Genomic DNA, 144179 nt, shown 5'->3' on the forward strand with positions numbered 1-144179 from the left:
AGGAAGGCTGACAGAGAAAAATTTACATGCACAAATTTCTAAGGAAATAGCATTAAATTAACTCCCAGCCACTGCATTTGAAAATGAGAATGCAGGAGCATGATGTTGGGTAGCAATATTAATAACAGCAGTAACAGCAGCTACTACTTACAAAGAGGTTCCTGGGTGGCAAGTGTTGTATGAAACACAGCACATTATATCATTTGCTCCTCACGGTAACCATGAGACAGAAACGATTACAGTCTTGCTCTGTAAATTGAGGACTGGAGATTTATAGAGATTAAGTAACTTGCCCAAAGTTACACAATTGCTAAATGATGGAAACAGAGTTTGAGTCAAGAAAGTCTATCTCAAACTCATGCCTTTAACCACTAATTCCTCTGATGAGGAACCCATAGCCAATAATGGAACCATAAGAATCTGTCCTTCCACCAGGAAAATCAAAATACAAAAGACCTTGAACTTTCCAGACTGATTTTCCTTCTCTGTCTCTTTCTTCCCCTCTGTCTCTCCCTTTCTCTCTGTCCTTCAGAACGTCACACTGACTTTGGTTCGGGTTCAGCACGTGTCACAGAAATTGGGGGTGAAAAGTGAGATTGATGAGAAAACATATCAATACAGGTATCTTCCTGTACAGCCCTGCCCCCAAGTTCCTGAAGGGTAGATGAGAGAGCAGTATAACCCCAGGCCTAAAAAGTGACAGGCTCGTTCTGAAGAAATAGGATGCATCATCTGGGAAAACGGGAAGTCTTACAGCTTGTGTTGATATGCCGTAAGAGAGCCACCTTCCTCAGAGCCTCTGGGGACCTCAAACTTAACTGTGTCCTCCTCACACAAGAGCAGATATATTAGTGGGAAAAGCCAGACACTGTGGCATCATAACAGTGCAATTTAGGAAAACAATTTAATGAATCACACACCCCAAGTGATAGAGCAGCGAAATGTATAAGGCAACCAGTATTAGATCTGCAAGATAGGTTGGCAGAAGCACAACCATAGTGAGGGACTTTAATGTACATATTTTCAGAATAAGACAACTGTATTGGAAAAAAAAAATAAGCAAGGATGTAGAAATATAGTAGTAGATAGGCATGGAATGGCTTGAGAGTGGTATGGCCATAAACTGATTCCAGGATCCAAAGCTGATACTTTTCCCTTTATATCCTAAAAGCCTGAACTATGAAAGGGGAAAAGGGTAATTGGATATAAGAGACTTTCTGGAAGCAGGAATGGCTTTTTTTTTTTTTTTTTTTTTTTTTTACTTCTTTGATTTGTATAATGGAAGAGGAAAAACTGAATAAGCCTTTGAGGTTCACTGCAGAAAATAGTGACTGTCTTCAGTTATTAAGTAGAAAAAGAGTCAGTAGCAGTAATCAATGCTTTGAAAATCACAGGAAGCCAGAAGACTGGAATCTAGCCTAGGTCTCCAGAAATCACTCCCAGATCCCACATCTGACCTACTACGGGACTTACTACTACAGAGGCCATCCCTGGAATCCCTGAGTTCAAAGACACAGGACCATCTAGGCTAGGTTCATGCCAGCAATGCTGTGTCCACCGTGGCTGGGCACCAGAATCCAGAGCCTGACTGCTGCGACCACCAGAATTTCTTGTTAATTACACAAGGAGTTGGACACTGGATGCGGGTGTAAGTGTGCAGAAACTCATGTCTCTATAACTTTGATTTGAAAAAATAAGATAGCCAAAAAGGGCATCCTCCAATCCTGGGTGTGTACCTCCAATTGGCAGAACCTAACCAGTATTCTGAGCCATGGCTCCAAAGGAATCTGAAAAATGTTGTTTTTCCACCTTTGTAGGTAAATTAAAAAACAAAAAGCCATCTGATATGGATGCCTACTGTCATTATCTTTATTGAACATAGTCTTAAAAGTCCTACCCTTAGCAATCAGGGAAGAAAAAGAAATAAAAGGAGTCCAAACTGGAAAGGAAGAAGTATAACTCTCACTGTTTGCAGATAACATGATTCTATACTCATGCACTTATGGTCAAGTAATCTATGACAAAGGAGGCAAGAATATATGGTGGTAAAAAGCCAATCTCTTCAACAAGTGGTGCTGGGAAAACTGTACAGCTACATGTGAAAGAAAGAAATTAGAACATTCTGTAACACCATATGCAAAAATAAACCCAAAATGGATTAAGGATCTAAATGTAAAGCCAGATACTGTAAAGCTTGTTGAGGTAAACATAGGCAGAGCACTCTTTGACATACATCATAGCAATAATATTTTTTTGGATCTGTCTCCTAAAGCAAAAGAAATAAAAGCATAAACAAACAAATGTGACCTAATTAAACTTAAAAGCTTTTGCATAGGAAACCATTGACAAAACAAAACGACAGCCTTCTGAATAGGAGGAAATATTTGCAAATGATGTGACCAATAAGAGATTAGTATTCAACTTATATAAAAAGCTCATATAGCTCAATATCAAATGAACAAAAAATCTGATTAAAAAATATGTAGAAAATTGAATAGATTTTTTTTTCCAAAGAGGAAATGTGAAATGGAAATCAAAACCACAATGAGATATCACCTTACACTTGTCAGAATGGGTATCATGCCAAATAACGCATGTCGGCAAGGATGTGGAGAAGAGGGAGCCCTTGAATACTGTTGGTGGGAATGTAAATTGGTACTGCCACTGTGGAAAACAGTATGGGAGTTTCTCAAGAAACCAAAAATAGAACTACATTAGTGAGTGAGTGAAGTCGCTCAGTCGTGTCCGACTTTTTGCGACCTGTGGAGTATAGCCCACCAAGCTCCTCCGTCCATGGGATTCTCCAGGCAAGAATACTGGAGTGGATCTAAACGTAAGACCAGAAACTACAAAACTCCTAGAGGAGAACATAGGCAAAACACTCTCCGACATACATCACAGCAGGATCCTCTATGACCCACCTTCCAGAATATTGGAAATAAAAGCAAAAATAAACAAATGGGACCTAATTAAACTTAAAAGCTTCTGCACAACAAAGGAAACTATAAGCAAGGTGAAAAGACAGCCTTCAGAATGCGAGAAAATAATAGCAAATGAAGCAACTGACAACTGATCTCAAAAATATACAAGCCATTATACTTCTATTAAAAAATAAAACTAAAAAAATAGTCAATAGCAAAGGCACAGATATTTGTTTAAAATTACTTAAATTTCTTTTACTACATGTAACATTTTAGCCTCTGTTAGTGGGGAAAAAAAAACAAAAAAGGACATTATAAACAGATAAAAACACAGATCAGGAGATTTTGCCCAAGGTCATGTTAATGCACATGATAATATAGATCGAATATATAAAGCAACAATGAATAGATCTATGGGGAGAAAAAATAAATAACCATTCTTGATTAGAGACTTTATACAGCCTTGTTAGAAAATGATGGAACAGTAAATCATATGAAAAATTGAAAAAAATTATATTTTCTGCTAGTTTGCCATGAAATAATTTACACATATCACAAGATTTATAATACACATCAACAGCAAACTGGTTGAATATCACCAATTCAAAGTCTGTCTTAAGACTTGTTAGTTATTGAAATATCCTAAAAGCTTACACTCCTATGTATAGTTTAAAAAAAAAAAAACTTGAATGAAGTCACAAACTTGGTAACAATTTAAAAAATATATGACTGACAGAATGAGACATGAAACTGAAAGAAAAAATTTCTAAACTATCAATTAAAAAAATTTCAGTCTACTATGAAAAGAGACTGAAATAGCATTATATTATTCTATAAAATATTATAAAATTATTTTCGTGTGAATATGTGTTCAATGAATGTGAAGTCAAAATGTATAGAGGTATGCTGTGTAGTTAGCTGATAAAAGCATTGTTATCTTTCTGGATTTGTTTTTACATCATTCATATTGTAAAGTTTAAAACACATGATTTATTTTTATTTTGTTCTCATTCTAAATCAATTTGCTTGCGTACTTAACTCTTTATGTGTAATCTTATATTCTTTTTCTAAAAGATAGTTCTCTAAGTTAAGCATATGCTTTGGGCCCCACGAAACCTGAATCTGCTCCTTTTTTCCCAAAGAGCACACTAGTCTTAAATGAATAAAGTTTCTAAAACCCTATTGAACTATATCGATCAGTAAATGAAGAGCTGTCATATTAATATGTGGCCAACTTAATATTGTTTCCAAATAAATTCTTTCAAAATTAATCTGCACATTTAGAGCAATTGAAATACAAATATTCTGAATGTTATGTGACATCCTGGATGGGAGAGGAGTCTGGGGGAGAATGGATACATGTATATGTATGGCTGAGTCCCTTTGCTGCTCACCTCAAACTACCACATCATTGTTAACTGGCTATACCCCAATACAAAATAAAAAGTTTATAAAGTTTGGGGGGAGAAAAAGAAATACAAATATTGTGGAATTTTTCTTTCTGAATTTGACCGATTGATTCTGAACTTGTTATTTGTCTCAGTCAAGATATAGTCGGAAATTCAAAACCACACCAGTTATATAGCAGAGGTCAGTTCAGTTCAGTTCAGTTCAGTCGCTCAGTCGTGTCCGACTCTTTGCGACCCCATGAATCACAGCACGCCAGGCCTCCCAGTCCATCACCATCTCCTGGAGTTCACTCAGACTCACGTCCATCGAGTCCGTAATGCCATCCAGCCATCTCATCCTCGGTCGTCCCCTTCTCCTCCTGTCCCCAATCTCTCCCAGCATCAGAGTCTTTTCAAATGAGTCAGCTCTTCTCATGAGGTGTCCAAAGTACTGGAGCTTCAGCTTTAGCATCATAGAGGTAAATTAATATATATATATAATTGTAAGCAGGTATTACGGAACTAAAAGGCAAAAAGAAAGCAGTGAGTTTCTCTAGGGCTGGAGAAACAAAGGGATGGGGCTAGAGGTCTGGTCTCTTGGAGCTGGGACTCAGACAGTTGGGCGGAGGGCAATTCATGCTCAGAGCGCTGACAATCTCAGCCCTGCCAGCCGATTCCAGCAAACCAAAGGCACTGTGATGAGGCTGATTTTTGGAGAACAGGAAGCACCGCAAATTGGAGTCAGTTGCTGCTGTTGGGGTGAAGAAGTCGGGCTAGGGCAACACAGACAGCAACCCAAAGGCAGACGTTAAGGAACAAGCCCTTGTTTTCCTCCAGCCCTCCAGTTATCCTTTGGTGACAGGTAGCCGCTCAGTAAAGGAGAAATGTGATTTGTTGACCCCAGCTTCAGCATCACAAAGAGACTTGTAAAAGGTAGGCTAGAAGCTGAAAGACGCAGCTTCATAATGAGCACAACACAGAAGAACACAGATCTCTTACCAGTTAAGATAATTTTGAAAATTTTGAAAATTATCTTGAAGAATAAAGGTGAGGGACTTGCCCTCTCACACTTTAGAACATAACTATAAAAAAGAGTTTGGAGCTAACATGAGGATAGAAAAGTAAACCAAAGGTACAAAGGCCCAGAGATAATCCTCATAAGTGGTCCATCTTGATATTATGATAGAGGTGGCCTCATAAATTAATCGGGAAATTTCTTTGCACTGGAAAAAAACAAATTGTTTTACTGTCCTATAGAAAATAATATACCAGATGTTTTAAAAGCCTAAATAAGAAAGGTAAGATTATAAAGCTTATTATTAAAGAAAATATAGGGGAATATCTTTGTGGCATACATATGAGAAATGATTGCTTAAACCAGACCTCAAAGCATAAGTCATGTGGCTGAAAGTTGGATTTCTTATGTGATGTCACCAAAGACATAATTAGGAAATGAAAGGGGAAAGATATAATATCTGAAAGTAATAAGAAATAAACATTATTCTAGTACATATAAGCAGCTCCAATGAATCAAGGGGAAAAAAAGAAAACCCAATTAAAAATTGGCAAAATAGATGAATAGGTCTTTTGTAGAAGGGAAAACTGAAATGGAAAAATATATTGGTGATGTCATTTAAAACTTACATGAAGGCTAACGGGAATGTATTTTATAAGCTATTATACACTTTTGCAATAAGGAAAAAAAAAACAGTGACTCGACTCTCAGCCCTTCTTTCAGGCTTCAAATTTTAAAAATGCATTGCAGCTATTTAAATACAGTGGGAAATTTTTGACATGATTTATTAATTTTTGCACTAAATAAAGCAAAATCATAGTTAGATTTACTCTTAAATTCACTCAGCACCTTACTTGTCTTAACTCACAGCTCTGTTAACTTTAGTTTCTTCACCCAGTCAAAATACAGCCTTTCAGGGCACACCATCTATTCAAAGCTTTTGTAGGTCCCAAGTACTGTACTTTGGTTATTCACTCTTTTTTTCTTTAATTGATTTTTTGGAGTATATTCCTTTACAATGTTGTGTTAGCTTCTACTGCACAGCAAAATGAATCAGCCGCGCATATACACGTATCCCCTCCCTTTTGGACTTGCACCCTGTTCAGGTCCCCACAGAGCACTGAGTGGCGTTCCCTGTGCCCGACAGTGTGGTCATCAGTTATCCATTTTACGCACAGTATCAGTAGGGCCCATGTGTCTATCCCAGTCTCCCAGTTCCTTCCACCCTCCCTTCCCACCTTGCTATTTATATATTTACTCTCAACTGGTTGGTTATTCTTAGTAATGTTTTAATTATGCAGTTTGTCCTAAGAAAGTATATATGTATGTATGTGTGTGTGTGTATGAGAGAGAGAGAGAGACTTCTTATCCATCAGACTGACCAAAGTTTTAACACTGGATAATGTGCAGTACTGGGGATCACATGGAGAAATAGGACTGTTCATGCATTGCTGGTGGACTTTTAAACTGATGCAGCCGTTTTGGAGGTTGGTGAAACTGAACGGGCATTGACCTTTTGACCCCTCATCTCACCGAGCCAGAATAGCTGGGATGTGAACAGGGATCTTTATCACAGCACCGCTGGGAGTTGAAGGCTGCTAGTTGTCAACCCCACTCCAGTGCTCTTGCCTGGAGAATCCCATGGACGGAGGAGCCTGGCAGGCTGCAGTCCACGGGGTCACTAAGAGTCAGACACGACTGAGCGACTTCACTTTCACTTTTCACTTTCATCCATTGGAGAAGGAAATGGCAGCCCACTCCAGTGTTCTTGCCTGGAGAATCCCAGGAAGAGGGGAGCGTGGTGGGCTGCCGTCTATGGGGTTGCACAGAGTCGGACACGACTGAAGCGACTTAGCAGCAGCAGCAGCAGTTGTCCATTTCCAGGGAAAAGATTTAGTGTGTCCTAGAGAACGCAAGCAGGGAGTGCCCTGTGTCAGCCAGCAGAAATCAGCTACACGCATACTGAACAGCAACAAGGATGGGTATTGCGACAGTATTAAATTAAGTAAGAGGGGATGATGTCTGTGGTGCAGATCTTTCATGTAGGTCAAGAAAGAACAAGCTCTACAGAGCAAAAGAAAAATCTATTTTATATTTATATAAGATTCAATTGCACACTATAAACAGGGCTATGTCACTGTCTCTATATTTCTACACAAAATCGTATCATTTTCAGAGGTAACGTATATTTCCAAAACACATACAACCATATGGGAGCCACAGTCAAGGTGGGAGTAGAAATAAAGTATGATAGGGAAAATAATAAAACAAGTGAGAAACAGATCAAAGTTGAAAAGTGTGACCCCTACAGTGACAAGCTGTTGTTTAGTCACTGAATTGTGACTGACTTTTTGCAGCCCCATGGACCACAGCCCGCCAGGCTCCTCTGTCCATGGGATTCTCTAGGCAAGAATACTGGAGTGGGTTGCCATTTGTTTCTCCAGGGGATCTTTCTGACCCAGGGACTGAACTTGCAGCTCCTGTGGCTTCTTTACCATTGAACCATCTGGGAAGCTCCTGTCAGCTCTGATTTCCCCCTTATTTTCTCCTCTGTAACAATGGGCCTTAAAAGTATTTCTCCCTTGCCAGTGGGCATGCTATCAAGCTTTGTCAGGAGAGGCTCTCAGGAGGAAGGAATTTTTTTTTCTTCTGGCAGCTGTGTGTTCCTCTGGGAAGGTTCTGCAGAGGGTGCGTTTCTGCAGCCCCAGGCTCTCGGGGCAGCCAGGGGCAGCAGGACATGGAATTTCCCTGTGGGCACTCCCTCAGCACCTCCCCTCACAGCACAGCTCTACCAGTCTGACATCCTCCGTGAGGGGCTTTCCCCACAGCCCCCAGTGAACATGGCCTCAGGGGACTTTTCTGCCGTCCTGGGCCGTGTCCTGTCCAGTGAGGTCTGGGTCCCTGGTGAAGTCCTCTTCCAGGTCTGTCCCTTCCTGATTCTGTGCCTCAGCCCCAGGGTTCGAGGTTCCTCCTGTAACTGCTCTTTCTCTTTACTCCTCATTAGTCAATCCTGTTTCTTCAACCTCCTCTTACAGTGAGGGATTCTCTATATTCGAGTTTGGGTTTCCCAGATGATGCACTGGTAAAGAGTATGCCTGGCCAGTGCAGGAGACGCAAGTGATGCAGGTTCGATTCTTGAGTCAGGAAGATCCCCTGAAGGAGGAAATGGCAACCCACTCCAGTATTCTTGCCTGGAGAATCCCATGGGCAGAGGAACCTGGCGGGCTACAGTCCATGGGGTCTCAAAGAGTCAGAAATGACTGAACAGACGCACGTGTTAGACTTTGCCTTAAAGCTTACCTATTCCAATTGCTCTGTGCTTTCTGTGTCTGAACTGGACCCTGACTGATATAACTATGAAACCGTAATTATAAGACTCTGCCCCAGAGCTTGATAATTATGAAGGAAAACATCATCTTTTAATATTTTACAAACAGGTCATTTTTTTCACAATTGCTTCTGAACTCTGATACAGCTAACTCAAAACAATCTTTTCCATGTATATTATGTGTTAAACTATTTAAGTGTACAAAAAATAAAGCACTTCTCTAAACTCACAAAAAGTTTTGAGTATGAGATGAGAATATTTTCTGATGGTGTCACTGATTTTCAGATGCTGTGGTAAAAGAGTTTCTGAAAGATGCTAAATCCTCTTCATTAAAAGCAGTAACAGGGATTCAGTTTGAATCTGCATGAAAAATTGCCTGAAAGTTAAAAATGGTTTCTCTCAAATGCTTGCCCTCACCTTGAGAATCTTTATCTATCTGGGGCTAGAAAACCTCCTTAGAAAGAAGGGTTAGGCCCTGGCGGTATCTTCAGCTCTTCAGGTATTTTCAGCTCTTCAGAACACCCAAATGTTATCCAAATAAATAGTCAGAAATGCACTCGAGTAATTTACTGGGTGGCTGACAGTCTCTGGAATTCAGTTCCATTCTCAGGAAATTTCATGTAAAGAAAGCTTAGAATTACCATGTATAATTTTCTGGATTTCATAGTTATGCTCTCAAACACTACTATAGATTCCAAAAAATGGTACATATGTGAACATTATTTTTATTTAGACAAAACAAACCAAGAGTATAACTGGATATAATTCTTGTGAAGGGTCACAAGTCCAGAGATCAGGACTCTAGCCTTTACGCTGCAGCAAACTGGTTGTATAACCTCGACCTGGTTCAGTTCAGTTCAGTTTGACCTGGTTATTTGAGCCTTTCTAAGCCTCATTTACAGACACGTGTAAATTGAAAGGGATTGGCTGGTCATATTTCTGCCAGAGTTAAAGCTTTTGGACTCTGAAGAGAAGAGCTTCTTTTAAGTTCTTTACACGCCTCCAATTTAGACTTTATTCTTTCTACTCATATTTTCTCGTTTTTTTTTTTTTTAGCTTTTCTTTTACTGTGTTTCAAGTTCTGGACTTTTTCTTTCTAAATCAGACTTGGACTTCTTTCTGAATTGCAGTCTAACTGTTGTACAATATTATATGTTACAGATGTACAATATAGTGATTCACAGTTTTTAAAGGTTTACTCCATTTAGGGCTTCCCAGGTGGCGCTAGTGGTGAAGAATCCTCCTGCTGATACAGGAGACACAAGAGACGTGGGTTCAATCCCTGGGTCAGGAAGACCCCCTGTAGGAGGAAATGGCAACCCACTTCAGTATTCGTGCCTGGAAAACTCCATGGAGAGAGGAGCCTGCTGGGCTACAATTCCATAGGGCCACAAAGAGTCGGATGAGACTGAGCAAATACTCCATTTATTGTTATGATAAAATACTGGCTCTATCCCCTATGTTGTGTGATATATCCCCTTGTAGCTTATTCTCATCTTTCTTTGACTCTCCCACAGCTAATTTTCAAATACTCCGTTGACATGACACACTGAAAAGTTAGTTATAGACTGTGGGTCTGTAGCAAGTGACCTGACCATCTTTCTCCTGGTTCTTTTGATTCCTCTCTCTGACTAATCTGACTAAGTGAGGAATCAGCTCACTTCCATGTCTGGTCGTTCAATAAATATTATTACCTGCAGGCATATAACTTTTGCTTTATCTCAGCCAATTTTCACAACAGTTCTTTTTCTTTTGGCCTTACTGCATGGCTTGCAGGATCTTCCCTGAGCAGGGATTGAACCCTGACTCCACCAGGAAATTCCCTCACTTGCTTCTCGTGTTCAGAGCCTCATCCCTTCAAACTGAAGTTGAACATTTTTTTCCCTCCAGGTTTCTGAGCAGAATGCTATCCACATACATGTGTATGAAGTCGCTCAGTCGTGTCTAACTCTTTCTGATGCCATGGACTGTGGCCTGCCAGGCTCCTCTGTCCATGGGATTCTCCAGGCAAGGATACTGAAGCATGTTGCCATTTCTTCCTCCAGGGGATCTTTGCAACAGGTGGATTCTTTTTTCCTTGTGGCTACTATTAAAAAAAATTTTATTGTAATTGGAGGCCAATTACTTTACAATATTGTAGTGGTTTCTGCCATACACTGACATGAATCAGCCATGGGTGTACATGTGTCCCCCATCCTGAACCCTCCTCCGACCTCCCTCCCCATCCCATCCCTCAGGGTTGTCCCAGTACACTGGTTTTGAGTCTCCTGATGTCATGCATTGAACTTGGACTGGTCATCTATTTTACATATGGTGATATACATGTTTCATTGCTATTCTCTCAAATTATCCCACCGTTGCCTTCTCCCACAGAGTCCAAAAGTCTGTTCATTATATCTGTGTCTCTTTTGCTGTCTCACATATACAGTCATTGTTACCATCTTTCTAAATTCCATATACATGCGTTAATATACTATATTGGTGTTTTTCTTTCTGGCTTACTTCACTCTGTATAATAGGCTCCAGTTTCATCCACCTCATTAGAACTGATTCAAATGTGTTCTTTTTAATAGCTGAGTAATATTCCATTGAGTATATTGTACCACAGCTTTCTTACCCATTCATCTGCTGATGGACATCTAGGTTGCTTCCATGTCCTGGCTATTGTAAACAGTGCTGTGATGAACATTGGGGTACAATTCTGGTTTCCTCAGTGTGTATGCCTAGCAGTGGGATTGCTGGGTGGTATGCCAGTTGTATTTCCAGTTTTTTTTAAGGAATCTCCAAACTGTTCTCCATAGTGGCTGTACTAGTTTGCATTCCCAGACAGATGGATTCTTTATCACCCAGCCACCAGGAAGTCACATTGATTGCTATATACCCTTTGACTAAAGATGGATGAACATAATTAAAGACTGAAAACCAAATCTTCATCTTTCTGAGATTCTTCCCCTAAGGAAAAAGTACTATCAGAGAAAAGAATATTGGCAAAAGTTTCCCCCCATAATTTATGTTTCAATTCTTAAGACTCAAAAAATATAGAAGTGAATAAAGTAGAAAAAATTTCTGTACTCTTCCCTATTATTTGACAGTTCAGGGCATAATCTTTGAATCTTTCCTTCAGTAGATAGACAGACAGATAGACATCGCTCGTGTTTTTTACAGCATCTGGAAAAGTACTGAGGTACATACACTCCATTACCAAGGGAAAAGAACTCTCTTATCACCAGTTAACATACACAGAATACAGAACAAGGGCTTCCCAGGTGGCACAGTGCTAAAGAATCCACCTGCCAATGCAGGAGACCTGGTTTCCATCTCTGGGTTGAGAAGATCCCCGGAGAAGGAAATGGCAAGCCGCTGCAGTATTCTTGCCTGGAAAAGTCCAAGGACAGAGGAGCCTGGCAGGCTACAGTCCATGAGGGCTCGAAGAGTCAGACATGACTGAGTGGCTGAGCACGCTGCTGCTGCTGCTAAGTTGCTTCAGTCGTGTCCGACTCTGTGCAACCCCATAGACGACAATCCATCAGGCTCCTCTGTCCACGGGATTTTCCAGCCAAGAGTACTGGAGTGGATTGCCAATGCCTTCTCAGGGCTGAGCATGCAGGCATGAATAAAGAACAGAGAGGTATAAAGTATTTCCTCATTTTCCCCAAGAGTGGCCTTTGCTCACTCAGTTCTTTCCCACTCCTTTAACTCCTGCAGGGATTCCTTTGTCTTTTGCATCCTGAGAAAGCACTCCCCCCACTCCCCCACCCAATCTCTAAGGTGCAAAACAGGCTCCTGACTCCCGCATTGCAAGGTCCCTGGGAGGGCCTTCCTGAGAATGAAGTCTCTTTATTTCTTCACAATGGAATAGCTGTTATACACCTTTCTCTTCCCGATATCAAACATCTTTTGAGGCAAATCTTAGAACTTTGTAGCATAAAATATGAAAAGTTCTTTTTTCTTGCCTTAAGATCTTCTCTTCATCAAGTAAAAATAGGGGAAGAAAATAGGAGATGAAGAAAAAGACAAGCTCCCTCTAATAGTTTATTATTCTATGACGGTTTGCTATTATACAACTGATATATATGTATAAAACTATACACATAAACTACACATATACATACAGATACCTAGTGCATTATTCATTTTCACAAGTTCACATACCCTTCCTAGCCAGACCAGATCTCTTCTCACCTCTGCCTTCTTTTATAAACCAAGATTTTTGTTGTTGTTGTTGTTTTTTTGAATACTGACTCTATGACTCTGTGAAGGCTATAGGGATACTGAATATCTGAGGCTTGGAAATCCAGGGTGGTCATAAAACTCAAGACCAACAATATTATCAGAAAAAATTATCTTTGTACATTAGGTAAGTTTAAAAGGTATATGAGAATTACTTTAGAGCTATGAGAAAATATTCCTGTGTAATCATTTTTCTGAAAGTTACATATGTTCTTATTTGGCCAGAGGCTATTTTCTTTCTTTTTTTGACCATGCTGTGCCACATGTGGGATCTTAGTTCCCGACCACTGCCCCTTGCAGTGAAGTGTAGAGTCTTAGCCACTGGACCACCAGGAGAGTCCCCCAGAGGGCTGTTTTCAGTTTGAAATATGTGGAGTGCCGAGTAAGATAGCCATTATTAAACTAACAAATAACAGTTTTGTGATAGTTGCCATTTTAATTACTTAGCCATGGAAAACAAAATTGTTCTTGTATTATAAAACAGAAATGGGGGCATGGTTTAAGTTGCTCACCCTAAGAAGTCACCAGATAATTTATTTTATTCATATATTCTGAAATATTATTTTATGAGTAGTATTTAGTCTAAAATATTGGGACTTTTAAAGAGAAATCTTTTCATTTTCATTCTACTTATGTTATCCTTCTGGCATTCTTTCTTAAATATTATGAAAGAATTAGTGATATAATTTCAAATTTCTGATAATTACCTCAGCAAGTCTAAGGATAAGAGCAGCATAATAGGATCATAAATTGGAAGAGTTTTGGGAATGGTAGTATATAATAATAGGATGTTTGTACAGATGTTAATAAATACACGAAAAGATGCTCAACATCACTCATTATTAGAGAAATGCAAATCAAAAATACAATGAGATATCACCTCATATGATCAGAATGGGTATCATCAAAAAATCTACAAACAATAAATGCTGGAGAGAGTATGGAGAAAAGGGAATCTCTTGCACTGTTGGTGAGAATGTAAATTGATATAGCCACTATAGAAGACAATATGGAGATTCCTTAAAAAACTAGCAATAAAACTACCATATGACCCAGCAATCCCGCTACTAGGCATATACCCTGAGGAAATCATAATTGAAAAAGACACATGAACCCCAATGTTTATTGCATCACTATTTATAATCGCTAAGACATGAAGCAACCTAGATGTCCATTAACATATGAATGGATAAAGAAGTTGTAGTATATATATATATATATATATATATATATACCATGGGATATTACTAAGCCATAAAAAGGAATGTGTATCAATCAGTTCTAATGAGGTGGATGAACCTAGAGTCTACAGAGTGAAGTTCAGTTCAGTTCAGTTCAGTTGCTCAGTTGTGTCCGACTCTTTGTGACCCCATGAATCACAGCACGCCAGGCCTCCCTGTCCATCATCAACTCCCGGAGTTTACTCAGATTCACGTCCATTGAGTCAGTGATGCCATCCAGCCATCTCATCCTCGGTCGTCCCCTTCTCCTCCTGCCCCCAATCCCTCCCAGCATCAGAGTCTTTTCCAATGAGTCAACTCTTCATATGAGGTGGCCAAAGTACTGGAGTTTCAGCTTTAGCATTATTCTCTCCAAAGAAATCCCAGGGCTGATCTCCTTCAGAATGGACTGGCTGGATCTCCTTGCAGTCCAAGGGACTCTCAAGAGTCTTCTCCAACACCACAGTTCAAAAGCATCAGTTCTTCGGTGCTCAGCCTTCTTCACAGTCCAACTCTCACATCCATACATGACTACTGGAAAAACCATAGCCTTGACTAGACGGACCTTTGTTGGCAAAGAAATGTCTCTGCTTTTGAATATGCTATCTAGGTTGGTCATAACTTTTCTTCCAAGGATTAAAGAGAAACAAATATTGTATAATAATGCATATATATGGAACCTAGAGGGATGGTACTGATGAACCTAATTGAAGGGCAACAATGGAGACACATTGAGAACAGACTTATGATAAGGGGGTGGGGGATGGAGGAAAGAGAGGGTGGGATGCATGCAGAGAGCAACATGGAAACACACATTACCATATGTAAAATAGATAGCCAATGAGGATTTGCTGTATGACTCAGGGAACTCAAGCCAGGACTCTGTAACAACCTAGAGGGATGGGATGGGGAGGAGGTTCAAGAGAGAGAGGACATGGGTATACCTGTGGCTGATTCATGTTGACGTTTGGCAGAAACCAACAACACTGTAAAGCAATTATCCTTCAGTTAAACATACATTTAATTAAAAATTTTTTAAAAATAGGATTTGGGGAACAGAGATTAATTCTTTAGATTGAGAACAACCATAATCTTCATTATTAGCTCATTGAAAAATGGCAGCTATCTCTAATTGAGTGCAAAAAGACCTTCTTCAAGACATGTTGTAATGAAACTGTTAAAACTAAAGGTAAAGGAAATGCTAAAAACATCCAGGGGGAAAAAAGATTGTCATCTACAGAGAACCCCTTGGGAAATCAGTGGATTTCTCAGCAGATACCCCAAAGACCAGGAGAGAGTGGAACCACCATTCAAAGTATTAAAAGAAAAAAATGCTAATTGAGATTATGCTATCTGACAAAGTTATTTTCTGGTACAGAGGAGTAGTAAAGACTTTCCCAAACTAAAGCTGAGGGAGTTTATCACCTCAGCTTGCAAGAAATGCTGAAAGTTCTTCAAGTTGAAATGAAAAGACACTAATCAGAGACATAAAAACATATTGAAGTATACACACACTGGTAAAACTAAATGTGTAGTCAGACTTAGGAAATGCTAATTCTGTAATAGGATGGTGTGTTAACAAATAAGCTACAGTTATAAAGGTTAAAGGAAAACAGTATTAAAAGTAGTTATAGCTACGAAAATCCGGGATTAAATATACAATACAAAAGAGGTAAGTAATTACATAAAGATAAATATAAAAGGAGGGGATAAACGTTTAAAATATCTTGAAAAAAATGAAAATAGAAAAAATGTATTAAAATTGATGGGATGCTGCAAAACAACATTTCTGACAGGAAAGTTTATATCAATGCATATATTAAGAAGGTAGAAATATCTCAAATAAACAGATTAATTTTACATCTCAAAGAACTAGAAAAAGAATAAAATCAACCCTAAGTTAGCAGAAGGAAGAAAATAACAGGATGAGAAAGAAAATAAATGAAGACCAGAAAAACAATAGAAAAAAAATCAAAAACTTAAGAGTTTTTTTTAAGACAAACAAAATTAACAAATCTTTAGATAAGTCAGCTAAGACAAAAAGAGAGAAACACTCAAATTCATTAAATCAGAAGTAAAAGAAGAGACACTAAAACATACTACAGAAATGGAGGATCATGAGAGACTACTGTTAAACAGTCATACATCAACAAATTCAATAGTGTATAAATAGGTACATTTCTTGGAATGTACAATCTACCAAGACCGAATCAGGAAGAAACAGAAAGTCTGAAAAGACCAATTACTAGTCTGGAGGTTGAATCAGAAATTAAAACCTTCCAATACAGAAAAGTCCAGGGCCAAATGACATTATTGTCAGTTCAGTTCAGTCGCTCAGTCGTGTCCGGCTCTTTGCAATCCCATGAATCGCAGCACGCCAGGCCTCCCTGTCCATCACCATCTCCCAGAGTTCACTCAGACTCACGTCCATTGAGTCCGTGATGCCATCCAGCCATCTCATCCTCGGCCGTCCCTTTCTCCTCCTGTCCCCAATCCCTCCCAGCATCAGAGTCTTTTCTAATGAGTCAACTCTTCGCATGAGGTGGCCAAAGTACTGGAGCTTCAGCTTTAGCATTATTCTCTCCAAAGAAATCCCAGGGCTGATCTCCTTCAGAGTGGACTGGTTGGATCTCCTTGCAGTCCAAGGGACTCTCAAGAATCTTCTCCAACACCACAGTTCAAAAGCATCAATTCTTCAGCGCTCAGCCTTCTTCATAGTCCAACTCTCACATCCATACATGACCACTGGAAAAACCATAGCCTTGACTAGACGGACCTTAGTCGGTAAAGTAATGTCTCTGCTTTTGAATATACTGTCTAGGTTGGTCATAACTTTTCTTCAAAGGAGTAAGCGTCTTTTAATTTCATGGCTGCAATCACCATCTGCAGTGATTTTGGAGCCCCCCAAAATAAAGTCTGACACTGTTTCTACTGTTTCCCCATCTATTTCCCATGAAGTGATGGGACCGGATGCCATGATCTTTGTTTTCTGAATGTTGAGCTTTAAGCCAACTTTTTCGCTCTCCTCTTTCACTTTCTTTCCACCAAATATTTAATGAGGAATCAATGCCAATTCTTTCCAAACTCTTCCAAAAAACTGAAGAAGAAGGAAAAGTTTTAAGCTCATTTTACGAGGCCAAAATGGTGGTAGCATTACTCTGACACCAAAGCCAGACAAGGACACTACGAGCAAATAAAACTAGACCAATATCCCTGATGAATATATAGGCAGAAAATATCTACAAAGTATTAGCAAACCAAATTCAACAACATATTTAAAAGATTATACACCATGACCAAATGGAATTTATCCTCGAGATGCAAGGATGGTTCAACATGGGCAAATCAATAAATGTGATAACAATATTAATAGAAAGAAAAATCACACAATCATCTTAATAACTTCAGAAAAAGCATTTGTCCAAATATAGCATCTTTTCATGATAAAAATCCTCAGCAAATATGGTTTAGAATGAACATAACTTAATAAAGGCCATATATGACAAACTCACAGCTAACATTATACTCAAGGATAAAAAACTAAAAGCTGCCCCACTAAGATCAGGGACAGGACAATGGTGCCCACCTTCACCACTGTTATTCATCATAATACTGAAAGCTCTAGCTAGAGCATTAGTCAAGACAAATAAAAGGCATCTAGATCAGAAAGAAAGAAGTAAAATTGTCTGTATTTGCAGATGATGTGATCTTATATATAGAAAATGCTATAGATCAACCAGAAAAACTGTTGGAATGAACCAATGAATTCAGCAAAGCTGCAGGATATTAAATCAACATACAGAAGTCAGTTGCATTTCTATACACTAACAAACATCTGAAAGAGAAAAGTACCCCATTCACAATAGTATCAAAAACAATAACGTGCTTAGGAATACATCTTATTAAGGAAGTGAAAGATCTGTACAATGAAAATTGCAAGCCTTGATGAAAGAAATGGAAGACAACACAGGAATGGAAAGGTAGACCATGGATCTAAAAAACTATTTATTCTTAAATTGAACATATTTCCCAAAGTCGTCTATAGATTTAGTGTAATCCTTATCAAAATCCCAATGGCATTATTCACAGAAAAGAAATGAACAATCTTAAAATATGTACAGAGCCACAAAGGACCCTCAACAGTCAAAGCAATCAAAGAAAGAATAACAAAGCTGAAAGCATCACACTTCCTGACTTCAAACTATAGTAATTCAAATGTATGGTACTGGTATTTAAAAAAACTAGACAACAGACCGATGGAACGGAACAGAGCCCAGAAATAACCCCTTGCTTTTATGGTCAACTAATATTTGACAGAGGAGCCAAGAACACTCAATGGGAAAAGGACAGCCTCCTCAAAAAATGGTCTTGGGAAAACTGAATAACTTAAGGCAGAAAAATGCAACTGGACCCCATTTTACAGTTAGAAAATTAACTTGAATTAAAGAGTAAATATAAGACCTGATATAATAAAAGTCCTAGTAGAAAATGTAGGAAAGAAGTTCCTTGATATTGGTCTTGGCAATGAAATTTTAGATGTGGTATCAGAAGCACAAGCAACAAAAGCAAAAAGCAGATAAGACTACATTAAATTAAAAGGCTTCCTCTTTTTTTGCCATGCTATGAGGCATGCAGGATCTTAGTTTCCTAACCAGGGATCAAACCTGTGCACCCTGTCCTGAACTGCCAGGGAAGTCCCTCAAACTAAAGGGCTTCTGCACAGCAAAAGAAACAATCAAAAAATGAAAAGATGACTTACAGAATGGGAGAAAATATTTGCAAACCTTGTATCTGATAAGGTGTTAAAGTCTAAATATATAAAAATCTAATGCAACTCAATAATAAAACACAACAATGCTGTTAAAAATGGGCAGAGAAACTAAATAGACATTTTACTAAAGACATTCAAATGGCAGAAAGATACATAAAAAGATGCTCAATATCACTAAACACTAGGGAAATGCAAATCAAAACTACAGTGACATATTCTCAAACCTGTTAGAAGGCTATTATCAAGAATATCAGAGATACTAAGTATAGAGAGGATGAAGAGAAAAAGGAAGTGTGTATACTTGCTGGGAATGCGAATTGGTAACCACTATGAAACCAGTATGGAGGTTCCTCAACAAATTAAAATAAGACTACCATATGATCCAGCATCTTATCTTCTGTTGCCCTGGTTGGCTGGCATTACCGATTCAATGGACATGAACTTAGGCAAATTCCGGGAAACGGTGAGGGACAGGGAGGCCTGGCGTGCTGCAGTCCATGGGTTCACAAAGAGTCAGACATGACTGAACATCCAACAGCGTGGTCTAGCAATCCCACTTCTGAGTATATATCCAAAGGAAATGAAAATAGGATATCAAAGAGTTAGCTGCACTCCCAAGTTCATTGCTGCATTAGTCACAGTAGCTAAGATACGGAAACAACCTAAATGTTAGTCAGTGGATGAGTGGAAACAGAAGATACATTAAAAAAAATATGTATATACACACACACATGCAAATATATACACACATGTATGTACTGACATATACATGGGTTTTCCAGGTGGCTCAATGAGAAAGAATCTGCCTGCCACTGCAGGAGACCTGGGTTCGATCCCTAGGTTGGGAAGATCTCCTAGAGGAGGAAATGGCAACCCCCTGCAGTATTCTTGCCTGGAAAATGCCATGCAGGGAGCAGCCTGATGGGCTACAGTCCTTGGGGTTGCAAAGAGTCAGACATGACTGAGCAGCTGAGCATGCACGCACATATATATACACACACAATGGAATATGTTTTAGCCATAAGAAGGAGAAAATCCTGCCATTTGTGACAACCTGGTTGGATAGACCTTGAGGGCATTATGCAAAATAAGAGGGGTCAGAAAAAGGCAAAAACTGTATGACATCACCACTTATCTGTGGAATATAAAAAAACAAAGCCAAACTCATAAAAACAGAGTTGAATGGTGGTTGCCAGGGGCTGGGAACTGGGGCAAGTGGGGAGATACTGTTAAGGGTAGATTTTTAACCAGTAGATAAATGAGTCCTGGAGATCTAATGCACAGCATGATAATTAACGCCAACAATACTGTATTACAAACGTCACAGTTGCTTGGTGACTAGAACATAATTGTTCCCACCACAAAAAGAAATGATAAATATGTGGAACGACAGAGGTGTCACTGGTGCCACAGTGGACATCATATCACAGTAAACAAATGTTTTGAGTAAACATCTGGTACACTTTCAACTTACACAATGGTATATGTCAGTTATATCTCAATAAAAGTAAATGCAAAAACAAAGAAGTGGCAACAACAGGTCAGAGAGCATGTTTATCAAAGGCAGAAGTAGAAACTGCTGAATTAACTCTCCGAATTCTACAACAGTTTACTATTATACAACATATACATATGTATAAAGCTATGCATATACATACGCGTTTCTAATGCATTATTCGTTGTTACAAGTTCACATACCGTGCCTAAGCAGACTGCCTTCTTTTATAAACCAAGTTGGTTTTTTTTCTGAATCCTGATTCTATGGCTCTCAGGAAAAGGGCATTTTCTGACATATTAATAGTGATTTGAGGTGGAGGAAGACAGGGATTTATTCTCAATTTTCCCCCTAAAAGCTAACATATTTCATAATCATTGTAAAGATTAAATAAAGAAATCTGTAATACAGAAGGTAAATATGTCTCATAAGACAATTTCTTCAAAATTGGGCAGCCCTTGCTCTACCATATTTTATTTTCCATTTTTTCCTGTTGAGCGGTCTGAGGTCATTCTGATTTCTAATCTTTTGTGAACACAGAGGAGGATGAAGATGTTTGAAAGCAACTGATGCAGATTCTGAAGGTAATTTACAAAGAAGAGTTTCAAGCATATATTGAGTGATGGTAGCATAATTGAGCCATGTGTATTTCAAAGTGACTCATTTGAAAGAAACAACAGTCATTGGATGGATGAACCATGATTCAGTGTACTTCCTACTGGGCCTGCAGTACCCTTAGGCCGATTGATGATTTCCTGGTTCACAACGACAGGGAAATGTGGAGAGGAAAGTTTGAAATCATGCTATGCCATTTATCAACAGCTGGAAAAGAACTGAATTAGTGAGAAAACCCACAAATATAATTCTGATTTTTACAAATGTGCTTTATCATGTCTTGTGTGTGTGTGTGTGTGTGTGTGTGTGTGTGTATTAGTCACTGAGTTGTGTCCAACTCTTTGCGACCCCATGGACTGTAGCCCTCCAGGCTCATCTGTCCATGGGATTCTCCAGGCAAGAATATTGGAGTTGGTTGCCATTCCCTTCTCCAGGGGCTCTTCCTGACCCGGGGATTGAACCCTTGTCTCATGCATTGCAGGCAGATTCTTTACCACCTGAACCACTAGGGAAGCCCTTATTATCATTTCTTGCACATACCATTACATTTGTCAAGAACAAGGCAAATGCTACCTTTTTGTTTATTTTGCAGGAATACATACTAAGTGCCAAAATTATCTTCATGGTGCATAAGGTTCAACAGAAAGCAGGATGTAAGTAATCTCTGTCCTCACAGATCTTCCTTTATGTTTTTTCTTCAGTGACACTTGGTACATTTTTGTCGTTTGTAAACAGTTTGCTCTCCTACAACACAGTGAATGGTTTGATGGGAGCCTCATTTTACAGTTCATCAGTGTTGCCCTGTGGCTCTTACCTCAGTACATAACAACTACAAATGGCCAAATGTGTTGAATCAATGATGTTTCCCAGTATGCTTTGTTGGAATAATCCAACAAGCTCGCCTGCTAAGCTATTAGAAGAGAACTGAATTCTTTTGTTCACATTAATTCTTAATTCATATTAAGAAGATGGTACCAAGTAAACCATTAAAATGGAATAGCATTACAAAAATCAGCCTTAATTTTTTTCCTTGGAATTATAGAATACTTTTATAACAGTATTAGTGAGTCATATTTGCATTAAAAGATTATAAATGCAGAATAATGTATTTTTTCAAAAGATTTAATATCCATTTAGAATACATTACCATGTACTAGGAAAGATTATCATTTTATAAAATTGCATTTTACAAGAATGCTCCAAATACATCTTTGTGATTGATCCTGCCACCATGGGGGAAAACTTTGAAATTATCTCATATTCTGATTTATTTTATAGAAGGTTTTTCATCTTTTGTGGAATCCAACTCTAAAGGTAAGTATTTTGAAGAATTACAAAACTGTATCCTCAAACTTAAGTCACGAAGGAGAAGTGCTGACAATCTGCTGATAACTGTCAGCGACCCCGGTGCGTTCTTTTCCTCGGAGTTACTAACTTAGAAAGTTTCATTTCTCTCTTCAGGTTTTCCCTCAGTATGCTGTACCCGATAACTGTATTTTCATATTTTCTTCCATCCAAAACTATATTATTCTTGCATAAGTTATTTTAGTTAATGTATCACACATAAGGTCTTAAAAGTATTAAGTCCCTCAGCAGCCCCACTTACCTGGTTTCCTACTGGAGATATTCCACTGAACTTTTAATCTTGCCGTTATTCAATTTTGAAGGGATGGGCCAGAAGCAACATTATTACAGTTTAGCAGTTTTCTAGAATTTGAAATTAATGTCAGAATGTTACTTACACGTAACAGACAGACACACAGCTCCTCACATACTTAAGTATGTACATTACTTGTAAAATATACACAGCTTCTTACATACTTAAGTATCTCACTTTAGAACTGAGATGTTTATGTTAGAACACAATAATTATCAGATCATACACACCACTTTTCTGTCAATCTGCTACACTCTTACCTAATGAGGAAGCTGAGGATGATGGAGCTGTAGTAGGATTTATCTTGAATCAGTAAACTTAAAATGATGTTTCTATCACTAAATGTACCAAATCCAGGAAAATATACAAAATTCCTCCCTATTACCTGATTCAGTGTACAGCCAGATACCCAGGGATGGTAAGTCCTGTTTCCCAGCACTCTCTTTGACTTTGGCCCCTATTTTATGAAGGGCTCCTGCAAGCTCCCAGGAAAGCAGAAACTAGACTATGGTAAACCATCACTCTTGTCTCCTCAGAGCCTTCATCTAATAGAGTCAGAAGTTCATTTTCTTTCCCATGCTAGCTTTGAACTTGTGACTCAGTTTTACAAAACAAAGCAACCTAAACCATGTTCTTTATTTCTCACTTCTAAGTCTGCATGGGCCACATTTGGCTCCCGAAGGGAGATCAGAGCAGAAGAAATGAGTTCTCTGTTGAGAAATATTAAGAATCTGAGATTTTACCCTACTTGCAAGCTCACGAGGTGTCCTGATGCCATTTCATGAGTGCTGACAGAAGACACAAGACTCCTGAGCCACAGACAAAGAACGGTTTGTTACTCACAGCCATAGCAGTAGCCTTCAGCTACCAGTCGTTTTCTCTGTTTGTCTGGAGCTGATTTCCAGAGATTTAACCCTTTCGAGGGATGCAAAGGAAAGCAGATGGCAGCTGCACATATGGTAGGCTGAGTTACAGGCGAAGAACCCTGAGTTAGGGGACACAGATCTCGCTAATGGACACTAAACACATCTGCCCTTTGCTCTAGGGTGAGGCATTATCTTTATACAGAGATATTATACAGTGGGTCTAATTCGAGACCACTGCAATAAAGTGACTGTCACAATAAAGTGACTCACTTGAATGTTTCGGCTTACAGTAAATATAAAACTTCTGTTTACACCGTTCTATATAGTCTATTGGGCTTCCCAGGTGGCACTAGTGGTAAAGAACCCACTTGCCAATGCAGGAGACATAAGAGATGTGGGTAGGAGAGGTCCTCTGGATGAGGACATAGCAACCTATTTCAGTATTCTTGCCTGGAGAATCCCATGGACAGTGGAGCCTGCTGGGCTCCATCCATAGCACTGCAAAGAGTTGGACACGACTGAAGCAACTTGGCACTCAGGCATATCCAGTCTATTAAGTGTGCAATCATATTGTGTCTAAGTAAGCAATGTATACCTCAATTTTAAAAAATGCTTTATTGCTAAAAAAGAGCTAACCATCATCAGAGCCTTCAGTGAGCTGTAACAGTTAACATCAAAGATCACTGACCACAGCTTACTGCGACAAATGTAACGATAACGACGAAGTTTGCTTTCTGCCTCTGCTGAGCATTTCCTTCCTCATGCAAAGAAAAGACCCTGCTGCTGGGAGGGATTGGGGGCAGGAGAAGAAGGGGACGACAGAGGATGAGATGGCTGGATGGCATCACAGACTCTATGGACACGGGTTTGGGTGAACTCCGGGAGTTGGTGATGGACAGGGAGGCCTGGCGTGCTACGATTCTTGGGGTTGCAAAGAGTCGGACACGGCTGAGCGAGTGAGCTGAACTGAACTGATGGCCAGTCCTGATTCCTAGCTTTGTGTGGAGCCATCTTTGGTCAAGCACGAGCAATGTGGGTTCAGGTCTAGTCTCAGCACCACCCCATTCCCACCCTTCCTCCTAGGCCCTGTGTCCTAGGGGCGGACATGTTATCCTTTTTGTTCCTGCCTTCAGATGAGTTTTTAAAAACTGTCTTCCAAGTTCTTCCATTGGTTTACAAGATTTTACCCTTTTTTTTTTCCCTTCGCATTTTTGACTGTTTTGTAGCCAGGGTGCGCTGTGGTATCTTGTTGCCAGAAAAAATAAAAATAAAAATCCAGGGCTTCTCTGGTGATTCAGTGGTAAAGAATCAGCCTGTCAGTGCAGAGGATGTGGGTTCGATCCCTGATCTGGAAGATCCCACATACTGCAGGGTAACTAAGCCCCTGTGCCTTAACTGCTGACCCTGTGCTCTAAAGCCCCTGAGCTGCAACTACTGAAGCCCATGTGCCCCAGAGCCCGTGCTCTGCAACAAGAGAAGCCACTGCAACAAGAAGCCATGCACTGCAGCTAGAGAGAAGCCCCTGGTTGCTGCAACTAGACAAAAGCCTGTGCAGCAGTGAAGACCCAGCACAGCCAAAAATAAAGAAAGAAAGAAAACTGTTAAAAAAATTCCGAGGTCTATACTTAATTTATTTTTGTTTTTTTCTAAACATTCTACCCATTCTGGTTGGAATTTTATAGAAATATATACCAACAGTTTGAAATGTAAAATTGAGTTTCTGCACTAGATACTAACTTTTAAAATTTGTATAAAGAGGAGTGCCTTAGCTAACTATGTTCCTGTTTTTAAGGGAATCAACTCCTCTTTTTACTATGGTTGAGAAGTTAATTAGAGCTAAGAACTCTAATGTATTAGTTAATGGGTAATCTGGATAAAGTTGAGGGGGTGAAGTTTTAGTTTAAGTGAATTTACCTTTGCAGTAATAAGTGTTTCCTATGATAAACATCCTTAGCTTCAAGGTTACAACTTGATAGTCTTTGGAAATACGAAAACAAAACTTTCCACATTGCAGAGAAGCACATTGTCATTCCAAAAAAACAATCTAAGAAGTTCAAATTTTATTTTATGTTTATGGGAATTAGTGTGTATGTGTTTCTAACCTGCTCCTCATTTAACAAGATGTTAAGCAGCCTAATGTGTCTTCTCAAAGCCCTGTGTCAAGTTTTGTTCTTTCAAGAGGCTCACCATTGCAGTTCCTTTACCACAGTTGTATTTCTAGCCAAGACTGAGTTAAAAACATTATGCTTATAGTTATTTATTTCCACTGGAGAAGTAGGTAATTAAACGATTGTTTAAAGAGACTCGTTCCTGAGTAAAAACATCCCCCACAGGTTAAGGCAGCTAGAGGTCAAAATGCTAAGGCAGCAGTAAGCCTGGAAGATAAAAAGCTCTGAGAAATTACAAGATCAAGATACTTGTTTAAACAAATCCTAGCTCCATTTATTTCTGAAAATTCATCTCATGACTTACTAAGAGCAAAGGAGAATGCTGTCATAATTCTAAAATTTACATAAATCATATTTGACAAATGGGATATTTTCATCCTATAAATTACTTCTGTCTAAAATTGGAGCAATTTTACTCTCAACAGTGTCAGTCAAGCAAGGCCCCCAGGTTCCTTCCATTGCCTGTGGACAACCTAAGGCTTACGGGCCCATGCACAAGATTAGCGTGCCTGTGTGTCCTTCGGTTGCTATATACTTGGCACAGTAATAGCTGCTGGAGATGCTGGTAGTGGAAATAAACTGTTGTGGGGCTGAAAGTCATAAAAACTGACTCTTTTGTGGTTCAAAATTTTCATCATTGGGGAGTCAACAGCATAAACAAAAGAAATAAAATATAATAGTAGGGCACTCTTAATATTAATGTGCGTATAGGTCAATCTGTCATGTATGTAAAAATGTATATTCCAGGCCCCTTCCATAAGAGATTCAGATTCAATAGATTTGATTTAAGGCCTAGAAATATGCAACTTTTGAAAACGCCCCAAGTTATTAGTTTGGAGGAACTCTACAATTGGAGCTTATTAAATACTCTAACAAAGGCTATTTTAGGCCAAATATCTGTCAGGGAAGATTTCAAAGAAAGGTGAGACTCCAAATAGCCAAAGCAGTCTTGAGAAAGAAAAATGGAGCTGGAGAATCAGCTGCCCTGACTTCAGACTATACTACAAAGCTACGCTAATCAAGACAGTCCGGTACTGGCACAAAAGCGGACACAGAGATCAATGGAACAGAGTAGAAAGTCCAAAAATAAACCCACACAACTACGGTCAGTTACTCTACAACAGAGAAAAGAGTCTCTTCAATAAGTTGTGTTGGGAAAACTGGACCGCTACATGCAAAAGAATGAAATTCGAACATTATCAAATACCATACACAAAAATCAACCTGAAATGGATTAAAGACCTAAATGTAAGACCAGATACTATAAAACTACTAGAGGAAAACATAGGCAGAACACTCAGTGACATAAACTACAACAATATTTTTTTTGGATCCATCTCCTAGAGTAATGGAAATAAAAGCAAAAATAAATAAATGGGACCTAATTAAGCTTAAAAGCTTTTGCACAGCAAAGGAACTCATAAACAAAACAAAGAAAAACAACACGGAGAATGGGAGAAAGTATTTGCAAGCCATGCAACCAATAAGAGATTAATTTTTTTTTAAAAAAACAGCTCATACAGCTCAATGTCAAGAAACAAACAACCCAATCAAAAAATGGGGAGAACTGAAGAGACATTTCTCCACAGATAGCCAAAAAGCCAGGCCTGGAGGTAGCAATGGTCCCATTGAGAAGGGACAATGAGGAGAGATTGTCCTGAGGTCATGCTAGGATCCACTGAGAAGACCAGAAGCACTGATGTTCGGTAAATACTTGACATTTTTCCCAAAGAAGACATATAGATGGCCAAGAGTCATATAAGAAGATTTCCAACATCACTAATCATCAGGGAAGTGCAAATCAAAACCACAATGAAATATCACCCCACACCTGTCAGAATGGCTATTATCAGAAAGACAGTGACAAATGCTGGCAAGAATGCGGAAAAAAGTGTTAACTGTTGTTAGGAATGTAAATTGATGCAGTTGGTATGAAAAATGGTATGGAGGTTCTTTAAAAAGTTAAAAATAGAATTACCATGTGGTCCAGCTATTTTATTCCTGGGTATTTATCTGAATGGGCTTCCTAGGTGGCGCTAGTGGTAAAGAACTCACCTGCCAATGCAGGAGACACGAGATGCGAGGTTTCATCCCTGGGTGGGGAAGATCCTCTGGAGGAGGGCATGGCAGCCCACTCCAGTATTCTTGCCTGAAAAATCCCAGGGACAGAGGAGCCTGGTGGGTCACAAAGAGTCAGACATACCTGAGCACGCACGCATATACTGCTATGAACATAGTGGAAGTTGCTCAGTCTTGTCCAGACTTTGCAACCGCATGGACTGTAGCCCGCCAGGCTCCTCTGTCCATGGGATTCTCCAGGCAAGAACAATGGAGTGGGCTGCCACTCCCTCCTCCAGGGGATTATCCCAAACCAGGGATCAAACCTGGGTCTCAAATTTTGCAGGCAGATTCTTTACCATCTGAGCCACCAGGGAAGCCCAAGAATCCTTGGGTGGATAGCCTAGCCCTTCTCCAGGGGATCTTCTCCAACCAGGAATCAAACCAGGGTCTCCTGCATTGCAGGCGGATTCTTTACCAGCTGAGATACCAGGGGAGATGGCTATGAACATAGTAGGACTCAGAACACTTGTTTAAAGAATCAATTGACTTTATTACTTTATCAGTGAGTATACTTCATGTGCCAGATACTATGCTAGGTACTTTGTATGTAACATCACACTTGGTTTAATAAACCTAGTATAAGTTTGGCATTGTTATTCACACATTTCAGGAAAGGATATTGAAGTCTGAATATGCCTGTAATCACACAGCTACTAAAAAGCAGAGGCAAAAAACACGTAGAATTGGAAATCATCTGACTCAAAAGATGTACTCTTTCACCACTGGATAGAACAAGGAAATGAATGAAGGAGTGAATGAATGGGAAGTGTAAAGGTGAGTAACATTTTACCTGAAGAGTGAGATTTTAATCATGTATATATTGTAGTCCGTGTATTCTAGAGGTGGAAGGAGGGCAGGCAAGGAACTCTTCTGTCCATCTCTGAGCTCTTTGGAAGAAAGTTTTGGTCTGCTTGGCAGGGGGTGCCAGAGCATGGGATGTGCAGTTAGAAGGTGTCCAGACTATGGTGGGGCCACTGGACGTTCTATACCTGAACTGATAGGGCTGGAGACCCAACTGTGGACACAACTGTATTGCCTGACAATATGAAACAGTCTTTTGATGGAAGTTGGTTGTGGGTGAACAAATCACCCTGCGTGTGCATGCTCAGTCTTTCAGTCATGTCTGACTCTTGGTGATCCTATGGACTGTGTCCCACCAGGATCCTCTGTCCATGGGATTCTCCAGGCAAGAATATTGGAGTGGGTGCTATGTCCTCCTCCAGGGGCTCTTCCCGACACAGGGATCGAACCCACCTCTCCTCTCCTGCATTGACAGACAGGTTCCCTACCGCTAGCGCCACCTAGTGACTGGTGAAAAAGAAAATAGCAATATCCAGGTCCCCTCTCCAGATGATCTGGTCTGATTATACTGTCTGGCGGGGCTGGGCGGGGCGGGGCGGGGGTGGGCAGGGGAGAGGTGGGGGTGGGCGGGGGGGGGCAGGGGAGAGGTGGGGGTGGGCGGGGGGGCGGGGGGGGGCGGGGGGGGTGGTGGGCGGTGGCGGTGAGCCTTAAGATACTCTGAAATGTAATGTGCAGCCAAGCTTGAGGAATCCTGTCCCAAGGTTTCACTTTATTTCCTGGACACTAGGATCTGGTGTCACTGATTTCACAGCTCTGCCGTCCACAAGTATCCTTCATGGTAAAAAAAAATCACCGCTGAGGTTACTGGTTTCCTGATGTTAAATAAAAACAAGATGATTGTTCCCAGGGAATTGCTCTGTTTTTGTTAGATGGGAGTCATCTCTTTCTGAGAAAGTCCTGCATTCCAAGTGATTTTGCTTCTGGGACCAAATTATGCTGTCATTGGCATCAGCCTGGCTTTGCAAAATTAATGAAAGTATAATTAAGCAAGTTTCCCTCATCTGTGCTGTTAGAAGGGTCCTTATAATTTTTTTAAATAATAAGGTAATAAGATAAATTAAGAAAATGATTGTTTAAACTACTTTAGGCTTTTCAATTAAACTCAAATTACATCTCTAATGAAGTGGATCATTAGTGATAGTGATAATTTCAAATCATAGAGCTAGATTTCAGTGACAAAGCATGGGCTAGGTCTAAAATCTGACTTTGAAGTATTAGATGGATAACTTTGGGGAAGACATGTAAGGTTGACACATGAATAAATTTCCTTATTTATAAGGTGAGGATAATAATCTATCAGTTGGGTACTGATATGGAGGGGAGGCTGATTTGTGGTATTTTCCAATTTCTGACCTGTCAGTACTTCCATCATGTCAGACCTCAAGTTACCAAGAGGACTGGCTCACAAGTTTCCTGGAATTTTAACAGTGATCCCTTGTGCATACACCAAGACAGTATGGTGATAAAATGAGGTAATCTATAAATCATGGAACTAGAGGTCACTCCTGATTTGCTCAATATGTAGAGTGTTTCTTAACTCTGAAATTTTCAAAAATTGAGTATTGAAGGTAGAATTGCTAGCCATATGAAAATCAAGATATTTTACTCATGGCAAAAAAAGGGCACTATTGTTTTGTTAATCTGAGCCTGAAATAGGTTTACAGTCTTCCAAGCTGGATTAGCCCTAAATTCACTGTCTTCCATCATGAGTCCTGGAAAAATCTATACTTTCATATTTGGGAATTATTAGGTCTGTGTGGAGATTTGATCGCATGTATTTATTTTGATCACATGAGCATATTTTGAGTTCTCAGGACTATGGTATATACTGTGGACTATGCCAGTAACTTCCTTAAAAGGCAAGATTTGCATGAGAGTCTTAGAGTGTTTTTAACATCTTTGTACTTTTCTTTTCAATGACTATGTCTCTGTTGTTGGTATTCAGTGTCTCTTCTTGCCTATTACCTGCTTTCTAACACAGCCACCCATTTTAGCGGTTTTTTCTTCCCCCACTAAGGGACACCACTAGAAAAATAATGGTCAAATCTGAGACAAGAGGATGGAGGTGGAATAGCTTTGAAGGAAGCCAGATATTTGCCAGAAAGAGAGGTGGACTGGTAGCTATAAATTATCTTGACTTTAGCAAGGAGTTTGGTGCCAACAGACGGCATCAGTGAAGGTCCGTCAGAGCTCTCCCTATCGAGGCATCCAAGCCTCTCCCTATTTCCTGAGTCCTGGATATAGGGGAGGCAGAGCTAACAACCATCCCCTTTGCTTTCTCCCTTGGGAGGCCTCCCGCTCTGGGCTTATTCCCACAACTTTTGCCATACATGCTGAATAAACCCAGCCTCTTGCCAAGGCCTGAAGACCCTGCATGATTAGGCCCTGCCTGCTGCTCCAATAATGAAACCAACTGACGTTTATCGAGTGCTCACTGCAAGCTAGGCATTGCTCTGCATGCTGACTAGAATTCAGTCATTAACAAACCTGTGCGGTACTAATCCCACTTTCCAGATGAGGAAACCAAGGCCTTAGTTTGAATCCCTTGTCTGAGGTCACACAGGTGCAAAGTGGCAGGGGGGTGGGATTTAAACAGAGGTGGTCTGATCGAATCTTCTTTCTTAAAGGACGTGCTGTAAGGTCAGTTGGAGTTCTGAGCATGGCCAGACAGGCCACCTAAAGGGGGTGAGGCGTGTACAACTCCCTCGGGAAGCAGTACCAGGGAAAGGCCAGGAGATGGGCAGTGGTGGCCCTTGTCTATGTCGCAGTATGGATGGTATGACACAACATGTGGTTGTCTGTCTCCCCATTGCCATCCATTCTAAAATTAACTTTTTAATTGATATATATATATATACACACGTATACATACATACATATATATATATATAAAACTGCTCCAGCACAGAGCTTGACACACTTTCACAAGGGGAGCGGACCTGTGTAAGACCACCCAGATAAAAATTGGATAATCACCGGTACCCCAAAAGCTCCCTTACACCCTTTCTCATTTATTCACACTATCCTCCTCAAAGGCAACCAGCATCCTGAATTTTTTTAAATTTATGGATTAGCTTGTTCTATGTTTGAACCTTATATAAAAGGGATCATGTATATTTACTCTTTTTTTTGTTTGACTTATGTTTCTCAGTCTCTTATTTCTTAGATTCACCCACGCTGTTTAATACAGCAATAACTCACCTTGTTCCCACTGCTGTGTAATGCTCCATACTTAAACATATCATGATTTACTTATCTGCTCTAAGCTGATGGGCTGTTTCTAGCTTTTGGCTACTATGACTTGTGTGTCTGTAAACACTTCTGTACATGTATTTTGCTTGCACATTCGTTGTACATGACATGTCCCGTACATGTCATGTCCCATACATGTCACGTATATAAAAATATGCATTCTGTTGGGTATATTCAGAGGAGTGGACTGTCTGGGTCATAGGCTATGCATATGCCCACTTCAGTGAAAAGTGAAAGTTGCTTAGTCTTGTCCGACTCTTTGCAACCCCATGGACTATACAGTCCATGGAATTCTTCAGCCCAAAATACTGGAGTGGGTAGCCTTTCTCTTCTCCAGGGGATCTTCCCAACTCAACCAGGGATCGAACCCAGGGCTCCTGCATTGTAGGCGGACTCTTTACCAGCTGAGCCATAAGGGAAGGAAGCCTAGGCCCACTTCAGTAGATGATAGCAAACAATTTCCTAAAGTTCCAGACCAAGTGACACTCCCACCAGCACGACCAGAGCGCTCTGGTCAGAGCACAGTGGCGTTCTCATTCTTTTTCATTCCGATGGGTGCATTTTGGTATTTCATGGTGGTTTTAATTTGCAGTCCCCTCAGGATCAATGATGTTGAGTTCCATTGTTTACTGGTACTTGGCATGTCCACTTTTGTGAAGTGACTGTTGAAGCTTTTTGCTCATTTTTAATTGGATTGTCTTTTTTTTCTATTGAAAAAAAGAAAAATTGGAAGAAATTGAAAAAAGAAAACATTAGATTGTCTTGCAAATGTATTTCATGAATGTATTTTGCAAGAATTTACAAAAATCTAAATGTAATTAGCCAAATATCTATTTTCATATCCGAAGCTGTAAAAGTGTTAGTCGCTTAGTTGTGTCTGACTCCTTGCAACCCCATGGACTGTAGCCTGCCAGGCTCTTCTGTCCATGGAATTCTTCAGGCAAGAATACTGGAGTGGGTAGCCATTCCCTTCTCCAGATCCAAAGCTAAGAATACTATTTAATACTTTGTTAACTGTTAAAAAAAAAACTCATCATTTACCAGTCTGGGCCCAGACCTTGCCTCTTTCATACATTTCTGTACTCAGTGATGACAAGGTAGTTTTCTAGGAAAGATCTTGCTTGTCCTTTCTCTTCCCCCTCTGTTCCCCTCCCTTCATCTCTATCTCTCCCCATCCCATTCACTCCTTCTCTTCCTTATTTCATTCCCACTCTTTCTTTCGTCCCACCTTTATGCTGAGTTTCTTTTAGAGAGTTTGGTCTCATTCCATAGTCCCCAGCCTGTTTTCTGAGTATGCTGTGTAAACAGCCGCGACTCAGCTTATGTAAATAGCCATATTAGAATTACAGGATGATGTTCCTTTCTGAGTAAATGTCACTCAGAGTCCATCAGAGTCACTTAAAATTCCTTTGAGAGAGAAAGAGAAGATTCCCAAACATATAGAATTTCAAACGAATCATGGAATTCAAAGAGAATATCTCTAAAATACAGAGTAGCAAGTAATGCTGTCCTTCCCATGCATGGGAGCTTGCTAAAGCACCCGTGATACATGAACATTTAAGCTGCAGGAAAGACAGATGCCTTCCTTATGAAAGCATCCCCTGGATTACCAAGGGATCCACAATAACTCGCACAATGCTCTTTTGCGTTTCTATGTTCTTTTTGCTCATTCTGTTTCATCCTTTAAAAAAAACTTATTTTATTCAAGTATAGTTGCTTTACAGTGTTTTGTTCATTTCTACTGTACAGCAAAGTACTTCAGTTATACATATTCATATATATCATTTTTCGTATTCTTTTCCATCATGATTTACTACAGGGTCTTGAATATATAGCTCCCCATGCTATACAGCAGGACCTTACTGTTCATCCATTCTGTAGATAATTGTTTGCATCTGTGTTTCATCTTTTTACATAGCAAGCTCTCCAACAATGCCTAAGACAGAATTTTATGTACAGAAAATGATTTACACATAAACCTATGTCAAAATATTGTATCACATAGGATCTGTCGGTAGGAAAAGAACACTTATCGGACATCCCTGGGAGGGAGTCGCTTTCAGTGCTCTCTCTCTCTCAGTTGTTCTGATAGATTTCTGGAGATCACACCCAACTCTGGAGCCATACAATAGAAGGTGGCCAAGGAGTTCATGAAATTCTACTGTCCCTTCCAAGATCGATTTCCATGTCTTTTTACTGCTAAATTTCAAACTAATGCCAAAAAAGAACCAGCCACATTTGAAATGCAAGCTACAACCTAAAGCTCAATCTGCTCAAAGAAATGTCCTGAAGTCAAAGGCATTGAAGGCGCCTCCATGGTTGTAAACCTCTGATAGAGAATTAGAGAAGGAATACAAAGCCACTTGGACTACTGAACGCCAGGGAGAATACATGAATTATTTGGTGAGTTATGCTCTCAAGGGCAACAGAGAAACGGCCTGGTGGGTGGAGGAGATCTGCAGCCATGAAATGATTACTTTCAGTTCAGTTCAGTCGCTCAGTCATGTTCAACTCTGCAACCACATGGACTGCAGCATGCCAGGCCTCCCTGTCCATCACCAACTCCCAGAGCTTACTCAAGCTCATGTCCATTGATTCAGTGATACCATCCAACCATGATTACTTTAAGATGGAAGAAATAACAGGATACTTGCAGGGTGACTGGAATGATCCAGTAAAGAGAGAAAGTTGATGATACAGAAGAGAGAGGAGAGAATTACTGGAGTACACCCTGCTGAAGTACATGAGGAGATGAGATCCTGTGCACAGGGGAGGGGCTGGCCTTACATGTGCTTCAAACATGTTGAAGCAATGAATGACTAAGCAGGTGGGGACTTATTTTCACTTTTATAGTTAGTATTACACAGGACACATGGTATAGTAATCAAAAGCAGAGAACTTTGTAACTAAGCGACCCTCTGATGTCTTGGGGACATTACTTTGATGCTGACCCAGTTTATGTATCTGTAAAGTGGACATAATAATCACTCCTCCTTCATAGGGTTGTTGGCACTATTCAATGTGACGGGGCATGGGAACAGCCTAGCAAAGTGCCTGGCGTAAGACAGGGCCCCTGGATAGTAATTTCTATTGTTCGTACTGCCTCTGACTTGGAGCAGCCCTGGGTCTCCAGATCCAGATCTGGAGTCAGCGCTGCATGAAGCTCACGTGCATCCTGAGAGGAGCCCAGGATTGCTTCCTTCTTCAGCATCTGCTGTAAACATGCAGGGCACAGGTCCTTTGCTCTAGCCTTACAGCCCTGAGCTACCTTGGAGATCTGAAGGAGAGGCTCAGGAGAGTGATTTCCTTTCTTGAGAGCCTTCCCTAGAATACAGCAGATGGTGAGGTTGAGGGGAACTGCCAGAGAGCAGGAATGGGAGCATAGCAAGGGGGCTTCCCCAGCACGAGCTGGATAAACAGCTGCTACCACTTCCCAGGGAAGCTGAAAGCCTGGGGTGATGTAAACCTGAATATGAATTAATAACACTTATAGAGATGGGCCGGTTTTTAGTTTCTCAGTAAATTGAATAAATATTTACAATTTGCCAAAGTGTATCTCCCAGGCTGTCACTCAAGATTTCTCGTCAATGGCTGCTAGAGACTTTATTTTGACAGATTGTGCAGTTGCATCCAAAACATGAAATTAGCTATGACTAATACTTCACAGTTGGTAATTTCGGTTGTTTTGGGAGCAATATTAGGGAAAAACAAGTTATGGTAGCTCTGAATCCATGTTTAGCAATTTTATTAAGTATAAGGTTCATATTCTGGAAAAATATTGATGAGAAAAGGGAACCCGGTAGAATAATTAGAGAGAAGAGAAAATTATGGGCTTTCTTAATTAAAAAAAAAAAAACAGTATGTGCTGGAGTCACTCAGAATAAAACAACTTCATTAAATTTCCATGACAACATCTGAAGGGCTGAAGTCCAGTGATATAATTAAGAATATGTTACACTTATATTGTCAGCTACAATCATATCAGATCTACCATTTCTAATTTTTGTATCAATCTTAGTGCCTACCAGTAAATGACAGTGTCCCTCAATTCAGTAATGTGAATAGTGCCTTGTAAATTACAGACACTCAATAATATCTCATTTATTAAGTTTTATGGCTTTAATTTACCAGGGGGCTCATCTTCAGTCAGTTTCTTCACAGAGTTAAGGTCATAAATTATAGAATATTTTTAAAACTAATTAAACAGTTTTTGAATTTGACTTGTAAATTTTTTTGTTATTCACTTTTAGATTTTTTTATTATAATCATAATGACATAAAAAGAAAACATCTAAAGATAACCTTCAAGGTTGAAGGTTTCTCACTCATTCCTAAATCTTACCTGTTTTGATACTTGCCAAAATATCAAGGGTTGGCCAATTCTTGAAGGGTCAAAGAAATAGCCACAGACTAAGAGCGTGGCCCCAAAGTAGGAAATGGCAACCCGCTCCAGTATTCCTGCCTGGAAAATTCTATGGACAGAACAGCCTGGCAGGTTACAGTCCATGGGGTCACAAAGGGCCAGATACAACTGAGCAACTGGCACGCACACACATAGGAGTGTGGCGTCACTGATGGGCTTTCTAAGTCCCCCCAAATCTAGTTCCTGAACTGCCTTCAATACCATACCAAGAGGTGGCATGACCTGAGTCAGCTCCCCTTCTAGACTCAATGGACAGACAAGGTTGACAATGATGCGACAGACAAGGGCTTAATTTCCAAAATATACAGACAGCACTTGCAACTCAATATCAAAAAAACGAACAGTCCAATCAAACCATGGGCAGAAGACAGACAGTTCTCCAAAGAAGACATACAGATGGCCAATAGGCACATGAAAAGTTGTTCCTTGCTGCTAACTATTAGAGAAAAGCAAATCAAAACTACAATGAGTTACAACCTCACACCAGTTAGACTAACTATCATCAAAAAGTTTACAAAAAATAAATGCTGCTGGTGGAAATGTAAATTGGTGCAGTCACTATGGAGAATATAGTATAGAGGTCACTTAAGAAACCAAAAATAGAGTTACCAGAGGATCCAGCAATGCCATTCCTGGGCGTATATGCAGAGAAAGTATGAAAACTCTAATTAAAAGATCTTTGCAATGTTTGTAGCAACACTGTTTACAATAGCTAAGACACGGAAGCAACCTGAATATCAACCAACGCGTGACAAAAGAAGACGTGGTTCAGTTCAGTTCAGTCGTGTCTGACTCTTTGCGACCCCATGGACTGCAGCACACCAGGCCTCCCTGTCCATCACCAAGTCCCAGAGCTCAAACTCATGTCTGTTGAGCTGGTGATGCCATCCAACCATCTCATCCTCTGTCATCCCCTTCTCCTCCTGCCTTCAATCTTTCCCAGCATCAAGGTCTTTTCCAATGAGTCAGTTCTTTGCATCAGGTGGCCAAAGTATTGGAGTTTCTGCTTCAGCATCAGTCCTTCCAATGAATATTCAGGACTGATTTCCTTTAGGATGGGCTGGTTGAATCTCCTTGCAGTTCAAGGGACTCTCAAGAGTCTTCTCCAACACCACAGTTCAAAAGCATCAATTCTTCAGTGCTCAGCTTTCTTTATAGTCCAACTCTCACATCCATACATGACTACTGGAGAAACCAAAGCTTTGACTAGATGGACCTTTGTTGGCAAAGAAGTGTCTCTGCTTTTTAATATGCTGTCTAGGCTGGTCATAACTTTTCTTCCAAGGAACAAGCATCTTTAATTTCATGGCTGAAGTCACCATCTGCAGTGATTTTGGAGCCCAAAGAAATAGTCTGTCATTGTTTCCACTGTTTCCCTATCTATTTGCCATGAATAACCTCTGCATATCTGAGATTATTGATATTTCTCCTGGGAATCTTGATTCCAGCTTGTGCTTCATTCAGCTCGGCATTTCGCATGATGTACTCTGCATATAAGTTAAATGAGCAGGGTAACAATATACAGCCTTGACGTACTCCTTTCCTGATTTGGAACCAGTCTGTTGTTCCATGTCCAGTTCTAGCTGTTGCTTCTTGACCTGTATACAGATTTCTCAGGAGGCAGGTAAGGTGGTCTGGTATTCCCATCTCTTTCAGAATTTTCCACAGTTTGTTGTGATTCACATAGTCAAAGGCTTTGGCATAGTCAATAAAGCAGAAATCAATGTTTTTCTGGAACTCTTTTGCTTTTTCTATGATGCAACGAATGTTGGCAATTTGATCTCTGGTTCCTCTGCCTTTTGTAAATCCAGGTTGAACATCTGGAAGTTCTTGGTTCATAGACTATTGAAGCCTGGCTTGGAGAATTTTGAGCATGACTTTGCTAGCCTGTGAGATGAGTGCAACTGTGTGGTAGTTTGAACATTCTTTGGCATTGCCTTTCTTTGGGACTGGAATGAAAATTGATCTTTTCCAGTCCCATGCCCACTGCTGTATATTCCAAATTTGCTGGCATATTGAGTGCAGCACTTTCCCAGCATCATCTTTTAGGACTTGAAATAGCTCAATTGAAATTCCATTACCTCCACTAGCTTTGTTCATACTGATGCTTCCTAAGGTCCACTTGACTTCACATTCCAGGATGTCTGGCTCTAGGTGAGTGATCACACCATCATGGTTATCTGGGTCATAAAGATCTTTTTTGTATAGTATTTATGTGTATTCTTGCCACCCTTCTTAATATCTTTTGCTTCTGTTAGGTCCATACCATTTCTGTCCTTTTCTGTGTCCATCTTTGTATGAAATGTTCCTTTGGTATCTCTAATTTTCTTGACGAGATCTCTAGTCTTTCCCATTCTGTTGTTTTCCTATATTCCTTTGCATTGACCACTTAGGAAGGCTTTCTTATCTCTCCTTGCTATTCTTTGGAACTCTGCATTCAGATGGATATATCTTTACTTTTCTCCTTTGTCTTTCGCTTCTCTTCTTTTCTCAGCTATTTGCAAGGCCTCCTCAGACAACCATTTTGCTTTTTTTGCATTTCATTTTCTTGGGGATGGTCTTGATCACCATTTTCTGTACAATGTCACGAACCTCCACCCTCTTCAGGCCCTCTATCAGACCTAAACCCTTAATCTATTTGTCACTTCCACTGTATAATCATAAGGAATTTGAAAATGAGTGGTCTAGTGGTTTTCCCTACTTTCTTCAATGTAAGTCTGAATTTTGCAATAAGAAGTTCATGTTCTGAGCCACAGTCAACTCCCGGTCTTGTTTTTGCTGACTGTGCAGAGCTTCTCCAATTTTGGCTGAATCTTTCCCTTTCCCTGAATATCCCAAATCAGCAGAGCAGCGAGAGCCATTTGGCAGGAAGTTCGGAAAGCAGACATTTCCGTGATGGCTCAGTAGGTAAAGAATTCACCTACAGTGCAGGAAACACAGGAGTTGTGGGTTTGATCCCTGGGTTGGCAAGACCCCTGGAGAAGGAACTGACAATCCACTCTAGTATTCTTGCCTGAAAAATCCCACAGACAGAGGAGCCTGGCAGGCTGCAGTTCAAAGGGTCGCAAAGAGTCAGACACAACTAAATGCTTTTGGAAAGCAGAAGTGAAGCAGCAGCCACTCTGCTTTCGTGCAGGAAGGTAGGTGTGGCGGCAGCTGCTCTCTCAGCTCATGAGCACTGCTACTCTCCTACAGGTATACCTTGTCTAGCTTGGAGGCAGCTGCCGAGCTTGCATCTCCCTTTAGCTTCTCTGCTGGGTGGGATACATGCAGCTCTACAATGAAGGGTGCCAGCTTCTACTGCGGGGCTCTTGTGTCATGCAAGTTGGAAGCAACGAGACACCAGAGTCGGTCCATACAGTCCTGGTGGGTTCCAGCTCACCTTCACTTTTTTCAGTCTTCCTCCTGCTCTCTCCTCCTTCCCACCCATCTTCCCTTCCCTGCTGACTTGAGGCTGTACCATCAGGCACAAAGCCTTACACACATGGTTTAACCGGTTCACACACGGCGTCAGTTGGAGTCTCTGTCATGAATATCTTACTCTCTGTCACATCTAATGGTTCTGTTTCTATAGTTGAATGCTGACTGATGATGCTCTGTGTTAGAGGAAGATTAGTTTACTTTGTTCCATACTGAATTTTGAGCGGCCTGTGAAGCAGCCAAATAGGGGTATCAAATAGGGAGCAGGATATTCATGTCTGGGGATCAAAGATTACTGCAAATTCAGGAATTATATAGATAATAATGGAGGTTGTGGTAAAATAAAATATGGATCTGCCCTTTTCTCTGGTTCCTAGCACAAAGCTTCAAAAACCCTTGGGATTTCTTTTGTGCAAGGAGTGTTGGGAAGATTCCCTGGAGGAGGGCATGGCAACCCACTCCAGTATTCCTGCCTGGAGAATCCCACGGACAGAGAAGCCTGGTGGGCTACAGACCATGGGGTCACAGAGTTGGATGCGACTGAGCAACTAAGCACAATGTCTTTCTTATGTTAACAAGGTGACTCCTGGCGGGCCCCTGGATAGTTTCAGGAGGCGGGCTGGTCATCAGAAAGACTTGCATGTGATACATGGAAACAACCTCTGCTGTCCATCAGCAGAGGGATCGATAAAGAGGAGGTGGCACGCGCATATGATGGAACGTTACTCAGCCATTGAAAAGGAACAAGATTGGTTCATTTGTAGAGATGTGGATGGACCTGGAGACTGTCATACAGAGGGAAGCAAGTTAGAAAGAGAAAGACAGATATTGTATATCTACGCATATATGTGGAATCTGAAAAAATTGGTATAGACTATCTTTTTACAAAGTAGAAACAGACACAGATGTAGAGAAAAATGTATGGATACTAAGGAAGAAGGGAGGTGTGTGGGATAAATTGGGAGACTGGGATTGACATATGTACGTGATTGAGACTATGTGTAAAGTAGGTAACTGATGAGAACCTACTGCATAACACAGGGAACCCTACTCGGTGCCCTGTGATGCCCTACATGGGAAGGAAATCCAAAAAAGAGGGCATGTACGTATATGTATGGCTGATTCACTTTGTTGTACGGTAGAAACCAACGCAACATTGTAAAGCAACTGTAGTCCTGTACAAATTTTAAAAAAATAATGTGATCTTTGGGCCAGCTTGGCCTCCAGGGAAGAGAAGAGGGCTGGAGATATTCAGTCACATGGCCAATGGTTTAATCAATCAGATCAACATAAAGAAAACTAGTGGAAATGTCAGTTAAAAACTCTGGACATGAAGACTTGGTGGAACTTCCTGGTTAGTGAACACATGGATTTGCTGGGAGGGTGACAGGTCCTTGAGCTGCATAGGGACAGGGCATGGAATCTCTCATTCAGGACCCTTCCAGAACCTCCTCTATGTGTATCTTTGTTATCAAACTAATCCCCAGTATAGTGCTTCCTTGAGTTCTAAGAGTTGTTTTAGCAAATTGTCAACCTGAGGAGTGTCATGGGAACCCTCAAATAGGCAGTTAAGTTGGTCAAAAGTGGGGGTAGTCTGGGGGTTCTTGGAACTTGTGGCTGCCTTCTGAAGTTAGGGCAGTCTCATGGAGGACTCTGTCCTTAAACTCGTGAAGTCAGAAATCAATACAACATTGTAAAGCAATTATCCTCCAATTAAAAATAAATTTAAAAACCCTGTGAAGTCTGACACTGATGCAGGGTAGTGCCAGAACTGAACTGTGGTAAATTCTGGTTGAGATGTAAATGGAACAGAAGCCATGGAAATGGCTTGAGAAAATGGTTAGGAAGACTTTAAACCCAAAGGCATCTACAGCCTTCTCTATGAAAAGTCACGGCCTCATTTGTTGACTCTGATGCTTACCAGGAAGGGGCTGAGCTAGGAAGACAGGTACATGGGCAGGGGTTGGTCCTGCTGTGCTGATGGACTTTCCGCAGCCCATGCCTTTGTGTTAGAACACAAACATTGGTTTTGGTTTTTTTTTTTTCCTGTTGAGGCAACTTATTTCTATTCTTGAAGATGCATAAACTACAGGTTATTTACTTTTTGTTTTGTTTCTTCAGCATCCAGTTTGCTCCTGGCGTGAACAGCCTGTCCTTTTCCTTTTGTTGGGGTGGTGGTGGATGGCAAAACAGATAGTGGGGGCTGTGAATTGTATTAATGAACTTCTGCCTCCCAGAACACTTTTCTGAGCAAATGTGGAATGTGTTTTCTCAGACAGCAAATCACTCCAAGTCCACAGTGAAGTTATTTGGGGCTTGCATTCAGCCTTCAATCTGAGGAAGTCATCTATGAATAATTTAGGATCTTGCAATGTTACTTGAGAGTGAAGACTCTGGACTACTAATTAGCTACTCAAGTTAAGAAGCTTTTGGTGTTTCATTCTTGCTATTTTCATAAAAGTGTAATCATGCAAGATGATTTCTCTGAGGAATAAGCACCTTGAGCCATATTTTATGCTTTTCCATTCGGGCTTTTGCATGTAGGCAGCTGAGAGGCAAGAGGTACTGAGAAGTGGACTTGATTACAAAATGGAAAGTTTAGAGAAGGAGTGCCTATGTGTGGGCTGTTTCACATCCTGAAAGATTTTGCTGTTAGAAGAGAAACTAACCCCTGAGGTTAAAGGCCTGTCACATGGATGTGTCCTCATCTCTTACTTGTCCACATGAACCCCCGGGAGACCTGAAGAGCGGGGCTGAGCTCTGCCTGCCTCCCAGGTAGATGCCCTCTGTCCTGCTCTCTCTACCAGGTTACTTGAGTGTCTTGAGACAAATTCTGGCTGGCGGCAGGGAAAAGTGGGTCCCAGCTCATCACTGGCTCTGTACCAATAGAAAGTCACTGAAACCATAAGGGTTAATTCTGAACTGGATCTGCTTCTGTGACTTTAGCCTTTATCTCGATGCTTCTGGTATTGTGTGTGTGTACTAAGTTGCTTCAGTCATGCCTGACCTTTTGCAACCCTATGGACCATAGCCCACCAGGCTCCTCTGTCTATGGGATTTCCCAGGTAAGAATACTGGAATGCGCTGCCACTTCCTTCTCCAGGGGATCTTCCTGACATAGAATCGAACTCAGGCCTCTTATGTCTCCTGCATTGCCAGGTGGGTTCTTTTCCACTAAATGCACCCCTAATGACCTGTCTCAGGGCGATAACCTGAGCCTGCCCACCTGTAGGAGATTGTGAGAAGTGAAACTAACACATCCCTCTGCCTGAGGCTTGCCATTCTAGGAGATATTTGCAAGAATTAAATGGTCTTTTTACTTCGTTTCCTTACTTCCCTGTCTCTGATCCATAAAAGAACCTGCCATCTAGGTCTTACAAGATGGCTGTTTTGGAGATGCTAGTCTGACGTCTTCTCAGTGAGCTGGTTTTCTGAATAAAGTCATATTCGTTGCCTCAACATCTTGTCTCTCGCATTTTTGGTCTATCATGTGGCAAGCAGAGCAAGCTTGGACTCGGTAACATCATCACTCCAGACACCTGTTCATTCACAGCCCTCTAAACTTGACGTTGCCATTTGCACAACAGGCTTCAAGTTCCTCTGGATTTTGGATAGGGGTGGGGAGTTAGGAAGTGGTCTCCAGATATATCTGGATTCAAATCCAGGCTGTTACTTACTAGTTGTGTGATTCTAGCAGCTCACACAGCTTCCATAAATGTGGACCTCTTCTCTGTAAAAGTAGATTAAAATGACCTCCTAAGTTTTTTGTGATGAAGAAAGAAACAAACAGAACAGGCTCCATCTTGAAAGCAAGACTCCATCTTGGGCTGGACTGTGGACTTTGAGCTATATGCCCAGTATCTATGGAAACCACATACTAACTGGAAAACCAGGCCCCCAGAAGGAAGAGCCCCAGGGCTCGTACCTAGACTCTCCATTGCCTAAAAGAATAACCTAATCTGTGTAACCGAATAAAATCACACATTCTATTATGCTTATTGGGGTATGACCACAGCCCTATTGATAATTGTCCACTGTTAACTACCTAGGCTTTATTTTTGGTAGCTCCAAAATCACTGCCGATGGTGATCGCAGCCATGAAATTAAAAGAAGCTTACTCCTTGGAAGGAAAGTTATGGCCAACCTAGACAGCATATTCAAAAGCAGAGACATTACTTTGTCAAAAAAGGTCCATCTAGTCAACGCAATGGTTTTTCCAGTAGTCATGTATGGATGTGAGAGTTGGACTATAAAGCTGAGCACAGAAGAATTGATGCCTTTGAACTGTGGTGTTAGAGAAGACTGTTCAGAGTCCCTTGGACTGCAAAGAGATCCAACCAGTCCATCCTAAAGCAGATCAGTCCTGGGTGTTCATTGGAAGGACTGATGTTGAAGCTGAAACCCCAGTACTTTGGCCACCTGATGTGAAGAACTGACTCACTTGAAAAGACCCTGATGCTGGGAAAGATTGAGGGCAGGAGGCGAAGGGGATGACAGAAGATGAGATGGTTGGATGGCATCATCAACTCAGTGGAGATGAGTTTGGGTAACTCTGGGAGTTGGTGATGGACAGGGTGTCCCAGTCCATGGGGTCGCAAAGAGTCAGATACAACTAAGCAACTGAACTGAACAGAACTACCTAGGCTTATTGTGATCCACACAGTCAAAGGCTTTGGCATAGTCAATAAAGCAGAAATAGATGTTTTTCTGGAAGTCTCTGCTTTTTTGATGATCCAGCAGATGTTGGCAATTTGATCTCTGGATCCTCTGCCTTTTCTAAAACCAGCTTGAACATCTGGAAGTTCACGGTTTACATATTGCTGAAGCCTGACTTGGAGAATTTTGAGCATTAATTTACTAGTGTGTGAGATGAGTGCAATTGTGCAGTAGTTTGAGCATTCTTTGGCATTGCCTTTCTTTGGGATTGGAATGAAAACTGACCTTTTCCAGTCCTGTGGCCACTGCTGAGTTTTCCAAATTTGCTGGCATATTGAGTGCAGCACTTTCACAGCATCATCTTTCAGGATTTGAAATAGATCCACTGGAATTCCATTACCTCCACTAGCTTTGTTCGAAGTGATGCTTTCTAAGGCTCACTTGACTTCACATTCCAGGATGTCTGGCTCTAGGTGAGTGATCACACCATCGTGGTTATCTGGGTCGCGAAGATCTTTTTTGTGCAGTTCTTCTGTGTATTCTTGCCATCTCTTCTTAATATCTTCTGCTTCTGTTAGGTCCCTACCATTTCTGTCCTTTATCGAGCCCATCTTTGCATGAAATGTTCCTGTGGTATCTCTAATTTTCTTGAAGCAATCTCTTTCCCATTCTGTTCTTGTCCTCTATTTCTTTGCATTAATCACTGAGGAAGGCTTTCTTATCTCTCCTTGCTATTCTTTGGAACTCTGCATTCAAATGGGAATATCTTTCCTTTTCTCCTTTGCTTTTCACTTCTCTTTTCACAGCTATTTGTAAAGCCTCCTCAGACAGCCATTTTGCTTTTTTACGTTTCTCTTCCATGAGGATGGTCTTGATCCCTGTCTCCTGTACAGTGTCATGAACCCCCATCCATAGTTCATCAGGCACTCTGTCTATCAGATCTAGTCCCTTAAATCTATTTCTCACTTTCACTGTATAATCATAAGGAATTTGATTTAGGTCATACCTGAATGGTCTAATGGTTTTCCCTACTTTCTTCAATTTAAGTCTGAATTTGATAATAAGGAGTTCATGATCTGAGCCACAGTCAGCTCCTGGTCTTGCTTTTGCTGACTGTATAGAGCTTGTCCATCTTTGGCTACAAAGAATATAATCAATCTGATTTTGGTGTTGACCATCTGGTGATGTCCATGTGTAGAGTCTTCTCTTGTGTTGTTGGAAGAAGGTGTTTGCTATGACCAGTGCGTTCTCTTGGCAAAACTCTATTAACCTTTGCCCTGCTTCATTCCATATTTGGCCAAATTTGCCTGTTACTCCAGGTGTTTCTTGACCTCCTACTTTTGCATTCCAGTCCCCTATAATGAGAAGGACATCTTTTTTGGGTGTTAGTTCTAAGAGGTCTTGTAGGTCTTCATAGAACCATTCCACTTCAGCTTCTTCAGTGTTACTGGTTGGGGCATAGGCTTGGATCACTGTAATATTGAATGGTTTGCCTTGGAAATGAACAGAGATCATTCTGTCGTTTTTGGGATTGCATCCAAGGACTGCATTTCAGACTCTTTTGTTGACCATTGTGGCTACTCCATTTCTTCTAAGGGATTCCTGCCCACAGTAGTAGATATAATGGTCATCTGAGTTAAATTCACCCATTCCAGTCCATTTTAGTGCATCCAGAAAAACATCTATTTCTGCTTTATTGTCTATGCCAAACCATTTGACTGTGTGGATCACAATAAACTGTGGAAAATTCTGAAAGAGATGGGAATACCAGACCACCTGACCTGCCTCCTGAGAAACCTGTATGCAGGTCAGGAAGCAACAGTTAGAACTGGACATGGAACAACAGACTGGTTCCAAATAGGAAAAGGAGCTGTACATTGTCACCCTGCTTATTTAACTTCTATGCAGAGTACATTATGGAAACACTGGGCTGAAAGAAGTACAAGCTGGAATCAAGATTGCCAGGAGAAATATCAATAACCTCAGATATGCAGATGACACCACCCTTATGGCAGAAAGTGAAGAGGAACTAAAAAGCCTCTTGATGAAAGTGAAAGTGGAGAGTGAAAAAGTTGGCTTAAAGCTCAACATTCAGAAAACGAAGATCATGGCATCTGGTCCCATCACTTCATGGGAAGTAGATGGGGAAACAGTGGAAAGAGTGTCAGACTTTATTTTGGGGGGGGGGCTCCAAAATCACTGCAGATGGTGATTGCAGTCATGAAGTTAAACGACCCTTACTCCTTGGAAGGAAAGTTATGACCAATCTAGATAGCATATTAAAAAGCAGAGATATTACTTTGCCAACAAAGGTCCATCTAGTCAAGGCTATGGTTTTTCTAGTGGTGAGGTATGGATGTGAGAATTGGACTGTGAATAAAGCTGAGCACTGAAGTATTGATTCTTTTGAAGTGTGGTGTTGGAGAAGACTCTTGAGAGTCCCTTGGACTGCAAGGAGATCCAACCAGTTCATCCTAAAGGAGATCAGTGCTGGGTGTTCATTGGAAGGACTGATGCTGAGGCTGAAACTCCAATACTTGGCCACCTCATGCGAAGAGCTGAGTCATTGGAAAAGACCCTGATGCTGGGAGGGATTGGAAGCAGGAGGAGAAGGGGATGACAGAGGATGAGATGGCTGGATGGCATCACCGAGTTGATGCACATGAGTCTGGGTGAACTCTGGGAGTTGGTGATGGACAGGGAGGCCTGGAGTGCTGCGATTCATTGGGTCGCAAAGAGTCAGACATGACTGAGTGACTGAACTGATTCAGTTAGGTTCACCTATGTTCACCTAGGCTTAAGGCATATGAATCAAGGTTTAACTTTGATTGTATCTTTCTTTTCCTTTGCTGAGACTAGTTTCAGGGAATTTGGGGAGGTGGATTGGGCAGGTACACTTAGGGTGAATAAGGTTTTCACAAAAACTGGTCGGGGTCCTTGGCTAAGAGGAGACTCTGCCTTGGGCCCACTTGTGTAATAAACTGCACTCCACCATCTGCATTGTTCTTCTGAGTGAGTTTGTTTCCTGGAACGCATCGCTACAACAGTGAGATTTAATTACAATAACATACATAAAACTCTCAGTAGAGAGCTTGACATATACTAAGTACTGGTAAATCGTAGCTTATAGCAGTATTATTTACATCACATTTATCACCAGTCAACAGTTTTACTCAGAAGGCCACATGGTTCATGAAGAAGATAATTTCTAGAGTGCAGTTAAATTGCTTACAGTGCTTCTGAGGAAAAGAAGGATTGAGTTGCCTTTTTTTTGGTTTCATGGTGGCCAGACTTGTTTCTAACCAGACATTGGAACAGGCACTGTGTAGATATCAATTGATGATTATAGCAAGGCCAGACCTCTCCCAGAAAAATCTCCCCCAGTGTACAGCTCAATGTGTATACTGATGCAAGTTTTAAAGATAAAGAATTTTTTTCCTTTAAGTATCCTACCATTATAAATTAGAAATAAGCCTCAATACTCTCTTTTCTTAGTCTCCATGGAGGCACTTTTGGTTGCAAAGAGCCAACTCATTCAGGAAGACTCAAGTAAGAATTCCTAAGGCAATAAAAGGAGAGAAATCTGCAAATAGAGACTGAACCACGGCAGCCTGGGGAGACCAGCCCTGGGGCTTGTCAGGAGTCACCACTGTTGTCAGGAGTCACCACTGTTGTCTGCGCTCCCGTCTGCGCTCGTTGTCTGCGCTCCCGTCCCCTCCCACCAATGTAGCCTGGCTTCTGTCCTTTCCTCTACTTCTGCACTTTCCTTTTGACCTAGTCTTTCTTAGTTCCCCCAGTTTGAATTCCCAAAGGGAAAATCCAGTTGGTCTATTGATCATTATCCCTATCGGGAGTGCTTCTCATGGCCAGCAATAGAACGAAGAAGGATGAGCCCCAGATTTTCTGACTCAACCTGGGATTGTGTTTGAGTCGATGACAGAAACCACTCGTCTCAATTAGCCATGGAAGAAAGAACCTTAAATGGCTAGAGACACTCTAAGGCCCAGGTGTTCTGTGTTCTCAAACAGCTACCTTTTCCATCTCCTTTAAAGTTAGGGGAAAAGTCTGTAGTCGATCTATGAATCCACCACACTAAAGACACCCAGAATATAAACACTGGGCAAATTGGAGCGAAGATTTTTTTTTTTTTGCCAGATTTACATCTTTTTTTGGTCTTGTCACCATAAATGAATGCTGACTAGTTTATTTGTAAGAAATTTCTGAGGGACTCCAGTTTAACTACAAAGATTTATTTTCACATAGCCCTTAACCTTGAGTCTACAATGTTGTTTACTTACTGGATATGGAAAATAAGTCACTCTTCATGTGTTTGTTGTTATGCATTTAAATTCACTGACTGACCTTCTAGTAGTTAACCCTTTGACTATTGCTTTGCTGATTATGTAACTATTCATTCAATTAGCAAAAAAGCCTCTTCGGGTTCTCTTCTGAGTTGGGCAAGGGAGAGAGGAACAAACATTTTCTTCTTTGGTGCAATTATAAATAAATGGCATGTTTAATTGAGCAGTTTTGATACTTCTGCCACTTCCACTGACCCATCCTGACCCAATTAATCAGCCTCTTTGGTCAGGATTTTTGCAAAGTCTTCCATCTGATCTCTAATCTTTGGCCCTTGCCTTCCCGTGGCTTATATTCAATACAACAGTCAGAGAGGTGCTGTTAAAACGAGTGTGTCTCATTGGCTCATTAACTTCTCATGTGTCTCAGAACAAATCCTGAATCCTGACATGGTCAGTGCGGCCGCGGCCCCTGACCTCACTCACCTCCTCTTCTAGCTGGCTCTTAGGTGGTTAAGATGCATATTATAGAATGCCAACAAGCCAGACACTTGCATCTTGCCATACACAGAAAGGCTCTAAAATCATTAACTTGAAAGTCTGCTTTTTGGGATTAGTAATGATTTTTTGATGTTTGGCTAGATGGTTTTTTCCTTTTTTCCAGAATATCCCCCAGTATTTCCTGGCTCCTCCCTGTGTCTTTGAAACAGTCCCTCAGAGATTTCTAAGAGACTGTTATCCCAGGCTATATTTCTCAGTAAATAGTAAGGTACCTGAATAAAACATAATTCTCAGTTTTAAAGTGTTAGTCACTCAGTCGTGTCCAACTGTTTGCGATCCCATGGACTGTAGTCCGCCAGGCTCCTCTGTCCATGGGATTCTCCAGGCAAGAACACTGGAGTGGGTTGCCATTTCCTTCTCCAGGGGATCTTCCTGACCCAGGGATTGAACCCAGGTCTCCTGCACTGCAGGCAGATTCTTTACCATCTGAGCCATTAAGGAAGCAAATTCTCAACTTTTAGGTTTTGCAGTTTTTTTCATTGACAGTAGCAGTTGTCACCAACAGTGTATACATATTTTGCTTGTTTACTTTGTCATCATCTGTTTCCCCTCATTTGATGGGAATTCCATTAGAGCAGGGATATTTTCCTCACCAGTCCCTTCACTGTACTGCTGAATTTCTATCACCTAGAACAATTTCTGACACAAGCAAGCTCTCAATAAAGATATTTAATGAATAGAAAAATAAATGAAAAATAAGTACAAATCTGATCTTTTTCCTTAATAGAGATTCCTGGGTCTCCTACTGTTTGGTTGATCTTATGCTGGGTGCCCTACAAGGTCTGTGATAGGACAGTTTACCTAATAAGGAATGTGGCAGTACTAGAATGCATTCAAGTTAATCCACAGATATTTACATTGCAGTTAGGTCATTTAACTCAGAGTTGTGGGAAAATCAGACTCCTCAGAGAGATATACAATGTTGGCATTTTCCTGAATGCAGGTGCATCCAGAGATCCCCAGGGAGATGAAATTAGGTGCATGCTCTTGGTCTTAACAGCTGATCATGGCTGGTCACAAGCTGGACCACCAAGACAGGAGCTGAGTCAACTCAGACTTATTCCTACCCACTAGAAAAACAGCTCAAGGCACTTATGATTCCAAGGCTGGGGCAGAAACTTGACTTGCTGGCAGATCCAAGAGTTTCCAAAGAGGGATGCTTTGAGGGAGTAAAAGAAGACCTCCTGTTTGAAATATATTTCTACCACCTCAACTTTCACAGCATCCAGAATTCTATCATTAGGAATCTATCCCTATTAGACTTGGAGATTTTCTTGTTCTAATAAAGATGCTCTTGTGCCCAGAGCAGACAATATTTAGGGGAAATACCAATCCATAACAGGTAGCTTTCAGAAAAGCTTCAGAAATTGATCACTGGCTAAACAACTAGAAGGAAGGAAAAAGAGTAGGAGGTAGATAAAATCAGGAAGAAAATCATCTAGACATAATACAGTAAGAAAAAGTAACTCCCAAATAAGTATTTCTGTACTTGATGTTAGGTCACAGGGATGTGTATAATCCAAGGGGTCCTACTGGGAAGGCAGTCCCTTTCTGCTGGAATAATTTTTTTGATACACAAATGATGTAGCCCTTTCCCAAATTTTGCTTTGGGAATGCTGAATTCCTATCACCTAGAACAATCATTCCCTAGATTAGGACCAATGTAAAACAAAGACATGCATATTCTGTTATCCATGGGTTAAGTTTTCAGGCAGATGTTTCAGTTTACAGGAAGGCATCGATAGTTAAGAGGATAAGGTTCAGTTCAGTTCAGTCGCTCAGTCGTGTCCGACTCTTTGCGACCCCATGAATCGCAGGACGCCAGGCCTCCCTGTCCATCCTTATTCTTAAGAGGATGAAGTAGCTCTCAGTAAAGTAGGAAGATGGAATTAAAGCAGTCCAAACTAAAAGTAGAACTACCATATGACCCAGTAATCCCACTTCTGGGCATATACCTGGAGAAAACCATAATTCAAAAAGACATATGCACCCCAATGTTCATTGCAGCACTACTTACAATAGCCAGGACATGGACGCAACCTAGATGTCCATCGACAGATGAATGGATAAGGAAGATGTGGTACATATATACAATGGAACGTTCAGTTCACTTCCGTCGCTCAGTCGTGTCCGACTCTGCGACCCCATGAATCACAGCATGCCAGGCCTCTCTGTCCATCACCAACTCCCGGAGTTCACTCAGATTCACGTCCATTAAGTCAGTGATGGCATCCAGCCATCTCATCCTGGGTCGTCCCCTTCTCCTCCTCTCCCCAATCCCTCCCAGCATCAGAGTCTTTTCCAGTGAGTCAACTCTTTGCATCAGGTGGCCAAAGTACTGGAGCTTCAGCTTTAGCATCATTCCTTCCAAAGAAACCTCAGGGCTGATCTCCTTCAGAATGGACTGGTTGGATCTCCTTGCAGTCCAAGGGACTCTCAAGAGTCTTCTCCAACACCACAGTTCAAAAGCATCAATTCTTCGGTGCTCAGCCCTCTTCACAGTCCAACTCTCACATCCATACATGACCACAGGAAAAACCATAGCCTTGACTAGTTGGACCTTAGTCGGCAAAGTAATGACTCTGCTTTTGAATACACTATCTAGGTTGGTCATAACTTTTCTTCCAAGGAGTAAGCGTCGTTTAATTTCATGGCTGCAGTCACCATCTGCAGTGATTTTAGAACCCCCCAAAATGAAGTCTGACACTGTTTCCACTGTTTCCCCATCTATTTCCCATGAAGTGATGGGACCAGATGCTATGATCTTCGTTTTCTGAATGTTGAGCTTTAAGCCAACTTTTTCACTCTCCTCTTTCACTTTCATCAAGAGGCTTTTTAGCTCCTCTTCACTTTCTGCCATAAGGGTGGTGTCATCTGCATATCTGAAGTTATTGATATTTCTCCCGGCAATCTTGATTCCAGCTTGTGTTTCTTCCAGTCCAGCGTTTCTCATGATGTACTCTGCATATAAGTTAAATAAGCAGGGTGACAATATACAGCCTTGACATACTCCTGGTTCCTATTTGGAACCAGTTTGTTGTTCCATGTCCAGTTCTAACTGTTGCTTCCTGACCTTCATATAGGTTTCTCAAGAGGCAGGTCAGGTGGTCTGGTGTTACTCAGCTATAAAAAGGAATGAAATTGTGCCATTTGGAGAAGGATGGATGGATTTAGAGACTGTCACACAAAGTAAAGTAAATCAGAAAAGCAAGTATCATGTAATATTGCTTATATGTATAATAGAATCTAGAAAATGGTGAAAGTCACTCAGTCACGTCTGATTCTTTGAGACCCCATGGACAGAATACTGGAATGGGTAGTTGTTCCCTTCTCCAGGGGATCAAACCCAGGTCTCCTGCATTGCAAGTGGATTCTTTACCAGCTGAGCCACCAGAGAAGCCCAGAAAATGGTACAGATGAACTTATTTGCAAAGTAGAAATGGAGACACATGTAGAGAACAAATATATGGATACCAAGAGTGGTAGGAAGGGTGGGGTGAATTGGGAGACTGGGATTACCATATACACACTAATATGTATAAAATACATACCTTGCTGCAGTGAACACTGGGGTACATGTGTCTCCTTCAATTCTGGTTTCCTTGGTGTGTATGCCCAGCAGTGGGATTGCTGGGTCATAAGGCAGTTCTATTTGCAATTTTTAAAGGAATCTCCACACTGTTCTCCATAGTGGCTGTACTAGTTTGCATTCCCACCAACAGTGTAAGAGGGTTCCCTTTTCTCCACACCCTCTCCAGCATTTATTGCTTGCAGACTTTTGGATCGCAGCCATTCTGACTGGTGTGAAATGGTACTTCATTGTGGTCTTGATTTGCATTTCTCTGATAATGAGTGATGTTGAGCATCTTTTCATGTGTTTGTTAGCCATCCGTATGTCTTCTTTGGAGAAATGTCTTATTTAGTTCTTTGGCCCATTTTTTGATTGGGTCATTTATTTTTCTGGAATTGAGTTGCATAAGTTGCTTGTATATTTTTGAGATTAGTTGTTTGTCAGTTGCTTCACTTGCTATTGTTTTCTCCCATTCAGAAGGCTGTCTTTTCACCTTGCTTATAGTTTCCTTTGTTGTGCAGAAGCTTTACATATACACAATGGAGTATTACTCAGCCATTAAAAAGAATACATTTGAATCAGTTCTAATGAGATGGATGAAACTGGAGCCGATTTATACAGAGTGAAGTAAGCCAGAAAGAAAAACACCAATACAGTATACTAACACATTTATATGAAATTTAGAAAGATGGTAATGATAACCCTTATGCGAGACAGCAAAAGAGACACAGATGTATAGAACGGACTTTTGGACTCTGAGGGAGAGGGAGAGGGTGGGATGATTTGGGAGAATGGCGCTGAAACATGTATACTATCATGTAAGAAACGAATCACCAGTCTATGTTCGATACAGATACAGGATGCTTGGGGCTGGTGCACAGGGATGATCCAGAGAGATTATATGGGGTGCAAGGGAGGGGGGTTCAGGATTGGGAACTCATGTACACCCGTGGCAGATTCATGTCAATGTATGGCAAAACCAATACAGTATTGTAAAGTAAAATAAAGTTAAAAAAAAAAGACCCTAAAAAAAAATGCCTGATGAGAACCTAATCTATAGCACAAGGAACTCTACTCAATGCTCTATGGTGACCTCAATGGGGAGGACATCCAAAACAAGAGAAGATATATGTACACATACAGCTGATTCACTTTGCTGTACAGCAGAAACTGACACAACATTGTAAAGCAACTATACTCCAGTAAAAATTAATACTAATAAAATAAGCAGTGCAAGGTATATGGGAGGTTTTCCCCTTGCATAATAGCTGTTTAACTCTAAGGGGCACATGTAATCCCCTAGAGGTTTCTGTATTTCCTTAACATAAATTTTACCTGAAGATATATGTCCTTGTCTCTGAACTAAAAGAGGCTATTCCATGTGGGTTCTGAGGCTAAGGAAGCATAGTTGGAGATTGGACCCTTGGGGAGTGAATGGCCCAAAGATGTTACTAAGTTCTTTGGGGGAGGCTCTCCTTCTTTTACATCAGGGAAAGACAAGGAAAGGGGGCACTCTGGGGTAGAAAATTCTCTTAGAATAATGGTCTCATTTAAAGAAAGAGGAAAATATATTTCTAATTAACTCCCTCTACCTTGACCTACAGCAACTGCATTTTTTTTCTGAGTCAAATATTAGATTGTAAAGTAATGATTTTTCAGATTGAGTAGGCTGTAGAAAAACTTTCCCTTCTGTTTTCTAAACAATGTTGACCTTTATAATTTTAAAAGCAACCACACATTTGTGTTTAAAGGTTTGTAAACTACAGAAAGGTATAAAGGACTAAAAATCCCTCACAATTTTATCACATAGTATTTTGATGTTTACATTTAAATCTTTTTCTGTTTGTATACATACTTTTAAATTAATGCAATTATACCGTATATCCTGCTCTGTGGTTTGCTTCTTTCCTTAATTTCTCATGTATTTTATATTTTCCTACATCATTAAATGTTTTTCTAAATAATTTTTAACTGTGACCTAGTTTCTTAATATATACAGGTATCAATATTTCTTTAACTGTTCTCCTATTGCTGGACATTTAGGTGTCCTTTTTATTGCAATGTAAATGTGCTGTTAAATTTTAAATAGAAATTAAAAACTACATATGCATTTTAAAATAAAGTTTTAATTTCTTCTTCCTAAAACTTTAACCCACTAAACTTCCAAAACATCTCTTGGCTGTTGCCTGAAGGCAGAAAACTTTCTTGACAATCCTGAGAATTGAAGAGGATTGACTTGAATGATTGAATTGAGAACTGAACAATCCTAGACTGTTTTCCAGAGGAAGATGGGGGGAGTGGGGTCATCGGGTGGCAAGGGGAGTGAGGGTGGTTTTCATTAGTAGGTAGTCATGAAATTAAATCTTAATGCTTGAAATATTTAGAAGGCCAAGTTATGAGTACATGAATTTCAAGGTATGTGTATGTTTGGCAAGTGGGATGGGGTTAGTTGGTGGTAAATATGAGCTACTCAGAACAGAATCAAAACATTTGCAATGACTTGGATAAATCCTTGTGTCCTGCAGCACTCTTGAGATACATTTAACTTGTGACATTTGTAAGTTTAAGGTATATAGTGTGATGCTTTTGTATCTGTATATATTTCAAAGTGTTTGCCGCAGTAAAGTTAGTTAACACATCACTCACCTGGTGTAATTTCCATTCTGTTGTTGTCATGGTGAGAGCATTAAAGCTCTGCTGTCACGGCAGCTTTCAAGCGTGTAGTTCAGTGTTGCCAACCATAGGCACCATGCTGTCCACTTGTCCCCAGACTTATTCCTCGTGCGCTAGGAAGTTGCAACCTTTAACCAACATGTGCCGTGTCCCCCATCCCTCAGCCCCTGGCAACTGGCATGCAATTCTCTATTTCTATGGTTTCAATATTCTTAGTTATTTGTGCCCCCCAGTTTGGGGGCACAATCCGTCTTATCCATCATTGTGCTTCTGTGCCTGGCACAGAGCTCTCCACAGGGGCTCAGCAAATATTTATGGTGACATCAAATAGAATAAATAAAAGTCCTGGAGATAAGATAAAGCATTGGGTTACGTATACTTTCATCCCTTTTAATTTCCTTCTATTTGTTATTTCCTTATCAATTACTCAGGATTAGGATATTTTATTTAAATTTCACTTATTCAAAGTCTTTGCACTCTTAGAAGAAGCTACAAGAATAAAAGCAATTAAATATGTAAACTTAGGTGAATGTATCATGTTAAACATCAACTACAACCAGTAATAAAATATAAATATCTCTTCATGTAAATCTTTACAGATCAAGAGCTGACCATTTTCTGTGGGTTATTCTTTTTTCTGGACATGTCCACATATGTAGAATTAGAAAATAAACCTAGCATGTATAGGGCTAATTCTTGTGTTAGGTGAAAAGAATGTTAGTGGGAATGAACGTCCTTTTTGTCCATGGGGAATTTTGCTGCTAGATTTAATTGAATTGTTGCTTTGTACAGTACTTGAAGTCCAAGGAAAATTTCACTTGTTTATCAAATTGGAGAAACAGGATTTTATATAGATCCCGAGTGACTTGATAAACACGCAGTATAAAGAAATATCTATTCTTAGGCTTAATTCAATTTAATAAACCTCTATGGGAACCTACTAGGTCCCTGGTGGCTCAGATGGTAAAGTGTCTGCCTGCAATGCAGGAGACCTGAGTTCAATCCCTGGGCCGGGAAGATCCCCTGGAGGAGGAAATGGCAACCCACTCCAGTACTCTTGCCTGGAAAATCCTGTGGACAGAGGAGCCTGGTAGGCTACAGTCTATGGGGTCGCAAAGAGTCGGATACGACTTCACTTTCACTTTCACTTTCATGGGGACCTACTAGAGCTGAGGCACACTGCAGGCCTGCAGAGTCCTGAAAGGAGGAAAGATGGCTTTTACTCCCAGGAAGCTAAGATTTCAGGAATTGTACATATTAATCTATGAGATTGCTATCTAAAATAGACATCTTGATGGGAAGAGGGCAAGGTGGAGTTTTCCTACTGCAAACACACACTGTTAACAAACAGAGGCCCTTCAGGACTGAGTGCAGAAATGTCATGGAGGGGCCCAGGCTGAGCAGATGGACCACCACACCCTTCTCTATCCACAACCAACACTCCTGTCTTGGCCCTTCTCCCAGCCTCCACCACACCCCTACAGGTAGAGAAGGGAGACATGCAACAAAGACATTGCTTCCTTAGAGGTGCAGGAACATCCTTAAGAACTGAGAGAAGCAATAGTAACTGCAGTTTTCAACCTGTTTTGGGTCACAGGTAGCAATGAAAAGTTTTGGAGCTTCTCCTCAAAAATTGGAAACATAGGATTCTTCCCTAGTGGTCTGGTGGTTGGGACTCTGTGCTGTTAATGCAGGGGCCCAGGTCTGATTCCCAGTCAGGGAACTAGATCCCACGTGCTGAAACTAAGAATTTGCATATTGTAAGGAAAGAGTCCTCATGCTGCCGCTGAGACCTGGCAAAGCCAAATAAACAAATATTAAAAGAAAATGGAAACATGTTCATACAGACAATCCTATGAGCAATTTCTAGACTCCCCTGACACTCACCTAGGGCAAAAGCTGAATCCATTCTTTTTCTAGCACTAACGGTTCTTCCTCCTTCTGTGCTCACTACACAAATGAAAAAACTCCTGAAAACCAGCAATGGGACACAGGAAACATAAATCTAAACACTCACGCTCAACTACTTGGGAAGGAAACAAAATAAAACATTAAAAGTAACGGCTCTCTATCTCTAGCTTGACATAGAAATATTTTTTTTTAACAGAAAAAAATTTTTTAACAGAGTAAGTTGCAAATTTTAATTGTATGACATTTAAAATTCTAAAATAGTAGCAAAACCTCTGAGACTAATCTAATATAAAATACCTATTTCTATGATGACAGGAAAAATTACTTTTACCTGGTAGATATTTTCAAGAATTTGCAGGGATAATGGAAAGTAGTACAAAATGATTTGTATTTTTGAAAACAAAGACTTATTTGTGATAAAGGCGAGGAAATGACGTTGTGGTATTATCATTTACCCTCACTTTATTCCTTCCTGCCTTTCTCAATCATCCTTTCTACATGTGAGCTCAGGCTATTGATATAGGAAGGACTAAAGATTTATTAAGCTATCGAAAAGAAATAACTTTTTCAAATGTCAAGCAATGTTTATGGGAGAAAAACAATCCCTTAAGCTAAGTAGGTGTTTGGAAATGTGATCTTTCAGAAAATATTGAAGACCTTAATAAGGTAAGCTGATTGTTCTGGTTCAAATCTGATTTGTTGTTAAATGTATATAGCTATGAACCTAACTCAATCATGGTCTATGCAAATTTTACTTCCATAGCCTGAGTCAAGCAGGCAGAAATGGCCTTCATCAAAAATAAGCAAAGTAAGTCAGAAAGAGAAAGACAAATACCATATATTAGATAGCATCATCAACTCAATGAACATGAATTTGAGTAAACTTCAGGAAATAGAGAAGGACAGGGAAGCCTGGAATGCTGCATGAGGTTGCAAAGTGTCGGATGTGACTTAATGACTGAACAACAATGAACAGTCACTTATATGTGGAATCTAATCCATGATATTACTTACATGTGTTCATTCGAATGAACATATATACAAAGTAGAAACAAATTCACAGACATAGAAAACAGACGTGTTTGCCAAGGTACAGGAGGAGGGAAGGACTGGGAATTTGGGATTAGCAGATGTAAAGTAGCTCTTGAGAGTCCCTTGGACAGTAAGGAGATCAAACCAGTCAATCCAAAGGAAATCAATCCTGAATATTCAAGGGAAGGACTGATGCTGAAGCTGAAGCTCCAATACTTTGGCCACCTGATGTTAAGAGGCAGCTCATTGGAAAAGACCCTGATGCTGGGAAAGACTGAGGGCAGGAGGAGAAGGGAGCGACAGAGGATGAGATGGTTGGATGGCATCACTGTCTCAATGGACATGAGCTTGAGGAACTCCAGCACAATGAAGGACAGTGAAACCTGGCACGCTGCAGTCCATGGGGTCCCAAAGAGTCAGACATGGCTTAAGCTACTGAACAACAACAATTAGATATAGGATGGATGAACAACAAGGTCCTACTGTACAGCACAGGAAACTATATTCAGCATCCCATGAAAAGCTATAATTTGAAAAGCATGTAAAAATGAATGTCTATATGTGTATAACTGAATCACTCTGCTGTACAGCAAAGACAACTGGCACAACATTGTAAATCAACTATACTTCAGTAAAAATAAATAAAAAAAAGAGAGAATCAAAAATACTTTAATGCAGAGTTTTGTATTTTAAGTGAACTGTGATCTCACTTTGATTTTCTAATTTTCCTCTTCTTAGCTCCCCTAAACCAATGTTCTGAATACAGAGGACTGCAGAGGAAAGAGCATGAAAATCCTCAGCATTCAAGAACCCATACAGAGATATCTCTGGAAAAAAAAAAACAAAACTGTAAATACAGTTTATTACATAGAGTTGAAACACATAACAGAATTGTATCCCTTGGCAGTACATTCCTATCGCATGAAACTCTACATAACCATTTGACCAGAAAGATGCAATCACCTAGGAAACTTGCACCGAGGCCAGGGCTGTATCTTGAGTTTATATGTGCTTGAGGCTCGTGTGTAATTACAAAAGAGATCCTTGGACCCCAGGAAGATGCTGGGAAAAAATAAGGTTGGGAGGATCAGCTATGGGCCTAACTTACCAGAGGCAACACAGACATGGCAGAGACTGCTCATGTCTCCTTAGCACCCAGTCTCCTTTTTTCCTTTTAAAAATAGATCTATGCAAGTTTTAGTTGAACCCATAGTCACCTACATAGAGAATGCATTTTCCAGGTTCCCTCATACTGGGCATGGGTCATAGGATTTGAATGAAAGTATTCTATGTACGGAACTCAAAAATGTTAAATTTATAAATGCAGGTTAAAAATAAAGAATGTAAATTAAATTAGCTTGTAAGAGGTTCCAATCGTTAGTCAGAAACCTCTTAACATTATTTCTAAACTTTTCTGTATTTGTAATATAATAAAGTTTGTAAGTAACTTAAATTCTCAAGAAACTAGGCTTTGAGTTCTGAATATGCTTATTTTATTATTAAATATTGTACTAAATTTAATAATAAAAATGTAACTTGTGGTAAGGCCTGCAAGGCTGTTTGGGGTAAGCCTACAGTGTTAACACTTCAGATTTTCAACGAGGTATGAAAAATGAGATGTGACCTTCCAATAGATCTGAATCACTGGCTAACTCCCTGAGGCCCACACTTCTACACACTCTATTCATCATAACCCCCAGGCAGATGACGGCTACCCGAGACTGGAGATAATAATAAATTGTTCTCCACAAAAACAATCGAAGCTGTGTACAGGGTCGATTGACTCATCTTTTCTTTGTTCCTGGAGAACAAGTGGGGGCTTTGCAATTCAGAGACTGCTGCAGCAGATCTCTGAGGCCTTTAATAATTTCAGACTGAGGATGGATACCATCTTCTTTGATTAACTCTGACCTTTTGCTAAGAGAGAACAAATGAACGAAAATGAATATGCTTGGCAGTTAAAAGAACTGCAGCAGGTGTTGCTTTTCTCATATACATGAGACAAAATTTTGATCAAAATTAAATCATGGAGGGAATTAAGAATTTCTCAGAGCCAGGCTTTCTTCTCTGGGTCTTGAGCCAGCAGACCACTCTGATACTGAACTTTAAATTCTTGGGAGTATCCATTTTCCCATAGTTCTCTGCCATGTAAGTCGAGTTTTCACCAGCCTTTCAGAATATTGAAGTAATCAGAGTCTACAAAGTTTGATTCTGCGAGCCTGACGTGGTGGTGGTGGTGGTTACAGGATGGGACGTGCTGAAGCCCAGTTGCCACTTGGTAAAGAGCCCTAGCTTAGGGGTCAGAAGAAGCGAACACGAGTCCCGCATCCTTCACTTAACAACAGCATCAGTTTGGTCAGGTCGTCTCAGCAATTTGAGCTTGAGTTTCCTCATTTGGAAGAACTTTTCTAAAAACTGGATGACACATGATGTATAGAAATGGTAGCAAACTAAAGAGTGTCATCTAGCAACGGAGACAGACGTAGAGAACGGGATTATGGACACAGTGGGGAAGGAGAGGGTGGGACAAATGGAGAGAGTGGCAGGGAAACAGGCACCATCATATATAAAAACAGATAGCCATGGGAATTTGCTGTCTGACTCAGGGACTCAAACTCTGTAACAGTCTAGAGGGGTGGGATGGGGTGGGAGGTAGGAGGAAGGTTCAAGAGGGAGGGGACATATGTATACCTGTGGCTGATTCATGCTGATGGATGGCGGAAACCAACACAGTATTGTGAAGCAATTGTCCTCCAATTAAAATTAAATTTATAAAAACCCCACTAGATAGTAATAGTAAAACAATTAAAAAAGAGTGCCATCTACATATAAGGGATCCTATAGGTTGTGGTTTATTGAAAAAAGTCCAGAAACACATGATTCATAAGTGGACACTTTTTAATGGATTACAGTATATATATTTAGATGTACTCTTCATGCTTCTAAAAGGGAACTTGTAACAAGACAAGAAAAATTGTGGTTGAATTAAAAAAAATCTTTTTTCTTAACAAGTCCAGACCAGTTTGCTAGGACTGGAAGTTAAGACATTAACTTATACAAAGAGAGGGCATTCTGGAACATCATGATTTGTATTACCCAGATGGACGGCTGCTTGCTAATGACTGTTTATTTTCAGGTTAGACTTAAGCTCAGATAGCTTTTCAACCATCCGTCAGGCACCCACTCTTGGAGGCTGCACGGACACCAAAGTCTCCATCTTCCTGCATGGCTTCCTCTAACTCTCCCCCGAGACCAAGTGTGTCCCCTCCCAGACAAAACAGCCAAAGTCCTTCCTCTAGTGTGTGTGTATGTGTTGGCTGTTGAAGGCTCCATCAGTCCTAAGAAAACTTAGGATAAATCCATGGACAATGTACAAGGGTGGGAAACCTGGGAACCACAGGCATTTCTTTCTTCCTCTCTACTGCCTCATATATGTCCCCCTGATCGCCAAATCCTGCTGACTTTCCCTAATAATTACCTGTTATTTGTTTTTGTTGTGATATGCACTCAAACCCTTAGCATTTCTTGGTAGAGCTACTGCAAGTGCCCTCTCACAGGTCTTCCTAGCTGTAGTAAATGCTCACCTCAAATTTCTTCTCCTCATTCCAGCCAGAACTTGGGTATACAAGCAAAACTTCTCGTCTCTGCTTAAAACCCTTTGACTCTATCTGCCTGGACTTGGAGAAGACTAGTGATGCTGAGTTGGCTGCCATTTGAATCAACTAGGAAGCTTTTTGTGTCTCCTGGACATAAGCTTGCATTTCAGGTGATTTGGCAATGTGTATACTGTGTTTATGAGTTGACTCCCCACCTGATCAAAGTAATGATAACAGAGAAGAGCCTTTTGTGATGCGTCAGATTTCCAGCTGACTGTCATGTGCAATGCGCTTTCTTGTAAATGCTAAATAAGTATTTGTTGACTGATTTACAAGGTCATTTTAGGTCTAATTTGAATACTAAGTCAAAGTCAGGCTAGAATCATTATTTTATCATATCACTATTTCTGCAAACCTTTTCTCAAGGTCTGGGGCTGGCTTTCCTCTTGGAGCCAGGTCATATATAATATGGAAGGCTTTTAAAAAATTTTTTTAACAAAAATAAGAATACATCTTATCTCTGAAACTTGCAGGTACAGTATAATGAATCTTCAAGCTTGTGTACTTTCCTTGACATTTGATGTAACGTGTGAGCAGTGAGGAACACAGAAGAAAGCATTCTTGTGATCTGCTTCTCTTGGAGTATGAAACGCTGGCTAACGTCCAACATATATAAAAGACAAACATGACCTCTGGCCTCCACATCTGCATGTACAGTCTACTTAAACTCTGAATGATTTCAGTGGAACATCCTGCTCTTACGTAGGAGTATTATAAAAATTCTACAGTACCCACAAAAGATAGAATTTTCCTTAGTTGGTCAATAAGGACTTGTTAAGCAATGTTAAGTTAGTGACTAAGCAGTTACATGAGATTGGATACTATATCTACAGCTTTACTTTGCTTTTTAAAACAAACACCACTGACTGGGGGCTTCTCTGGTGGCTCAGATGGTAAAGAATCTGCCTGCAATGCAGGAGACTCAGGTTCGATCCCTGGGTTGGGAAGATCCCCTGGAGAAGGAAATGACTACCCACTCCAGTATTCTTGCCTGGAGAATTCCATGGACAGGGAAGCCTGGCGTGGCATAGTCCATGGGGTTGCAAGGAGTCGGACATGACTGAGCGACTATCACTTTCACCACTGAATGGAGTCTTCCTAACACTAACTCACCTGGGATTGAGATACTGAACAAAAAGGATGTGTTGACTTACAATCATGTTCAATAGAGTCTCTGGAAAATTCCAGGAAGGAAATTTTGTGTTTCCTTGTACCTTCATAACATTTAAAGAGTTAACAGTTCCATTTGTTCTAGAGAAAATTTTATAAGCACTTGCAGCATAGTACTGAACTACGGTAGATGAGATAGAAGTGATTTATTTTTTCTTTCTCAAATGGGAAGAAATCTTTTCAATTTGGATGTAATGGGAAAAAACCACCCATACTTCAGAGACAAGAACTGAAAGTGCAGGTGCAGGCAGCTCCGCCTGAGGCTGAACTCCGGAGAAATGCAGGCCGTTGCTTGCTGAGGAATGCTAAATGCAACTGTAACAAGCTTAGTTAGTGGAAACTTGGATGAGATGAGAACCAGAGGCTTTGTGGAGTACCAGGGTGGGATTTCCTCAAACGCTGCTTAGCAAGGTCTACAGCCAAGCACAGGCTCTCATCCAAGTCAAGGAAAGGCCCCAGGGCCTATGAGCCCAATGCCAACACAGATAACAGCATGAATTTGGAAATCTGACAAATATGTTAGTTTTCTTTCACTAAGAAAATGACGTTATTTTGCTTCATCTTAACTTTGAAAAAAATATGTGTACTTTGCAGAAAAATAGTCAAGATTTCATATACTTTGTTTTCTTCATCACAATATACTATTTATCTCCTTCGGATTAACAGGGTGGTATGTGTCATCATCTTTTCCAAATGGAAGCCACTTTCCTTATAATTGCATCTCTCCTAATTGTCAGTATTTAAGACAAATATCCATCTCCCTCAGACAATTCCATTGTTTTTGTTCTGAATAAATTATGAGGTTTTAGAGAAAGAAAGCACTCTTTCTGGTGCTTTCTTTCTCTAAAAGGTTACAATCCATAAATTCGTGTATATTTAACAATGAAGTAGTTTTCATGCCAATGTGCTATATAGTGTAGGGAAGCCATCTTGAGGTTTAAAATTGGATGCAAATGAAGTTCATAGGATACACTGTCTTCAAATCAAATTCTGACATATAACAGGAGTAGTACTTGATAACTGGGGTTACCTAGGCTACATTCTAATTGAGTATTTCATAAGCCTGGAAAGGTCTATGTGTGTGTGTGTGCTCAGTCGCTCAGTTGTATTCGGCTCTTGGCAACCCTGTGGACTGTAGCCCTCCACGCTCCTCTGTCAATGGGATTCTCCAGGCAAGAGAACTGGAGTGGATTGTCATTTCCTTCTCCAGGGCTCTTTTTTAAAAATATATTTTTAAAATTAATTTATTTTAATTGGAGGCTAATTACTTTACTGTATTGTGGTGGTTTCTGCCATACAATGACATGAATCATCCATGGGTGTACATGTGTCCCCCATCCCAAATCCAACCCCCGCTCCCCGCAACCTCCCTTCCCATCCCATCCCTCTGGGTCATCCCCATGCACCAGCTTTGAGTGCCCCACTTCATGCATCAAACTTGGATTGGTCATCTATTTCTCATATGGTGATATATATGTTTCAATGCTATTCTGTCAAATCATCCCACCTGCAGCTTCTCCCACCGAGGCTAAAAGTCTCTTCTTTACCTCTCTCTCTCTTTTGCTGTCTTGCACATAGGGTTGTCATTACCATCTTTCTAAATTTCATATATATGCCTTAATATACTGTATTGGTGTTTTTCTTTCTGAATTACTTCACTTTGTATAATAGGCTCCAGTTTCACCCACCTTGTTAGAACTGATTCCAATGTGTTCTTTTTAATAGCTGAGTAATATTACATTGTGCATATGTACCACAGCTTTCTTAGCCAGCTTGTGCTTGTTCTCAAGGTCTATCGGCCCCCTCCAATGCTTTGTCAGTGTTGACCACAGGGTTTTAATCTGTTGCACCTGTCACTTCCAGAGCGGTTCCCTCTTTGTTTATTTTGGCTTCCGCTGTTTGCAAGTCTCTTCAGTGTCTAATTTCCACCCTGACACAGGGGGCAAAGGTGATCACTTATTTTGGCTCACTTGTTCAGTTGTGCTGTGGGGAGTGGAGAAGGCAATGGCATCCCACTCCAGTACTCTTGCCTGGAAAATCCCATGGACGGAGGAGCCTGGTGGGTTGCAGCCCATGGGGTCGCGAAGAGTTGGACATGACTGAGTGACTTCCCTTTCACTTTTCACTTTCATGCACTGGAGAAGGAAATGGCAACCCACTCCAGTACTCTTGCCTGGAAAATTCCATGGACAGAGGAGCCTGGTAGGCTACAGTCCATGCAGTCGTGAAGAGTTGGACAGGACCGAGCAACTTCACTTTCACTTTTCACTTTCCTGCGTTGGAGAAGGAAGTGGCAACCCACTCCAGTGTTCTTGCCTGGAGAATCCCAGGGACGAGGGAGCCTGGTGGGCTGCCGTCTATGGGGTCACACAGAGTCGGACACTACTGAAGTGACTTAGTAGCAGCAGAAGCTGTGGGGAGTAAGGGACACTGCAAACAAATATCGCTGGCGTGTGTGGGGAGTGCTCGCAGTGGATGGACCACACTGGGTTTGCCCCCGCTCACGGTGTGTGTGCTTGCCTGGGTCTACACGCTCAGGCTCCAGGGTGCTCTGCAGGGGCACTGTCTAAAGTGGGCCCTGCGTTTTGTGCACTTCCCAGGTCTAAGCCACTCAGGTTCTTGGGTACTCTGCAAGGGCACAGACTAGGTTGGGCATGCGTTTCGTGCCCTTCCCAGGCCTGAGCAGCTCAGACAATACCAGGCGCTTGGCGAGCACCCTGTCCCAGTTGGGCCGTGTGTCTTAATCACCTCCCCGGTCCTGGCCTCTCAGTTTCCCAGATGTACCGGGAGAGTACCAGCTCAGGTGTGCCGTGTGTCTCCTCTGGGGAGCCCATCTCAGGCTGTGACCCTCCTGGAAGATGTCTACCATCGGGGTTCCCAGGAAGATGTGGTTAGCATTCAGGCCCGGTCCTTACCCTAAGCCCTGATTATGCAGCCCGCGCTTCCCTCTCCAGCCCCTGCTTGCTGGTGGCAGATGCAAGTGACTGGGCCACTTCTCCACTGGCAGCTGCGTATTCTGTGGGTTTTTGTTTTTGTTTTTTTTTTTTATTTCCTTTCCCAGTTATGTTGCCCTCTGAGATTCCCCACACACCTGCCTGTGAGAGGGTTTCCCACGATTTGGAAACTTCTCCTCCTTCCGACTCCCTCCCCAGAACAGGTCTTCGTCCCTAACTCTTTTATCTCTCCTTTTGTTTTTTATATTTTGTCCTACCTCCTTTCCTAGAGAATGGGCTGCCTTTCTGGATGCCTGGTGTCCTCCACCAGCATTCAGAAGTTGTTTTGGGGAAGTTGCTCAGCATTCAAATGGTATTTTGATGAACTTGTGGGGGAGAAAGTGGTCTCCCGGTCCTATTCTTCCACCATCTCTGGACCACCCCTTATTTGTCTTTATTATATCTTTTTAAAATTCCCTTTTGTTTTCTTTTTCAGTTTAGCGGTTGTTCAAGAGTGTGTTGTTAAGTTTCCATATTTTGTGTATTTTCCAACTTGCTTACTGCTGTTAATTTCTAGTTTCATTCCATTTTGGTCAAAAAGATACTTTGTGTGATTTCACAAGTAGACTCCTCCTCTAACAGCCACAGTGATGAATTTGTACATCCCTGTTTCAAGCTGTGGGGTTTAGCTGAATGTTAGATCACTAGGTGACCTCTTTAAGTGCCAGAGCACCCCATACCACACAACTGCTCTTGATGCTTAAGTCAGCCCCAAGCTTTCTGCTCACCCATATTTTTATGTCACCTGCTTACCTGAGACAATCAACTGATGGTCTAAGGGACCTCTCAAATGTAGCATATTTTAAAGAAAACAAGCCATTTCTACCAGCAACTCTGTTTTGCCCCTGAAGTCTTCCTTCTCTAGCTAGCTGCATTCCGCATTCAGTCATTCAAGCCAAAACCCTAGGGATTGTGTTAAATATTCTTTCTCTCATCTCCCATAATCAATCCATCATCAAGTTCTCTTGGTTCTACTCTCAAGATAAATTTCAAATCTGGCTCCTTCTTCCTAAGCTATCTGCTGGTACCCTGGTCCCAATCATATCATCATCTCGCACCTACATTAAGGCAGCACATCCTAAGGGTTCTCACTGTTGACCCTTGATGACATCCCCACTTACTGCTCCTCTAAAGGCAGCTCTATCCACTCACCTGTGTTGCAAAAGTTTTCTAAACTTAGAGGGGACTAGTGTCAGTAAAAGATACTTGATGGCTTGTTCAAGTGTCTATTTCCATTTATTTGTTGCACATGAAATTATATAAAAGAACATTTTAAATTTCAAAGTATTGAAGAGTTGAGAAAGTAGGTCTATCTACCCATAAGATGCATATTCCCTCTCCCTCCTGCATGTTGGATATTATAAATGTTTAAATCTCACATTGATAAAGATGGGTATTATTCTTTTTTTAAACAAAGTATTGATGAGGATGTGGAGAAATTGAAACCCTTGTGCATTGGCTGATGGGAATATAAATGATAGTCTGTCAAAGATAGTATGTATGGTGGTTCCTCAAAAACTTAAACATAGAATTACCATGTGGCCTAGCAATTTCACTTCTAGACATATACCCAAAAGCGTTGAAAGCAACAAATGGAAGAGATGTTCATAGAAGCAATATTCACAATAGCCAAAATGTAAAAATAACCCAGATGTCCACTGCTGGATGAACAGATAAGCAAAATGTAGTATACACAAATAATGGAATATTATTCAGCCCTCAAGAAGAATGCAATTTTGATATGTGCTACAACATGGACGATCCTTGAAAGTATTGTGCTAAGTGAAATAAGCTAGACACAAAAGGACAATATTGTATAATTCCACTTATATGAGGTACCTAGAATATAGTGGGAATTCCTAATAACGTACTTTCACAGCCTTGAGAAATTTCACAGAAATAGCACCTGGAAAACCAGCATATATTAAGAAACTGTTAATGATTATCTTTCATGTTTTTCTTAGAATAATCGCCTTGTTACAAACCCCAAGGCCAGACCCAGATGGGAGAATGACCGGGATCATTAGAGCATGGACCTTGGAACACCAGGCATGAATGCTGCCCTATGTACTTGCTAATTGTCCCTGAGACTGCCCGAGAAGGGAACGGCCTGGGGTGAAAACAAGGAGATCTAGACTAGGTCTGGAGAAAGGTAAGATCTGAGAAAGCCTTGCAGTGTGCAATCAGGAATAACAGCTGGACTCACACTGGACTCTGCACCTCAGTCTGATGGAGGCTGCAGGTCCCCTGACCCATTGCACCAGATTTCATGTTCTGTCTTCATTCTCGTCGCTTGTTCCTGGACCATTAGGGCAACACTAGAACAGGTCAATGTGTGCAGGAAGGAAAGAGTGGTGAGAGGCTGATTACCAGGGCCTGGAAGGAGAGGGGGATGTGAAGTTATTGTTTGGGTACAGAGTTTCTCTTTGGGATGATGGAAAACCTCTGGAGATGAATTGTAGTGATGGTTGTGCTACAGCTTGAAAGTACCTAATGTCACTAAATTGTATGCTCAAAAAAAGATTCAAAATGGTAAATTTTGTTTTATGTATCTTATCAGAGTTTTTAAAATAATTGAACTTGTAGTCTTTATTTCCATAATCTCTTAGCTCATTTTCCACTGAGCAGACTTAAAAAAACTTTTTATTTTGTATTGAGGTCTAGCCAACTAACAGTGTTGTGACAGTCTCAGATGAACAGCGAAGGGACTCAGCCATACATACACATGTACCCATTCTCCCCCAGACTCCCCTCCCATCCAGGCTGCCATATAATATCGAGCAGAGTTCTATGTGCTACACAGTAGGTCCTGGTTGATTATTCATTTTAAATACAGCAGTGTGTATGTGTTGATCCCAAACCCCCTTGACTATCCCCTCCCTTTATCCCTCTTCCTGGTAACCTTAAGTTCATTCTCCACACTTTTAAAAAGTACAAAGGCAGTCGTGTTTCTTTTCTATTGGAAACTTTCCACTGTACTTTCTGCGGAATCTAGACTTCTTTCCAGGGCTCCTAGTCCTATAGGTCCTGACCCTGTCGCTCCCACTTCCTATTCTCTCTGCTCCAGCCATACTAGCCTTGCTGGACCCTAAATGTGCAAAGCCCAGTCCTGCTCGAGGTCTTTATACTTCCTTTCCTCTACCTGAAGTATAATTTTATCTCCAGAGTTTCATGCCACTTGCCCCTGCCTACTAACAAGTCTCTCCTGAATTGTCACCTCCTCAGAGAAGACCGTCCTGACCTCCATCCTAAGCTTGTACCTACCTCACTGTCTATTCAGTCATTCTATTTTCTCACCTGTTTTGTCTGTCTTCAATTCACTTCCTATTACCAAAATATGTTACTAATTTATTGGACTGCCTTTTTATCTAAATACCTCTCTACAATGAGGGTAGTGACTTTTCATCTGCGTATCGCTAGCACCCAAAACAGTGCCTGGAACATTAATGAATACTATTTGACAGTGTGCTGCAGTCCATGGGGTCGCAAAGAGTCAGACACAACTGAGAACCTGAACAAAAATTTGAGTTAGTTCTGAGAGTAGATATCCTGCTTTTCTGAAGTGGGTTCCATTTTAAAGCCCATCAAACTTGTGTCACCTAAAGCTTATTGGAAGTAGACTGGGATGTGGGACAGATATGGAGGTACACCACCCAGAAATGCCTTCAGAAAGGGTGTGTGCCACTGGGAAAGATGTCAGCAGATGGCCTTTTGCTGTCAGTCATTTCAGGAATTGCTACAACTGCAAGGGGTCACCTTGACTAAAGTCAGCCCTTCTTGGGGGAGCCCACATCCATTGGCATACAGAGACACAGCAATTTCATCCCAGTGCGGACCAACTCCAAAGAGCTGTCTTAGCTCTGGAGCAAGAGGTCAGCAGAGGCTGTCCTCAGGGCTGGCTCAAAGTGCCATTTTCCCTGTTCTCACATCTGCTTCCTTCCCTCCTTCTCACAGGTGTTGATCCCCATCTCTCCTTGAAGAACAATCTGCACACTACCCTCCATCTCAGCATCTCAATCCACTTCCCTGGGAACCCAACCTGTAGTAGCTTGTATGTATATGATTAGCACAGAAAGACTGTGATCTGAATTCATCCCCTCGAGCTATAGATGATCAAATGCAGCTTGTGTCGACTTTGTTGAAAGCCTGAAACCAGATACTTCACAGCAGTGCCAGTGAGGCTGGAGAAAGTTGCCGTAGTGGCAGAACTTTCCCCGCTTGGGAGAGAGATACAAAAAGACAGATGTGTGCTCGGTGGGGTGCCGAGCCCAGGGGAGATGACTTGGGCAGTTTGCTAAGAGGGTAGGCCCAAGGCTTTAACGAGTTCACAGATGAGCTTCAGGGGATGCTCAGTTCAGTTCAGTTCAGTTCATTCACTCAGTCATGTCTGACTCTGCGACCCCATGAATCGCAGCACGCCAGGCCTCCTTGTCCATCACCAACTCCCGGAGTTCACTCAGACTCACATCCATCAAGTCAGTGATGCCATCCAGCCATCTCATCCTCTGTTGTCCCCTTCTCCTCCTGCCCCCAATCCCTCCCAGCATCAGAGTCTTTCTTTTCCAATGAGTCAACTCTTCGCATGAGATGGCAAGAGTTCCCTTAAAGTACAAGATGTTTTACACAAGTATGCTTTTCCAGGAATCCAGATGATCAGAGGGCCAATGCTGTAAAAAGGGTTAAGGGTCCATGATCTTTGAGAACTTTTGTCTCCAAGCACGTCCTGTGAGGTTTCCCGATCTTGTCTTCAAATTTGCACCAAAGACTTATGACTACTTTCAGCTGCTTTGATTCAGTCTCATCTGCACCTTGAGTTTGTATGTTCTTTTTTGTTCTGGGTTGTTGGCTTGATGTATTTGACCCTTAGCAGTTTACTTTCACTGTTTCACCTCTTATCCTGGTAGAGTTTTCTTTTAGTTTTTTTTTTTTTTTTTTCTGTTTTTTTTTTTCTTTCTCCTTTTTGTCTCATATATCTTTCACTTTTAAAACAGAAATGCTGGTATAAGGGGGATAGTCTGCACAGCCTTTTTATGAATGAGAAATGGATTTTCATTCATTTCCCAATTTACTCCTCAGGGCTCTACCAGTGTAGGAAATACAACTGCCAGGTTAGTGGCAGGCATTTGGGATAAAATCAGATTTCTAGGAAAGCCTCATTTTAAACAGACGTTGGGCCCTGATGTGCATATTAACATAAAAACACACATGGAAACACATAAGGGGGGAAGAATTTGTACCTTCCCGTCACACCACCATCCCAAGAACAAATTATAGATGCAAACGTATAAATTAAACCTATCTTCTCACCTTATAAAACTGTAATTGAATATAAATTCTCTATTTCTTCTTTTCTGGGTTTTCTTTTCTTTTCTTTTCTTTTTTTTTTTTGCCATGCTGCATACCACACAGGATCTTTATTCCCAACTAGGAATTGAACCTGTGCACCCTACATTGGAGGTGTGGAGTCTTAGCCATTAGACTGTCAGGGAGGTCCCTTTATTGCTTCTTAGAGATGGCTAATGTTTATTACCTGATTTGGACAATTATCCATTCTAGACTGACCCAAGTAAATAACGAAAGAGTTTATTGGGCATCTTGATATCTCCTTTCTTGCATATCAAACATTTATCATTTACTCTGTGCAGTCATGAATGAAACATCATCCCTGCCTTCAAAGAGCTCACAATGTACTCTGACATGCCACTCTGCGCTTGGAATCCTGGCTCATGAGTGGCAGTGATTAAGAGGGTGGTGTGTGCCTAATGGTATTGCAAGGCCACAGGTATGTGTAACTTTACCCCTGGGTCTAACGACTACATTGTTGCCTCTTCACTGGTTCTCATACTCATTACTCACAAATAGACCTATCACTGATGTCTCCATTTTTAAGGTCCCAACTCAGACAAGTTCTACAGGGTGGCCCCGACATTAATTTTTACCTTTCAAAGAGCCATTCCTTAGGTATTTAAACTGGAACTTTTTCTGTCATAACATTTAGTTCTTATATTTGGAAAATTATTTTCTAGAATGTTACTAACCTTTTTTTGGAGATGACATTTATATCCATATTTGTAGTTAGGTTTGATAGCTTATCTTATGACTTTGCAATAACTTCCATGTCATATACATATATTTATTTAAAATGACAATTTTTGTTTGTGAATTGTATGCTGTGTTGCTTTTGGTATTCAGACCAGTTGGGCTTTATAAATATGCACTCGATATGGTGGATGAGTGGATATATACTTGCCTTACTCCCTTATTCTGATTTATTTGATCTATATGCCCAACTACTAATTGCCAACACTCTCCGAACAAGATACCTTTTAATGTTTTAATAATTTACTTGGTATCAGAGACTCAGCCAGACTTGCCTTTGAATGTTTGAGTGTCTCCTGTGGAGGTACGGGTCAGCAGTGGTCTGCCGCAGGGGCAGGGGCTCTGGGTGCAGGAGACCTGGATGTGGCATAAGCCCTCTTGGAGGAGGTCACCATTAACCCCACCAGAACTTACACAGGACTGGAGAAACAGACTCTTGGAGGGCACAAACAAAACGTTGTTGTGTGCACCAGGATCCAGGAGAAAGGAGCAGTGACCCCAAAAGAAAATGACCCAGACTTTCCTGTGAATGTCCAGGAGTCTCCAGTGGAGGCATGGGTCAGCTGTGGCCTGCTGCAGGGTCAGGGGCACTGACTACGGCAGTGCGTGCAGGGGACCTTTGAAGGAGGTTGCCATTTTCCTCATTACCTCCACCATAGTTTGGTCTCAGGTCAAACAGGGAGGGAACACAGCCCGACCCATCAGAACAGAAACTTGGGTTAAAGATTTACTGAGCATGGCCTCACCCATCAGAACAAGACCCAGTTTCCCCCACAGTCAGCTCTCTCCCATCAGGAAGCTTCCATAAGCCTCTTATCCTTATTTGTCAGAGGGCAGACAGAATGAAAACCGCAATGATAGAAAACTAATTAAACTGATCACATGGATCACAGCTTTGTATAACCCACTGAAACTATGAGCCATATCATGGGCCAACCCAAGATGGACGGGTCATGATGGAGAGTTCTGACAAAATATGGTCCACTGGAGAAGGGAATGGCAAAATACTTCAGTATTCTTGCCTTGAGAACACCATGAACAGTATGAAAAGGCAAAAGACAGGACGCTGAAAGATGAACTCCCCAGGTCAGTAGTTGCCCAATATGCTGCTGGAGATCAGTGGAGAAATAACTCCAGAATAAATGAAGAGACAGAGCCAAAGCAAAAACAATGCCCAGTTGTAGATGTGACTGGTGATGGAAGTAAAGTCCAATGCTGTAAAGAACAATACTGCATATGAACCTGAAATGTTAGGTCCATGAATCAAGATAAATTGGAAGTGTTCAAACAGGCAAGGGTAAACATTGACATTTTGTGAATCAGAGAACTAAAATGGACTGGAATGGATGCATTTAACTCAGATGACCATTATATCTACTACTGTGGGCAAGAATCCCTTAGAAGAAATGGAGTAGCCATCATGGTCAACAAAATAATCTGAAATGCAGTACTTGGATGCAATCTCAAAAAAGACAGAATGATCTCTATTCACTTCCAAGGCAAACCATTCAATATCACAGTAATCCAAGTCTACGCCCCAACCAGTAATGCTGAAGAAGCTGAACGGTTCTATGAAGACCTATAAGACCTTTTAGAACTAACACCAAAAAAAGATGTCCTTTTCATCATAGGGGACTGGAATGCAAAAGTAGGAAGTCAAGAAACACCTGGAGTAACAGGCAAACTTGACCTTGGAGTTCAAAATGAAGCAGGGCAAAGGATAACAGAGTTTTGCCAAGAGAACGCACTGGTCATAGCGAACACCCTCTTCCAACAACAAAAGAGAAGACTCTACACATGGACATCACCAGGTGGTCAATACCAAAATCAGATTGATTACATTCTTTGCAGCCAAAGATGGATTCACTCTATACAGTCAGCAAAAACAAGACCGGAAGCTGACTCAGATCATGAACTTCTTATTGTCAAATTCAGACTAAAATTGAAGAAAGTAGGTATAGGTATACATTAAGGAAACACAAATCATGAAATAGAGATTTAGAACAGAAAAATTAGGATTTAATTCTTCATTTTACATGGGAATTGATACAGCCTTCTAGTAAGCACCATGCATGTGTGCTAAGTTGCATCAGTCATGTGTGACTCTTTGTGACACTATGAACTGTAGCCTGCCAGGCTCCTCTGTCCATGGGATTCTCCAGACAGGAATGGTGGAGTAGTGGTGTCATCCCTTTTCCAGGGGATCTTCCAGACCCAGGGATCAAACCGGCATCTCTTATGTCTCCTGCAATGGCAGTTGGGTTCTTCACCACTAGCACCACCTGGGAAGTCCATCTTTTAAGCAGCACTTTCCCTTATTTATTGTGTTTACAGTATGTGTGACTTTAACATACATGTTAGATGTTAGGTGATTACAATCACCCTTCTCATATTTTCTGAAGTGGAAGAGTCCTTCATGCCAGGAATCCTCCATGACCTTATCCCTTGGTCATGGAGCTCTTGTGGTAATGAATAGGTTTACCAGTAGATATAAAGGTGGGAAGTTGGGAAAGGAATGTAGATGTAAAGGAAAGATCAGAGGGAGCTGATTGAGGGAGCATCAAGGGGAAAGGCTTTCAGAGGGAAAGAAAGAGCAGAGGATACAATGAGAGAAAGAAGAGAGAACAGATAGATTTTCACAACTGCTGAAGAAATGCTGTTAAGTTAGGTAAGAAAAAATTGGGAGCAACTTTTAAAAATTGAGATGTGTTGTTAACCCTATCCCCTACTTCCTTGGTGTGTTTTAAATGAATATCTTATTGTGGGATTATAGAATATTTTATGTGACTATGCATAGGTTAAATCTAGAAGATAGAATGAGCATATGTGTTTACCAGTCTTCCCATTATATATCCCTTGAAATATCATAATACATAGGTTTAAAAATAAAACTTTATAATACTGGGAGAGTCTTGGTACTTAATAATACTCAAGAACTTATGAGTATATACTTATCCCCAGATGCATCAAGTTGTATACATTAAATAGGTACAACTTTTTATATGTCAATAATACCTTAATGAAGTGACTTAAAACAAAAAAGAATTAAAAGTGATAAAAGATGTCAACATGGGTAACTGAGGAGGGACATCAGTAAATGATTAGGTTTTTGACCTGTTCAATGAAAGGGTAAAGACAAGACATTAATTCTGAACAGGAAGATAAAAACATAGCTTCAACATGTGCGTCAAAATATTAATGGTAAACACTTAAGGATAAGCGTAGGGTGTAGGACTTCAACATAATTAGAGAGAAAATAAAACACTCCACAATCAACAACAAACTTTAATCTCACAAAACACAAGAAAGAAAAAGAAGCAAAAAGAAGACAGCATGTGGTATATGAAGATTAAGTTTGACTTCATATAAACAGAAAACCTGAAATGACGGTGAATTAACATTTAAGAAATGCACCAAATAACAACAGAATAATGAACAGGATAGAGAGTCCAAAACAGGGGTGCTCCAAAACTCTCGTGAACCTGGGCTCCTCCTGCCTCTCAGGAGGATGTACTTGCCATATGACTTCTATCTTTAAGGCCATTTAGCAATAAAAGACAGCTTCTGGTACTCAGATGTCGTATCTATGTTGCAAACCAAGTGAAGAAGAAAAGGTAAAAGAACAAAAATTTGTACACTTTCCAATGAGTCAAACCCTGTAAACAGTTTTCCCCCCAAAAAACAATGGAAGGAAATAAGGGAGCCATCACATACACAGACACCACAACAGTGCTCTGAACTATTACCTGGGCCACCAGGGAAATGAGCCACTGCTTTTCCCCAATCCCGATTTCCTAACACCCAGGTTTTTATGAAACAAAGATGTCATATAGGCTGGTCATTGTGCAACAACTTGGTGTTTGACTTCATGCCATCTCTGACCCAAGTTGGGGAACAGAGGGCCGATATGACAGGTCATGTGTGTGCTAAGTCACTTCAGTTGTGTTCAACTCTTTGCAGCCTAATGGATTTTACCTGCCAGGCTGCTCTGTCCATGGGGATTCTCCAGGCAAGAACACTGGAATGGGTTGCCACTTCCTTCTCCAGGGGATCATCCTGATCCAGGGATTAAACCTGCCTCTCTTTATGCATCCTGCATTGGCAGGTGCGTTCTTTACCACTAGTGCCACCTGGGAAGCCCCAATATGACAAGTCAGTGATGCCCAGAAGCCCTTAGAGCAGACAGACCTGTGATGCGCGTCAGCCCTGCTGGGGTCGTTGCGTCCTTTTCTCTCTTGACATTTTTTGTTGTTGTTGTTGTTGTAAGGCACGAACCCCTTCTTAACTCCTCTCTGGGCCATCCATCACAGTGTAGCAGCCCCTCTCTTCTAATCACTATTCATGCATCTGTCTGTGGTTTATCTCATTAGAATGCCATTACCACGAACTGCAGGGCATGCAACTTGAGCACAGAGAATGCATTATGCACACTGACACTTTTACAAGAGTTTTCCTTCTATTTGGTCAAATCCCTTCCTGGCTTCTGCCTGTTTTAACATTTGTAATTTTAAAAATGCAAATCTTTCCTTGGTTGTGTTCCCTCTTGTTGTAACTCAGTCTCTTTTAAAGGTCTTGTTAACTTTATCAATACTAACTAAACTTGATGTTTTACCCCTTCCATACAAGGAATACTCCTAAGATTACCCTCCAATTTCTTCCTCTGCTAAGCAATTCCCACCTAGCATTTATCTGCATAAATGTAAAGAGAAATTTCTGAAAAGATCTATATTCAACTCTTGCAGTTTTTATCTCGGTGGATCTCAGTAGCAAAGAACATTCACTTTTTAGTCAATATACTTCCAAACTGCCTTAATTTATGACAGAGAAAACATCTTACGTGTTATATTTTTTACAGAAGGAAAATAAAAGAAATTTAAAATCCTGCATTACCCTTCAATGCTTTTGAACTAGATTTTTGTGAAAGGTTTATGGTTGTTTTTTTTTTTAACTTTGGTTGACTATTTTATTTTCCTTTTTTATTTCTTTATTAAGGTAACTAGACAATTGGCTTCAAGTCAGAGAAAGAAAGAGGGGGTAAGGGGCCCATTCTTATTTCAATTACACAATTAAAGCTAATATCTGGGGTGTGGGAGCTGAGGTCTGTAGAGTAAGTTGAGGTGGGGAGAAACCTTCACCATACCTGACAATGAAATTGATTTATGGAGCAAGAAAAAGTCAAGCTTACATAAGCTATAACAGTCACTGGAATACCACCTCAAATCCAGAAAGAAATTGTGGAAATTACCCTGAGATGAGAATTTAACCTGTAGAAAAAAACTGTAGGAGAATTTAACCTATAGAAAAAAACTTTCTGTGGTTGGATGTTTCAGGCAGACAGCTAGGTGATGTGAATTCAAATGGGAAAAAAAAGCCAAAGAACTTCCACACAGACATGTAGACTCAAAGTTAGTTTTCATGCCAGCATCTCATTGCACTGACACGCGTTTCTTCGCAGAATCCTTCCTGTATGGGGAGGAAAGCTGGTGTTCACGAGCTCTGAATGGTTCTAGGTCTTTGCTCTACTTGAGGTTTGAGAAAGGACCCCTGCATAATCCCATTAGCAGGTGAGGAGGCCCTGGATAGCGTCACTCAACACGTGTCCCTGTGGCTCCTCTTCCATGCCCACAGGCACTTCTCCTCCAGCCTTCTCCATGCCATCTATGTCACCCTGAAGTTGGGGGGTTTCTCCCTTTGCATGCTCATTGCTTCCCAGAGCTGGTCAGGAGTCAGGAGGGAAGTGAGGCTGCCTGCAGAGAGGAGAGAGTGCAGGTGGGAACCATAGTCTTTCATAGGGGAAGCCTTCCTAAGGTGCTGGGAGTTGGACTTCTCATGGTTCTTTTGTGGTGTCCCTAATGGGTAACCAGAGACACTAGAAGGGAGAAAATGGGAGAATAATTAACATTCTCAGGGAATAGATAACTTTATCAGCTTTAGAGGCAACATCGAGGTCATAAGACGTTTTCTTTCCTGGTTTTTGTTTTTGTGCTTTGGTTCTATCAATTAGGATACTTTCATCTATAAGGAAAAGACTGGCCCAACTGGCTTAAACAATAAGGAAATTTACTTTAGATCTTAACAAAAAATCCCAGAACAAGGTGGTTCTTCCATTGTTAGCTAATTCCATGGCCTCATCAGGAACATAAGTTCCCCCCATCTCTGCTCCTGACATTCTTGGCTTGCTTGCTTTGTCCTTGGAAGTCACTCTGCTCAGGGTCACAGGATGCTCCTATAATTCCAGACTTTATATCTAGACGCAGCATCCAGTGTATGAAAGGTCATTTTGTCCCAGGTATCCCTTTTAAAAGAATGATGAAACCTTTCCCAGAAACCCCCCTTGACAGACTTTCCTCATGTCTCATTGGCCCAGTGCCTCCTTGCTTTTGTCTGACATGTTCACTGGCAGTAGGGTGAGAAAGCTGGGATTGTCCTATGTTTATTAAGAGTTAGCCTGAGCTGGGGAGAGGGTCATAATCTCTGAGGAATAAACACCTACACAAAAGTGGGGCTCATTTAAAAGTAAGAATAGGATAATAGATATTGGAGACAGAAACATGAATTTCTGTTACAACAGTTGATCATACAGAAATAATAAAAACATGAATAATGTTTATTAAACACATTGCAATATGTGCTTTGCACAGAGCTACTTATGCACTTTCTATGAAATACCTTAAGAACAAACTTATGAGATAGGTGCTAATATCAGCTCCAATTTATAGATGAACTTTGAGAAATAAGCTTGAGTTCAGTTCAGTCGCTCAGTTGTGTCCAACTCTTTGCGACCCCATGAATTGCAGCATGCCAGGCCTCCCTGTCCATCACCAACTCCCAGAGTTCACCCAGACTCATGTCCATCGAGTCAGTGATGCCATCCAGTATCTCATCCTCTGTCATCCCCTTCTCCTCCTGCCCCCAATTCCTCCCAGCATCAGGGACTTTTCCAGTGAGTCAACTCTTCGCATGAGGTGGCCAAAGTACTGGAGCTTCAGCTTTAGCATCATTCCTTCCAAAGAAATCCCTGGGCTGATCTCCTTCAGAATGGACTGGTTGGATCTCCTTGCAGTCCAAGGGACTGTCAAGAGTCTTCTCCAACACCACAGTTCAAAAGCATCAATTCTTCGGCACTCAGCTTTCTTCACAGTCCAACTCTCACATCCATACATGACCACAGGAAAAACCATAGCCTTGACCAGATGGACCTTTGTTGGCAAAGTAATGTCTCTGCTTTTCAATATGCTGTCTAGGTTGGTCATAACTTTCCTTCCAAGGAGTAAGCGTCTTTTAATTTCATGGCTGCAATCACCATCTGTAGTGATTTTGGAGCCCCCCCCCAAATAAAGTCTGACACTGTTTCCACTGTTTCCCCATCTATTTCCCATGAAGTGATGGGACCAGATGCCATGATCTTCATTTTCTGAATGCTGAGCTTTAAGCCAACTTTTTCACTCTCCACTTTGTTTCATCAAGAGGCTTTTTAGTTCCTCTTCTGTAAATAACATGTCCCAGAACACAAGAGTGTATAGAAATGAGCAGAATCAGAGCTCCTAATGACTTCAAATTTTATGTTCCTTCACCTGTCCTAAAACGGCTTCTCACGTGCGGTTTTCCTTGGCTTGTATATTTGCTTTAAGAATGCTTGCCTTTTTTGTTTTTGTTTTTGTTTTAATTGTAGTGGCTCAGATGGTAAAGAATCTGCCTGAAACGCAGGAGACCTGGATTCAATTCTGGGGTTGGGAAGATCCCCTGGAGAAGGAAATTATTATCCACTCCAGTATTCTTGCCTGGAGAATTCCAGGGACAGAAGACCCTGACTGGCTACAGTCCATGGCGTCGCAAAGAGTCACACATGACTGAGTGACCAACACTGACACTTCCTTCCGCTGCCTAAAGACTGTAGGTGTTGTCTGTTAGTCTCTGTTGCAAACCGTAACTGCTACAAGAGCCTGGATAGGTTAAAGTTTTGTGAGGGGCACCTAGAAGGGGACGTGATCATAAAGGTCCTTTTCTATTGTCTTGTCTTTCAAGTTCCCAGTGCTATTTCCTCTACAACTTTTTGCTCCACTCTCATTTTCTCTTGTTATAATTTCAATCAAAAGAGCTGGAAATTGCCATCTCTGTGTTTTAATTATCATTCCCCTGCTCTCGCCTTTCATCACCAGCTCCCCATTATGAGCTGATTTTTCACTAAAGTGTCACAGCGAAACAGATTGTTTCACAACACAGTACTGGTCTGGTAAAACCTGAGGCCTCAACTGGGGACACCATCAAGGACTTCATTGCTGTCTCTCTGCTGCCAGAAGCTCCTTCTGGTCCCCTGCACAGAAGGGAGCTGTGGTGATCCGAAGCGCTCCTCCAGGAAGGGGGAGTGAAGAAGTGTATGCTCCATTATGTTTGATGTTTCGTGTCTGAACCTTGCTACAGGCTATTAACATCAAGCACTGGATTGCAAAGATACAATTTATTTCTCATTTAAAGCTGTAACTTTTTTTTTTTCTCAAGTTTTTAAGTTTGTGTTTGCTTACTCTTCAGACATGTTTCAGTTTCTGAGAGGGGAGGGTTCAACTTTGTAGGCGATTCATCAAAACTTCGGGTCTTAAATCTGATAACAGGGAAAGTTACATGCTGTATTGAATTTGGATGGTTCTGAGTGAGCTTCAGAATCAAAGATGAATTATTTTAATGTGAAACTTTTAGTTTAGGATTTCTTTGAAATTGAAAATATCACAATTGTGTTTGTGTATGTGTATATTTAACATGAAGGGTATTTGGTATCACTGAGATTTTTTTTTTAAAGCAGGTCATTTGATGGTGAGACTAGAAACTGTCATTTTAAACTTAAGTCATTTTTCATGCCACCTTTAGGAGCATAAACTTAAATTATTTCTGAGGAAGTGACTTGTTGGATAATGGATAAAGTTGGTCTGGTCCAAAATACTTGGTTTTTCCACAAGAAAACAATTTAAGAGGCTTCCCCAAGGTCACACTAGTCATTAGCATCAGAATTGAACCAGGACAGTAGGTTTCTCCTTCACACACCAAGGCATTGCCTCTTCATTCACACAGCCACCCATCACTCCCCAGCTCAGAAGGGTCCTGAACTTGGGATTTAACGCTGTACAGTCCCCATCTTGAAATTCTTAATGTGCTTATCTCTGAATTTGTAACTGAGTTCCAATGGTTAATTGCCTAAGCAGGTTCAAGTTGGTTTTCTGACTTGCAACTAAAAGAGATTTGGCATGTTTTAGAGCCCTTCATGGACTTGCCAGGTGGCACAGTGGTAAAGAATCCACCTGCCAATGCAAGAGACCCCCGGGTTCAGTCCTTGGGTCAAGAAGAACCCCTGAGGGGTGTCCCAAGATGGTGGAGGAATTGGATGGGGAGACCACTTTCTCCCCCACAAATTCATCAAAAGATCATTTGAATGCTGAGCAACTTCCACGAAACAACTTCTGAATGCTGGCAGAGGACACCCGGCACCCAGAAAGGCAGCCCATTCTCTTCAAAAGGAGGCAGGACAAAATATAAAAGAAAAGGAGAGACAAAAGAGTTAGGGATGGAGACCCATCCTGGGGAGGGAGTCGGGAGGAGAAGTTTCCAAACAGTAGGAAACCCTCTCACAGGTGGGTCTGTGGGGAGTCTTGGAATCTCAGAGGGCAACACAACCAGGAGAGAGGGGAAAAAAAAAAAAACCCTACAGAATATGCAGCTGCCAGCGGAGAAGTAGCCCAGTCACTCGCGTCTGCCACCAGCAAGCGGGGGCTGGAAAGGGAGGCACGGGCTGCATAATCAGTGCTTAGGGTAAGAACCAGGCCTGAATGCCCTGGGGACAACCTGAGGGAGCTAACCTGAGATAGCAACCCAAACTGTGGGATTGCCAGAGAGAGAAAAAGAGAACTATCCCATGAAAGGCTCGAACGCGCAGCCTGGCACACTCACAGAACGAAGGATTAAGTGAACACCAAAGGAGAGCTAGCCGGCTGTGTACAGGCCCCTCGTCCAGGGGAGGTAGAGACACATGTGTGAGACAGTCAGAGCCGGAAGGCAAGGGGCTGCTGCAATCTCAGCCCCAGAGACTGGCATCCTCCACCAAACTGTGAGCAGGCTTCCAGTTGCTAACCACATCCTCCTGGGATCCTGGATGGTAGACATCTGCCAGGAGCCTGAGATGGGCTCCCCAGAGGAGACACATGGCACACCTGAGCTGGTACTCTCCCGGTACACCTGGGGAACCGAGCGGCCAGGACCGGGGAGGTGATTAAGACACACGGCCCAACTGGGGCAGGGTGCTTGCCAAGCGCCTGGTATTGCCTGAGCTGCTCAGGCCTGGGAAGGGCACGAAACATATGCCCAACCGAGTCTGTGCCCTTGCGGAGTACCCGAGAACCTGAGTGGCTTAGACCTGGGAAGTGCACAAAATGCAGGGCCCACTTTAGACAGTGCCCCTGCAGAGCACCCTGGAGCCTGAGCGTGTAGACCCAGGCAAGCGCACACACCGTGAGCGGGGGCAAACCCAGTGTGGTCCATCCACTGCGAGCACTCCCCACACACGCCAGCGATATTTGCAGTGTCCCTCCCTCCCCACAGCACAACTGAACAAGTGAGCCGAAATAAGTGACCACCTTTCCCCTGTTGTGTCAGGGTGGAAATTAGACCCTGAAGAGACTTGCAAACAGCAGAAGCCAAAATAAAGAAGAGCGCACTGCTCTGGAAGTGACAGGCGCAGCAGATTAAAACCCTGTGGTCAACACTGACAAAGCATGGGAGGGGGCCTATAGACCTTGAGAACAAGTGCAGGCTGGGAAAAGGAACTACCTGAAACTGAGCTGACTCTACATGCCCACAACAGCTCCAGAGAAATTCCTAGATATATTTTTTACTATTATCAATTTTGAATTTTAAATATAAGTTCCTTAGTACTCCTTGACTTTTCATTTTTATAACCTACTATTACTTTGCAAAAAAAGACCCCATTTTTAAAGCAAATTTCATATATTTATATTTTATAATTTTTGTGATAGATTTTGTTTTGTATTTTTAATTTTTTTTTGGAGAGTCTAAACTCTACTCTAGATTTTTAATCTTTGCTTTTTGGTATTTGTTATCAATTGTGTACCTTTAAGGATCTAATCTCTTCAGTATCCATTTCCACTTAGGGGTGTGACTACTGGCTAGATTGGTCTCTCCCCTTTTGACTCCCTCTCTTCTCCTCCTGGTCACCTCTATCTCCCTCCTCCCTTTTATCCTCTCTGTGTAACTCTGTGAATCTCTTTGGGTGTTCCAGACTGTGGAGACACTTAGGGAACTGATTACTGGCTAGATTTCTCTCTCCCTTTTTGACTCCCCCTCTTCTCTTCCTGGTCACCTCTATCTCCCTCCTCCCTCTTTTCTCCATGTAACTCTGTGAACCTTTCTTGGTATCCCTTGCTGTGGAGAACTGTTTCACCATTAACCTAGATGTTTTATCTTTTGTGCTGTATGGATGGAGAAGTCTTGAGGCTACTGTAGAATAAAGCTGAAAGCCAGAGGCAGGAGGCTTAACGCCAAAACTTGAGAACATCAGAGAACTTTTGATTCCAGGGAACATTAATCGACAAGAGCCCACCCCAAAACCCCCATACCTACACCAAAACCAAGCTCCACCCAAGAGCCAACAAGTTACAGAGCAAGATAGACCATGCTAATTCTCCAGCAATGCAGGAACATAGCCCCGAGTATTAAAATACAGGCTGCCCAAAGCCATGCCAAACCCATAGACACCCCAAAACTCACTATTGGACCCTTCCTTGCACTTCAAAGAGAAGAGATCCAGCTCCACCCACCAGAACACACATGCAATTTCCCCTAACCAGGAAACCTTGTCAAGCCACTAGTCAAACCCCACCCACAGGGAGCAGGCTCCACAATAACAAGAAACCACGAACATACAGCCTACAGAAAGGACACCCCAAATATAGCAATCTAAACCAAATGAAAAGGCAGAGAAATATTCAGTAGGTAAAGGAACATGCTAAATTCCCCCCACACCAAGCAAAAGAGGAGGATACAAGGAGTCTACCTAAAAAAGAATTCAGAATAATGATAGTAAAGATGATTCAAAATCTTGAAAACAAAATGGAGTTACAGATAAATAGACTAGAGACAAGGATTGAGAAGATGCTTGAAAGGTTTAACAAGGACATAGAAGATATAAGGAAGAGTCAATCAATAATGAATAATACAATAATTGAGATCAAAAGCCCTCTAAAGGGAACCAACAGTAGAATAACTGAGGCAGAAGAAAGGATAAGTGAGGTGGAAGATAGAATGGTGGAAATAAATAAAGCAGAGAAGAAAAAAAAATTAAAAGAAATGAGGACAACCTCAGAGACCTGTAGGATATGTTAAATCCCCCAACATTCGAATCATAGGAGTCCCAGAAGAAGACAAAAAGAAAGGCCATGAGAAAATGCTTGAGGAGATAATAGTTGAAAACTTCCCTAAATAATCACCCAAGTCCAAGAAATCCAGAGAGTCCCAAACAAACAGGGTAAAACCAAGGTAAAACACCTCAAGACACATATTAATCAAACTAATGAAGATCAAACACAAAGAACAAATATTAAAAGCAGCAAGGGAAAAACAACAAATAACACACAAGCGGATTCCCATAAGGATAACAGCTGATCTTTCAATAGAAACTCTTCAGGCCAGAGGGAATGGCAGGACACCCTCAAAGTGATGAAATAGAAAAACCTACAGCCCAGATTACTGTACCCAGCAAGGATCTCATTCAAACATGGAGAAATCAAAAGCTTTACAGACAAGCTTTTTGCTTTTTTCTTACAGACAAGCAAAAGCTGAGAGAATTCAGCACCTCCAAACCAGCTCTTCAACAAGTGCTAAAGGATATCCTCTAGACAGGAAACACAGAAAAGGTTTATAAACCCAAACCCAAAACAACAAAGTAAATGGCAATGGGGGTCATACTTATCAATAATTACCTTAAATATAGATGGGTTGAATGCCCCAATCAAAACACAAGGACTGGCTGAATGGATACAAAAACAAGACCCCTATATATGCTGTCTACAAGAGATTCACCTCAGACCAAGGAACACATACAGACTGAAAGTGAAGGGCTGGAAAAAGATATTTCATGCAAAAAGGAGACCAAAAGAAAGCAGGGGTAGCAATACTCATATCAGATAAAATAGGCTTTGAAATAAAAATCAGGAAAAGAGACAAAGAAGGGTACTACATAATGATCGAAGGATCAATCCAAGGAGAAGATATAACAATTATAAATATATATGCACCCAACATAGGAGCACCTCAATACATAAGGCAAATGCTAACAAGTATGAAAGGGGAAATTACCAGTAACACTATAATAGTGGGAGACTTTAATATCCCACTCATACCTATGGATAGATCAATCAAAGAGAAAATTAGCAAGGAAACACAAATTTAAAATTATACAATGGACCAGTTAGATCTAATTGATATCTGTAGGACATTTCACCCCAAAACAATGAATTTCAACTTTTTCTCAAGTGCACACGGAACATTCTCCAGGATAGACCACATCCTGAGCCATAAGTATGGCCTTGGTAAATTCAAAAACATTGAAATAATTTCAAGTATCTTTTCTGATCACAATGCAGTAAGATTAGACGTCAACTACAGGATAGAAACTATTAAAAATACAAACATATGGAGGCTAAACAACATGCTTCTGAATAACCAACAAATCATGAAAAAAAAAAAGGAAATAAAAATATGCATAGAAACAAATGAAAATGAAAACACAATTCAAAACCTGCAGTGCTAAGGGGAAGGTTCAAAGCAATACAAGCTTACCTCAAGAAACAAGAGAAACATCAAATAAATAACCTAACTTTACACCTAAAGCAACTAGAAAAAGAAATCAAGAACCCCAAAGTTAGTAAAAGAAAAGAAACCATAAAAAAATCAGAGCAGAAATAAATAAAAAAGACACAAAGGAGACTATAGCAAAAATCAACAAACTAAAAGCTGGTTCTTTGAGAAGATAAATAAAATAGACATACCATTAGCCAGACTCATCAAGGAAAAAAGGAAGAAGAATCAAATCAATCAAATTAGAAATGAAAATGGAGAAATCACAACAGACAGCACAGAAATACAAAGGATCATAAGAGACTACTATCAGCAACTATATGACAAAAAATGGACAACTTGGAAGAAACGGATAAATTCTTAGAAAAGTATAACCTTCAAAACTGAACCAGGAAGAAACAGAAAATCTTAACAGACCCTTCACAAGCATGGAAATCAAAACTGAAATTAAAAAAATCTCCCAACAAACAAAAGCCCAGGACCAGATGGATTTACAGGTGAATTCTACCAAAAGTTTAGAGAAAACCTAACATCTATCCTACTCAAACTCTACCAGAAAATTTCAAAGGAAGGTAAACTCCCAAACTCATTCTATGAGGCCACCATCACCCTAATACCAAAACCAGACAAAGATGCCACAAAAAAAGAAAACTACAGGCCAATATCACTGATGAACATAGATGCAAAAAATCCTGAACAAATTCTAGCAAACAGAATCTAACAACATATTAAAAAGATCATACATCATGACCAAGTGGACTTTATCCCACTTTATCCCAGGGATGCAAGGATTCTTCAATATTTGCAAATTAATCAAGGTGATACACCACATTAACAAATTGAAAGATAAAATCCATATGGTTATCTCAATAGATTCAGAGAATGCCCTTGACAAAACTCAACACCCATTTATGATAAAAACTCTCCAGAAAGCAGGCATAGAGGGACCATACCTCAACATAATAAAAGCCCTATATGACAAACCCACAGCAAACATTATCCTCAATGGCAAAAAATTGAAAGCTTTTCCTCTAAAGTCAGGAACAAGACAAGGGTGCCCACTCTCACCACTACTATTCAACATAGTTTGGAAGTTTTGGCCACAGCAATCAGAGAAGAAAAAGAAATAAAAGGAATCCAGATTAGAAGAGAAGAAGTAAAACTTGCACTGTTTGCAGATGACATGATCCTCTACATAGAAAACCCTAAAGACTCCACCAGAAAATTACTAGAGCTAATCAAAGAATAATGTAAAGTTTCAGGATATAAAATTAATACACAAATCCCTTGGATTCCTATATACTAAAAATGAGAAAGCAGAAAGGGAAATTAAGGAAACAATCCCATTCCCTATTGCGATGAGAAGAATAAAATATTTAGGAATAAATTTACCTAAAGAAACAAAAGACCTATATATAGAAAACTATAAAACCCTGATGAAAGAAATCAAAGATGACACAAATAGATGGAGGAATAGACAATGTTCACGGATCAGAAGCACCAATATAGTGAAAATAAGTACACTACCCAAAGCAATCTATAGATTCAATGCAATCCCTATCAAGCTGCCAACAATATTTTTCACAGAACTAGAACAAATAATTTCACAGTTTGTATGGAAGCACAAAAAACCTCAAATAGCCAAAGCAATCTTGAGAAAGAAGAATGGAACTGGACAAATCAACCTGCCTGACTTCAGACTGTACTACAAAGCCACAGTCACCAAGACAGAATGGCACTGGCACAAAGACAGAAATACAGATCAATGGAACAAAATAGAAAGCCCAGAGATGAATCCGTGCACCTATGAACACCTTATCTTTGACAAAGGAGGCAAAAATACACAATGGAGAAAAGACAATCTCTTCAACAAGTGGTGCTAGGAAAACTGGTCAACCACATTTTAAAAAAGGGAAACTAGAACACTTTTTAACACCGTACAGAAAAATAAACTCAAAATGGATTAAATATCTAAATGTAAGACCAGAAACTATGAAATTCCTGGAGGAAAACATAGGCAGAACACTCTGACATAAATCACAACAAGATCCTCTATGACCCACCTCCCAGAGTAATGGAAATAAAAGCACAAATAAACAAATGGGACCTAATTAAACTTAAAAGCTTTTGTATAATGAAGGAAACTATAAGTAAGGTGAAAAGACAGCCTTCAGAACAGGAGAAAATAATAGCAAACAAAACAACTGACAAGGAATTAATCTCAAAAGTATACAAGCAGCTCATTCAGCTCAATACCAGAAAAATAAATGACTCAATCAAAAAATGAGCCAAAGAACTAAACAGACATTTCTCAAAGAAGACATACAAATGGCTAACAAACACATGAAAATATGTTCAACATCACTCATTATCAGAGAAATGCAAATCAAAACCACAATGAGGTATCATCTCATGCCAGAGAATGGCTGCCATCAAAAAGTCTACAAGCAATAAATGCTGGAGAGGGTGTGGAGAAAAGGGAACCCTCTTACACTGTTGGTAGGAGTGCAAACTAGTACAGCCACTATGGAGAACAGTGTGGAGATTCCTTAAAAAACTGGAAATAGAATTGCCATATGACCCAGCAATCCCACTGCTGGACATACGCACTGAGGAAACCAGAACTGAAAGAGACACATGTATCCCAGTGTTCACTGCTGCACTGTTTACAATAGCTAGGACATGGAAGTAATCTAGATGTCCATCAGCGAATGGATAAGTTGTGATACATATACACAATGGAATATTACTCAGCTATTAGAAAGAATGCATTTGAATCAGTGCTAGTGAGTTGGATGAAACTGGAGCCTATTAAACAAAGTAATTCAGAAATGAAAACACCAATGCAGTATATTAAGGCATATATATGGAATTTAGAAAGATGGTAATGATGACCCTATATACTTAGAAAGATGGTAATGATGACCCTATATACAAAACAGCAAAAGAGACACAGATATAAAGAACAGACTGTTGGCCTCTGTGGGAGAAGGTGAGGGTGGGATGATTTGAGAGAATAGCACTGAAACATGTATATTATCATACATGAAATGGATGACCAGTCCAAGTTCAACGCATGAAACAGGGCACTCAAAACCTGTGCGCTGGGACGACCCAGATGGATGGGATGGGGAGGGAGGTGGGAGGGAGGTTTGGGATGGGGGACACATATACACCTGTGGCTGATTTCTGTCAATGTATGGTGAAAACCACCACAATATTGTAAAGTAATTAGCCTCCAAGTAAAATAAATTAATTAAAAAATATATTAAGACAAATGAAAATGAAAACAAAACAAAACAAAAATTATGAGAAGCAGCAAGAGAGATTTGGAAGCAGTGATTTTCTTTAAACTTATGGTGATAGGCACCTACATTTTATAAAGTAAGTAGTGTGAATCTGCTAATCCCAAATTCCTAATTCATCCCCCACTTTGGTAACCATATGTTTGTTTTCTATGTCTGTGAGTCTATTTCTATTTTTGTATTTTAGATTACACATATAAATGATAACACATGAATGATACCATGAGGTATTTGTCTTTCTCTGACTTACTTTACTTGGTGTGATAATCCCTAAGCCCATCCCTGTTGCTGCAAATGGATTACTTCATTCTTTTTAATGGCTGAGTAATATTTCATTTTTTGATGTGTGTGTGTGTGTGTGTGTGTGTGTGTGTATAAACAGAACATCTTCTTTATCCATTCATCTGTTGATGAGCATTTAGGTTGTTCCTATATCTTAGCTATTATAAATAGTGCTGTGCTGCTATGAACATTTGGGTGCATGTGTCTTTTTGAATTAGGATTTTTTACCTTTTCCAGATATATACCCAGGAGTGGGATTGCTATATCACATGGTAACTCTATTTTTAGTTTTTTAGGGAAACTCTATACTGTTCTCCACAGTGGCTGTAGCAATTTACATTCCCATTAATAGTGTAGGAGAGTTTGCTCTTCTCCACCCTCTCTTCTGCATTTATTATTTGTAGATGTTGAGTATCTTTTCACGTGCCTCTTGACCATCTGTATGTTCTCACACATTTCTCTTTAGAGAAATGTCATTTAGGTCTTCTGTCCATTTTTTAATTGGGCTGTTTTTATGATATTGAGCTGTATGAGCTGTTTACATATTTTGGAAATGAACCCCTTGTCAGTCACATCATTTGTAAATACTTTCTCCCATTCTATAGGTTGTCTCCTTGTTTTGTTTTGGGTTTCCTTTGCTATGCAAATGCTTTTAAGTTTAGTTATGTCCCATTTGTTTGCTGTTTTTTCCATTACTCTAGGAAACACATCCAAACAAATATTTCTATGATTTATGTCAAAGAGTGTTCTGCCTATGTTTCCCTCTAGTAGTTTTATAGTATCCCATCTTGCATTTATGTCTTTAATCTATTTTGAGTTTACCTTTTTCATGGTATTAGAATATGTTCTAATTTTATTCTTTTACATGCACCTGTCCAGTTTTCCCAGAACCACTTACTGAAGAGATCGTCTTTTCTCTATTGTGTATTCCTGCCTCCTTTGTCATAGATTAATTGACGGTAAGTGTGTGGGTTTATTTCTGGATTTTCTATCCTGTTCTATACTTTCTTTCCTGTCCCATATCATTTTGGTTACTGTAGTTATGTAGTCTGCAGTCGGGAAGCATGATTTTTCCAGCTCTATTTTTCTTTCTTGAGGTTGCTTTGGCAATTTGGGGTCTTTTGAGTGTCTATACAAATTTTAATATGTTTTGTTTTAGTTCTGTGAAAAATGCCCTTGATAACTCGATAGGGATTGCATTGAATCTGAGATTGCCTTGGTAGTATGGTCATTTTAACAGTATTGATTCTTCCAGTCCAATAATATAGTATATCTTTCCTTTGTTTGTGCTGTCTTCAAGTTCTTTCATCGATGTTTTACAGTCTTCAGAGTAGAGATCTTTTGCCTTCTTAGGTAGATTTTTTCCCTATGTATTTTATTCTTTTTGATGCAATGGTAAATGGGATTGTTTCCTTAATTTCTGGCTGATAGTTTGTTGTCACACATAGAAATGCAACAAATTTCTGTACATTAATTTTGTATTCTGCAAATTTACCAAATTCATTGATGAATTCTAGTAGTTTTCTTGTACTGTATTTAGGATTTTCTATGCACAGTATCATACTCCAAGGATCATTTCATATGTTTTTCTTGGAGACTAGTCATTTTTGACTTCAGGGAAAAATTATGATTAGTTGAATTAGCTCATTTTTTCTCAATTTCTTTCTAAGTGCTTGTTTCAGGGAAATGTTGACTTAACTTAGTCTTTATTATGAGATACAAATTCTATGAAATCTACCCACATATTTACTTAGTAATGACTTGATGAATTTAATGAAGGCAGAGTCTCTCATTAAACGTGACTGATTCTCTCTGAACAGAGCTGAATATATACCATTAATCAGTCAATAAATTAATTGTTTGCCCCTGCTGTTATTCAAAGAGAAAAATCAACTCTTCATTTAAGCTAGCGATGCTTACAGGTCTAAACAGAGGGTCACGTACCAAAACATTCTATCTAGGCTGTGAGATGCTTCTTACCGACCACAGCTCTAGCTGCTGGCATTTTTCCTATGTCCTCTTAGCTGCTGTTGCTTTTATTTGTCTATGACAGACAGTGAAGGACCTTCTAGGATCCTATTATAGATACAACCTCAATCATAGCATGGATGTCCTCTGCAATCAAAAAAAAAGGCAAGTGCAAACAAGGTTCCACCAGACTTGTATGCACTTTAACACAAGTTTTCCAGAGATTCTTCCTTTAGGGAAACATTTACAAAAGCTCCAGATCGTCGATGCTGCCCACAATAAATGTAAATTTTCCATATTTTTCTATTTACTAAATCATGTATCTTCAGTTTGAATATTCAAGATATCCAGTTCTGGAAAAACAAGTGGCCTATTTGTGTCAGCTCATTAATTCTGGATTTATTTATTTACACATAAACTACAAAGGCCTCACTATTTTCTGGCTACAACTATGGTGGGTGCAGAAGAGAAGAGAAACAAGGTTCCTGCTATGCCAGAAATGAAACTGTTAGTCACTCACTCATGTCTGATTCTTTGTGACCACATGGACTATAGCCTGCCAGGCTCTTCTGTCCATGGCATTCTCCAGGCAAGAATACTGGAGTGGGGTGCCATTCCCTTCTCCAGGATATCTTCCTGACCCAGACATCAGACACAGGTCTCCTGCCTTGCAGGCAGATTCTTTACTGTCTGAGCCACCAGGGCCAGAAACCCTTAAGAAAAAGCAAAATGATTTTGCAGAGATTAAGATCAAGTACCTGAGAAAGAAGTTTGCCCAAAAGATGCTTCAACAGACAAGGAGGAATCTTATCTAGGAAACAGCTAAGTACTATCACAAGGAATACAGGCAGATATACAGAAATGAAATCCAAATGGCTAGGATGGCAGGAAAAGCTGGCAACTTCTATGTACCTGTGGAACCCAAATGGGCGTTTGTCATCAGGGTCAGAGTTATTCGTGTTGTGAGCCCAGAGGATCAAAAGGTGTTGCGGCTTATTAGGATCTGTCAGATCTTCAACAGCAGCTTTGTGAAACTCAACAAGGTTTCAAATAACATGCTGAGAATTGTGGAAGCATACATTGCATGGGGATATCCAAGTGTTGTTATGGCCAAATCAATATGAAGTGAATTGCCCTGATAGATAACATGCTGGTTGCTTGACCTCTAGGCAAATATGGCATAAGGATCTGATTCATGAGATCCTTACTCTTGAAAAATGTTTCAAAGAAACAAACAACTTCCTGTGGCCCTTCAAATTGTCTTTTCTAGGAGATGGAATGAAGAAAAAAATCACGTGTTTTCTTGAAGGTGGAGATGCTGGCAACAGGGACAAGCTGATCAACAGGCTTTTTAGAGGAATGAACTAAGTTATCTACCATGATTATTTTTGTATCTGGTCAGTTAATAAACAGTGAATGCTTTCAAATTGAACTGTAAAAAAATACAAAGGCCTCCTCATTCTGTGGTCAGTGCAGTGAACAGAAGGAATTAGGCTGGGTTTCTTGGTATAGAAGCCACACACTAGTCTGCTGTGTAAAATCAGGGCAAGTTACAGCACCTCTGCATTCCAATTTCTTCATTTGCTAAGTCAATACAATCATGCTAGATTATACTTGGAGAACTGATCTTTGATCCAATTAAGAAAAGATCCCTCCAAAGCAAACTGTGGCAATATTTTTTTATGTCCTGGCAATGTTTCAAAAGATGTTCTTTTGAAGAGAGAAGCAACAAGTATGAGGTACTTAGATGTAAAATTTAATACTTGCCTTACATTTTCAAAAGAGTTTTCAGGTATACAACATCATTTATAGTTATAAGATTTAAAAGGAACAGAGACTTTTACTTATATTTTATAAATAATGACACTGAAACTCAGAAAATTTAAAAGATGAACCCTAGTGTAGTATCCAGGTACTTGAGAGACCTAGACCCTGGGCCAGATGATCCAGTTGCTAATTATTGTCCAATTGCTTGTTGGGTTTCCTTATTAAGTCCTGCTGTCTTAAGCCAGATTACTTAAACCAAACTTCAGTTATCCCAATTCTGAAAGACGAGAACCATATTTTCTGTCAGGCGAATGGTGTAAAAATGAAACTTCAGTGTATGAGGCCCTGAAATGCCCCTGGGATATACAGTGGTAAATAAATTTAACTAGGGATATTGTGGAAAGGATTTGATGAGGTGATGGCAATATACAGTGACCAAGTGAACAGTGGGGCCAGCTAAACAAATATCTAGAGTTAATTGAAATCAATGTGTTTATTTCTGCCAATTGTACCCTTTGATTTTGGGATAATTCCATTTCATTTAACTTTCTTACTGATAATGTGCCAGAGGTACAAAGGTTTTTACTGTCACATTAGCCTTTTTCTCATGGGATTTTGGAACTTAGAAATTAAATAAACATTTCAGCTAAGTAGACAGTGAAGAATTAAGTCAATTTTATAGCCTTTATGGTAAGATCTGCTGATATTTTAATGAGGCCTTGTTTATGCCTGGTACTGGGCAAACCTTTAATACGTGTATTACTTAGTTAATCAATCAACTCCATTTTAAAGTGAGAAAACAGAAGTACAGAGATGTATTGGGTTGGCCAAAAAGTTTCTTTGGTATTTTCCAGAAGATATTACAGAAGAACGTAAACAAACTTTTTGGCCAACCCAATAACATTCCGGCTTAAAGCTGAGGTTCAAAAGTGAGTCTGTTTGCCAGAGTTACAGATCTTTTTACCTACTTGTTTATACCAAGACCTTCCTAGTCAGGAATTATGCTGGGTACTGAGAATACAGTGGGGGGAGGGGGGCGGGGGGGAAACAGGCGATGAGTCCATCCTCTGGGTACAACTTGCTTTTGTACTTGATTGTTCATTTATCCAGTATGCATTAAGTACTGGGTTCAGACTCCTTTCCAGGTGCTGGACAGACAACTAGACTTCACAGAGATGATCCTTTAGGAAACTTACTGTTCCTGGGAAGAGGAGGCATGTGGACAAGCAGCAACACAGTGTCACGTGTACTCCTCTTGAAGAAAGAAATCCTATGGGAGCATAAAGCAAGGAAGGGGTCATTCTGACTGGGGAATACTTGTGACATGTCTTAAGTGGCTGATGTATGAAGGTGGGACACTCCATTTCAAAAGGCCCATCTTTCAGACATTTAACTATTTCCCCTAAGATTCACCTTTTTGTCTCTTTTTTTGTCTTCCCCATCTTTGCTCTCCTCATCTAGACAGAGACCATACAAACAAAACCTGCATCACTAGCTGAGTTAGGATCCATCTGGGTAGCAAGTGGGTGACTAACAGAAGCCGATCTGGTCACCAAGCTGAGCCAGAAGTGTTTACTCATGACCTTCTCTTCACTGAGACAATACTTCTAGTCTAGTCAAACTGGGGGATTTAGGATGGAGAAAAACAGAATACTGATCCTAGGTAGTTAAGATGCCTATCTAAGGAATCATTTCAGTGAGCCCAGACTCTTGTCTCTTCCCATACGTAGAAAAGCACTAAAATCATTAACTTGAGATGTCTGATTTTTTTTGTGATTGGCAGTGATCTTTGGATGTTTGACTACTTTTTTTTTTTTTTGAGCAAAATCTCCTATATATTCTGGTTCCTCTTTAACGTCTTTGGAATTGTTCTTCAGAGACATCTTCCCTGGATTTAGTTCTCACTAATGACCCCAAATAAAACATAATTTTCAATTTTTAGGTTGTACATTTTTTTTTCAATGAACAAGTTTCTTCTGATGCATCTAAAGCCCTCCTTAACAGTTATTTCTTTTCCTTTGCCGTCTCCCCAGTAGCATGCTCAATGTGTGGGTCTTCTTTAGACTTAAAAATGAATGTAAGAGACTGTTGTCCTGCCCCAAGGTGAAAGCTGCGAGGCCTTGCCACAAGGCCACAGAAGCAGAGCCCAGACCCCAGACCCCAGGTCCCCCCAGAAGCTGACTGAGCCCCTTTGTAACTGCTGCAAAGGCCCCCTGATTATCACAAGCAGGCTTCCTGAACCCCAAATTAGTCAAAGATGCCCACCCTGGTAATCACCTTATAACACCCTAAGCAATCACCTTTATGCCAGTCTTCCAGCAGGAGTTTTCTTTGTCTTGAGGCAATAAAAATTGGCTACTAACCCATAAAAACTGTCGACTCTCTCTGGTTTGTCAGGAGGTCAGCCCACTGCACTCACAGTGCCCACATTATTTCTGCTCTTTGTTCTTAATAAACTCACTCCCTTCTGAAATGCTCTGTGTCTGGGAATTCTTTTCCAACCTGCATTCAGACTGACTCAACAGAAATCATATTTACAAACCAGTGGAAGCTTTAGCAGTACCCAGTCAACTCACTCCCACATAATAAAAGTACATTTTAAACAAATAAAAGGAAGTTTCTTCTCTCAGATGTATAATCCTCAAGTTTGGCCTTTAATGGAGTAAGATTATAATGCATTTGCTCCAGTGAAAAGAAAACTGTTTTCATTTTTGACAGCAGGGGAAAAAATGATGTTGAATGTAAAAAAATGTGTAATTTTTTTCTCCCAATGGGTATCTTCTTTCAAGTGTATTTATTTGCAAATTCTTGCACATTTTAAATGTCTGATAGGATTGATAAATGAAAGCCTAGGTTTAATGGCACCCCACTCCAGTACTCTTGCCTGGAAAATCCCATGGATGGAGGAGCCTGGTAGGCTGCAGTCCATGGGGTCGCCAATAATCGGACATGACTGAGCGATTTCACTTTCACGCATTGCAGAAGGAAATGGCAGCCCACTCCAGTGTTCTTGCCTGGAGAATCCCAGGGACAGGGGAGCCTGATGGGCTGCCATCTATGGGGTTGCACAGAGTCGGACACAACTGAAGTGACTTAGCAGTAGCAGTAGCAGGTTTATTTTGCAAATAATTTTATGATCTACATTACGTTTTAGGAAAAAAATAAAAATTGTCTCTGTGGTATAAACACTTTGTTTTTCAGAAGCTAGATAAAATTTCTTGTTTAGGCTTTTCTTATTATCTGTTCTTAAGGTTTACATATATTCAGAACAAGGATATTATGCAGAAAGGTTAAAAATTATTCATCTAGTTACCTAAGAAATTTATCTACACTAAAACTGGTGAGGATAAAGGCACATAAAGGCGCAAATTAAAATGAAATAAACTTAACAATGTACTAAGCCGCCCTGCAGTTTTGGGCTTGGTTGCTCTTCTGAAGACAGTGTGAGTCTGGCTAAGCTGAGAGAGTCTGCAGCAAGAATGTGAAGCCCAACTTTGGCAGACTAACTCCTCCATCTGGGCTACAAGGCTTTCCCATGTGTAGAACATACCAATGATAACACTCACATAATTTACAATAACCTTACAGAGACAACTAACAGTATACTCAGGGCACATCTTATTGAGCATTGCTGTAATGGAAAATTCACTATTTATCCAGAATCAAAAGCTTGGTTCTAGAACCAAAACTCTCATGCCCATTGAACAGAGGCATAAGTGAGCTACGTCATGCTTTACCCAAAGGCAGATTTCTATGCTGTCAAAGTGATGCTGTGGACTTCATCTCCCACTGGCATGGGAATCATTTGGCCATTTTCCTTCCCTAGATTGAGAACTTTTTAATTCCCTCAATGCAAATGTGAATTTCCCTCTGTTTCACCCATGTTAAACACATAATAGTATACTTTTGTGTCTTTTTAAACATTTCTAACAATAAAATAGGTGTAGAAACACCCAGAAAATGGGATCCATCAGAGGAAGGAGAAAGAACCCATGTTGGAAACAGCACAAGAGGGAAAGAGCTCCCCTTAGTTGTTTGTATGGATCTGTCCCAGGTGCTTATTGGAACCTTACAAATCTCGAACTTCTGAATGCCTGGATTAAGTTCTTGGCAAAAGAATATGTTTCGGGCACCCTGACAAAGACAATGGGCACATGGAGAGATGAGAAAAATGTATCTGTGTTTGCTAAGCTGAACTTGGAAGTTTCATTGCCTTTGGAGTAAGTGAATCCTCTTGATCACCTTGCCCAGTTCCAGTCTTCCCAGAGAAAGGTAAAGGTTTCAACATTTGGCCACTGGGAGTGTCATTATCACTGGTAAGGCTATCTTTTCACTATACAAATGATAAGATTATTGCTGCCTGAAAACTGTGGTAAGTTGTTTCAAGATCTTTGAAGCAAAGCTACTGAGTGAGTCATGGCATTATTCTTGACCAGTGTGTAATGGTGCAGGCCATGGTCTTTCAGGTAGAAGAAGCCATGGGCTGGGGCCACTTCCCTTTCCTCCCCCTCCCATCCTTTAACTGAGAGGGATGGGAGGAGGGGGTGCTCAGGGGTCCGATAAGATGTTCATGTTCTCCCACTACAAAATGACTGTCTGGGTTCCAAGCAACTTTTCTCTCCCCACAAAAATTCGCCCTGGTAGCAAACTCATAACACCTTTTCAGGCAGACAGGCAGCCTTTAAAAGTTTTCTGGCAAGGCTGAGAGCCAGGAGATTATTTAGATTTACTCTCAGATTATTTACTATTTGTCTACGATTATATTCAGAGTAGATATGACCACAGGACTCCTATATAACTGTTAGAAACTGCCACTGCTCTGGCCAACTTTGGATACCTTATTATAAGTATAAAACATTCATTTCATCAAGTCATTTCTTACATGTCTTCAAGTTATCATTCTCCATTCTTATAAGAAATAAGAATTGATTTTAATTTTATCCTAACCAAAATGCTTTCTGCTCCCTGAATATAGTTCTTTACAGTTGAATAGCACCAGAAACTGGCAGTTTTTAAATTTCTTTTCCTCCGCTTTGATGATTTACATGGTATCAGTTCAGTTCAGTTGCTCAGTCATGTCCAACTCTTTGCAACCCCATGAATCGCAGCATGCCAGGCCTCCTTGTCCATCACTAACTCTCGGAGTTCACTCAGATTCACATCCATCGAGTCAGTGATGCCATCCAGCCATCTCATCCTCTGTCGTCCCCTTCTCCTGCTGCCCCCAGTACCTCCCAGCATCAGGGTCTTTTCCAATGAGTCAGCTCTTCGCTAGAATAATTACCTCTGTGATAAAGGCACCACCATGATGAGAAATAAAACCTGCCTGATCTTTAGAGTCTTAGTTTAAAGAGACTTCTCTGGGAGTGATAAGCAAAGTGGTCTTCTGGTATAATGATGTTTAATGGTGGAACTGACAGTAAACTGAGATTCAATACAGATTCAGGAAACCTGACTTATGCTAAAAACAAATTTTAATAGGAAAATCTTGAAACTCAAATTTTAAAGACTACAACTGAGATTCATGTTGAGGTTTGATAGAAAACAACAAAATTCTGTATAGCAATTATCCTTCAATAAAAATTAAATTTAAAAAGTTACAGCTGAAATATAACCATTCCTTAATAGTTGGTTAATCTCAGAAATTTTATTTTGATCTCTGAACTTGTTATTTTCTCACTGTGCACACCCTTTCTTTGAAAATAAAAATTTCCACATTGCTTAAAACTCTAACCAGTCAATATTCACAATGTATTGATGTGATAAAAGGATAGAAAAATTGCTATGAATGTGATTCTCTTTGAAGACTGAAATTTCTTGAGGAAATGAATCAAACATTTCCTGAGTTGGAGTTAATATAAAGCAAAATATATAAACATGGTAAATTTACAGTTAGTTGTACTAAAGATAACACTTTCAGATTGATGGAAAAGAGAGAGCCTCTCTTTCAAGTTGAGAAAAGAGAAAGGAACACTGATATGTGACAATAAATGAGGAAACTGAGTTTCAGATGTCTAATAAATACACGAAAAGATGCTCAACACTGCTCCTTGTTAGAGAAATGCAAATCAAAACTACAGCGAGATATTTCACACCACTCAGAATGGCCATCATGAAAAAGTCTACAGACAACAAATGCTGGAGATGGTGTGGAGAAAAGGGAAGTCTCTTGCACTGCTGGTGAGGAATGTAAATTGATGCAGCCACTATGAAGAACAGTATGGAGATTCCTTAAAAAACTAGGAATAAAACTACCATATGACCCAGTAATCCCACTACTGGGCATATACACCCTGAGGAAACCATAATTGAAAAAGACGTAGGTACCCCAGTGTTCATCGCAGCACTGTGCATAATAGCCAGAACATAGAAGCAACCTAGATGGATAAAAAAAATTGGCAGATAAATGGATAAAGAAGTTGTGGTATATATACCCAATAGAACATTGCTCAGCTATAAAAAGGGATGCATTTGAGTCAGTTCTAATGAGGTGGATGAACCCAGAGCCTATTGCACAGAGTGAAGTAAGTCAGAAAGAGAAAGACAAATATAACATACTAATGCATATATATGGAATCTAGAAAAATGGTACTGATGATCCTACTTGCAGAGCAGCAAAGGAGAGGCAGACATGAAGAACAGACTTTTGGACATAGTAGGGGAAGGAGAGGGTGGGGTGATCGGAGAGAATAGCATTGAAACATACACAATACAATATGCAATACAGATAGCCAGTAGCAATTTGCTGTATGATGCAGGGAACCCAAAGCTGGCGCTCTGTGACAACATAGAGGGGTGGGATGAGGAGGGCGGCGGGAGGGAAGTTCAAGAGGGAGAAGACATATGTATACATGTGGCCAGTTCATGTTGATGTATGGCAGAAACCATCACAATATTGTGAAGCAACTATCCTCTAATTAAAAATTTTAAAAGAGAAAATAAAGAAAAAAAATTAACAGTTTCACAAAGAGTCAGGGAAGTGGCTGGCACTGTGGGAATTGTCGAGATGTAGTCCCAAGGATGGTTCACAAGAGACAGCCCCTCCTGTAACTCCCCTGGGGGCTGTTCTAATTGAATTGGACAAGAAAGAGAGTGGAGATTTACTGCCACCAGCAAGCTAATCCCTTACCAGTGCTAAGAGGAAGAAGGAGCAGAGAGTCACCATTATGGCGATCTCCATATCAGGGAACTGTTGCACTCTTAACTGTTTATCCTCCAGATCTAGGCTTCATGTTGGAAGTGAGCAGGATTCCTTTCGGAAACACATCATCAGAGGGTCAATTTCTTAAAGGACCCAGTTCCCATATGAATTGTGCTGAACAGCCTGTGGCTGTAATCATCAATGGGGAGATTAGGAGAGCAGTCAAAACATGGTACCTCATAAACTGCACTCGATAAGCAGAGCCACAACCCAAATCAAGAATGTATGTCTTGTGAATGAATTTCAATTTGTTTTCAACTGAGCTTCTGTTCATGCTTCTCCTTTCTCCCCCATGCCCCCTTTTTTTTTGCCTGGCCAAAAAAAAAAAAAAAAAAAAGAGTGAGCTGGCAGGAGTGACAGGATGACAGGGAGGGGAACTGGAACAAAGAGGTGTCACCAGCAGATAGCACTCCCCACGTCCCTGCGGTTTGTCGAATGTTCACTGCGATTAAATTACTGTGTTTAAATTCGGTCATTTGATCTGTACAAGATCCTCGAAAGTAAAACAGACTCAGAGAGGTTAAGAAAATTCACCTGAGGTCACACTGCTGTGTGGTCATGGAACATGCTTTAGGCAGTTTAAACGGTAGATATACCAACTTTCAAGAGATCTCCTGCCCAGGAAGATGACAACAGGGGCTCTTTGCCTCACCAAGGGGATGTAGGCAGTGGCCCTTCCAAGTGTCGGCAAGTCATCAGCATATATATAATCTGCCTATCAGGTTTTTTTTTTTTTGATTTTTAAAAAAGTTTTAATTGAAGGATAATTGTTTTACAATGCTGCCTTGGTTTCTGCCATACAACAATATGAATCAGTCACGGGAGAGTGAACATTGCTCAGTCATGTCCAACTCTCTGAGACCTCAGGGACTGTAGCCTGCCAGGCTCTTCTGTCCATGGAATTCTCCAGGCAAGAACACTGGAGTGGATTGCCATTTCCTTCTCCAGGGGATCTTCCCGACCCAGGATAGAACCCAGGTCTCCTGCCTTGTAGGCAGATTCTTTACTGTCTGAGCCGCTATATATTCCTGTTATCAGTTAAGAGGGAATCGCTTCTAGGCCTCTCATAGATGAAAAGATATTAAGGGTTACGCCCATTCTTGCTACCATCTTAAATTCTAGAAAATTTTATCCACTCTAGAAAATTTTATGTAATCACTACCCTTTGTAGTGATGGAGAAAGACCAAATGAGAGTAGAGCCCGTTTTCTGTACATCAGGTTATTTGCATTCTCCTTTTTGCTTCTTCTGTGCTCAGGTGTGGGTAGTTAACTCTTAGACTAAGTATAGTGAGGAAAGAGAAGGGAGCATCTTTTTTTTAATAGCTGGAGGAAAAAGAGAAGGGCAAAACAAGAACAATGGCATAGTCTTTTCAGAAACCCAAGATCTTTTTAACTTGTAAATGTGTTCAGTTCATGCATATTCAATCTAATATCGCAGTTGCTGACCCTGAAATAGAATTTTGAGGATAGTATTTTACAAATCAGAAGGCAAGTGATTTCTGCCCCCCTACCCCCACAATTTGAAAATCACATACTATTTCAAGACTATTTTGATTCAAGACTAATATGAATCTTCATACTGAACTTGAGAGGCAGAAGCAAATTGATTGATGCATATATAAGTGAGGTGAAAGGGCTAAAACAATTCTGGACTTAACTGGAAAAATAAAATTATCTTATCCTTAAATGACTAAGTCATTTACATGAAGTAATGGATTTTAAGATGTTATGAAGATTTTAAAATAAGTTGAAGTGCTTGTATAGAAATTCATCCTAATATAAACTAGCTTTTAAAAATTATCTTTATTTTTATTTGTACTTTAAAAATAACCTTGAGTAATTTTAAATTATTTTAATTAAAAAATTAAATATGCCTATTCCAGCTTTCAGTGACATTTAAATGATGAAAACCTGCACCCAACGGACTAAGATTATTCACTTCTCAACATTGATCTTTGATAATGAACTTTGCAAATTACAGTTTATTTCTTATGTGTGAAGCAGGGATCCCTACAAGTAACTCCATTTGCACTAAAACATTTAGTATTTTTTTTTAAAGAAGGTAGGACAAGGGAGAAAAACTAACAGATTAATATGAGTCTATGAGTCTCTGATTCATTTTTCAAAGAGAATGTTTCCAAAACCTGCTGTATCTTTCCATGCCAGGTTAGACTTTTACAAAGTTAATATTTTTAAGTGCAAAGTTTTAAGTAATTTAGAAATGAACATAGAATGAGGTGATGGCAATGTTTTAAATAGAATCCTCAAAGGAGAACTTTAAAGGTGTCTAATACATATCAGCTAAATTTAGAGTAAGCAAGCTTCTCTAAGCTGTGTTGTGTGCAGAAAGGTTTATTTGACTGAGGAGATAGACTTAATGTGATTCTTCTTAATGAGCCAAGGAGTGGAATGTGCCCTAAGACTTCCTGCCAGTCCTTTTCTGTGCTCCACAGTTTATGTATGACCTTGTACCCAAAACAGTTGTTGTTGTTTAGGTGTTAAGTCATGTCAGACTTTAGCCCACCAGGCTCCCCTGTCCATGGAATGTCCCAGGCAAGAATATGGAGTAGGTAGCCATTTCCTTCTGCAGAGGATCTTCCCAACCCAGGGATCAAGCTTGTGTCTCCTGCATTGGCAGGCGGATTCTCTACCACTGAGCCACCAGGGAAGCCCACCCAAAAGAATGCCCAGGTACTATTTGCAAGTGGGCTTTGCTATATGAATAGCGGAAGGAACACGTTTCGAACTGACATTTCACAAGTTTCAAAGGGAGGACACTGACATTTTTTTGAGTATCCCTGGGATGTTGCCACTGGTTCCCTTTGGTTTATCTAGTGAGAGAACCAGTTTAAGCTATGAAAGGAGTTTCCTCCTCTTCCTAAACCACAGAAAGACCTTCGGGTATCTCTTCTCAGTCTTGACACTTAACTCACCAACACAGGCTCAGACCAAAGCATTTAGCAAGATGTAGGATGCTCAAAAGTCTCTCTCAACTGGGAGTAGTTCTGTCCCCCAGAGAGTATTTAGCAATGTCCGTAGAAAAAACTGAGGAAGGGGAGTGCTGCTGGCAGCTGGGATGGAGACTGGGGATGAGGCCACACATCTTAGAGAGCACAGGATAGCTCCATCACAGAGAATTATCAGGTCTGAAGGGTCAATCTATGGAGGTTAAGAAATCCTGCTGCAGACCAGGGGGGAAATATCAATACAATACATTACCTCACACGGCCAGGGAACAATAACTGAAGGCAAATCCCTCTAGTCCAGAGGTACACAGAAGCACTGTGGTACTCCTGCCATATTGCATGAGTCCTGAGAAGGAGGTTGGGCACGTAGATTGCTCTGATAACTTCTTTAAATGGCCCCATATGTTTAGGTGAAATTTTAAAATTCCATTAATACCTTTATGGTGAATGCCTTGATTACCATAGACATAGAGAGGAATCATGTGGTAAGAGCCTGTATTAAAAAGCAGTGGCTGCTTCATTTTTTTAAATTTATTTTTTATTGAAGGATAATTGCTTTACAGAATTTTGCTTTTTTCTGTCAAACTTCAACATGAATCAGCCATAGGTATACATATATCCCCTCCCTTTTGAAACTCCCTTCCATCTTCCTCCCCATCCCATCCCTCTAGGTTGATACAGAGCCCCTGTTTGAGTTTCCAGAGCCATACAGCAAGTTCCCCATTGGCTATCTATTTTACATGTGGTAATGTAAGTTTCCATGTTACTCTTTCCGTTTATTTCACCCTCTCCTTCCCTCTCCCCATGTCCATAAGACTATTCTCTATGTCTGTTTCTCCTTTGTTGGCCTGTAAATAAATTCTTCAGTATCATTTTCCTAGATTCTGTACATGTGCATTAGAATACAGTATTTATCTTTCTCTTTCTGACTCACTTCACTCTGTATAATAGGTTCTCGGTTCATCTACCTCATCAGAACTGACTCAAATGCATTCCTTTTAATGGCTGAGTAATATTCCTTTGTGTATATGTACCACAACTTCTGTATCCATTCATCTGTTGATGGACATCTAGGTTGCTTCCATGTTCTGGCTATTGTAAGTACTGCTGCAATGAACAATGGGATACATGTATCTCTTTCAGTTTTGGTTTCCTCAGGGTACATGCCTAGGAGTGGGATTGCTGGGTCATATGGTGGTATTATTCTTAGTTTTTTAGGGAATCTCCATACCATCTTCCATATATATCTTATATATAACATGCTATGTAGTTTCATGGGCTTATAATTTTTACATTGATTTTTGAATAGGAAATATATGCAAATAGTTCAAAATTTAAGGGTTACCAAAGAGCTTACAGGAAAAATTAGTAAGTATCTCTTTCCTTCCCTGTTTCCAGTAAGTAAGGTCCCTTCCCTCAAGGCAAATCCTATTAACAGTATTTTATTTATGATATTGTTAGTTAGAATAGGGAAACAAGGGTCTCAGATGGCAGTCGGAGGAAGCAGCGACTAGAAAAACAAAAAAGTCTGCAAAAAGGGGAAGCCATGGACTGGAGGGGAAACTCTGGTGAGAAAATATGCCCAACAAGTCCCCTTTCCTAAAAGCATGCCTGTTTCCCAGAAAGCATGTCCCCTTCCCTGCTGGTCTTGGGCATATGCAGGTTATTCCCTATCTGCATAGCGTGTAACCTATGAGGTCTCAGGAACCCCTCAGGAGTAGGGTACAAGGGATATAAAAGAGGGAAGCCAAACTAGCACAGGGCCACTCCTGTGGGGTGACCCACTCTTAATGGTGTCAAAAGTGTACTGCTTGCACAATAAATGTTGCCTGCTTGAGCTATAACTGTTGGTCATTTCAATTCTTTGCTACAATGAGACAAGAAGTGAGGAAGAAGGACCAACCAGACAGTATGTATCCTTTGCCCTTATGGACATGTGTGTTTATAATGTTAAGTTAACGTTTATTGTTATCTACATGTCCAAACTGATAAGATCTTTAAATACATTATCTCATTTAATCCTCACATCAACTAAGGGTTAGAAAATATTTAAGTTAAATATCTGAGTTATGTTATGAACAGAATTTTATAGGTCAAAAATAGTCAAATACCAACAAGTCATATGGTTGGATCTAATTTAGGTAAGTGGGAGATTTCCATTTTATGTAGCAAGGAAGGGAAGGTATCCTGAAAACTTTCCACTGAACTGTGTAGCTGAGTTTTCAATAAAGGGAAATTCCCAGAAGATGAGTATAAATTGGGAAATGAAATCAGCCAGAAACCTGAGGGCTGGAGGTATAACATTCATGAAAAACCAGGAGATAAAGCCTTTGAGCTCATAGAGAAAGTGGAGGGTTCACAGGAAATGGAATTAAAACTTTTATAAAAAGCAGGGAACTTTGAGTAACTACAGTCTCAGTTAAAGGGAAATTTAGAAAAAAAAAATCTGTCCTTCAGCACATATAGGCATGGAAAGAACTTGTCTTTCTTGGTTTGGGCTCCAGGTGGAGGAAACACAAAGGGCTTCCCTAGGAATTCATCACCCTTGGAGGGGGGCATTTTTAGCTAGAATTTGAGATTCTAATCTATGCTACCCATCTAGAGTGTGAAATTCTAGTTAAGGAAATAGCATAAAAGGGGTTTGGGCTGGGGATACACCTGATAGATCTGTCAGAAGCAATCACACAACCACTGTATAAAGAGTCCTCTTCAATCCAGACCAGAAAAGATGCCCACAGGCAAAGCATCACTTACATGAAATAAAAATACAGTAACAAGACACAGGGGGGAAGAGGAGATTTAAGATTCAAAACAACAAATAGAACTTCTAAACTTAACTTATTTGATCACTGAAACAAAAGTCTCAATGGGAAAGTCAAACAGCAGTTCTGACACAGATAATAGAAAATCATTGAAATCGAAGATGAAGCTGAGGAAAGATAACAAAAGGAAATATGTAAAAGAATTTAAGAGACATGAAAGAGAAGCAAGGCTCCTTATGCGGCTAAAACCAATTTCCAAGAATAGTCAATATTTGAAGAAAAATATTGGATGAGGATCTCCAGAACAGTAGAAAGACAAGAATCTTCAGGTTCAGAAAATGAGTCCTAAGCAGAATAGAAAAATATATTTTATCATAGTGAAATTGCTGAAATGAAAGATAAGATCTTTAAAAACAGCCAGAAAAATAGACAGTTTTGGTATTTTGGTGGAGATTGCTGGGAAATGGAATATTTTCTGCCATATCAGTAAACAAGGATGTCACAGTCATCAGTGATTGCAGCCACTGAGGATGGAACTCAGGAAGGAAAGAATACTTGCCATCTAGCAGCCCTCAGATTGTAGCCACTCCCTTTGGTGAGCCCTGAGGAAACTCAGGATGTGAAAACAAAGGATATTGGCCCCAGATAGCTGAGCTGCATATCAAAGGAATGATTTCAGTCAGCCCAGACCCTTGCATCTTCATATACATAGAAATACTAAATTCTTGAACTTGGGGTGCCTTGTTTGCTTTCATTAACAATCAAATTTTCAAGTTTAGACTACCTGCCCTTTGTTACAAAACTTCTATATAACCTGGCTACCTTCCTTGGAGCAGTTCTCTCAGGGTTCCATGAGATGCTGTCTCCGGGGTTTGAAGTCCTGATAATTCCCACTCACTAAAGTAATGCTCAAAATTCACCAAGCCAGTCTTCAGCAATATGTGAACCATGAACTTTCAGATGTTCAAGCTGGTTTTAGAAAAGGCAGAGGAACCAGAGATCAAATTGCCAACATCTGCTGGATCATCAAGAAAGCAAGTTCAGTTCAGTTCAGTTCAGTTGCTCAGTCGTTGACTCTTTGTGACCCCATGAATCGCAGCACGCCAGGCCTCCCTGTCCATCACCAACTCCCGGAGTTCACTCAGACTCATGTCCATCGAGTCAGTGATGCCATCCAGCCATCTCATCCTCTGTTGTCCCCTTCTCCTCCGGCCCCCAATCCCTCCCAGCATCACCGTATTTTCCAATGAGTCAACTCTTTGCATGAGGTGGCCAAAGTACTGGAGTTTCAGCTTTAGCATCATTCCTTCCAAGGAAATCCCAGGATTGAAGAGAAAGCAAGAGAGTTCCAGAAAAACATCTATTTCTGCTTTATTGACTATGCCAAACCATTTGACTGTGTGGATCACAATAAACTGGAAAATTCTTTAAGAGATGGGAATACCAGATCACCTGACCAGCCTCTTGAGAAATCTGTATGCAGGTCAGGAAGCAACAGTTAGAACTGGACATGGAACAACAAACTGGTTCCAAATAGGAAAAGGAATATGTCAAGGCTGTATATTGTCACCCTGCTTATTTAACTTCTATGCAGAGTACATCATGAGAAATGCTGGGCTGGAAGTAGCACAAGCTGGAATCAAGATTGCCAGGAGAAATATCAATAACCTCAGATATGCAGATGACACCACCCTTATGGCAGAAAGTGAAGAGGAACTAAAAAGCCTCTTGATGAAAGTGAAAGAGGAGAGAGAAAAAGTTGGCTTAAAGCTCAACATTCAGAAAACGAAGATCATGGCATCTGGTCTCATCACTTCATGGGAAATAGATGGGAAAACAGTGGAATCAGTGTCAGACTTTATTTTGGGGGGCTCCAAAATCACTGCAGATGGTGACTGCAGCCATGAAATTAAAAGACGCTTACTCCTTGGAAGGAAAGTTTTGACCAACCTAGATAGCTTATTGAAAAGCAGAGACATTACTTTGCCAACTAAGGTCCATCTAGCGAAGGCTATGGTTTTTCCAGTAGTCATGTATGGATGTGAGAGTTGGACTGTGAAGAAGGCTGAGAGCCAAAGAATTGATGCTTTTGAACTGTGGTGTTGGAGAAGACTCTTGAGAGTCCCTAGGACTGCAAGGAGATCCAACCAGTCCATTCTGAAGATCAGCCCTGGGATTTCTTTGGAGGGAATGATGCTAAAGCTGAAACTCCAGTACTTTGGCCACCTCATGCGAAGAGTTGACTCATTGGAAAAGACTCTGATGCTGGGAGGGATTGGGGGCAGGAGGAGAAGGGGACGACAGAGGATGAGATGGCTGGATGGCATCACTGACTCGACGGACGCGAGTCTGAGTGAACTCCGGGAGATGGTGAGGGACAGGGAGGTCTGGCGTGCTGCGATTCATGGGGTCGCAAAGAGTCAGACATGACTGAGCAACTGAACTGACCTGAAAGCATAACTTTCAATTTTTAGTTTATGAATTCTTTTAAGTCAACATTGCAAATCCAGCAGAGAAAAGTTTTCAACTCACATTTTTCAGGCTGCAGACCCCATGTACCTTGCAGTCGCTCTGTTTTGCTCCCTAGCATTCTTGATTGCTTTTAATCTGCTGCTGTTATTCTCATTCGACTTGAAGTACTTTTATAAATATTTACTCTGTTCTAATAGCTTTTAGTTTTTACTCTCTGCTTTTTAAATTTTAAATATGTCATTTAGTCACCAAATATTTATTCAGCAACTACTGTGTACAAGTCACTATTCTAGGATAAAAAACAAACAAAATTTCTATAAAATAGTATGAAAGTTTAACAAATACCGGTCCTGATATTAGGATGCAGTGATACAGCTTAAGGGTTGGCTAGTATGCTTTCTGGCTTTTTAAGCTGAACTGAGTGTTAAATTCCTTGCATACCATCTTGGATGTATCCATTTTCACCCAAGTTTGGTGCTTTTTCTTGGAATGATCTCATCCACTCTTATATACCCAGGCTAAGTCTTATTTTCATGGGAATAGGGAGGTACAGAGGTACAGGGCTTCCCTGGTCTGGTTGCTTAGATGGTAAAGAATCTGCCTGCAATGAAGGAGACCCAGGTTCGATACCTGGGTTGGGAAGATCCTCTGGAGAAGGGAATGGCAAACTACTCCAGTATTCTTGCCAGGAGAATTCCATGGACAGAGGAACCTGGTGGGCTACAGTCCATGTGGCGGCAAAGAGTTGGACACAACTGAGTGACTAATACTTTCACTTTTAGGGAGGTATAGATATTATGGTTAGTAAACTTTTGACTCTTTAGTTTAGTGGGATGTAATTTACTTAGGTTTTTTGGTGAAAACTATTTCTTTTCTCCTCCTTCCACATTTATGTCACATAACAGGAACCCCTAGTTTATTCTGCAAATATACATGATGTTCTATTCCCATCTCTACTTTTTCCAAATGTGGACAAAAAATGTCACCTGCCCTCTCAGTGAACAAGGATGTTTCAGCCATAAAGCCATCAATCACCGCAACAGCCTCCATCTCCCACTCTTGTGTGCCCCAAGGGGAATTCAGGATAGAGAAAAACAGGATACTGGCCATGGATAGGTAAGATGTACATCAAAAGAATGATTTCAGTAAGCCCAGATGGTTGCATCTTCCCATATGCAAGAAATCATTAAATTCACCCATCTGAGTTATCTGTTTTTTGATGATTAGCAGTAATCTTTTGATATTCCACTATGCAGTTTTCCCTCCAGTAAAAACTCCTATGTATCCTGTTTCCTCCCTTACCTCTTAGGAACAGTCCCTCAGAGCTATCTGAGAGGTTGCCTTCCCAGGTTATGGTCCTTCATAAGGCCACCTCATAAAAGTCAGGTTTTCTGAGTACTGAGAACTATTGAGTACTACTGAGAACTACTGAGAACTACTGAGTACTGAGAACTACTGAGTACTGAGAACTACTGAGTACTGAGAACTACTGAGAACTCAGTAATTCTCAGCTTTTAGGTTGTGCATTTTTTCAGTTGACACAACCATCTTGTCTTTGTAGTATCAGAACAGAAACAAAAACAGAATAAATAGGTTTACCAGACTTCAAAGAACACCCAACTAATCTGATTGCTAGCCACACACACACAAAAAACAAACAGTGATTCCACCTATCTTTTAAAACATGCAACATGTATATGTATACTAGCTTGCATCTGTATAGGTTTTTATGGCTTCAAATTCTTTCATAGGTATCATCTTAAAATTCATATATACGTGTATATATACCTATGTTTGTAAAAAATTCAAAAGTTAGAAGCTCAATCAAAATTACTTAGATTTCTATTTTTGAGGACGGTGGTTTAAATTTTATAATTTTGTAGCCCAAGGAGACAGTGGAAATTATCAATCTATAAGGAAAAGTAATGAATTAATTCATTGGTTCCTTTATAAAGCCAAATCAATTATCTTAAAGTAAGTGAGTGAGTGAATGAAAGTCATTCAGTCATGCCTGACTCTTTGCGACCCCATGGAATTCTCCAGGCCAGAATACTGGAGTGGGTAACCTTTCCCTTTCCCAGGGTATCTTCCCAACCCAGGAACAGAACCTAGATCTCCCACATTGCAGGTAGATTCTTTACCAGCTGAGCCACAAGGGATGCCCAAGATGACTGGAGCGGGTAGCCTATCCCTCGGGTCTCCTGCATTGCAGGCAGATTCTTTACCAACTGAGCTATCAGGGAAGCCCATCTAAAAGTAAATTGTTCTTAATTTTATAAAACATTTTATTGTGAGTCTATCATACAGAGTAAAGGTGTGTAACTGTGTAAAATAACAAAAATAAAAGGAAGAACCTTGTGCTTATCAGCCAGCTTAAGAAACAGGACATTACTAAAACTTGTGAAGGCTACTGTGTGCCTCTCTTGATAGCAATACCACTATCTCCTTCCCAGAGGCAATCAGGATCCTAAATTTTGTGATAACCTTCCCACTTTTTCTTCATATTTTAATCACATGCATGTGTCTGAACAATGTCTTGTTTAGATATCCCTGTTATTGAACTATGCAAGAATGGAACTATACGTCTATATTCTGCAGTTTGCTTTTTGACTTCAAAATTTTTTCTGAAATTTTTATGTTGATGCGTATAGCTGAAGTTCATTTTTACTACAGCACAGTATTTCACTATATAGATTATATAACGATGTTATCCATTCTAACTTTAATGGACAATTGAGGTGTTTCTACTGTTTGCTGCTCTTATGGACAGTGCTATTCTAAAGCTTGTATGTGTTTCCTGGTGCACATGTGCAAAGATTTGGAGTAGAACTGCTTAGGCAAGGGGTATATGTACACTCAATTTGACTGGGAGATAAGTTATTCCCCTAAGATGATTATACCAATCTGTGGTCTTACTTGCTCTGAGAAATTCTACCATTCTATGTCTTTCTTATCACTTGGTTTTGTTAGACTTTAATTTTTTTTCTAGTCTGGTAGCTGTGAAATGGTACATCATTATTTGAATGTTCATTGACTATAATGAGGTAGAGAACCCTTTGATATTTATTGACTGCTCATGTTACCTATGTGACGTGATTTTTCAATAAAAAATTGATTTATATTTTTCTATTGATACACAGGTTGGTATATATTGTAGACACTAGTCGTTTTTAATTTTTTGTTATGTGAATTCCAAATATATTTTCCCAGTTTGTGGTTTGTCTTTCATAGTATTTAGAGGGTCTTTTAAAAAAATTGATGTACAGTTGATTTACAATGTTATATTAATTTCTGCTACACAGCAAAGTGATTCAGTTGTATATATGTATATATATATTTACATTTACACACACATACATATATACACACACACATACTCTTTTTCATATTCTTTTTCCATTATGGCTTATTATAGGATATTGAATATATTTCCCTGTGTTATATAGTAGGACCTTGTTTTTCATCCATTCTACATACAGTATTGGGTTGGCCAAAAGGACCATTTGGGTTTTTCATAGGATGGTATGGAAAAACCCAAATGAACTTTTTGGGCAACGCAAGAGTTTGTATCTGCTAACCCCAAACTCCCAGTCCATATTTCTCCCAACTCCCCTCCCCCTCGGTAACCACAAGTCTTTGCAGGGTCTTTTAATGCATGGTTCTTAATTGTGGTGAAGTCAAATTTCCTAATCCTTATTACAGTTTACATAATTTTGTTTAAGAAATTAGGGCTATGGAAGTTTTTATCCTGTATTTTCTTCTAGAATTTCTAATATTTTATTGTCATACTTAAGGCTTAATACATTAGAAACTGATTTTTTGTTTTTGCTGTAAGGATTGAGTTAAGGGTCAGTTTACAATTTTATCCTTATAGATAAGCAATTATTCTAGAACCAGTTATTGAATAGTCTGTTCTTTTCCCCTAACCCTGAATTTAGTTGTGCCTTATGTCAAGTTTTCTACGTGCATAGATCATTTTCTTATTTTTCCATTCTATCCCATTGCTTTATCTCTGCACCAGTTACACAGTTTTAATTATTACAAATTTTTCTGGTAGAAAAAATTTGCTTGATTCTTTAGGACTCTCTTGACTCTTTGCTCTTCCATTTAAGTTTTTAAATCATTTTTCAGTTCAGTTCAGTCGCTCAGTCGTGTCCAACTCTTTGCGACCCCATGAACTGCAGTACGCCAGGCCTCCCTGTCCATCACCAACTCCCAGAGTTCACTCAGACTCATGTCCATCAAGTCAGTGATGCCTCCAGCCATCTCATCCTCTGTCATCCCCTTCTCCTCCTGCCCCCAATCCCTCCCAGCATCAGAGTCTTTTCCAATGAATCAACTTTTCACATGAGGTGGCCAAAGTACTGGAGTTTCAGCTTTAGCATCATTCCTTCCAAAGAATACCCAGGACTGATCTCCTCTAGAATGGACTGGTTGGATCTCCTAAATCATTTTTAAAAATCTGTAATTCCAGTAAATAGGTATAATTTGAGGAAACACTTATATTTTTACAATATTAACTCTTCCAACAGATGAATGTAACATGTATATCCATTTATTGAGAACTTTTAACATATCTTTTGATTCAGTTTTTTTATTTTTCCTATAGAAGGTGTGCTTATTTTTTGCTATGTGTATTTCAAAGTACCATCTATTTTCAGTTGCTTGTATAAATGGTATCTTAAAAAATGAATTTTCTGTTTGTTGCTGGTATATAGAAATACAATTGTTTCTTGTGTCTAAATCTTATGATGGTTGGATGGCATCACCAACGTGATGGACATGAGTTTGAGTAGGCTCCGGGAGTTGGTGATGGACAGGGAAGCCTGACATGCTGCAGTCCATGACTGAGCAGCTGAACTGAACTGAATCTTATGTAATTTCTGCCTTGACAAATTTCCATGATAATTTCAGTAAATTGTGTATCCTTCCTTGTGTCGTCTATGTAGATGACCGTATCATCTATAGATGACATTTTCTCCCCTTACATTGCTTTTCTATCATTTTATCCTTAAGACCTACAGTACAATGTTGAATACCTATGATAGTGAGTGTGCTTATATTGTTCCTTAAAGTGGACAATTTTAGCATTTTACTGCTGAATATATATTCTCCTTTTGTACAAACTGATGAATTTGCTGTTTTAGTTATATCTTTTCTTTTTCTCCTTGTGTTTTGGTATTAAGTTATAACTCATAAAACCAGAGTGGATTACTTCTTTTCACAGTCTTTTAAAGAGTTTATGTGAAATATGAATACTCTTTTCCTTGAAAGAATTAGAATTGTCCTATAGAACCATTTGAGCCTTGTGTTTGATCTATGAGGGGAAAAATGATAAATCTAATTTCTTCAATGGCTATAGACTAGTTTCTATTTACTGGATTTGTTTAAGTAATTTGACCATTTCACGAACTTCAAAAGTTCTGGGCATACAGTTATTTATAATACCCTCTGCTTGATTTCTGCAGTATTTGTATATTTTCCTTTCCCCAAATTATTTATCTGTGACTTTTTCAGTTTTTTCATTTGTCAGTTTTCTTAGTCTTTCTGAAGAAACATATTTTGGCTTTGTTCATTCTGCCTATTGAATCTTTATTTTCTTTTTCACTCACTTTTATCTTTATATCTAATTTCTTTCAAGTTATTCTGCTTTTCTAATTTCTTAAAGTTGTATATTTCGCTCATTTACTTTCAGATTTTCTTCTTCTCCAACCCAAGTACCCAAGAATATTGGATTATCTTCTCTGCAATCAAAAGTGACTGTTCTCACACATGAAAAATGCTCGAGATCACTAATTACCAATGAAATGTAAACCAACACTACAGAGAGGTATCACTGTATACCAGTCAGAAAGGCCATTATCTAAAAGTCTACAAATAATAAATTCTGGAGGGGGTAAGAGAAAAGGGAACCCTCCTACAGTGTTGATGGGAGTGTAAATTGGTATAACCACTATGGAGAATAGTGGTTTAAAAAACTAAAAATAGAGTTAGCGTATGGTCCAGTAATCCCCCTCCTGGGTATATAACCAGAGGAAAAGTGAAGTGAAAGTGTTAGTCACTTAGTCATGTCCAGCTCTTTGCAATCCTATGTACTGTACCCAGTCAGGCTCCTCTGTCCATGGAATTCTCCAGGCAAGAATACTGGAGTGGGTAGCCATTCTCTTCTTCAGGCGATCTTCCTGACCAAAAAGTTGAACTTGGGTCCCTCCTGAATTACAGGCAGATTCTTTACCATCTGAGCCACCAGGGAAGTCCATAACCAGAGAAAATCATAAGCCATAATGAAAAAAGATACATGTACCACAATTGTCATTTACAATAGCTAAGACATGGAAGCAACCTAAGTGTCCAGAATCAGAGGAATGGATAAGGAAGATGAGACACATATACACAATGGAATATTACTCGGCCATAAAAATGAAATAATGCCGTTTGCAACAACATGATAGACCTAGAGATGACCATACTAAGTGAAGTAGGTCAGACAGAAGAAGACAAATATCAAATAACATCACTCTTATGTGGAATATAATGTTTAAAATGATATGATACCTATTTACAAAACAGATTCACAGATTTTGAAAGCAAGCTTATGGTTACCAAGGGAGAAATATTACCAGAGGGTAAGAGAGGGATAAATTAGAAGTTTGGTGTTAATATACACATACTAGTATATATACACTGGATAACCAACAAAGACCTGCTATGCAGCACAGGGAACTCTGCTCAATATTCTGTAATAACCTATGTGGGAAAAGAATCTGAAAGAGAACGTATGCATATGTATAACTGAATCACTATGTTTACACCTGAAACTAACACAATATTGTAGACCAGCTACACTCCTATGTAGCCGAAGAAACAACACAACAATGTTTCTTCATTTTGGCAGTGACTTTTCTTTTTTCCCAATTTCCCGTTTTCTCGATAGTCCCATAACCAACATCACTGTCTCTAGAGATGGCAGATGGCCAGTGCTTCCTTTCTCAGTGGTTTGACCCCCAGATCTACAGGAGGGCTTCTTTATGAATATCAGTACCCTCTAATCAGAGATCTGGGTCCCAGCTCCATAAAGTCCCTTTTCCAAGCTGTTAGATGCCAAGAGCAATCACCTCTTCCTTTCCCCCCAACAGCTTATAAGTAATAGATAATGCTTATGGTTACTATCTCTGTTACCTCAGTTTTCCTCAAGTCTCTTCACACAGTTCCTATATTAATTTTATCTTTTCCTCTGAATGGACCCTGACTGATAAAGTCGTGTACTATATGGGCCAACTAATTCTTCAAGAGTCAGTTTTAATATTTTCTATCATTCTAGATTTTGAAACATTACATCTGCTTGAAATTTAGCTTTGTATACTTCAAAATAACTTCTGCTTGATTCTGCAGTTTAGTTATAGCATCCTTTATCCTTTTCACTTTCAGACTTTAAAAAATAAAAATATAATATATTCTTTTAATATGAGTATGCTCATTGCATCTTGGAAATTTTTATATATAGTTTTTCATTCATATTTGGTTCTAAGTATTTTAAAGTTCTGTGTGGTTTCTTTTACCCATAAATAATTAGAGCACATGAATTTAAACATGAGTTTAAAAAATTCCCCTTTTGGTAGTTATTATCTAACTTAATTTTCTTGAGGTTAGAGAGTAGGACATGTATAACACAGGTTTTTGAAATTAAGGAGTTGCTTTATGTCCAGATCATAATGTATTTCAAAAGAATGTTCCATGCGTGCTTGAAAACATATTCTAATAGTGAGCTCAGAAACTGATATATGCACATTAGAACAAGGTTTTTAATTGGGTACAAATTATCATCCTTAGTGATTTCTTGGCCTACTTTTAAAATCAGTTACTGAAATTGATGTGATATATCTTTGTTTATTTTGTTTTGTTATATTCACTCATTTGCTTATTCTTTAGATTCCATATATAAGTGATAATATAGAGTATTTGTTTTTCTCTGGTATTTTTTCTCTTCTGTTTTTATTTTTTAAATTATTGGAAGTAGGATAACATTTATAGGAGACTTGGAAAATACAAAGCAAGGTTACATATAGTTCCACTATATATTATATTTTTTAAATAGACAAATTAAGATTTTTAGTTGGAGGTTTAATACCAAACTCTCAAAAATTAATAGAATGAAAATACTGGAAAGTATAAGGATATAGCAGACCTGAAAAGCACTATGAATCTATTCAACATAATTAAGATTTTATACAATTTTCATATAACAGTAAGATACAAATTCTACTCAAGTTCCCATAGACTATAAACTAAGAACAATGGAATATATCCAGGGCCACAAAACAAGGGACACAAATTTCATGATCTAAGGTGTTGGGAGCATACAGAGTTTGTTCTCTTATCACTGTGGAATTATGTTAGAAATGACTATGAAAAGATATTTGAAAATAACCCACATATTTTCAAGTGAAATGTGACATTTACCAAGAGAGACCATTGACTTAGCCATTGAAAGCCTCAATATAGTTAGAAGACTGAAAAACCACAGAAGGTGATTACAGAGAAAAAAGCATTTAAATGAGAAATAGACGTGATATATCTTTAACTGTGATGGTAGATTCATCTATCCTTGTAATTCTTATTTAAAGCTATGTTTTAGTTATGTATAACTTCAGAATTACATATATTCTCTTGGTGGATTGGAAATTGTATATAATTGTGACTCTCTTTATTTTGAATATTCTTTGGTCTTAAAGCCTCTTTTGTTTGGTTTCACTTAGCTCTATCAACTTTGCTTTGGTTAGTATTTGTATATTTTCTCATCCTTTTACTCTCTATCTTTCAATGTCTTTATTTAGTTGATGTCTGATGGTAAGAATCCCTTAGAAAAAATAGAGTAGCCCTCATAGTCAACAAAAGAGTCTGAAATGCAGTACTTGGGTGCAATTTCAAAAATGACAGAATGTAATCCAAGTCTATGCCCCAACCACTAATGCCAAACAAGCTGAAGTTGACAGTTCTATGAAGACCTATAAGATCTTCTAGAACTAACACCAAAAAGAGATGTCCTTTTCATCACAGGGGACTGGAATGCAAAAGTAGGAATTCAAGAGAGAACTGGAGTAACAGGCAAGTTTGACCTTGGAGTACAGAATGACGCAGGGCAAAGGCTAACAGTTTTGCCAAGAGAATGCACTGGTCATAGCAAACACCCTCTTCCAACAACACAAGAGAAGACACTATACATGGGCATCAGCAGATGATCAATACTGAAATCAGGTTGATTATACCCTTTGCAGCCAAAGTTGGAGAAGCTCAATATAGTCAGCAAAAACAAAACCAGAAGCTGACTGTGGCTCAGATCATGAACTTATTGCAACATTCAGACTTAAATTGAAGAAATTAGGGAAAACCAGTAGACCATTCAGGTATGATGTAAATCAAATCCATTATAATTCTACAGAAGTGACAAATAGATTCAAGGGATTTCATCTGACAGACAGAGTGCCTGAAGAACTATGGATGGAGGTTTGTAACATCACACAGGAGGCAGTGATCAAAACCACCCGGAGAAAAAGAAATGCAAAAAGGCTAAATGGTTGTCTGAGGAGGCCTTACAAATAGCCAAGAAAGAAAGAGAAGCTAAAGGCCAAGGAGAGAAGAAAAGATATACCCATCTGAATGCAGAGTTCCAAAGAACAGCAAGGAGAGATAAGAAAGCCTTCCTCAGTGATCAGTGCAAAGAAATAGAGGAAAACAACAGAATGGAGACCTAGAAAACAATAAACTAGAGATCTCTTCAAGAAAATTAAAGATACCAAGGGAACATTTCATACAAAGGTGGCACAATGGACAGAAAAGGAATGGACCTAACAGAAGCAGAAGATACTAAGAAGAGGTGGCAAGGATACACAGAAGCACCACACAAAAAAGATCCTAATGACCCTGATATCCATGATAGTATGATCACTCACCTAGAGTCAGACATCTTGGGGTCCAAAGTCAAGTGGGCCTTGGGAAGCATTACTACTAACAAAGCTAGTGGAGGCAATGGAATTCCAATCGATCTATTTTAAATCCTAAAAGATGCTGCCATGAAAGTGCTGCACTCAATATGCCAGCAAATTTGGAAAACTCAGCAGAGACCACAGAGCTGGAAAAGGTCAGTTTTCATTCCAGTCCCAAAGAAGGGTAATGCCAAAGATTGTTCAAACTACTGCATAACTGCTGTCATTTCACATGTTAGAAAAGCAATACTCAAAATTCTCCAAGCCACTATTCAACAGTATGTGAACAGAGAACTTCCAGATATTCAAGCTGGATTTATAAAAGTCAGGGGAACCAGATAACAAATTGCCAGCAGCCACTGAATCATAAAAAAAGCAAGAGAATTCCAGAAAAACATATTCTGCTTCATTGACTGTGCTGAAGCCTTTGACTGTGTGGATCATACGAACTGTGGAAAATTCTTAAAGAGATGGGAATACCAGACCACCTTAACTGCCTCCTGAGAAACCTGTATGTGGGTAAAGAAGCAAAAGGTAGAACCAGCATAGAACAACGGACTGGTTCACATTTGGCCAAGGAGTACGTCAAGGCTGTATATTGTCACCCTGCTTATTTAACTTATGTGCAGAGTACATCATGAGAAATGCCAGCCTGGATGAAGCACAAGCTGGAATCAAGATTGCTGGGAGAAATATCAATAGCCTCAAATATGCAGATGACACCACCCTTATGGCAGAAAGTGAAGAAGAACTAAAGAGCCTCTTGATGGAGGAGAAAATGGAGAGGAAGAAAGCTGGCTCAATATTCTGAAAACTAAGATCATGGCATCCAGTGCCATCACTTCATGGCAAATAGATGGAGAAACAATGGAAACAGTGAGAGACTTTATTTTCTTGGGCTCCAAAATCACTGCAGATGGTCACTGCAGCTGTGAAATTGAAAGATGCTTGCTCCTTGGAAGAAAAGCAATGACAAACCTAGACAGTGTATTAAAAAGAAGAGACATCACTTTCCCAACAAAGGTCCATCTAGTCAAAGCTTTGGTTTTTCCAGTAGTTATGTATGGATGTAAGAGTTGGATCACAAAGAATGCTGAGCACTGAAGAACTGATGCTTTTGAACTGTGGTGTTGGAAAAGACTCTTGAGAGTCCCTTGGACTGCAAGGAGATCCAACCAGTGAATCTTAAAGGAAATGAACACTGAATATTCATTGGAAGGACTGATGCTGAAGCTTCAATACTTTGGCTACCTGATATGAAGAGCCTGCTTATTAGAAAAGACCATGATGCTGGAAAAGATTGAATGCAGGAGAAGAGGGGATGACAGAGGATGGGATGGTTTGCTGGCATCATCAACTCAATGGACATGAGATTGAGGCAAAAATTGTTTTTACAAACCTGACAGCTATTTCTCTTCATATATGCATTAGTTCTTACATATCCTAAAGAAGAACAGTAAGACAATTTGCCATTTTAAAATCTCCTTTAACCTTTTTTTGCAATATACTCCACTGAATGGCTTCCCTGATAGCTCAGTTGGTAAAGAATCCACCTGCAACTCAGGATACTCCAGTTTGATTACTGGTTGGGAAGATCCGCTGGAGAAGGGATAGGCTACCCACTCCAGTATTCTTGAGCTTCCCTGGTGTCTCAACTGGTAAAGAATCTGCCTGCAACATGGGAGACCTGGGTTCAATCCCTGAGTTAGGAAGATCCCCTGGAGAAGGGAAAATACTCACTCCAGTACTGTGACCTGAAGAATTCCATACACTCCATGGGGTCGCAAAGAGTCGAACATGCCTGAGCAACTTTCACACTTCACACACACTACTGAATAGATATTTATACTTAATTCATTGGATGAGTATCTCTCAAGAAGTTTTTTGTTACCTGAATTATTTTCATCTTCCTTAATAATTTAATTTGAATGATCCCTGAAGACTGAGTTAGGACGACCTTCTAGGCCAAACCCCTGGTGACTTAAGAAAAACAGAATTGGTGGCAATTGTCAACAGGACTCAAGTGTGAAATCACAATAGGGCAAAATGCAGCTGCAGGACTGTGGAATCAGCTATGTAATTGTAAACTTCTGTCATATGTCTCACACTTCTGAACTTGTCAATAAAAGTTATATATATATATGTATTTAAAGATATAGCGGCTTTATATATGCCTGTAGTTTTTCAAAACAAAATGAATTTAACTAGTACACTTTGGGAGACGGCTGTGACAGGGCTATGTCTGAGACAAAAATTGAAAATCAGAATATCTGCCCATTCTCCAAACATAGATATAGTCTCAACAGGAGATAGAATGATCTTTCTACGCAACCTCTTAAGAATTTACTTCATCATGTAAATTCCCTTATAACATGGGTTTCCCTCACTGTTCAAGTCTAGGACAAAATCTCAGTATTTCCTACCTGATGACAAATACTCCATGGAACTGAGTGAAACTTGGGTAACTGACAAGGTACAAAACAAACCCTGACTTTCCCAATACTCTAGCCACACATGATGCCTTTTGGTGACTGCTATATGAAACCAATGTGTTCATTCTAGTATACTTAATTGATTCTAAGAATTCAAAATGGGATACATATCTGGACACACACACTATCACAGCCCTATTTGTAGCTTCATTATGGATATCAGAATCTGCAAATATGTTTTGTTTGGGTACTAGGAAGTAGGGGAAATAATTCCTCCATGCTTTGAACACATAGCTCATACTTGACCCAGGCAGTCTGCTAATTATGAAGGAGTTTGTTTTTTACATTTTATAAGCAGGATGTATGAGGACAAGGAAGAAAATCTTACTTTATATCGGCAGAAGAACAAGACTTCAAGGATATATGCAGCATAACAAGTATGGGGTGGGGGTACAGCTGTCTATGGGAAAACAGGACAGGTTTATGTCAGCTCACTGTCTCCAGGCACAAACTTACTGTAGTCATATTTTAAGAAACGAATGAATATTTTTTACTAAAGTAAAAGCTGTGTTTCCTGAAAACAAACACAATCAAATAACATTTCAAAAATGCACAGTTCCAGACACTTCAACTAACTCAATGGCTTAGTAACTAACAACATACTACTAATAGAAATTATAATCGCGTTAAACTGATTTTTGAGTTATTTTGTCAGAGGCTTGCCATAAAAAAAAAATTTGAATAGTGAGCTATTTTAATTAAATATGTATATATATATAGAACTAATCTTTACTTTCAAAAAATAAAAATGCTTTTGTTTATGGCTCCTCATGCTTAAACCTTTGTATTTTGGCTGTTCTGTTTACTATGAATCCCTAGATTTACATGAAAGCCATCTAAAAACTATCTGTGGGCATGAATCTATGTGTTCTAAATATTTTCACTAGGATTCTTTCTTTTAAAATTTTGCCCACATTTTGCTGGTATCAACAAGAGGCTTTAGGATAAACCTTTTCAACTGGGAGTGTATATGCACCAAAATAGAAATCATTAAAGTCTGACTTTTTTTCTGAGGTATGCTGTCCATGGTTTAGGCTGTGTGTCTGTCCTAAATACTAAACATCTAGCTACTGATTTGGGTCATGCAAGCAGAGGCTGGGGTGCAAAGCCCTTTGAACAAAGGTGTTATAAGGGGCATTGTTTCAGGCAACTGTTTAGTGGCCCTATAAAGACCCTAAACATATCTCCTGCCACTCACCGAACAATTATGGGCTCTTTTTCATCTGTCATGTAAAACACTGGGTTTAGCAATTGTGGCTATCATCTATGTAGAAAGTCACGCACAAAATATTTGGCATCTTTCCCACAGGAAAATGCATGCATGATGCAGCAAATGGGCACTCAATGCTGCTAAAATTCTTGGAAGGGTTCAGTTCAGTTCAGTCGCTCAGTCGTGTCCAACTCTTTGTGACCCCATGAATCGCAACATGCCAGGCCTCACTGTCCATCACCAACTCCCAGAGTTCACTCAGACTCACGTCCATCGAGTTGGTGGTGTCATCCAGCCATCTCATCCTCTGTCATCTGGGTTACTTCTACCTAAAAATCATGTCATCTGTCAGTGTATAGCAGGGTACCTTCCAGTGAATTCAGCTGAATGAGGTATCATTGTGGACCATTCCCTTGGCCTTGCATTTCCACCCTAGGGAATTATTCCAGTGCCTCTTCCTTCCTCACATTTCAAAACTTCAAGTCCAACTGCTTGTATATTTGAAAGAAAGGAAACCGTCCAGAGAGAGCTAAGTCCAAATGGGGATCCCTGAAAAGCTGGTCAATGTTATTCTGAACAGAGAATGAAAAGGTAGTAGAAAGGCCCTTTGGTCTTCGTCCCGTGGTTTTTAGAACTCTGTGCCTTACTGATTATTTCCAAATGACCCAAATTCCTTCCAGAGAAGAAAGTCAACCATGATTTTGTCAAATGCCTTAGCAAGCGTGTCTATTTCTCCCAGTGAATGCTCCATTCTTTGAAGTATCTAATTCACCTTTCTATCTGCCTGGAGCTGAGTCTTGCTCACTAAGCACTGGTGGGAGGACAGGTGGGTAAAATGCTATTTGTGCTTCATTGATATGCATAGTGAAAACCTCTATTTGTGGCATCATCTGGAATGCAAAGAGCAAGGCAGAAGGGCTTGTCTGCATCTAAGAGGATAAAATAAAGGCTAATTCGCACAGAGAGTCATGGAGAAATACAGAGGGGTATTTATTAATTTCCAGGAGACTGGCTCTGCCAGTTTTAAAACAGCGAAATTCTTCTGAGAGTTCATAATTCAAATGAGTGTCAGAACCCTGTGAGCAGGTTTCAAAGATACAGATTTATTTCACTTTTTTAGTCCTGGAGAAAACAAGAATAAAATCCAGCGGGAGCCTTTTGCTACAAATTCTATTGTAAAGCACTAATATGACAACAAAGAATAGTTCTCTAAACCGTCTCACCTTATTGGAAGTATGCAGGAATTTACTCATACTATCATCTTGAAATAATCAAGATGCTTACTCCTTGGAAGAAAAGTTATGACCAACCTAGATAGTATATTCAAAAACAGAGACATTATTTTGCCGACTAAGGTCTGTCTAGTCAAGGCTATGGTTTTTCCAGTAGTCATGTATGGATGTGAGAGTTGGACTGTGAAGAAGGCAGAATGCCGAAGAATTGATGCTTTTGAACTGTGGTGTTGGAGAAGACTCTTGACAGTCCCTTGGACTGCAAGGAGATCCAACCAGTCCATTCTGAAGGAGATCAGCCCTGGGATTTCTTTGGAAGGAATGATGCTAAAGCTGAAGCTCCAGTACTTTGGCCACCTCATGCGAAGAGTTGACTCATTGGAAAAGACTCTGATGCTGGGCGGGATTAGGGGCAGGTGGAGAAGGGGATGACCGAGGATGAGATGGCTGGATGGCATTACTGACTCGATGGACGTGAGTCTGAGTGAACTCTGGGAGTTGGTGATGGACAGGGAGACCTGGCGTGCTGCGATTCATGGGGTTGCAGAATCGGACACGGCTGAGTGACTGAACTGCACTGAACTGAACTGAACACGTGTGTCCTAACAAAAGGAAAGAGCTGAGCTGTTATTCGAATGCTGACAATCATACAGCTTCTATGGACAGGAGGTAAATATCTGCCTTGCTCACTCTGGACAGGAGGTAAATATCTGCCTTGCTCACTCTGGACAAATATACAATTTTGCCAATAGATTTCACTTAACTGTGAAATTTCAATGGGAAATTCCCATTTCAATGGGAATCAGAGGTTATTAGAACCAGTGTTTCCTTACCCACACGGTATCTGAAAGACTGCAAATAGCTGGAAAAGGGCTAAATAGAGAGATGGCGTAGAAAAAAATTCATGGGGAAATATTAGCCTCTGCTGGTGCTTGCTGTCACTAAAATAGACTTACAATGATGACACTTAAACAGTGGAGCACAACCTTAAAAGGCACACTTGTCAGAGAGGAAAATGCATTAAGTGGATGGTGGGAGAAGGCTACCAACATTTTGCCTAATTATAATTTGTTCTGAAATTTTGGCCCAGTCCCCAAACTTGTGTTTTATTTCTAAGTTGCAGATGACTGGGTTTGCCCAGCAGAGATGGGTGATGCAAACTTTACTCTGGTTGCACCCCTCAGGGTCTTGCCAGTGAGTCTTGGTTGAGATGTGGAATAAAGTTCACAGTTAGTGTGAGAATCTTCCCAGATCCCCAGAATTATGTACACCGTCACTCACCCACACACTCCCACTACAGAGGTAGGGGCCTGGCGGGGGGGGGGGGGCGGCGGGGCGTGTCCTAGGACCAGCTCCTGGTCTACTGCTTGAGCTGCTGGGCAGGGCAGATGCTCCCCTGGGGCCATCTGCTCCCTGCTGGGGACAACCAGTGTTTTGCCTCAACCATTCATAACCTCGGGCCTTCCAAGATGGGGCTAGTGGTAAAGAACCCACCTGCCGATGCAAGAGACATAAGAGACAGGGGCTTCGATCCCTGGGTTGGGAAGATCCCCTGGAGAAGGAAATAGCAACCCAGTCTAGTATTCTTGCCTGGGAAATCCCATGGACAGAAGAGCCTGGCAGGCCACAGTCCATAGGGACGCAAAGTCTGACATAACGAAGCGACTTGGCACATTCATAATCTCTGTACTAGTTGTCTAGTTTCTAGAGTTTGTTCTTACTGATTTGGGTCCAGTCCTGAATTCACCTTTCCCACAAAACATTCTCTACGCAAGTGATGCCCTCAAAAGTATTTCCAGAACACATCAGCCACCCCTAAGGCCCTTCTTACATACTGCTTCACCTCACAGAGATCTACACACACATCTTAGCTTTAAACCCACTAAGGACCAGTTTTCACTTTCTTAAAGTTCCTATATCCTTACCACTGAATAAATGCCTTAAACATAAAACAATGAAATCAGTGCTGGATAAATATTCATGGATTTCACTTTAGAGAATAGATTGTTTTCAAGATAATTTAGGTTTCCATTAAAATGCTCTATGAACACTGACTTTTTAATGAGGTCCTATGTTCAGTACTTTTATAAAAAGAATAATTATCCTTTAATGGGTTCCTTGGTACGTCCAGTTTTTTGTATGGAAATTTTCCAAGGCAAACTCAGAGGATTTGGAACTCTTTGGAAGGCATCTAAATGCTATAAGAATTCATGTTACAGCAAAAATTTTGCCAGAGAAGTAAGGTCTTTCCGTGTGTTAGTCTTCCATTTTGAAATAGAAATCATAATGTTTTACAATTTTTAAGTATATCTAAGCCATGCAGTTGGCTCTGTCTCTCAGTTTTAAAGAGGATACTAATTCAAGAGTGCTCGATTTTTTTTTTTCCTCCAAATCTGTGTTCAAATTCCCTGGTTTATAATGATCTAAAACTCTCTCTAAAATTTACACTAGAGCAATATCTCTCAACTTTGGCACTCCTGACACGTGAACTGGATACCTGTTTCCCCAGGTCCTCTCCTGTGCATTGTAGGATGTTTAGTACCACTTCTGGCATCTGCCCACTAGAAGCCAAGAGCACTCTTCCATCACTCCCCTCTCCCTCCCCCTGGGGACAACAGAAAATGCCCCTGCACATTGATTAATGTCCCTGGGGAGAATATTCCTTTTCCCTGTGATCCCCAGATCAGCAGCAATGACATCATCTGTAAACTTATTAAAAATGCAAATTTTAAGCCCGCCCTGAGCTACTGAAGCAGAATTTCTGGGGCACTACATGCCAAATGGTCACTGAACAAGCACTCTAGATGATTTTGACATGCAATAAAGTTTGAGATCCACAGAGGCCCAGACCCAACTAAGCAGGATAGGACCTGGCTTTTGTATGGATGATTCTGATGATTCTCATACTGATCAGAGCTTGAGAGTCACTAGAGCAAAGGTTCCTAAACTTGTCTGTGCATTCGAATCATGTGGGGCAGTGTGGGGAAGTGGGCAGGGATCTTTTTAAAATTCCAAAGCTCAGGTTAGATTCCAGACCAATTACATTACAACATCATGGATGGGGAGGGTGGGACACAGTCATCAGCATATTTGAAGCTCAAGTATTGGCTGCATATTAGACCCAATCAGGGAGCTTTTGAAAACACTTGTGACTGATCCCATTTTCTATTAAATTAAATTAACTATTAAATTTGCATTTTTAATAAGTTTACAGATGATGTCATTGCTGCTGATCTGGGGATCACATGGTAGAATCTGATAAGTCTGGTAGCATCATGGTAGATAAATCATGGTAGAATCTGTATAAATCCTGATGCACAGTTATTGTTTACATTTCCTTGGAAGAATTGATCTCTGAGCCTTAGTTTTCTTACCATTTTCCTAGCAGAGTTATTGTGGGTGTTTCATGAGGTAAAGAGTAGGTAACCCAGGTGTCACTGTCACCTTATCCTATAGCTCTTATGGCAATGAGTCTATAGACACAAACAGTAACAGATACAGAGAAGTAGCCATCACGATTTTTCAAATTCTGGAAATTGTTGTCAACATTTAACCCACACACGGAAGGATAGAAAATGTCACTGATCCCAGTGAATCATCAAAGGGTATAAAAATAATGACCTATATTGAGGCATATTTTTTTATGGAAAGATTTGTCATTTTGGTCTTATACACAGAAATTAAATCAAGTCTAATTTGCTACCACAGTTTGCTTCTGAGAAACCCCGAAGCCCTCTCCAGGAAGTGATAGAATTCAAATGCTCCAAACAAGAGCAAATGCCTGTAGACACATTTCAGCTTCAGAGCATTCTAATCAGACTGGTCATAAGGGTTATTTACATGGTGTCACGGTGCTTTGCTAAGTGAATATTCTATTAACTAAATGGTTGAGCAACAAAGGTCCAGCTTTTGGTGTTCATCCTTAGGAACTATTTAGCAGGCTTGACGCTTGGTATAATCCCTTACATGTTTTACAAGTGCTGATGAAACTTTTAAGAAGCATTTCAAAGCATGAGTCTGTGCTAAGGATAAGTGGCTAACTGGAGACAGGAGACTTGGTCATACAACATGAAGCAATTCTCAATAAATATGTAATCTTCAGACCAGCAGCACCAGTTGCAGCTGAAGATTTCTTCAGAAATACATTTTCTTGGGCCCCGCTACAGAACCACAGGAGTAGAGTCCAGCAATCTGTGTTTTAATAAGCTCTCTAGATCATTCTGATGTTCAGTCAAGGTTTAGGGCCGCTCTAATGTGACCCTAAATTTTGGCATTTATCGCCAAGAATAACTTACAGAGCTTGTAAAACAGAAAAACAAAACCTAAAAAAAAAAAAAAAACCAGATGATATGTCAACCCTCTATATTCTGATTCAGTTAGTTTTAGACCAGGGAATTCATAGTTCCAAAAGATGACTCTAGGTGACCTTATTGATTATCTGGTCTGGATGTCACTTTATGAGTTATCAGATTTCAGTGGCTCACACAGACAGGGAGAGAAGGAAAAACAGAGGAGGAAAGAAGGAAGAAGGAAAAGAGAGAGGGAGAGGGAGCAGGAGGGGGAGATGGGGAGGGAGGGAATGAAACACCTTTTGCTTCTTAAGTCAAAATAGAATACTTTGATACATCTATTTTTAATATCATTTTCAGGGCTAGGTTTTAAGAATTTGCAATAACAGCAAGCCTTAAAATAGGCCTAGGGTAAAAAAACAATTGTTCCCTTTTCCCCTAATTTTTGACTGTTTTTAATGATTAGTTAATTTAGCCCTAGTTAACTCTAGGATTTGATTATCATCTTTTTTTAACACACTTGAAATGTTTACATTGGAGTCAGATACTTTAAAGATTTGTCCAGAATCTTAGGTTTGGAATTAAAAATCAATCCCGCTAACAGTTTGGCCTCAACATTCCAGCTACTGTCTAATTCTCTTCATCTTGTACACTGGTAAACTATCCTCCTATGGAGATAATTGAAGGGAAAGCCTTTTAGATTCTTCCTTGGCTGGAATTATCTGCCATTTTCTGACTTTTCCATATCTGATCTCCTTTTGTGCCTGAATAAGAAAACGTCTATCACAGAAAACATCTCCAAATGACAGCCCCAAAAGGTTTTGTGACAAATTTTCAAATATTGTATGGGGGAAAACACTACTCCCCTATTTGAAAGGAGAGGTGCATCACCGTTTTATAACAGTGATTCTAGCATTTGCCTCTGGCTATGGAACTAAGGCCACTTTCCAACTCACTAAACCAGAGAAGTGGCAAACTCTGACCTACCACTTACTTTTCTATAACTCATGAACTAAGAAATATTTCTACATTTTTAAATGATTGCAAAATATTATCAGAGCCCAGGCACATTCATTCCACAAAGTACAAAAGCAGTATCGAGTGCTGCCATGGTGCTGAGTATTCATGCTACAAAGACTATGTGCATGTTCAGTTGCTAAGTCGTGTCTGACTCTTTGTGACCCCATGGACAGTAGCCCACCAGACTCTTATGTCCATGGGATTTTCCAGGCAAGAATACTGAAGTGGGTTGCCATTTCCTACTCCAGGGATGTTTCAGAGCCAAGGGATTGAACCTGCCTCTCTTTGTGTTTCCTGTATTGGCAGGCAGATTCTTTACCACTGAACCACTTGGGAAGCCCCTATAGAGGTCATTTAACCTACAAAGCTGAAAACATTTCCTATTGGCTCTTTTCAGAAAAAAATATGTTGACCGTTGACCTAGATTCTGAGATCCTGGAAGGATGGACCCCCTGCTATTCATTCCTGGCAGTTGTCTTCCACCTTGAATAACTACCTAACCTCATGTTTTTTATTTCATAGGCACAGCTTTTATAACCCACTTTCCTTTTGAAAGAGCTTATTTCTTATATATTTTATTTTATATTTTAAAGATTTAGAATAGGAGCTTTAGTAAGGATATAAAATAGAGATTTTCAGTGGTTGACCCACCTGGTACAAAGTCATAAATATGGTGAAGGAAGTTGAGGCTTATGGCTTAATGAGTATTGGAACTAATGTTTACCTGGGATCATTTTTCTCTCTAGCAACTTTGTTTTTCTATCATGAATAAATATGTGAACAATAAACTTTGCTATACAAAGCTAAAATGATTTTTAAAAACTCCACTTCCAGCTATTTTTGCTCATTTTCTACTTACATGTCATAGTAAGTTCTTATTTTTTCCTTCAAAGAATCCAACAAGAACATTCTTTGAAACAGGTGACTGATAAAAGGGAGTATTAACATTTGAATTACATTTAAAATAGAGGGATAGAAGGTGATGAGGAGAATATGAATCAGCCTTAGAAAAACAATGGTATTTCCACGTTCTAAAATCACACAGGAAATAAGATGATGAAATAACTGAATATCAACAGCAACTACTTTTCAAAATGGCAGTCAAGCAAAGTCTGACTTTCTTAAATTAAGCTGTTAGTGACAAACATTTTGGTTCCCTTGTTTTCTGAATGTAATGGAATATGAAGAAAGTAGAGTTCATTGCAACCATTGATGTCAGCTCTCATAAACATCTCTACTTTTCATTGCCAGTATTGTTGGCATCTTTAAGCAGTTACATGATAAATAGCTCATAAGCACGTAGAACCGCTTTTCCTTTTGCAAACAAAATTACCAAAGAAGGCTCTAGTTTTATAGGCAAGTCACATTTTCTTCATACTATTTTTTTGTGTGTAAATGCCTTTTTTTATGAGTGACAGGAATCCACTGTTACCATTTCAAATTATATCTCAATCCCAATAATTAGATGCCAGAGACAACTGCCCCTCAGAATACCATTTACATTTTACTCTTAAGAGCTTGCATTTCTTTAAATGTAGGCATTCAAATTGATCTTATTTTTTGACAGGGCAAATGAACACAACTAAAAACATAGTAGGAACTTGTGCTGGGCTCCAGATTGAACAAGTAGCAGATGAAATGTCCACATTTGTGGATTTTGGATGAATGTTTCATGGCCTGCATGCCAAACAACTTTTAGCTGGAGGTAAAACAGCAGTGAACTCTGGGAGTTGGTGATGGACAGGGAGGCCTGGCATGCTGCGACTCATGGGGTCGCAAAGAGTCAGACACGACTGAGCGACTGAACTGAACTGAACTGAAAACAGCAAGAATGGTTCAGGGAAAATGCTACTTTCATAATTGAAAATGATACAACAGCTAAAGTTCACTTAGCGTTTCATATGCAAGGCATTGTGCTCATGGCCTTACATGATTTATCTTGTCTCTTTCTCCGGTGCCTTTAATTTTCTAATTTTCAACACTATTGATCCAGCGGTTCATCGAGCAGCATCTCATGGCAGATGAAAAGAGATTCAACAGGAACAGGCGAGGAGGATGTAGCCTGCCCTAGTCTAACTCTTCACCTGTACAACACCCAGTCACCTGGGGAGAAGCTGGTCTCCAGGATAAGCCTATTGTGTCTCTATTGTCTAGGTTCTCACAACAAAGGCTACTAGCATCGCAGAACAGGTGCAAACATTCTTCTGAGTGCTGGGCATTTTCCCCTTCTGAGGCAGGATGACATTTCAAGATGAATTGGTTAACATTGTGAAGGCATAGGGATGTCAACTTATTGGTTCTCAGAGAAGGTTGGAAAGTTGGAATACATCAATTTCAGGTTTTCATGGACTGTTTGTGCCACCTTCGTCTCCCTTCCATTACCCTACACACACACACACACACACACACACACACACACACACACACACACACTCTTCCAACTTTAAAGCAATGAAAAAAGGAAAATTCCAAGCTGGGACTGTATTAATCACTAACACAGAAAGAGAAAGCTGGTTTTAGAATCTGGTATAGAGTTGAGGAGGCTTCACATTTTGTTTTGCTGTTTGAGGCTAAGCATCTGAGGTGAAGACAGACAAAAATCCCTGTGTTTACCTACTCTTAGAAAAACAACAAAAAGCTAAACTTATCTTTTGGTATACTACATAATGAGTAATATGAAGCAAAGGGCTATACTGATTTTAAACTTTTTCAGTAACAGAGGCATGGAATAATTCTGAAGGATTTTCTTAGACTAGTTTTCCTCTTGTGTGCCCATGCTGCTAGAAACGCACCTAGAGAAGTAAATCATTACAGTCAGAACCCGTGTTGAATGTCCTTATATATCAGCTGCCAAGTGACATTCTTTGATTAGCCTAAAGCCCAAAGGGGGGACAAATCAACATGAAAAGTCCTTGGTTTGTCTATTATTCATAAATTCTCGGCTCAAGCTGTCTTCTTGAACTATTTTCTGTTGTATTTTAAAATAGTCAATATGTAAGTAATTACACCACAGCTAAAAGGTCATATATTCATGACAGATATTTTGAATAAAAGAGTTTGTAAATATAATTTATGCTTCGTGTTCCTGAGAATTAAATAAGCAATATCTGAAGTCAGCTGTGAACCAGTCGTGAGTAGTCCCTTTCTTTATGAGCAGACAGCTGACATCTAATCACTGAGGAGGAAAGACTGCAATTTACAGGGAAAATATTTCCAAAAGACCAAAAACATATACAAAATCAAGACAATTCAAAAATCCAAAATGTAAACATGAAAAATGCTATCCACTGGATTTGTGAAATTGTATTTGCAAATATTATTGGTATAACTGCATCTCCAGTTTATCTTGTCTGCAGTGCTTAAACCTTTCAAAAACTGTTCATATTCATGTATCGTTTTAGTCTGTACCACAGCACTATGGAGGAGACAAGGCATATCGCTCATCAGAGAAAAGCTCTCATTAGGGTAACAGATTTTATCAAAGTCACAGGACTGTCATGTTTGAGCCATTACAAGAAGTGAAATCATACTCATAACTCATTTTCCTCCCAAGCATCTTTTTCTGGACTGCCTATTCTCAATTTTTATTGAATGAGAGAAATACACCCCTATAGTAAGAAGGGGTATATAGTAAGAAGAACATTGGAATCTCTCAAGAGTCTCTCCTAAAGCTAAAATTTTCAGATTCTGCACCTCAGTTTCCTTGTCTCCATAATGGAGCTAACACTATATGTCCTTGCCTAGATACATGTTGAGAATCTTCATGCAAAAGGGCTCACCTTTGTGGTCAGAGTTTCAAGCGTCAAGTGAGGACTCCCCTGTGCCTAATCAAGTCCGGTTGCATGACAGAGGATAAGGCTCAGGAGACTACAGGGCTGGTGGGAAAATCTCCAAACTTAATAATCAAGTCATGGGGGAAAAGTGGAGCCCTTGTCTCCCAAAGGTGAGAAGAGACTGAGGAATGAGAAAGACTTGCAGTAGGAAGTTGGGGAGTAAAAAGGAATACTCTGTGGGAGCTTGTGTGTCAGTCCTGGAGGTTGGGGCAGAAGTCAAAGATGTCATAAATACATCTATTTTGATGAGACTCGCAACATGTTATAATTATATGTTTGTAATAAACCCAAAAGGTCTGGATGCATAGTTTGGTTTCTAAGAAAAAAATAAACTTCCCTTCCTCCTTACATTTCTCCCTTTCCTTAATATTGATTGGTTGAAGGGGAGTCCTTCCCCTAACTCACCTTAACAACTAGAGCAAAAGAAGAGTTAGAAGCATTTGTGGCATGTTTTGAGACAGTTACGGCAATAGTCACTACAGCCAGAGAATTGTCATGATCAAGAGGAAGGCTGTGTTCACAGCTGAGTAATCAATTTAGGGTACAAGCCATCTTATACCAGTAGGGACTGCGACAAGACCAATCCAGAGAAAATCTTGGGAAACAGAAAAGCTTAAGTCCATAGGGGTGTATTTATCTCATTCAATAAAAATTGAGAATAGGCAGTCCAGAACTGGGCAGCAGCTCTGAGTGTCTTTAGAGAACTAGAATCCTCTATCTGCTCCTTCACCTTTGGTGTCTTAGTTGTCTATTGCTGTGCAGCAATGTTACCACAAACTTAACTTAAAACAACCACCTCTATTATGTTACAATTCCTGTAGGTCAGGAGTCAGCAGTATGCAAAGGACCTTATAGCTAAGCCATTCCCAGTAAAGATGTTGGCCAAAGCTAGGTTCTCACCTGAAAGTTAGACTAAGGAAAGGGGATGGCTTCTGAGCATTGGTGTTGGTGGCATTCAGTTCCTTGTGGATAGTTAGACTGAGGGCCTCAGTTTTTCACTAGCTGTTGGCTGGAGGCCACTACAGTTTTAGTTGGTTATTGGTCAGAGGCTCCCTCTAATTCCTTGCCACATGGCCACTCTCTTCACCAAACTTAGCAGGAAAGTCTCTGAGAAAGATGCTACCCTCCTATGTAATACAGGGCTTCTCTGAGGGCTCAGTGGCTAAAGAATCCTCCTGCCAATGCATGAGACGCAGGGGATGGGAGTTCAATCCCTGGGTCGGGAAGATCTGCTGGAGAAGGAAATGGTAACCCACTCCTGTATTTTTGCCTGGAGAACCTCCTGGACAGGGGAGCCTGGCAGGCCACAGTCCATATGGTTGCAAAGAGTGGACACGACTGAGCACGTGGCACATAGGTAACACAATCACAGGGGAGACATCCCATTACCTTTGCTGTAATCTATCAGAAGCGAGATCCCTCCTACACTCAAGGGGAGAGCCTGAACATGCGGAAGTGAGGATCGTGGGAGATACTTTATAACCTGCCTGCCGCATCTAGCATGGGCACAAGAAGGCTGCTGTATCTCATGACACCCTGTGTCCTGGGCAGGAAGGAGAAAGGGGAGATGCGACATCAGGAGGAGTCCTCTTCCATATCGTCCATCGGAACTGTGATGCACGTGCACATGTACTTAGTCGCTTTAGTTGTGTCTGACTCTGTGACCCCAAGGACCGTAGCCCGCCAGGCTCCTTGGTCCATGGGATTCTCCAGGCAAGAATACTGGAGTGGGTTGCCATGCTCTCCTCCAGGGGATCTTCCAGACCCAGGGATTAAACCCATATCTCCTGCATTGCAGGCAGATTCTTTACCTCTGAGTCACTGGGGAAATGGTGATGTGCATCCAGGCCAACTCAAAGGCAGGCCAGGAACTCTCTCTCATGTTTAGCTTCTCCATTTTTTATAATGGAGCCAACGGGGTTGTGTTATGTTAATTAGCTAGGATCTCCCACTTACTTCTAAGTGGTAAAGGAAGATTATAATGGCCTGGAATAGTTTGGATAAAGACCAATGGTTTTGAAGATGAAAGGAAAGATCCATGTGACTAAGGTTTAGTGATTTCCCAGGTGAGGTTGACGAGACATGAGATCACCATGGTTGTGACATGATTTATTTTTCCTACATCTCAGGCAGATGTGCCCTAGGGAGATGTTGGAGGGGTGGGAAGACTACATATATATGTATGGAACAAGGATGTAAAATCATGATACAGATTTCCAGGATACATATATTGGGTTGGCCAATAAGTACATTAGAGATTTTCTGTAAGTTCTAAAAGTCTGCAAGAACTTTTTGGTCAACCCAATAGAAAACAGCCTCTAATTTTCTATTTAAAGCTCCAAAAATAGTACAAATGGACCTTCATTTGCATTGCATCAGCCTTCTGTTCTAGTGAGAGGATCCTAGTTTTTTCCTAATGTTCTGAAGGACCTTAAAATTCTTATACAAAAGAATGCTATAAAAATGGAAAAGGTAATTATTTTAAGAATTGTTTTCAGCTATTATTTATATACACTTTGTTTTCATATGTGTGACCTTAACATTTAGCTTTAAAATTTTTTACCTTAAACTTTGGAAAGAATAGCTCTCAATTTAAATGGACCACATTGGAGAAAAAAAAAAATCAACTCTTGCTCTGCTTTAGACCAGAAAGAAATTAACTTGGCTAGAACTTTTCATCACAGTGGTGGCACTGCCTCAAGACCAAGTCCCCTGGGATTTAAATACTTGATAATCATGAAAGAAAATCAAATTATTGTCTCACTGTGTGCTCTTTGGATATGAAAATTGTTTACACAAAAATGAGGCTCGACCTTGCCTGTAATATTTTTTCTCCTTACTGCACAGTTCATTATTTTTTGATGGAATCAAGTCACATTGTAGTCATATCAAGGTACTCTATGAAACAGGATATTCTGTCAATATGAGAGATGAGCGGCAAACACAAAAGACTCTTATAATTTGCTTCTCTGTCTTCTTTTTATTAACTTTCCAAAAAGAGTATAATAATTTTAAGTGGAGTTCTTTACTTTTCCACTCTAATGAAATATATCATATTTGGGCCAGCAGAATGGAATATATTTTCATGCCCTCTGCTTTGTTTACCTAGCATCTTTCTTCTGAAAGTTCAACACTGATTAAAACCCTACTGCTAACACTCTAGGCCACATTCAGACAGTACTGCCCTGGATCTGTTAAACCTGCTAACAGGTTTCTCACAGGTAGGAACAACAAAACAGTTTGAAGTTAAATACTACGATTGCCCACTGTGAGAAGAAATATGTACTTTATGTAAACATGTCACATATTTACATTTTATATAAATAAATATATTCATATAAATATTTTATATTTCTGTATTTCTTTATAAATGTATATAACTATGTTATATACATGTTTATGTAAATATAAAACAAGAGACAAATACTAGTTCATGGAGTTCTTTTAGGGCAGTAAATGGAAGATTTTAGAGTTGCAGGCATAGACTTACTCATTTGGAATTCATGTTGTATATGAGGTAAGAGATTTGTTTGCAATAAATTTCAATTTTATACTTCGATGGTTTTTCTTAACTCCTTATTTTTAACATAAACCAGTCAAAAGAATACAAAGGTAAGCAGAACTGTGTGTTGACATTACCTAGTATCAGTTTTCAGCTGGATTCTGGAGACCTTCATTTCTCTAGCTACTATAGAAGCTCTGTGTTTAAAAAGGGAATAAAAATCACACCTTAGGCACAAGATGATGGGGCTGATTTATCTCAGCAAGTTTAGGAAACATTTCTGATTATGGTACTGCCTCTGCATGAATACATCTCATGGGATCAGCCACCCCCACCTGGGCAGCTCTTCTAGTGTCCAGCATTGCAGTAGGCTCCCCTCTATGTTTTACATGAGCAATGCCTGCTACAGTGTCTGCTGTAACAAATTACTGCAAATTTAGTGACTTAAAACAGCACGTATTCATCATCTTTAGGTCAGAAGTCCGACATGGATCTCCATGGATTAAAAATCAAGGTGTCAGCAGGCTCTGTAATCAGGCTGGAGGCACTAGGCATGAATTCATTTTCTTGCCTCTTCCAGCTTCTAGAGGCCACCCCCATTCATTCAGTCATGGCCTCCTTATCCCATTTTTAATGCTAGAAACAGTGGTCAAATCCTCCTCACCGGGCATCACTTTCTCCTCCTGCCCCTCTTTCACTGTCATAGACCCTTGTGATTATATTAATGCACCTAGATAGTCCAGTCTCCTATCCTGATATTAAAGGCAGCTGATTAGCAACCTTAATTCCATCTGTAACCTTAACCCCTTTGCCCCGTAAAGTAGCATATTCACAGATTCTGGAAATCAGGATGTGAACATCTTCTGGGACCATGATTCTGCCTACCAGAGCTCCTAAATAGTGTTTGAAATCAATAGCGGTTTTGATCAGCTAGTCACATTGAAGAGTAAAATCACAGGTATAGTACTGATGAAATATGAATTTAGCTGTGTCGGTCAGCCCTGCCCCACACAGAAGCTTAAGAGTGCAGAGGTCAGCCAGCTGTCCTTATCTCTTCTCTCCCCTTTTTAATTAATACATTGGCAAGCTCTCTCTGCATTTACTCTCCCCTATGTTACTGCTAAGAATCTTTGAGTCCATGTAACAGACTGTGAGCTGTTAACCAAAATCTGTCATTTTCTTTCTTGGTCCCCAGACTACTTTTTGCAGCCTTTTTTGAAGTTAGGTGTGGTCATGTGACTAGGTTCTAGCCAGTGGAAGTCAGCCAGTTCCTTACTCAAAATCCCTTATGGTTACCCAGGGGGAAAAGGGGAGATAAATTCCGAGTTTGAGATTAACGTATACTTACTACTGCATATAATAGACAACCTATAAATAGCAATGTGCTGCCTCTGACCTGGAGTCCCCATCTAGGACTATTATGAGAAAGAAAGGAACTTGTCTTATAAGCAGCTGAATTTTTGGAGTCTCTTTGTTACTGCCGCTCAATCTATATGGATTGTTTTCTCGTACACTTCTGCTTTGCTGCACTCTTTTTTTTGCATCTTAAGGCCTCTGCAGCCAAATGTTTCCTGGGCTGTATTTATAACTTTGCTGCCCCTGTTGCCTCCCAGGCTTCTCTCATTTTTCTCATTTGTGGAACTTAGGGTTTGGGCCCCCTTACTAGCCTATATGACATCTTTATGATTATTAGGAAAAATGTCTTTTTCTCTGGGTGGGCCAAATAGGAGAGCAACCCTTCAGGCTGATGCATTCTGTGAGTGCACAGCTTGACAAATTGACCAACATTTTAGCAACTCAGAAGGCTCCCCGTCTGCTAGGCAGTTGCTTTCATGCACCAAGTGCAGGCTTAATGAGCTACAGGCAGCTGATTGGGTTCACACTTACTCATCCTCTGGACACTGTTACGTACCGCACACGCTGCACAGCTTCCTGCGGAGGCTCCACCAGAACTCATCCACAGTGCAGACCTGCTTATGCTGAGGCCAGCTGCACTCTCAGGACCTAACCTTAACTCACATTAGGTTGTGTAAGCTGGGCCCCAGCACTGCTGCTGACTCAAGACACATTCATTTTACTGAAATCATCTTTTTCACTCTCTTCTCTAAGGAAGTATCATTTGAAAGAAAAAGATGGGCTTCCAACACTGTGGGCATCCCCTCGGTCATCAGAGTCTTAACACAAGCTTTCTCTAAATATTGAGGAATGCCTGCATGGAAGCAATCAGGATTGGGGAAGCTAATGGGTTCCTTGCTTAAGAGATGGGGGTCCAGACCTGACCTGGACCATTCCTCTCACCTATATTCCCCAGGAGGACACATGGTTACCACTCTGATCCATCCGATTTCTTTGCTCAGTGATTAGAGCATGTGGTAACTGTACTCCAGCTTGGAGCTAGCTGAATGGTATTTCTGAATTCTGCCTAGCACCATGCTTCCTATTTTCAAGTCCGCATAAACACAGGAAATTTTCCATATCTATTTACTGAAACATTTAGTTTTCTTCTTGGAAACACAAGAAGACTACATTTTCTAGGCTGTGCTGCGTTTAGGTAGAGCCATGTGACTGAGTTCTGACCAAGAAATGTGGGTTAGAATGATGTGTGTCACTCCCAAGCCAAGAAGAAAACTTATCTTTAAGTAAAACTTTCTCCTAGGTAAAGAAACTTTATTCTTTCAATGGAAACACATCCTCTACAGAGACAGGAGTGGATCTGTTTACATTAGAAAGATAAATTTCTCTCCCTCTCTTAGAGAAGATGAGGGGTAGATGTCTAGCCTCTATATAAGCTCCCAGTTTCAGAAATTTGGAGTTCATCTTACTGGCAAAAAAATCCCTTTTTCATCTGCAGTGTCCATCTTCTCTCATTGGACAACTCAGCATGGGATGATTTGGGGCCGGAGGAACTCAGCCCAGTTATTCCTGTAGGCAATAAAAGTACATTCTCTGATCCAGAAAGCTGGTTTGTTTTCATGGTAAGTACATACCAGATATTTAAAACCACCCCTGTACTTCTTTATATTCTCTCTCCCCTGTCTTCTGGCTGGACGTAGGGTGTCTAGTGGAGGACTCCCAGGGCTTAGGGTAAAGCTGAGTTACTAGAAAGGGAGAGTCTGCCTCTGAACCGCTACATGAAGAAGAAGATACCCCTGTTGGACCATGATGTGAGCAAGACAATTTCCCTCAAAACTTTAAGCCATTGGGATTTTCTTGGTTGCTTGCAAAGCTGACCTAGCTTACTTTAACACAAATGGACCTCTCAGATTTCATGGTAACTTGACATCAAAGGCACTGAGTTAACAGAACCCCAAGGGAATGGCTACCCACTCCAGTATTCTGGTCTGGAGAATTCCAAGGACTGTACAGTCCATGGGGTTGCAAAGAGTCAGACACGACTGAGTGACTTTCACTTTCTTTTTATTCAAATTTATATAAATGTTACAATCAATGTATATAGTACTTTTATCCTTAAGGTTATTCCCAGATGCTACTGCTTCTGTCACTTCAGTTGTGTCCAACTCTGTGTGACCCCATAGATTGCAGCCCACCAGGCTCCCCTGTCCCTGGGATTCTCTAGGCAAGAACACTGGAGTGGATTGCCATTTCTTTCTCCAATGCATGAAAGTGAAAAGTGAAAGAGAAGTCGCTCAGTCGTGTCCAACTCTTCGCAACCCCATGGACTGCAGCCTACCAGGCTCCTCTGTCCATGGGATTTTCCAGGCAAGAGTACTGGAGTGGGTTCCCATTGCCTTCTCCGTATTTCCAGATATTTTATAAAAAAATTGGAATGATCTTTAAAATGTTATTTAAAATAGCATAATGTCTATAAATAGTAGAAGACATGTTATATAATAACAATGTGTTATTGTTTAGGACATTGAGATAACAGGTCTATTCCTACTTCATCAGAATTTAAATATGCAAATGTTCCTTTTGACAGAGAGGTTTAGCGTATTATGTTGTAATGACATTCAGCCTCACTTCAAAATGTAGCTAATTTAGATCATTTCAGAGAAAATGACAGCTGTTCCCTTGCTACAAAGAGCATACATGAGATGATTTATAATTTTTAATAACTAAAGTTAATCACTGAGGTTAATAATACTTGATACTTACATAACAAGCTTCTGTATATTGAATGCCTATTATTACAAATGCTAGAAACATCTTTGTGAACCAGGCAGGAGACAAGGGTGTGTGTGTGTATGTGTGTGTGTGTGCACACACACATTTCCCCACAAGTTCTGTGGAAACTGATGTAGGCATGGAAAGGAAGCAAAGATACAAGGATAGAATTTACTCATATCTACGAGGCTGAAGTAAGAGCAGGTCAGAGCAGTCAGAGCAAGTGTCCAGAGGCAGTAGAGTCTAGGCATGGCCACAGATGAACTCTGAGGATGACATTACAATTCAAAGTAGACTAACTTTGTCGGGTGATCTTGACCACCTTTGCTTCCCTTGGCTCCTACTTTTATCCTTCCCTTTCTAAAGGACTTCCAAAGTCTCTTCATTAATGCTATGGGCTGCCCAATATTCCAAAGCAAACTTTGTTTCCTTGAAGTTGGCCGAATGTTGCTGTGTGTGTGCACCCTCAGTCTTGTCTGACTCTTTGCAGTCCCGTGGACTGGAGCCAGGCTCCTCTGTCCATGGAATTTTCCAGGCAAGAAAACTGGAGTGGGTTGCCATTTCCTCCACCATGGGATTTTCCTGACCCAAGATTGAACCCATGTCTAAGCTGGTTTTTATTCTGGCAACCAAAATCTTGACTATGGCCCCAAAGTGTTTGAAATTATCATCTTTAGTCTAAATAAAAGATTTATGGAAAGAGAAGTTTGCTGCCAGAAGAAAAGCTCTAGAGTTAGTTTGAGGAAATCGAATAGCTTCCTAAGATCTGCTTGCCTTTGGGGATATCAGCCCTCACTGTCGATATTCTGCCTCCCAGGCCAGACTGCCAGTGTGAAGCTGTTGTTCTTCAAACACAAGGTATTTGATTTCGAGTCACCCTATAAACCTCCGTTGACCTGTCACTTTGTCTGGAAAGTCTTCAAAGGCTTCCTTCCCTCTACTCTGCGATGAGTCTACCCTTTTTGTTGCTCCCGTAGCATGCTCTAATACACATCATTGTGCTTAAGACACTGCCCTATGACAGCCACATTTCTCATAGACTAGGGTGGGAGTCTGCGTTATTTACTCTGCCTTCCCAGGCCCGGTACAGTGATGGGAATGTGGTAGACACTCAGTGAATGTCATTTGAGTGAATCATGCAGACTAATGCCCTTAATATGTTCAGAGAAATGCATTACAAGTTTTTGGATTTCTACTTCTTCTCAGTTTGAAATCTACATCCTTAAGCTGGAAAGCTACATGCTGTGCCACTGTTTCATGTCATTTTCCCTTAGCCTGGATTGGCACTAAACACCTTTACGTGCTTGCTCTTTCTGGATGTTAGTAACATCATAAGGGCAGGGACTGAATGCATGATGCTAGAGCTCAGGGGAATTTGGGGATAATCTATCACAAACTCTAAATTCTTACAACAAGAAAACTGAGCCCACATGCTTGTGGTCACACAGGTGGCAGGAACCCACCAGCTGCCATCCCAAACCTGGTCTCTAATTTCCAGCTCCACGCTCTTGCCTCTGTGCTACCTTGTCCTTCCCTAGTAAAGCTGTTTGTGGAGTTGTCAGTGGGATGTTTGGTTTGTCCTGGGGAGGGAAGGGTAGTAACTAACATTTGCTGTTCTACTGCGATTACAGGTGTGATGCTGAACACACTATGTCTTATATTGTTTAACTTTTCAATATCCCAATAGAGGTAAGTTTTGTTATCTATATTTTACAGATGAGGAATCTGTAGCTCTGTTGGGGAAATTCCTTAAGTTTACAGAGCTGAGACTCAAATTTGAATCTGTGTGATATCAAAATTATGGCACAATTAGATTATTACACACAGAGTCCTTCTTAATGTGACCTGATCTCTATCTGGGCTTTTCCACCTCTCCTTACCATATCCTGTATTTGCTTGGTTGAGTTGTGCTTTTTCTTAGTAACATGTTCCCTTCTTTGGTCCTTTACAGGTCTTCTAAATTAGCTCAGAACTTCCCTCCTCCTGGAAGCCTTCCTAGCTTACCATTCAGGTTTTCAGCACATTCCTATGATATGCATTCTGTACATGTTAAAGGGAACATTTAGATGCCATGGGCTCTATCCTCAAACCTTCAGGCAACACTCTATGCAAATGTATCTCAGAAAAATGTCATTATTAATGTTTAAAAATCTCCAGTAAAAGGGCCTTATAAGTTACTTGCCACCTATTCTAAACTCTCTAATTACAAATTAAATCTGGAAGTAATCTTGGGGATCAGTGTACTCTAAGACTCCTACAGATGAAGAAACAGATCTGGAGAGATTAAGATGACTTGTATAGGATGTGTGTTATACTTCAGTTTAGTAATTGGTTGAATTAGTTCAAGTTCATTTTAACTTATTTTTAGTGGAAAATGGGAGGAAAACCCATTAGTGGTCTAATGATCAGCTGTGTAATATTCCTTCACAGGAACAAGGACAAGTAAAATCTCTTTAGCCTTTTTCTTGTTTAGGCCAAATTGTTTTTGCCTCTCTCTCACTGTCTTTTTCTCTCCCCTTCTCCACCTCTCCCCCTTCAAACTCTGGCATGCTTCTTTTCCTAAAGGATTCCAGGTAGCAAGCAAATAGTCACTGTTTCTCCAAGTCCCTGTCCATCCCACCCCCGCCCCCAACCCCAACCAGGTATTTCTCAGAGGTATCTTTCACCCTATTGGAATCTGGGACAGAAGCTCTAGTTAGTAGTAATAATATGGACACATGGAATATAAATACAAAATTCCTCAAGAAAATATTAGCAAAATGAATCCAACAACACATGAAAAGTATCATACACTATGATCCAGTTGGATTCATTCCAGAGTCAAAAAAATGGTTCAGCATATGCATTATCAATATGATATGCCACAACAAAAGACAAAAACCACATGATCATCAATAGATGAATAAAAAGCTTTTGATAACATTCAATATCCATTCATGATAAAAACTCTGCCAAAGTGGGTTTAAAGGGAACACATCAACATAATAAAACCATATATGATAAACTGAAAATCAATATAATAACCAATGGTGAGAAACTGGAAGTCTTCCCACCAAATTCTAGAACAAGACAAGGATGCCCACTCTTGTCACTTTTATTCAACACAGAAATGGAAGTCCTAGCCACAGAAATCAGATGAGAAAAAGAAATAAAAGTTACCCAAGTTGGATCACTTCAGATGGTGACTGCAGCCATGAAATTAAAAGATGCTTCCTCCTTGGAAGAAAAGCTATGACAAACCTAGACAGCATATTAAAAGACATTGACAAAGGAAACTGAAAATTATTGGAAGAAATGGAAAGATAGTCCATGCTTTTAGATTTAAAGAATTAATGTTGTTAAAATGGCCATACAAAACAATCTACAAATTTAATGTGATCCCTCTCAAAATCCTGCCAACTATGCATTCCTTTGGGCTTCCCTGATAGCTCAGTTGGTATGGAATCCACCTGCAATGCAAGAGACCCCAGTTCAATTCCTGGGTCAGGATGATGTGCTGGGGAAGGGATAGGCTACTCACTCCAGTATTCTTGGGCTTCCCT

At 40.1% G+C, this 144179-nt stretch overlaps 1 long non-coding RNA gene and 1 pseudogene across 1 annotated transcript; both read left to right on the forward strand.

Moving 5' to 3' along the window:
- Positions 1-22306: 22306 nt before the first annotated feature.
- On the forward strand, positions 22307-90771 carry LOC138439678 (uncharacterized). The gene is made up of 3 exons (XR_011256799.1): positions 22307-23470; positions 28406-28569; positions 90694-90771. It is a non-coding gene; the product is annotated as an uncharacterized lncRNA (long non-coding RNA).
- Positions 90772-92233: 1462 nt separating this feature from the next.
- On the forward strand, positions 92234-93153 carry LOC138439679 (large ribosomal subunit protein uL30-like; annotated as a pseudogene).
- The last annotated feature ends 51026 nt before the right edge of the window (positions 93154-144179 follow it).

The sequence above is a fragment of the Ovis canadensis genome, chromosome 4 (genome assembly GCF_042477335.2).
Source record: "Ovis canadensis isolate MfBH-ARS-UI-01 breed Bighorn chromosome 4, ARS-UI_OviCan_v2, whole genome shotgun sequence".
Lineage (NCBI taxonomy): Eukaryota > Metazoa > Chordata > Mammalia > Artiodactyla > Bovidae > Ovis > Ovis canadensis.